This window comes from Triticum aestivum, chromosome 2B (assembly GCF_018294505.1).
Source record: "Triticum aestivum cultivar Chinese Spring chromosome 2B, IWGSC CS RefSeq v2.1, whole genome shotgun sequence".
Lineage (NCBI taxonomy): Eukaryota > Viridiplantae > Streptophyta > Magnoliopsida > Poales > Poaceae > Triticum > Triticum aestivum.
Genome location: NC_057798.1, coordinates 53,737,353 through 53,870,039, shown reverse-complemented (window position 1 = coordinate 53,870,039; position 132,687 = coordinate 53,737,353). Strand labels below are relative to the sequence as shown.

Sequence of the window (132,687 nt, the reverse complement as noted above, 5' to 3'; positions counted from 1 at the left end):
CGCTTGGCTTGGAGATATGTCTGTTCAGTAATGCGCTCATAGTTGGTTCTCGGCGGAGACTTTGGTGGTTTCCTCAAGGCATCGATAGTGCGCTTTGCTTTCACCGGATCTACCTTCTCCTCCGGAGGTGGATGTCTCTTTGCTTTCACCCCTTAAAAGAAGTCCTTCACGTGGGTCCGCACAATCGTATTGTTTTCCTCCTCGGACCTCTCGTACGGTAACTTCTCTAGAGGCTTGAGAGATGATGGACCGTATTTGTATTGCCTCCCGCCTCTGGTTGTGCTGCTAGACGCCAGAGCAGACGGAGCGGCTGCGGCGTCTGTCTTCTTTCGTGCTTGCTTACGAGGCGGAGGAGAAGGAGTACGACGCGCCGGAGCAGCCGGGGCGGCGGCGGGTCTCTTCCGCCCTTGCTGGCGAGGCGGAGAAGGAGGAGGCTGCTGGCTGCTCGGGAGCACCGGCGCAGGCGGAGAAGGAGGCGGAGTGCCGCCACACGCCGGAGAAGGAGGCAGAATGCCGCCACGCGTGCCCTGATTGTCACTTGCCGGAGGAGGAGGCGGTGGAGGAGGCGGAGTGCCCTGACTCGCCGGAGGAGGAGGAGGAGGCGGAGGCATCCAGTTCGGAAGGTTGATGAGCTCCTTCCGCCATAGGCATGGAGTCTTCAGAGTAGAACCCAGCCTAGTCTCCCCTTCACCGGTAGGGTGGTCAAGCGGGAGGTCCTCAAATCCCTCCGTTATTTCATCCACCATCACCTTAGCATATCCTTCTGGAATCGGCTGGCAGTGATAAGTTGTGCCGGGTCCACTAGGATAAACTTGGCTAACAGCCGCCTTGACCTTCAAAGTCATCCATCGCGCCATAATGTGGCAACTTTGAGACTCCGTGATACCATCCACGGGATAGCTGGCAGGAGCCGTCAAGACATGCTCCGGCTGAAGCAGCTCGGTAGAAGCCACGCTGCTTCTCCGCCGAGATGGCGGGGTAGCTTCGGGGGAAGCTTCGGCAGGTCGTTTGTTGCGATCTGCTGCTTCTCGTTCCTCTTCTCGGTCCTCTAGCCCCATTACCCTTCCAAGCAGCGCCTGCAGTTGGTCCTGCTCCAGTTTCTTCCTCCTCTCGTGGGTTTTGTAACCCCCTGCGTCCGGAAAACCAACCTTCCACGGAATGGAGCCTGGCGTGCCTCGTGTCCGTCCAGGGTGCTCAGGATTCCCAAGGGCCATTGTGAGCTCGTCCTTCTCCCTGTTTGGAAGGAACGTCCCTCGCTGCGCTGCAACGATATAGTGTCGAAGGTTCTTGACTCGTATTTCTAGTTGCTCGTCCGTCCACTGGCACTTCCCTGTTACAGGGTCCAAGGATCCGCCAGCCCCGAAGAACCAAGTCCGGCAATGGTCTGGCCGGTACATTGTCTCTGGTTCGATCCCTTTTTTGCTCAGCCTTGGTCCACTTAGGTCGGGCTTTGAGGTAGCCACCTGACCCCGTGCGATGGTGAAGCTTCTTCTTCGCAGCATTTTCCTTGTTTCTCGCCGACATCTTCTTACTCTTTTCTGATGTCTTGTGGGCCACAAATGCGGGCCAGTGATCTTTGATCTTCTCATATTTGCCGATGAATTCTGGTGTCTTTTTTTCGACAAACTGGTTCAGCTCTTTCCTCCACCTCCTCATTAGGGTTGCCATCTTCTTAAGAGCACAAGACTTGATTATTTGCTCTTTAACTGGATTCTCCGGCTCCTCCTCTGGCGGTAGGGTGAAATTTGCCTTCAGCTCAGTCCAAAGATCTTCTTTCTGCATATCATTGACATAAGACACCTCAGGGTCTTCCTCCTTAGGCTTATACCATTGCTGGATGCTGATCGGGATCTTGTCCCTAACAAGAACCCCGCACTGAGCAGAAAATGCCTTCCTTGTCCAGATGGGTTCAATCGGTTCGCTGTCGGGCGCGATTTCTATGATCTCAAACTTTTCATCCGAGCTCAACTTTTTCTTCGGGCCTCGTCTCCTTACCGAAGTTGTGCTCGATCTGGAGGGCTAGAAATTATAAGGATGAAAGACGAGAGTCATTAATATGTGTACATATACCAAAACAATGGAAGCATCAATTAACTAGTCAGCACGGGCTTAACTAATATATATATACCTGGCCGGACTCGGTTCGGTCACCGGAGCAGTCATCACGGTCTCCTTCTTGTACCTCCATTGTGTCACCGGGGCCATCATGAACATAGTCCTCTTCTTGTACCGGCATTAATGGGCCGAAGCCATCATGAACATAGCCCTCTTCTTCATCCAGCTGACCATCGGTGTCGAGGAGAAATGACGCAACATCATCACTTCCATTTGCGATTATCTCCCCCAACATCGCTTATGTTTCTTCGTCTCGGGAGTGATCCATAGTTTCTGCAAATATTTACAACATGCCAATTATTATTCAAACATGGTACAGATGGATATATATATATATATTAGTGGCAAACGTAGAACTAGCTAGCTAATCACAATAAGGAATCATGTTAGTGGCCTCGACGCTGCTTCTCTAGGGTTTGGGGTCGCCTCGACACAACGCTTCAAGGGTTTGGGGTGGCCTCGACGACAATGCTCTTTTAACTTGGTAAATTTGGGTGGCCTCGAGAGAGTTAATTTGTCAGGTAGGGGCGCGGCGGGAGGGGGTAGGAGACCAACATCCTTTTCTCTCTAGGGTTTGGGTGTCCTCGAGAGTTTTGGTCGAGCGAGAGGGCCGAGGGCCGGGGGGTGCTGCCGTTGTATAAGTTATCACAGTCGAGAGGGGGTATATATATCGACCGCCCCTCATGTCGAAGTTATCTAGAGGGGGTTATATCGACAATGACGCGACATACATATACATGGGAAAATAATGTTATCGGGGAGGGGGTATCGGTACCACCCCCTCATGTTGAAGTTTCTTCTTTCTCCTCTATTCCTTTCTTTCTTCTTCTATTCTTCTTTTTCTTCTTCTCCCTTGAGAAAGGAAAATAATTAAGGAAAAGGAAGAAAAGAGGAAGAAGGAAGAAGGAAGAAGAAGAAGAAAAAAAAGAAGAAAAAAAAGAGGAGAAGAAGAAAGGAAAAGAGGAGAAGAAGAAAGGAAAAGAGGAGAAGAAGAAAAAATAGAATTTTTTTCTTCTATTTTTTCTTCTTCTCCTCTATTCCTTTATTCTTCTCCTCTTCTTTTCTTCTTTTTCCTCTTCTTATTTATTTCTCCTCTTCTTCCTCTCTTCTTTTTCTCCTTTCTTCCTCTTCTTATTTTCCTTTTTCCTCTCATTCTTTTTCTTCTTCTTCTTCCTTCTTCCTTCTTCCTTCCTTCTTCCTCTTTTCTTCCTTTTCTTTATTTTACTTTCTCCTCTACACTAACCTAAAATGCACTAACCTAAAATCGATATCTACTAACAACCTAAATATAAAATTAATACATATATGAAAAAACATATATAAACAAAAAAATGCTATGAACATTATATTCATACATACATATATAGCCGCATCCATTCATCATATATATAGCTACCACATACATATATATATTATATATATATATATATGAAAAAAATGCAATAAACAAAAAAATACACTTATGAAAAAAATACTATGAACATGTACACATATATACACATAAAAACATATATACACAAAAAAATGCAAAAAAATACATATATACTTGCATATATGTATAAATTTTTGCATATATAAATTTTGCATATATAAACTTCTGCATATATAAAAAACAGAGGAAAGGGCGCCGGCGGCCGGACCGAAGGCGGCGGCGTGTGGTCGGGGCGACGGCGACGGGGTTGGGAAAGGGGCGGCGCGCGCGGCGACGGGGTCGGGGTCGGGGAAGGGGCGGCGCGCGCGGCGACGGCGACGGGGTCGGGGAAGGGGCGGCGCGCGCGGCGACGGCGACGGGGTCGGGGAACGGCCGGTGGCGCGCGCGGCGGCGATGATGGTGTCGGGGCCGGTAGGGGCGGCGGGCGTGGCGACGGTGTCGGGGCAGTGGCTCGGCGGCGGCGACGGCGAGCTGGACCAGCCTGACGGCGTCGGGCAGGGCTCGGCGGCGACGACGACGAGGAGCAGAGGCGTCGGGGCGAGAAGGAAAGAAATGGGTTTTGGCGAAAACTGCTAAGTCCTGTATATATATAGCAAGAGCATTGGTCCCGGTTGGTGGCTCCAACCAGGACTAATGCCACCTTTAGTCCCGGTTGGTGCCACCAATCGGGACCAAAGGCCTCTTTTCAGCAGCCCAAAGGGCGAGAAGCGGCGGCCTTTGGTCCCGGTTGGAGGCACCAACCGGGACTAAAGGGTGGGCATTGGTACCGGTTGGTGCCACGAACCGGTACCAATGCACCCCCTTTAGTCCCGGTTGGAGCCACCAATCGGGACCAAAGGCCCCTGTGCTGCCCGCATCGCGGCCAAAGTTTAGTCCCACCTCGCTAGTTGAGAGGGGCGCGCAGTGGTTTATAAGCCCCACTGCCGACTTGCTACTGCTTTGCCTGATGGGCCTTCTGGGCCTACTGCGGGCCTGAATCCTGGCCCATAGTAGGGTTTCAAGTCGTATTCAGACCGTGGGGGGCCAGTAGGAGGCATTTTTTTTGTTTTTTTATTTTCCTTACTTATTGTTGCTATTTTTATTTTTTTCTAGTTTTTTTGTTTTGTTTTCTGCATTATTTATTTTCTTTTGTTTTTTGCTTTATTTTTTTAATTCTTTTTGCTTTTAGTTTTAGGAAAATTATAAACTTTCTGTTAGTGCCATTACTTCTCAAATTTGAATTTTTTTGTTTTTTTTGTTTTCTTTCTTGCTTTATTTATTTTATTTTGTTTCTACTTACAACAAAATACTTATTGTTGTTTTTTTGTTTTGTTTTCTGCATTACTTATTTTCTTTTGTTTTTTGCTTTATTTTTTAATTCTTTTTGCTTTTAGTTTTAGGAAAATTATAAACTTTCTGTTAGTGCCATTACTTTTCAAATTTGAAAACACTTTTTTTGTTTTTTTGTTTTCTTTCTTGCTTTATTTATTTTATTTTGTTTCTACTTACAACAAAATACTTATTGTTGCTATTTTTAATTATTACGAGGGCCGAACCATAAGACATTAAAGCATTTCAAATGGACTCTGAAAAAGTTGAAAGTTGGCATGGTATCATAAATTGACCCACACATAGCATGTGCATATACAAAACGAACAATGGTATCATACTCGTCAGTTACAAAGTTGGCATGGTATCATCATAATAGTTGCGGGAGAAAGTCTTCACTTTTTCTTGGTTTGTGTCATTTGCTTATTGCGCCGTAACCATGGATAATCTTCATCGTTTATCAGGATGCTGGGGTCAGCCTTGACTTTGAAGGGAGGAATTTCATGAAACTTTTCATAATCTTCAGACATGTCTGTCTTGTCCTCCACTCCCACGATGTCCCTTTTTCCTGAAAGAACTATGTGGCGCTTTGGCTCATCGTATGATGTATTCGCTTCCTTATGTTTTCTCTTTCTCGGTCTGGTAGACATGTCCTTCACATAGATAACCTGTGCCACATCATTGGCTAGGACGAACGGTTCGCCAGTGTATCCAAGATTTTTCAGATCCACTGTTGTCATTCCGTACTGTGGGTCTACCTGTACCCCGCCTCCTGACAGATTGACCCATTTGCACTTAAACAAAGGGACCTTAAAATCATGTCCGTAGTCAAGTTCCCATATGTCCACTATGTAACCAAAATATGTGTCCTTTCCCCTCTCGGTTGTTGCATCAAAGCGGACACCACTGTTTTGGTTGGTGCTCTTTTCATCTTGGTCAATCGTGTAAAATGTATTCCCATTTATCTCGTATCCTTTCCAAATCATAACAATCAAAGATGGTTCCCTGGACAACAAGTATAGCTCATCACAAACAGTGTTGTCACCTCTGAGACGTGCTTCCAACCAACTACTGAAAGTCCTGATGTGTTCACATGTATTCCAGTCGTCGCACTGCTCCGGGTGTTTGGAGCGCAGACTGTTCTTGTGTGCATCGACATATGGGGTCACCAAGGTAGAGTTCTGTAGAACTGTGTAGCGTGCTTGAGACCAAGAATATCCGTCCCTGCATATTATTGAGTCCCTTCCAAGCGTGCCTTTTCCAGTCAGTCTCCCCTCATACCGCGATTGAGGGAGACCTATCTTCTTAAGGCCAGGAATGAAGTCAACACAAAACCCGATGACATCCTCTGTTTGATGGCCCATGGAGATGCTTCCTTCTGGCCTAGCGCGGTTACGGACATATTTCTTTTGGACTCCCATGAACCTCTCAAAGGGGTACATATTGTGTAGAAATACGGGGCCCAGAATGACAATCTCGTCTACTAGATGAACTAGGACGTGCGTCATGATATTGAAGAAGGATGGTGGGAACACCAGCTCGAAACTGACAAGACATTGCACCACATCACTCCTTAGCCTTGGTATGATTTCTGGATCGATCACCTTCTGAAAGATTGCATTGAGGAATGCACATAGCTTCACAATGGCTAATCGGACGTTTTCCGGTAGAAGCCCCCTCAATGCAACCGGAAGCAGTTGCATCATAATCACGTGGCAGTCATGAGACTTTAGGTTCTGAAACTTTTTCTCTGCCATATTTATTATTCCTTTTATATTCGACGAGAAGCCAGTCGGGACCTTCATACTAAGCAGGCATTCAAAGAAGATTTCCTTCTCTTCTTTGGTAAGAGCATAGCTGGCAGGACCTTCTTACTGCTTTGGAGGTATGCCGTCTTTTTCGTGCAAACGTTGCAAGTCCTCCCGTGCCTCAGTTGTATCTTTTGTCTTCCCATACACGCCCAAGAAGCCTAGCAGGTTCACACAAAGGTTCTTCGTCACGTGCATCACGTCGATCGAAGAGCGGACCTCTAGGTCTTTCCAGTAGGGTAGGTCCCAAAATATAGATTTCTTCTTCCACATGGGTGTGTGTCCCCCAGCGTCACTCGGAACAGCTAGTCCGCCGGGACCCTTTCCAAAGATTACGTGTAAATCATTGACCATAGCAAGTACGTGATCACCAGTACGCACCTCGCCTTTGAAATGATTGCCTTTCTTTCGACATTGATGGTTGGTCGGAAGAAATCGACGATGGCCCAGGTACACATTCTTCCTACAGCTTGCCAGGTATATACTATCGGTGTCAAGTAAACAGTGCGTGCATGCGTGGTATCCCTTGTTTGTCTGTCCTGAAAGGTTACTGAGAGCGGGCCAATCGTTGATGGTCACGAACAGCAACACCTTTAGGTTAAATTCCTCCTGTTTGTGCTCATCCCACGTACGTACACCGTTTCCATTCCACAGCTGTAAAAGTTCTTCAACTAATGGCCTTAGGTACACATCAATGTCGTTGCCGGGTTGCTTAGGGCCTTGGATGAGAACTGGCATCATAATGAACTTCCGCGTCATGCACATCCAAGGAGGAAGGTTATACATACATAGAGTCACGGGCCAGGTGCTGTGATTGCTGCTCTGCTCCCCGAAAGGATTAATGCCATCCACGCTTAAAGCAAACCATACGTTCCTTGGCTCACTTGCAAACGCATCCCAGTACTTTCTCTCGATTTTTCTCCACTGCGACCCGTCAGCGGGTGCTCTCAACTTCCCGTCTTTCTTACGGTCCTCATTGTGCCATCGCATCAACTGGGCATGCTCTCCGTTTCTGAACAGACGTTTCAACCATGGTATTATAGGAGCATACCACATCACCTTCGCAGGAACCCTCTTCCCGGGGGGCTCGCCGTCAACATCACCAAAGTCATCTCGTCTGATCTTATACCGTAATGCACCGCATACCGGGCATGCGTTCAGATCCTTGTACGCACCGCGGTAGAGGATGCAGTCATTAGGGCATGCATGTATCTTCTGCACCTCCAATCCTAGAGGGCATACGACCTTCTTTGCTGCGTATGTACTGTCGGGCAATTCGTTATCCTTTGGAAGCTTCTTCTTCAATATTTTCAGTAGCTTCTCAAATCCTTTGTCAGGCATAGCATTCTCTGCCTTCCACTGCAGCAATTCCAGTACGGTATCGAGCTTTGTGTTGCCATCTTCGTAATTGGGGTACAACCCTTTTTTGTGGTCCTCTAACATGCGATCGAACTTCAGCTTCTCCTTTTGACTTTCGCATTGCGTCCTTGCATCGACAATGACACGGCGGAGATCATCATCATCGGGCACATCGTCTGGTTCCTCTTGATCTTCAGCAGCTTTGCCCATTGCAGCATCATTGTGCACACCGTCTGGTTCCTCTTGATGTTTAGTACCATCATCGTATTCAGGGGGCACATAGTTGTCATCGTACTCTTCTTCTTCACTGTCTTCCATCATAACCCCTATTTCTCCGTGCCTCGTCCAAACATTATAGTGTGGCATGAAACCCTTGTAAAGCAGGTGGGTGTGGAGGATTTTCCGGTCAGAGTAAGACTTTGTATTCCCACATATAGGGCATGGACAACACATAAAACCATTCTGCTTGTTTGCCTCAGCCACTTCGAGAAAATCATGCACGCCCTTAATGTACTCGGAGGTGTGTCTTGAACCGTACATCCATTGCCGGTTCATCTACGTGCATTATATATAATTAAGTGTGTCAAAAATCATTACAGAACACTAAAACCAAATTAATAGAAGTTCATCATCACACTAAAACCAAAGTACATACATAGTTCTCATCTAACAACATAAAGCTCTGCAGAGCATCTAAATTAATTAAACCATACACTGAAACTATGTAAAACATTTCAATGCGAAAACAAATGCGATCATAATCGCAACCAATGTAACAACTAATCCAACGGCATAATGATACCAAGCCTCGGTATGAATGGCATATTTTCTAATCTTTCTAATCTTCAAGCGCATTGCATCCATCTTGATCTTGTGATCATCGACGACATCCGCAACATGCAACTCCAATATCATCTTCTCCTCCTCAATTTTTCTAATTTTTTTCTTCAACAAATTGTTTTCTTCTTCAACTAAATTTAACCTCTCGACAATAGGGTCGGTTGGAATTTCCGGTTCAACAACCTCCTAGATAAATAAAATCTATGTCACGTTGGTCGGCATAATTGTCATAAACAATAAATGAACCAATAGTTCTGAAAAGATAATATATACCACATCCGAATCATAGACAGGACGAGGGCCGACGGGGGCGGATAACAAAACCATCGCACTATATAAGATGCAATAATAAAAGTAATAAAATTATACAAGTATCTATATAAACATACAAGTAGGAGGCTCACCACGGTGGTGCCGGCGACGAGATCGGCGCGGGCGATCGACGGCGGTGAAGACGGGGACGGGACGTGACGGACCGCTAAACCTAGACAAATATTGAGGAAAATGGAGCTTGGAGGTGGAGCTTGGAGAGGAGAAAGCTTAAGTAGTGCGGCTTGGGCATTCCATCGAACACCTCGTGTGCATAGGAGGTGACCTAGAGCACCACAAAGCTCCCTCCTCGCATGCCACGAAAAACAGAGCAGTGAGAGTGCTCTACTCGCGGGGTATATATAGGCAACTAATTGGTCCCGGTTCGTGGCTTGAACCGGGACTAAAGGGAAGCCTTTGGTCCCGGTTCAGGCGACCAACCGGGACCAATGGTGGTGGGCCAGGAGCAAGGCACATTGGTCCCGGTTCGTCCCACTAACTGGGACCAAAAGGTCCAGACGAACCGGGACCAATGGCCCACGTGGCTCGGCCGGCCCCCGGGGCTCACGAACCGGGTCCAATGCCCCCATTTTCTACTAGTGGTGGTGGACCCATATTCGGGGCTAACGCTTGACATTCCTGGAGGTGAAGACGAGCGCACACTGGGAGAGGCCATACATCGTATCATCCTATGGAGAAAGGATTGCATCATCTTTCGAAGTCCACCGACACCGCGTCGTCTGCCGACTCCTCCTTGAAGTCCGCCACCGAGTCAGCAGACTCCCGCTCCTCCAAGTCCACGAACGCGTGAGACGACTCCTCCTCGAAGTCCGCCACCTCCTCCAAGTCCCCGAACGCGTGAGCTGACTCCTCCGGTTTCAAGTCCGGCACAACGTCATGCCACTTCTCTGGTTTCAAGTCCGACACCGTGTCAGGCCACACCTCCTGCTTCAAGTCCGGCACATCGTCAGGCCACTTCTCCTGGTCCAACTCCACGTCAGCTGTCTCCGCCGTCTCAGCAATCGAAGAAGAGACACACCGCAGCTTTGGTGCGTAGCGGTACGAGTCGAGGTAGTTCAGGAAGTACAGGCGGAGACAAGCGATATAAATATGGTCCAAGCCTCGCTCCTCTTCCTCAGAGGCCTTACGACATGACTAAGGAGCAAAACGTAGCCATAGTGCAAGCCCAAGTGGACGCCCATTTTGGACCGAAACCGGCACCGCCGCCAAAGAAGAAAGTGCCTGAGAAAGTAATTGACCACTTCATTCGTATGGCTAGAGAACCAGCTCCCAAGCCTGTTGACTCGGACTATGAGCGCCAAATCAGGAAACTACATCGAGAATGGCTAAAGAAGGAAGCGAGCTCGAGCTCGAGCCAACAAGCAGCTGGCAAAAAATGCAGGAAAACCGTTCCCCAGTTGGGTGAACAGGTGGCGCAAGCGACCCCCCCGCTTGTTGTGCCAACAACACATGAGAGGAGTAGTACGCGCGCCAAATATTATTGTGGGCAAACCGTTAGCGTTCCCCAGCATGGCGATGTGGTAATAACGGAGGATCATATAATGCAGACTCAAATGCTCAATATCTCTGTTGGGCAACTCCTTGAAATCGAGCCCATGCCTACGCTTAAAGAATCGGAAATAGCATGGAAATATGTCCGGGGCCAACCTTTGGTCCATCCAGACAAGGTCAAGGACCTCCCAACGAGAATATATCAATTGCATCAATGGTACATGAACATTATCAAGATTTCCAATCAAGAGTCCCTCATGGTAAATGTCAAGCATGAGCATTATTACCATGAGAAAGCTCCGGCCATTGAGTATCCAGAACTATTTCAGTTATACAATCAAGACGCACTCGACAAGTCTGTCGTCAGTTGCTATTGTCTGTAAGTGATTTGTTTCTGTAATTTAACTCTCAAGCTAGTTATGTAGTGATAATTTTGAGCAATCATTACATGTAATTATCCTCACTATATTCTTTTTCTGTGGTATTATATGCAGGATGAAGATGTATGAAATGAAAAAACTGGACGCTATGGCGTTGGGTTCATTGACCCAAATACCATTAATGAGGACATATGGCAGATTGAATGTTGTCAAGATTCTGTAGAGGAAAGCATGCTAGAGTTCTTGAAGCGCCTCAATAGCAATGAAGATATACTACTTCCTTACAACTTCCCGTGAGTCACACTGTCTTGTACTACAAATTCTGTTTTTTTTGCTTACTAGCTAGCTAGATGTTAATAAATAAGTGTATACGGTTTACGGTAGTTGATTAATTTTATGCACATGCCCGCTTAATTAAGACATGCAAATGTGTGCGTATGCAGTTGACACTGGGTCTTGTTAGACATTAAAGTTGAGAAAGGAAAAGTTGAATTACTGGACTCACTAACTAAAGAAGATAAAGACTACACCATCGTGAAGGGGATAGTCAACAGGTAATTTCAATCATTATTAACTATATCTCGGCCTATTAATTATTAGTTTGTCATTTCCTGATATGAACTATTTAATAACCCTTTTATTAATTTTCTTTGCCAGCGGGCAGGGCATGGGCAAAGTTCATCAAGGTGACTCCAGGCAAGTGGGCAAAAAAGTTGTTTTGGCATCGACCCAAGGTAAGTAATTAAGTAGTACTAGCTAGCTACCATCTCTTTAATTCTTGTTTCAATATCATTATTTAATTATCATGCTTGATTAATCATTATCTGATTCAATTCCATTCTCGTAAAGGCCCTGAAGCAGGCGCCGGGGAATAATCTATGTGCATTCTACGTTTGCGAGAACATTCGCATGATGACGTGCGAAAGGAGCAGATCTGATAGACAGGACTGGGTACGTTTGCCAGAACACTATTCACATCATTATCTATATCTAGTCACATAACTAACACACATGCATATTGATCTCCTTCTTAACAGTTCAGATCGGTGCGGGATAAGCTCCTACCATCGGACCGCATACTACCACTTCAAGAGGAAATAGCCGGATTTTTGCTCGACCAGGTCATAGATCCAAAAGGAGAATACTATTACCCGCTACCGCCCCCATGAACCACTTGTCATCGTGCTCCGGAGGCACCAAAGGCAACATATGTAGGAGAAATTGTATATGTATATACATGTTTATGTGTGAATAATTAATCGTGTTGGTTTGTGAGACATTCAATGATATATATATATATATATATCATTGAATGTCGTAACGTAAGAGAAAATCTATTTATATATATGCATAACGTGTACAATTTGTAGTATCGTGAAATACCAGCAAACAAAAAAAATTGAATGGAAAATAAATCAACCCCCCCCCCCAAATATTTAGTACCGGTTGGTGTTACCAACCGGTACTAATGCCCTACGCGCACCCGGGCCTGGCTCGTGCCACGTGGTGGCACTTTAGCGCCGGTTCGTGACGAACCGGTACTAAAGGGGGGGACCTTTAGTCCCCACTCTTTAGTGCCAGTTGGCAAACCGGCACTAAAGGCCGTTACGAACCGGCACTAAAGGCCGGTTCTGCACTAGTGACGGGCGGGAGCGGCGGCTACGGAGGTAGCGGCGGCGGCCAAAGAAAAGCGGCGGCGGCTAGGTTAGGAGTGCGGCGGTGGTGCTCGAAGTAGGCGAAGAACCCTGACAGCGTGACAAAGACTGGCGCGGACGGTGGCGTTCCCGTGCCAAGGGAGACGGCGCGGTGCATACCACGGGAGGTCAACGCGCGGTGACGGCGGAGTGGACCGCGGGCCGCGGCGTGATACGTCTCCGTCGTATCTATAATTTTTGATTGTTCCATGCCAATATTCTTCAACTTTCATATACTTTTGGCAACTTTTTATATTATTTTTGGTACTAACATACTGATCCAGTGCCCAGTGCCAGTTCCTGTCTGTTACATATTTTTTGTTTCACGGAAAACCAATATCAAACGGAATCCAAACGGGATAAAAACGGACGGAGATTTTTTTGGAATATTTATGATTTTTGGGAAGTAAAATCAACGCGAAACAGTGTCCGAGGTGGCCACGAGACAGGGGGGCGCGCCCTCCCCCCTGGGCGCGGCCTGGGCTCTCGTGGGCCACCCGTAAAGCAGTTGACGCTCTTCTTTTGGTGCAAGAAAGCTAATTTTATGAGAAAGACCCGGGCGAAAGATTCACCCCAATCGGAGTTACGGATCTCCAGATATAAAGGAAATGGTGAAGGGGTAGAATCACAGAACACAGAAACAGAGAGATAGATCCAATCTCGGAGGGGCTCTCGCCCCTCCCAAGCCATGGGAGCCAAGGACCAGAGGGGAAACCCTTCTCCCATCTAGGGAGGAAGTCAAGGAAGAAGAAGAAGAAGGGGGGCTCTCTCCGCCTTGCTTTCGGTGGCGCCGGAACGCCGCCGAGGGCCATCATCATCACCGCGATCTTCACCAACATCTCCATCACCTTCCCCCTTCTATATTCAGCGGTCCACTCTCCCGCATCCCGCTGTACCCTCTACTTGAACATGGTGCTTTATGCTTCATATTATTTTGCAATGATGTGTTGCCATCCTATGATGTCTGATTAGATTTTCGTTGTCCTATTGGTGATTGATGAATTGCTATGATTAGTTTGAGTTGCATGTTTTATTATTGGTGCTATCCTATGGTTCCCTCCATGTCGCGCAAGCATGAGGGATTCCCGTTGTAGGGTGTTGCAATATGTTTATGATTTGCTTATGGTGGGTTGCGTGAGTGACTGAAACACAAACCCGAGTAAGTAGGTTATTTGCGTATGGGATAAAAGGGGACTTGATGCTTTAATGCTATGGTTGGGTTTTACCTTAATGAATTTTTGCGGATGCTTGCTAGAGTTCCAATCATAAGTGCATATGATCCAAGTAGAGAAAGTATGTTATCTTATGCCTCTCCCTCAAATAGAATTGCAATAGTGATTACCGGTTTAGTAACATAGTCAATTGCTTAGGGACAATTTCACAACTCCTACCACCACTTTTCCACACTCGCTATATTTACTTTATTGCAACTTTATCTAAACAGCCCCTACTTTTTATTTACGTGTTCTTTATTATCTTGCAAACCTATCCTATCACACCTACAAAGTACTTCTAGTTTCATACTTGTTCTAGGTAAAGCAAACGTGAAGCGTGTGTAGAGTCGCATCAGTGGCCGATAGGACTTGAGAGAGTATTTGTTCTACCTTTAGCTCCTAGTTGGGTTCGACACTCTTACTTATCGAAAGAGGCTACAACTATCCCGTATACTTGCGGGTTATCACGGCGCTACGGCCCGAAGGGGCAGCGCAGCGGCTGCTGGCGGGTCGGGGCGATGGCGGGGACCGCGGGCCGCGACGCTGCGGCCCGAAGGGGCGTCGCAACGGCGGTTCGCGTGTCGGTGCAACCGCGGGGACGGCCTCGGGGCGGCGGCGGGGACTGCGTATCGCGACACTACGGCCCGAAGGAGCGATGCAGCGGTGACGCATGAGTCGATGTAGCCGTGAGGATAACCACGGGGCGGTGGCGCTGCAGCCCGACGGAGCGACGTAGCAGCAGCCCGATGCTCGAACAGCGGAGAGGCGCGCGGTACTCGGGACGATCTTCACGGGACCTGCGGAGGCGCGCGTAACCGATAGGCCAGGTCGGCCGCGCGGCGTAGATGAGGCGGATCGCGGCGGAGAGCAGGTGATCAAGCCGACCGCGCGCGAGGTCGGGGACGCCGCTCGGTGGAGACAGGGTGGCGGCGGAGTCCGCAATGAGGCTGGCGACGGCGGACGACGTGGGACGTCGTGTGGACGAGCTTGTCAGCACCGGCACCCGGGCTGCCAATGCAGCGCCGACTCCCAGGCAGCGAGGCCCGAGCGACCAACGGAGCAGCAGCATCCGAGTTGTTGCAGCCGACGAGCCTGACGTAGCCGTCCCGACGCAGCCGAGAACGAGGCCGGCGAGGCAGACCGCCGGGCCGCCATGTAGACGGGGCGGAGGCGGGTGACGTGGAACGATGGGCGGGCCGGCGCGCGAGAGGCGGCTATGATTGGTCGTCGGATGGCGCGAGGCCGCCGGGGACGGAGTAGAGGCGCACGAGGGTCGACGGCGACGGCGGGCGACGCAAACCGATCAAGATTAGATCGGAAAACAAAAAAAAACGATCAAAACGACCGGCGAGAGAGCGAAAAATAAACCCAGAGCAAGGGCTCGGGAAAAAGACTCTCTAGGGCAGCTGGCCAACACGGACGGCGGACGAACCCTAGGTACGGGTGGCGCGGCCCCCGGCGGCGGTCATGAAGGCCGACCGCCCCGGGGGCGGCGTGCGAGTGTGGAAGCGGCGGCGGCTAGGGTTTGGATTGTGATTAGGCTGATACCATGTTAGAAGGGAGGAGAGAGGATTGGTGGAATAATTCGTTTGTATTGCTTGAGCCTAAGTGGGCATATATATAGGAGTACATGATTTACTTGAAGTACAAGACAAGCCATAATACTTCCTAGTTTATCCTATGTTTTCTAATACAATCACGCTACCCAACAGCAAGGCAGTAATATTTGTCTTGTATAACTACAGCTCTAATTAGCTCATGTGGAATAAGTTCAAATATATTTCGCCCTTATTGAAATGATAGGGAATTTCCCCGTGCAGTCTACTTACACAAATATTATATTTTTTGACAACATTGTATGAGAAAAATGTGTACAAATCAATTGATTTTGTGTAGAGTTAAGGAGATTATGATGGCATGCATTAGTAGACATCGGAATTGTACACCTTTCCTCCGTGCATCAGTTGAGGTCCTCTCTCAGGAAGACTTTTTCACATTAGTTGAACCGCTCGCCTATTGATCTGCAGACAACAACTGATAACGCAGATACTGAATAGTCCACTAGCCATCACATATGCGAGTGTAACATGTTATTTGCTCGTGCTCAAGTATGATTTTGTTATGTTGTGGCTGGCCCGCCATGTCCATGTCGCTTGACTAGCCTATCACGTAATTTTGCAACATAAGCATTATTTTGTTATACTCCAATATCTTATACTCGACATATATAGTATGTGGAGAAAAAGTGAATCCACTTCATAACTGTCAACAACAGTGGCAAGTTGAGAATCGGTCAAATCCTGAGTAGAGCGTAGGATAACTATCAGTCATATAATTTTTGTGAACTAACTAACTCTATCGTGCACAACAAGGGCCTTCATATATTTTTAGGCTCTACCAATTGGTGGTGGTGCATGTGTATAGCATGCATGAGATTGGCACAACAAAACTATAAACTAAAGAAAATAGCCCGTGGCGTGTTGAAGATGCAAATTGACGTACTATAAACCTTCTATCATTCTATGTATTGTACATATATAAGAGTATTCTAGTTTGAACAGGGTATTAGTGACACGGTGACATGTTGAACCACATTTTAGTTTCGTGTGACACTATGATACACCCATATTTCTGGTACGAATTACTCCGTCCGTCCCATAATGTAAGACGTTTTTTGACACTAGTGTAGTGTTAAAAAACGTCTTACATTATGGGACGGAGGGAGTATATTTTAGCAATTGATGAGGTCTGACAGATCTTTTGGATGTGAAATGTTTGGATGAACTCAGGATGTCTGATAGATCATTTGGATGTGAGAAAATCGTCTGTTATGTGTTTGAGCATGCAATATTTGCTTAACATGAACACTTTCAGTTTGTGCTCATGTTGTATCTCGGTTTTTTCTTGTCTGTGCGCGCGCGCGCGCGCGCGCGCGCGTGTGTGTGTGTGTGTGTGTGTGTGTGTGTGTGTGTGTGTGTGTGCTGGAGAAGGACCAATTCTCTGGTTTTTACTTTTGTTGCCGAACCCAAACAAGTCCAGATTCTGTGCAACTTTCATCTTCGTAGTCCTGGTCTGGTATGTATTTTTCCTTTTCCTAGGCTTTCTTTATGTTGATCGCTTAGACAATCGCAAATGCAGTGTCATATTTGACCTTGGACATCATCATCTTCCATCGCCTCGGCATCGCAGAATACACAAGTTTGTTGCACGCACAGTTAGACACGGTTCTTTCTTTATAAAGAAGCTTGACATTAACTAGTCGGTTTTTCCATTTATTCCTTATATTGGCTTAATGCTTTGTGTTTCTGATATCTCTAGAGAAAACAAAAAAAAATGTTTCCCCCTAACAATTTTGGCGAGGTTAAAAAAAGCTTGCCAAAATCTTGTACAATATAGTGAACCACTGGTGAAACATCTTACAAGACGACAATGTATAGCTAGCACCGACTGCTGACAATGATCTGGATGTGTACATCATTAGATTCTAAAACAAAAGCACAACGGTAAGTGGAGACGCCTATGGTACATGAGAAGACTCAAACCTTCTATCTTTTGGTGTACTCCAATCTCTCATACACAGCCACTGCCACACCTGCTCCGTGCTTTCTGCATCATCCTGCAGTCCACCCTCTGCCGCTAAACTTTCGGCCTCATTTGGGAAGATTGGCAACCTGAATGCAAGGCATCTGAGCTTCAAAATCGACATATCTATCATTCAAAAGAAAGCATCAGATCCTGGAGAGTTACCTTACCTGTCACTAAATACATGCATTGTAGTTCTTTGCCTTCCTATCTTCCCTTTTGGCCGCTTCAACTTTTCAATTGTTTCCGCCGCGTGATGCTTTGGTGGGCAAATTGTTTTTTTTTTCTCTTTTCATTTGGATCGGCAAATTGGTTGGTGAGCCGCATTCACTTTGGTTGCCCGCATCAACTCCAACCAGGTCCACAGAGAAGATTTTAGTCTGTTGGGTTGCCGGGTCTGCATCAGATTCTTGGCTGGCATGAAACTTAAAAAACTCCTCAGTCAGGCTTGTTAGGAATGGCCAAATTGGTCGTTTCAAGCGAGACAGGCTGAGTCGAGCCATGTCGAACGCACATGGGTGGGTCCAGTTGCATGAGAGGACGCAGAGGATGTCAGTAGTATACAACATATAGGTGGTTTCTTCTCCTACCTCTATTAAGCTCTTTCTATAATCTTTTTTCTCTCGTCTCTTTTAATTTAAACAGCGATGCGTCGATTCGAGATAAGCTCCGCACGAAAAAGATGCACATTGATATTATGGTTCCATTCAGGAGATCGTTTTGTAGTTTTTCCGATCGTAAATGTTTAATTTTGTGTTCATGTTTGGTGCTATTTTGGACGAATTTTATCAAATTCGTCGTACCACAGTAGGCAGTTTGAAATTTTCTTTGACAAGTAACTTCATCTCGTGGTTTCACACGACTTTCGCCAGGTGGAGCTGCAGGTCGATGCTTTACCCAGGTGTAGTCGACGCAGTTACCACATGTAGCATCGACCCACCTTTATGACTAACCAGCGATGCCATTCGATCGTTTCCGTCCTCAGTGCCGCTCTTTGTAAGCCACGTATGTGAGCCTGCATCCCCTGTATTCCAGATCCAACACTTCCATATATCACATTGAATAAATGCTGGCATATATCCCATAGATCAATTGGACCTCCAGCAGGATGTAGGGTGCATTTGGACCCTAGAGCGAAAACGCCCTTCCCCACGAGATTGCTCAGTTTCCGAAATGATCAATCTTTAGGCAACATCTGTACATCGACAATGGAGAGTTGCGGGAGTGAGATATGCTGGGATAAAGCTCCTCAGGATACTATCGAACTGGAAGGGTGTTGCACGTGCATCATTACTACATCCTCCTAAAGAAATATAACGCTCTTATATTTCTTTACTAAGGAGTAGTAATTAGAAGTAGTCAGTTACTACATGATTTTGGCAGAAATGTATATGCTGCTTTTAGAAGAAAATAAAAACTCATTGCCCCATTTACTACTCATGAAGTAACTAACAAAAAATTGTAGTTTCAACATGTACTACAAATGGGACAAATACCTTATTAGTCACATTGTTTTGTGTGTCCAAGGAAAAGCAAGAAATTAGTCCAAGGAAATTTTGCAGTGTATGGCGCTACAGTTTGAATGAGCTCATCCACAATAAGTTCAAATATATTTCCTCCTTATTGAAATGATAGGGAATTTCTCCATACAGTCTACCTATGCAAATATTTATTTTTGACAACATTGTAGAAAAACACAAGTGATTTTGTTACACTTAGGAATATTATGATGGCATTGCTAGACATCAGAATTGTACACCTTTCCTTTGTGCATCAGTATAGATTCTCTCAAGCGAAGACCTCTGCACATTAGTTGAAGTGCTCGCCTTTTGTTCTTTAGAGGACAACCAGCATTCAGATGCTGAAGAAGCCACTAGCAATCAAATCTGAAAGTGTAGCATGTTATTTGCTGGTGCTCAAGCATGATTTTGGTACGTCGTGGCTAGCCTGACATGTCCATGTCGCTGGACTAGCCTAGCACGTAATTTTGCAGCATAAGCAGTATTTTGTTATACTCCAATATCTTATACTTGACATATATAGTATGTGGAGAAAAAGTGCATCCACTTCATAACTCTCAAAGACAGTGCCATGTTGAGAATGGGTGAAATCTTGAGTGGAGCTTGGTATTTATAGTGACACGGTGACACATTGAAGCACATTTTAATTCGGGCCACACTACGATATACCCATAATTCTACTATGTACTAGACATTTTAGAAATTGAGGTCTGACGAATCATTGCACGGGAAGTGTTTTGATGAATTGGATGACTCAGATGGGAAGAGTTTTTGAGTTTTTGTTATGTATCGTTATCGTGTGAGAAAATCGTCTGTTATGTGTTAGAGAATGCATTCTTTGCTGAACATGAACACTTTCAGTTGTAAGTCATGCTTTATCTCTGTTTTTTCCTGTGTATGTCCTGAGAAAGACTAATTCTCTAGTTTTTTTTGTTGCCGAAACTAAACTGATCTGCCCAAAGTTTCCTTTTATTTTGGTCCAGATTATCTGCGCCTTTTATTTTAGTACTCCTGGTGTGGTACATATTTGTCTTTTTCCTAGGTTTTGTTCACATTGATCGCCTAGAGAATCGCAAATGCAGTATCATGAACAGCTACTGTTCCTCATGAATAGTAGTAACATTCGTACAGCCTTAAATATGACTTGTGCATGGAGACGTAAGTGTGCATACAAAAGTATATATGGTGATATGTGTACTCTTCAAAACTCAAATAAAGTACACTTATGTTACTCCCTTCATTCCCTTATACGAAGCCACTTGATATTTTTATGTCCAACTTTGACCATTAATTTTACCAACAAAAAGTGAGTTATATGCCAAAAAGGTATTGCCACTGGATGCACATTCCAAAGAACTTTGATGATATTTTTTATTACATATAACCTATATTTTGTTGACTAAAAATATAAGTTAAAGTTTGACACAAAAAACAAAGTGGCCTTGTTTAAGGGAATGGAGGGAGTACCAAGTATTGGTATACCTTTTGTCTTAACAGTGCAGTACTGTGTTTTCCACCAAATTTACGTGTCGCCGTGTTCTAACACGTTATACATATGACATGGACCACTCAATTCCTTTTCATTGTATGTTTGCACAACTGAATGTGCTTGCCGACGCTCAGCCATAGTCAATGGGGATCTGTACATGATAAAACGATAGCTGGAACATGGCGAAATGCTTCCATTTGGTCTAGATGGCAGCACAATCTTGGCATTGGCACCAAGCCTTGTCGAGATCTTCATCAAGTGCCAGTCAGAACACTGTCCAAATAAAATTTCCATGCAAGCAACAAAGTGCAGAGACAATGAATAGTGTGAAAAGGAGATTTTCATATGCAGTAGGCAACCAAAACCTCAAAGATTCTATCTTTTGGTATACTCCAATGTCTCATACTTTATGTCTCTATAACGGCAAGATGAGAGGCGTTTAGTATTTATATGGTACTAAGATAAATATTATAGCTATATATGCATGTCAGTCATAGAACCATGAACTTAACAAACTTTGTCATGTAGAAGGGCAGTCATATAGCTAGAACAATCATATAACATTTATGCTCAACTGATTGGCAGACGAGCACATACATATGCATGAGATAAATTCCAAAATCAAAGAGCATATGTTGGTATTGTGTTGAAGATAGAAATTAACATACTGATTGAACCATATATGGTCTCAGTCTCATGTTCGGTAATGAGCAACGACCCAACGACACTGCTATCCCACATTAGTAGCTGATGGCGGGTCAAATAATATATTTGTGGTGATTTCACATACGGATTCTTACAGATCTGTACAAAGTCGCCTTCTCCCACCAATGAGAAAAAGTCGCCTTCCCCATTCCTTGCTTGTTTATTCTCAGTTAGTGTGATCCACATCAATTAGTTAAATTCTGCAACTAGGTGATCTACAAAACCAACTGCTTGGATCTGTACGTGGTCGTTACTCACTCATGCGGACTCCAGGGAGCTTTTGGTTATTTGGTGCAACGGTGGGAGACGGTAGCACGGGTTATCTTCAACCGATTTGGATGACGAGTTAATAATAGGCTAGGTGGTTAGTCATCGTAGCCTATATTTTTTGCCGGTTGTGGCATCTTTTTTTACCGTTTGTTATTTCTAGGCTCTTTTTGTGAGCCAGTACCAGAACTGAGGTCTTATTTCCGTACTTTGTTTTAATAAATTGGCTGCATGCATCACTCTCATGCAGCAGTCAGGGGATGTGGGCTAATTAATTGGCTGCATGCATCACTCCAATACGCAGTAAAAAAAAGGGGGAGATGTCGAGATTCAGAATGTAGCCAATGGAAAAAACTAAAAGAAAATCGGATTCAGACGAAATTTGTAGTGAAAAAGAAAAATTTGAGAAGGACTTATCGATTCCCTGCTAGTCTATTGGTTCCTGGCAACCGTGCGGCCGAAGGCCAGTGACTTACGGTTGGCGGAGCTGGCGGTGGCGGAGCGAGATGAGATGCGGTCGCATATGCACGTGCGGCATGAGGAGCAGCAAGAGGCTGCGGGAGGCGGGAGGCCAGAGGCCGGAGACGAGGGGACGACAACAACAGATAGACAAGAAAAGCTTGGACAAGATCGCCAATGATGCCCTCCGATCCTTACAGTTTTTTCTACAAATCAATGACGCAACATGCCGATCCTATCGACCATAAACAGACAAAATGTAAAACTGGGGTAAAACCGTGTTAAAAGTCTCCAAAATCTGACATTTCGATAAAAGTTCCGCTAAATAGGGTAATATGTGTCACAAATGTACAACTACAAGGTAAAAAATGGAATTCACTCTAATATTAAACTGTAACTGTCTGCAACTGGGGCAATGAAAGGATTCACCCACATCAAGGATCCCAATGGAGGTTTGACTGCTACAGCTTCACAAAGTATTGGAAATCAGATACACGTAAAAAGGCTATCGTCCATACAAATGATATGAACTCAGTTATGCAACCATGCTTCCATTCAAACGAGGATGACCCCGAATTAGAATTTTCAATTTTTTATTCTTCTATGGGTGGAACTTTGACTCAAACACTGTGTCAGTTTCACGACGGCTGCACATCCACAACCATCTACACACAATAGTATGATGTGTACCTAATTCGCACATGGAAATATCTTGTCACAACCAAATCAGCTCCCCTTCCGCCACTTTCATTAGCAGAGTTGCTCGATCGCCCAGCATGGAGCTACGAAGAAGGCCAACACAAACGTTGTGGTGGTCGAGGCCAAACAGACCCAGTCGGCATCGAGAAATCGAGAAATAAGGATGGCAGTGAACCTCCATCCTCCTCAGCGATTTGGAGTTCCCAGCCGTTGGATCGTTTTGCTTGATGCAATCTCGGCCGTTCGATGCCCCTCAGGAAAGACCTTGGCTGTCGGATTGAACAGGAGCTCCTGTAGCAATGAACAGTTTCACCCCGCTGTGAAAGATCTCGTGCCACCGCCGTAATTACTATACCCCGCCGAGGGCATTTTCGGAATTTCTCCACAAGGTATAAAAGCCCAACGCTCCCCAATAGGCTCCCTCTCCTCTTCACGCGAGGGAGAGCTGCCGCCGTCGGCGGCGCCGTCCCCGCGCCCCCTTGCCGTGGTGCGCCTCTCCCCATCACCACTGGCCCCAACCCTCTCTCAATCCCCTCACCTTCTCTCCTGTGTGGATTCGCCCCTCACCGGATCGATCCTCCGAGCCGGCGGTCTGCAGGGCCGGGCGGGAGCGGCACGTCCCCGTCGGCGTGTCGGTGGTGACGGCCCCGCAGATCTAGGCTGACCCCCAACGGCGCTGGCACTGTGTCGAGCTGGCACGCGCTTCTGCTTGAGGGACAGCGTGGTTCAGCGACGACGAGATGCTCGTCCATCTCCTCCTCATCGACCAAATCGTCCAGGATTCCTCATCCACCGCCGCGCCCAAGGTGAGCACGGATCCTGCCTCCAGAACATTCTTCGAATTCGCGTCCATTATGGGTTCCTGCTCATGCGCCTCACCGATTCCCTCGAGGTTTCGACGCCCCCCACAATGAATTCTCTTCCTCGTGGTTCATGGGTTCAAGTTCCGCAGATGATTGGTTTGCTATCTTGTGTGATTGCAAGTTTTCGTATAGATAGCTTGGTACAGACTAGAGCATGGCTGAGTGGCATCATGCAGATTCATAAAATTAGTTGCTTTGTTCTGGATAGTTAGGTGTATATGTTACCATTGGCTAGAGAGACTCATTCATAGGAAACGGTCTAGAACCTCTCATGGATAATCCTTAGTTGCCTTGCTGAGGTTCAGTGTGGACTATGGAGGCTGCGTAGTGAGTTCTGGGCTAAGCGTTGTCAAGCAGGATGGTGCCTCGAGCTTGACATAGCAAAGTTGTGTTAGAAATAAAGCTTTAGGTTTATTGCAATAGGACCATTTGCCTAGCATTAGATAACCAGGATATGATTAACAGAGGGGTTCGTGAGATCTTACAGGCTTGTTCGATGCAGGCACATCGGAGCCCGTGATCTCCAGTGGCGAGGATGAGCAGCAACAGTGGCACCATGATGATGTAGTCGTGGAGAGGCAGCAACTCATCCAGGAGCTTCACCGGTGGCAGCGAGAAGCCGCCGGCACAGCCTTGTGGCGGCCGGCGATGGAAACGGCCTTCCCATTGCTTCAGCACACCCCTAGATCGGTAGGGTTTGAGGGAATTCAGGGGCTTGATGTCATGTACGTGAACTCAGATCTCATAAGTATCCAGGGCCCACCCTTTTTATGTGTGCTGGCAATAGGGGACCAAAACCATCTGTCGGTTAGAGGTGCCCCCGATCAGGGCGATTCTGTTGGGGTCACAGCCACGTACGTTGGTTCGTGGCACATCCCCTTAACGTTTACTTTTTACCCGGTCAGAGCCGAGATCAACCAACATTCTCCCCCTTGATCATTAGGCTCAACTTCATTCATCCATTCTCCATAGAAATAATATATAAAAGTAAGGTGTTACAACAGCCAATGAAATGCCATTGAACCTCAATACTTATAATACATCAGCCTACTTCAAAATGGAAAACATATTTCTTAAAGGGAGTGGTTTATTTAGAAGGTCCTTGCTTCCAGGATCAAAAGGCTTTACAACAACCCATGCTAGCAACATAATCATACAATTGGGTGGTAAGCCTTCAATAAATGGATCCGTAAAACATTCAATCGTATTCGTACGCTCAACTTCCATAGCTTGATCCTGGATTCTATCTTTCACAACACTAAATATATTGTTAATGGTTTTGGCAATACCATTTAACTTGTTGTTACTCGCATAGAAAACTGCGTGTTCATATTGCAGTAGGTGGTTAAAAAAAATTGTCTACCACCATAATTTCGGGAATAAAATTTCTTGATATACAACCTGATCAGTAGCCTCTTAACATGCCACATAATTAAGTGCATTATTTCTAATGCCATCAGTGTCATCATGGAGCTTTTCCACGATAAAGCTCCATGTGCGAGAGTGAGGATGTAACATAACGTGGAAACTTTAATATCCACACATCTCGCAGAACCAATGTCTGAATAACCCAGGATATCGAGGTTATCAAACTTCTTATTAGTGAGCATGTAAACTTTATTGCCTTGCATATGTGCAAGACTTTTGGCTGCTTTTGCAGTGGTCCATTTCTGAACTTGTATTTTTTGCCAATTATCCCGATAATAAATAGGGCACATTCGTACTTGAATACTTATATTGCTTCTGACAACTGAAGCATAAGAAACCAACATTATCTGATCAGTTCATAATGGTTCCTTGGACACTAAGATGTCCACTTTTATCGCCCTTAACTTTAATAGCAGGTGAGGTAGAGTACTAGTACATAATCATTTTTTTTTCGTACTCTACTCATGTATGTCATCATAATAATACTTATACTCCTTTTGGACCAATATCTTGATGAAACTCAATACAAGCAAAATATGAGGCATCACCAAAACTCATACTCATAAATAGAAGATAGAAATTTCTTGGCTCGTCAAAAATATTCCATCTTCACAAGGTAGTGAGCTTACTCCCCCTCGACTTATGGTATGAGTGTCCCAACGCTTATATTATCTCATAATTGTGTTTCTTTGAACAACATGTCTTATGTCAACTTTATCTTCATAACGAAACCTTACGGTTGAGTCATACATTTTTTTAACTAAGCCAACACAAAAGCATGTTATAAATAATAACACAAGCGTCGCAACAATGCACTGAGAAAACACTACCGAGTTACATCATTAGAGCTCATAATTTTCATCTTATATGGCAACAAGGCGCTAAGATGATCATTCACACACATTACCAATCACAGGGAAGTTGTAACGTTCAACACTAAGTGTTGCATTAGGAATTTCTTCTCAACTTGCCTGATGCATATGAACAAAGATCTAATGGAGTTATCCTTCAGATTCATGTTCATACGCTCCAAGATAAATCCAAAATCTTGATGACAATCATCTCAGCTCTAAACCACAACACCGTTGGGCAGAAGATGGAAAAGAACTTCATGAGTTGCGACACATGATTATAAAACGACGTTGGTCAGAAATATAACCATGAGCCACGTGACAAACTTTCCACTTGAGTGAAATGTGACACGTGATTATAACGACGTTGGTCAGAAATATCACCACGAGTTACATCATAATCAACTTTAGATTAGCAAGCTTGTCACTTGAACATTCATGTGTGCTTCATAATTCTCATAAGGGAGCAAGTACATGCATGTAATTCTCATAAAAAAGAGTCAAGATATTCATATGATCTTTCATTCACTATAATAATTCATTCTCCAAAATAAGACTTCCCGTTGGTTCCATCCTACTCGGAGAATTAACACATTCATCATTTTCGATATTCAATGAGACATTCCATTCCCCCTTTCGAAATGTGGTAAACATGACCACAATTTTGACGAGGTCTCATTATTCACTTACATCTTAAGAGTGACATGGCACATATTTTTATTACAAATAATTCATTCATAAATATTCTCACCACATGGTAAGACCATCATCAAAATGTTGCATTAAGAAGAACAAAAGGTTCACATGAATAAACAAAATGTCTTCTAACGCTTTATTCTTTATTGTCCTCGTAGCAAAACCCCTTAAAGTCCGTCTTCAACGGGTAAAATATCTCTAAAGTGTTCCTCAATGGAGGCCAAGTACACATTCACATATATAAGAAGGGAATTGCGTTTTTATCTCAGAGGAGATGGTATGCTTGCCAAGTACACATTCTCATATATAAGAAGGGAATTGCATTTTTATCTCAGAGGAGATGGTATGCTTGCCAAGTACACATTCACATATATAAGAAGGGAATTGTGTTTTTATCTCAGAGGAGATGGTATGCTTCATGATAAGGAGTCAACATCGGTTCGACTTTGCTCATTTCATAGCTTCTATGTCCTACTTTTCCCTCTCTTCGACAGAATTCACAATAGGAACTCTGGGTGCATGATAAAGGTCAAAACTCTCTATCACGAAAGAGAGTCCTTTCCTTCCATTTGTGAAGATCAGCCTGTTCTGATAAATGAACTCAATTTTGAGGTCCATTACAGAAACAAGGGCATTCACTTTATGAGCATCATTATTAAACATCAACATAATAAAACGTGAATGATCTAAATCAAAACAAGCTAATCGTGTTCTAATCCGCATCACCGTTGGGTTGAAAACGAAAAAGAACATTATCCATTGAAGAATGGGACATGACAATATTCAACGTTTGTCAGAATAATGCCATATACCATAAATCATAATCAAAACTTCATGTGTTCACTGTGACTAGGAAAACTTAAAATCACATAATCACCAGTAAACTCATTCACTAAATTAATAGCAAACATTATCATAAAGCATATATACATGATGCAACCCAATGTTTTATCAAACACATGGATTCAATAATTTATCATTGATCATCTTGCATTTAACTTTGACATCATAATCTCAATAACATCAATAAAACTTGTCAAGTTTATCATTAAATACCCAGATGACATGATAACAAAAGTATCATTCATTTTGAACATTCTCATCATGACATTTCATTTCACAGAGTAAACAATAGATTGACATCCTCTGTTTAATGACATCACAAACATTCTCCAAACAAGATTTGGATATCACACCATGCTTTCACCAAATAATAACATTTGGTAAACTTTTAATAGTCAATAAATGACAACTTATGACCATGATATGACATTAAAATTCTCTAAATATTCTTGTCCAGTGAATCAACATGCCAAGCCTCCATCACCTTCTGTTAATGCATGCCAAAAGACATAAAATGCACCTGACATAATACTTCAGCATTATGGCTAATCATCATTAGACCTCGTAGTGCGATGCGGAAAATCCAAACCATGCGGTCACTAACATTTCCTTAAGATAGTCACAACTTATAAGAGGTGATCACAACATAAACTTCACGATCAAATAAAATCTCCAAACATAAAACCATAAACTTTAGAGAGTAACACATTATCATGCTAAAAAAAACCAACATCATATCATACTGTCCATAATTCAACATTAAAATTCTATAAAAGAAATGGCATCAACATTAATCTTATAGCACTATATCCCCCTTTATATTCATGCATTTTGTAATGTAAAACAGTTTCTTCATCATACATATTGGCCATATCATTCTCAGATTAAATATCAATTTGACAACATTAATTTTCAATATCAATTGATATTTAAAATGATACTCAACATTAAATTTCATGTGTCAAAAATACCAAATAAAATTTCTTGTTGGCTCCTTTCAATTCTGTAAACATAAAACATAATTTTCTATCTATTTTTTTTAAACAGTGCAAGATCTTTAGAGAATCAAAATAATACAGAGAGGCACTAAATAAAAGGAGAATACATACGACATCAAATTTGGCCGATGAAAACCACGGCAGACTTTTATTGATTCAGCCCAGGAGAAAAGTTCTCAGAGAAAACGAAAAAACTCTCCGGGGTTTAGACAAACTGGGCCTCAGCCCATGGTCAGATTAGGCCCGTTATCCGCTCAAAGGTCCAGCAGCTGATCCGCTCTGATCTAAGCCGTTCGATCTAGTCGACGGTCCGGATCATCCCCAGCCAGAACAAAACAACTGCCGGTGGGAACCCTAGCACATTTTTCTCCTCCTTCCCCGATCTTTACGCTCCCGTAGAGAGCGGCGACAACAGCGGCGGCCCGGGGAGCTCGCCAGCCATGGCGGCGCGGCAGCTCCGCTCGCCGGCCAAGCGTGCAGCGGATTGGATCCCGTGCGCTTTGCCGTCGAACGAGGCCTCTGCGTCCGCGCGCGCCCGAAGGTTTGTCCGGTGGGGAGGGACTCGCCTGCCACCGCCGATTTAGGGGACGGCGGCGACGGCCACACACACGAGCGGCGGCGCGACCCTTTCGAGGTGACGGCGGTGTGCAAGACACGACGGCCATGCGACGCACACGTCCATAAGCAGGAAGAAAGGGGCCGGATCGATTCATCCCGCACGGTGGCCCGAGGGACAACGGCGTCGTGGCACCGGCGTCCTCGCACGGTGTCGGCCGTGCGGACCCCGGAGTGTGGAGACGTCGATGTGGCGTCATATGGTGAGCCACTCAGATCCATTCCCCTTTCTTTAATTCTTGGTACAAATTTTTTTTTTGTGGATTTGATGGCTAGGGTTTCTGAAAAATGGGGAATTACTCTTGATTTTACATTCTTGATCCCCTTTTCCTTCTGATTGTCAACGCGGGTGTAAACAGGTGCTAATTGAAAATACACCTAACGCGGAAGCATGACCTAATTACATTAACAGAATAGGGAGAACATGACCATTATCTAATCAGCACTAACCCGTAGCAATTATGTCCTTAACCAAAACAATTTACTTCAATACTAGATCATTAACTTATCAGAGGGTAGTAGTCTTATACATAAAACATTAGGATGTAGAAAGACTATCAACTTAAACAGATCATCATTATACTTGATTTGGGATCTAATCTAGGCATTAAACTAGCTCATGATACCAATGTTAGAAATAAAGCTTTAGGTTTATTGCAATAGGACCATTTGCCTAGCATTAGATAACCAGGATATGATTAACAGAGGGGTTCGTGAGATCTTACAGGCTTGTTCGATGCAGGCACAGCGGAGCCCGTGATCTCCAGTGGCGAGGATGAGCAGCAACAGTGGCACCATGATGATGTAGTCGTGGAGAGGCAGCAACTCATCCAGGAGCTTCACCGGTGGCAGCGAGAAGCCGCCGGCACAGCCTTGCGGCGGCCGGCGATGGAAACGGCCTTCCCATTGCTTCAGCACACCCCTAGATCGGTAGGGTTTGAGGGAATTCAGGGGCTTGATGTCATGTACGTGAACTCAGATCTCATAAGTATCCAGGGCCCACCCTTTTTATGTGTGCTGGCAATAGGGGACCAAAACCATCTGTCGGTTAGAGGTGCCCCCGATCAGGGCGATTCTGTTGGGGTCACAGCCACGTACGTTGGTTCGTGGCACATCCCCTTAACGTTTTACTTTTTACCCGGTCAGAGCCGAGATCAACCAAACTCCGCCTATGTCTTCTAGGCATAGCCGGTCCCAAGCCCGGGTAAAGGAGGAGGGTTGTGATAGGCTTGGCGAGCCAACGTAAAAACTAGCCAGTCCCATAGGTATGAAACCCATTTGAGCGAGAATAGTACTAGGATGGGTGACCTCCTAGGAAGTCCTCGTGAAAGGGTTTCATATCTAAGGGTTGTGATAGGCTTGGCGAGCCAACGTAAAAACTAGCCAGTCTTTTGGGTATGTAACCCATTTGGGTGAGAGTAGTACTAGGATGGGTGACCTCCTGGGAAGTCCTCGTGAAAGGGTTTCATATCTAGCCTACCCCAACTTGTTTGGGATAAAAGGCTTCGTAAGTAAGTAAGTAAGAGCCGAGATCAACCAACAAGTTGCAGTTTTTTAATATGCAGCGACACATGGGCGGGCTATAAGGGTAGTTAGATTGATCTTTAAGCATAGACACTTTTATCAAAGATGATTCTGTTGAGAAAGTAAAATAATTGTGTTGTTATATTATGATATTCAGTGTAAGATCAAAACAAGAAAACACATGTTTTACTTTTTCAGTAATATAACTTCTGATTATTTTTTACACGACTCCTGTTGGGGGTTTGGTTGTAGTTTCAGTGCGCCATCTACTCGGCTCCTACTCCAATGTTGCTGAGTTCAGGTCACAACATTGTGATCTCCTTTTTCTCGAGAAGAATCCATCCAATGCTCTGATGTAGAAAAGGCAACAAAAGTAGTTTCATTCGTCCATGGATGCTTGGTCCGGCCTCTCGAGAAAGGGCTATACTATATATGCTGCAATATGCACTTGCCGCCCTGTACGAATTCAAGGTCAAATTTCTCCTCTCTACTCAATTAATTTACCATGTTTTGTTTTAGCCTCCTCTGACTTTAATCAGTGTTATTTTTCTGCTCTCCAGCAATCAGCACTCTGATTATTCCGTCTGTACACAATTGCCTTTGCTTTCTCAACCATGGGTACAATTTCTCTCATCTTTTCTGGAGATCCCACACTATTCCTTCAGAGCAGGAAGTGCACTTTTGAAAGGTGTTAGCATGCTTCATAATTGCCTATACACCTGGTAACTATATGATGTTAGCATCAGTTGCTCCTGTGACTGCCATGGGATTCTCTCTCACCAGTTTACTCATAGTGTTCAATCCAATTTGGGAACTTAAAATCAAGGGTATTGTTCTGTTAGTGGCATTCTGCAAGAGAAAGGGGATATGGTACGGGGTAGTCATCATGGCAAAACCAATTGCAGCCTTATTGTCTGTGACATTCGTGTCCCTTATTCTACTTCTACTACTGGACTTGTCGTTGGTCTCGATGAGTCATCTGGTGGCAAAGTGGAACCACCAGCACAACCACCGACACCATTCATGTATGTACATTGTTCTATCTTCGTTTTAGTGCAGGCAATGTATTTACATGCAAAACATGAGACAGTGGGATTTCATTTTGTATCCCAGATATTATGCACAATCATATATGTACATTGTTCTATCTATTCCTTTTAGTACAGTTTATACCTTAGAAGGAAGTGGCATGTGGAATCGAAAGGAAGTGGCTTGAAGATAATATCATGTTTCTCTTTTCACATAAAACAGTGCAGCATGTAACAAGTGCAGTTTTAATTTTAGTTTGGGTACTAATGCACTGACATGCGTCTCTTATGTTTACTGATGCAATGATGTTCATCTCTTTTGCTATTTGCACTGCAAGATTTAATAAAAGTTATCTTTGGACGGTTCACATTTTAATAGAGAAACAACTAGTGACATTGTGGGTGCGTGGAGGTGGTTTCATCCTCATCGACGGTGGAGGTGGTTTCCATTCCTGTTTTGGGTGACCAATGCATGCAGACTTTGTATAGAATATCTTGTCACCTGAAAGGTATAGGCTGAGAAGATTGTTTTATTTGCAGACAAGATCAAGGACTGGACCAACGCGGTCTTCGCACACGAACCAGTGTGGGCCAGTGGCACCGGTAAAGTAGCATCACCGGCTTAGGAAGTAAGTTCCTCTGTTTAGGTGTATTGATGTTTCTGAACTAGCAGGCACAATTCATCTCATGACCGCTGGCCTGTCATCTTTACTTTTCTTGAAATTTGTGACCAAGTGGTTAAAGCCTGAAACTGAAGCTTGCTCTTTACTTTTCATGTATGCCATGCACTCACTGATCGGTTGAACATAGATGTTAACTATTTATGATTGTTCTACGTCTATGACCGTCCTTCTGCATGACAAACTTTGATGTGTTCCTCATAGTTATATGACATCTCGTGAATTTATAGCCATAGTTTTATATCCTACTTCTATAAATATTAAGTTCTTCTCCATTTGACTAATTCACATCCCCACAGTCATTGACAATTGAGAAGTGGATACATTTCTCCAGATTCTATGGGATATTTACCGGAGTGGAACCAGTGACTGCAGGACGTATTCGGATAGGAATATGCACACTTTTCTGGGCTATATGGAATTGCAGAAATAATATGATCTTTAACAGAAAAAATCTTCTAAATTTCTTGCAGGTTATCTACAGAGCATCCGCTTGGATCCGTGCGTGATTGTTACTCACTCCTACGGACTCCAGGGAGCTTTTGGTTACTGGGTGCAACCGGCGGGAGAAGGTAGCACGAACTATTTACAACCGGTTTGGAAGGCGGTCCACTAATAGGAGAGATGTTTAGTCGTCTAGTCACGTTTCATTGCCGGTTATGGCTCTGTTTATTTTTTTGTACTTTTTTTGCTCCTTCTGCAAGTTGTACTGCACTATGGACCTTGGTTTGCTACTTTTTTAATAAAATAGCCGCATCCATCATTCTGATGCAGAGGCCGGGGGACTTTCCTCCTTAAAAAAAGATTTTATGGGATATATGGAACCCCCAAAAATGCAAGTTCCACCTTCAGTCCCAGCAAACATCTTCATACTATGGGGGCTCACGTATTTCACTTCCAGCGGCGATAGAAAATGCGAGCAGGTTGTTTGAACCGCATACACCACTAGGCAGGCGAGGTTAGAGCTGCTATTTGACTAATGCACCCTGACAAGGCTCTAGAGGCCTGATGGATTCTCAATGTTTTCTTATCTGCAGGATGACGTATATTTAATGGATGATGCCACTTGATGAAGAAGAATAAAATGTGTTGCATATAGGATAGGGGATAGTTACTTCACTATTATTCTGTTTTCTGGCCAAGGCCTCTACTTATAATGTTTCTGGATAATTATCCCTTGATAAATATGTGGTAAATTGCAACATGCAATCATGTGTCCCAGAAGATGCATATTCAGAATTTGAAGTGGATACATTTATTTCTCCAGATTTTATAGATGTGTAGAATCATATATTTTACACTGTACATTGCCTCATCGGCAAACCTAACCCGAGCATTGCTGATTTGCCATGCACTTTCTTGGTTGTATGGTAATTTTATTCTGAGAGTTCTCTCGCAAGCGGATTGTCTTCCTACCAGTACACAAGGAAGATTTATATGTCTTCTGGTGACTAGGCTCGGTGTCAATGCCCAAGAGTGTGAAACAATTTGGGAGTAGATGGAAGGGCTTTATGGTGTTCTAAATGTCGTATTTATCCTTGAATCCAATCTACAAATTGTTGTCAGCTATTCCTAGTGTTGATGAGCATATGCAGTTGTGCACACACGTACAATAAAAATGAATTGAGGGGTCGTGGCTACATATAATATGTTAGAACAATTCAACTTGTAAAGTTTTGTAAAACAGATGACATTATTGCACCATAAAAAGAAATAAAAGATATATCGATATTTCGTAACATAAGTGTACATTATTTGAGTGTTTTTATAATGCACATATCACCATATATACTTTTCTATGCGCACTTACCTATCTGTGTACAAGTCCTAGTTATGGCCGTACAGATGTGAATGTGTTGAACCGTAGTTGTTGAATGTCAATGAAGTCAGGAAAAGGCAAAATACATGGCACACTGGGAGTAGTGAGAAGAAAGATGCATGGAGTAGATGAGGCCATGATTAAATGTTATTTTCATAATCACCATGAAAAAATAGTCATATACCGGGTGTTTTTTTTTTCATAATCCGTATGGGAAAGGAAAGGGCGTTATGGACCACCAGGAAGATTTTCATTGGCTTTTCCCCAAAGATTTTCACCAACGGCTACATAAACAACATATTTTGCTGGCTAAGGGAGAAAAATTTGCCACTTAGAGCAGTGCCTTTGATTCGTTATTGCTCACCTCCATGTTCGTTTGTTGAACACTGAGAGAATGGGAGCAACGGTTGAAGCACATGATGTGTTGTTCCTATAGTAAGAGCCTAGTATAAGAGGGGGCACGTCCTGAACCCATGGGCATATGAATCCACTTTTTAAAAAAAATGCATTTTAAGCATGTTTTAAAATTTGAAAAAAGAAAATTCACGCATACATGTTCGCAAATATGGGTGCATGGCACAAAGTTTTGTCTCCGCAAAAAAGACAAATTTTAGTTCTTCTAAATAGCGTTCAACAGATACATTTTTTTTTCTTTTTTCATAGGCCAGGAAAAAGGTTATTTTTCTTGAAACTTTATGCACACAAATAGAACATGCAGACGCACCCATGCAACTTTTTTCAGATTTTTTTAGCATTCAGGAATAAGTTTTGTGAAGTGGGTTTATATGTACCCGGGTTCATCCATGCACTTTCCCCTAGTATAATTTCTATCTTCGACAAGTATAATCAGGCTGCTTCTTTCATTTTGGAATTTCTCTCATGCATGCAAATGCACTTTTATGGAAATTGGTTGAGCATACAAGTTGTATGACTGTTACGTGCATAGTTATATATGAACGTCTTTTTGCATGACAAAGTTAGTTAGGTTCACCTGAGTCGTATGACTACTCTATATATATATATATAGGTATGAGTTATCCTGGTGGTATAAATAGCAAGTGTTTCTCTATGTTTAGTCTACTCTAAATCCCACTAATGCGGAGTACTAAGAAGAGGATATGACAGAGAGAGATGAGATATTGGAGTATACCAAAATACAGCAGGGTTGGGGTTAAGGTTCGCCATGCGTATTTACATTATAAGCCTCATGGCAGCTTTCCAGGAAAGCTACAGCGTGGCCATCCACAAATGTGCACCCGTGGCCATTCCCAGGGTTATCTCGGGCCTGCTAATGTACCGCATGGTGGAAGGAGCCAACGTGGCTTTCCGCGTCACCGGGGTACACTTCCGCTCAAACACCTTCCTAGACTGAACAGTCATTGCGATGGGTTCCGCCGACTTTGGGTCATCGGCCGTCCCACGCAGCAGCCCGAGGGTCTTGTCGCAACATCCATGTTGAATGGTCAGGGCTCGTGAAACATGCATGCGTCAACGACAACAATAGTCTTGGATCTGCAACAGCATCGTGTCCAGCGGGCCATTAATCACCGAACTCAGAGCAGACACGAGGGTTGACCTCAAGCACACGCTCTCACTACTCAACATCGGGCGAGGAAGGGATATATAAGGTGCTTCAGATGAGATCGGATGTTCTGATGCATATACGTGAGAGTTACATACACATCATTGTATAGACGGGCTGTGGCTGTGCGGCTTGCGCATAACTGACTCAGTGTCGGTATCGTGGTCCCTCCCTCCCAAAAATATACATTTGATATCCTAATTTAGAGAGATGTCCCCTCGCTACCGTTCTATCAGCCATGATGCTGTAATTAGCAGACAAGAACATTGTTGCACAACTGAGTTCATATCATTTCTGAAGGGCAAGCTATTTTACCGTTCATCAGCTCGATGCCCAAAGCATTTGCAACCAGCAATGTTTATGGGAAATACATCCAGTGTTCCATGGCATGGCCCTAAATTTGACGCACGTACAAATTAAGGCCCAATTTGTGATTGATGAATTACTGTGTTAAACTTATTTACGATTTGCTGCAATAAATTCCATATATAATTACAAAAAACTAGCTAGTTAACCAATCAATAAAGTATGTATAGAAGAGTTTTAAGAGAGTGGAAACGACAATTAAATTATTGCGACACTGTGAACTATATGTTGCATCCATAATTCCATTTTGCACCATATTTTTGATCAAACTGTGTTTCAAGGTGTCACCAAAACTATATGTGGTTCACAGTGTCTTACATGCTTGAAACTGGAATAAACTCTCATATAAAGTATATGTGGAAATTTTATAGCCAGCCAGTTTGTCTCCTCAACATGCTGCTGGTTCTTATTGTGCCGATTGGTTGAGCATATAGGAGTCGCATGGCTATCCTAGCTATATGGTTGTCCTTCTGCATGACAACGTTGGGTTCAGCAAAGTTATTTGACCGTCCCATACATGTAGCAGCTCGTCTCCACATTTCACCCGTCACTTACTTGCCACAATACCACTCTTGTTGAGAAATGGATACATATATTCCTTCACATATTACAAGACTATTGACCAAGATATTGGAGCATAACAAAATAGTGCTTCTTTTGTGAAATAGTGTGCTAGGCTGATCCAGGGAGTCGAACACGGTTATCCACCTACAACAATGCAAAACCATGCTCTAGTGTGAACTACTCTCCTTGTATTCTCTCTAAATGAGACGGCAAGATGATTCGCCTTGGATCACCTATAGAGACTCAGGATGCAAATGAGAGTCTTTGCTTCTTTACCCAACGACCAGGTCAGGTAAGGGATAGCGAGGGTAGCCATGGAAAGGAGTAAAAAGAATAAAAGGAAAGACACACAAACCTGACATGTTTACGGTATTTTCTATGTGGTGCGCCCAAGATGAATCCGTCATCATCCGTTTCATACTTGTATAAAAATCTGGATGTTCAGCGCTCAAACCCAAATTTAAAGCTCGTTAGGTTTTACCAAATCAAAGTTAGTTAATTTCATGCAAAAAGTTAGCTAGGTTTAGTTTTATAAGAACCACCTTTGTCGAGTTCCACCTCTTCGCCGAGTTCTTTATTCCATACTCGTCAAAGTTGCTTATTTGCCGAGTTTTGTATCATTGCCGAGTTGTTTTTACCTTGCACTCGGCTTCCTCTTCTTTTGCCGAGTTCTCGATAAATAAAAGGAACTCGGCAAACAAGTGAGCACTGGGAACCTTGCCGATTAGAGTAGCGCTTCTTTCAGCTCTTAAGAGAAGTAACTGACACTAGTACATATCAATGAAAAAAAATTAGAAAAATCTGACTGAATGAGCTGGATGGATGTTCACAGTATGACAAGTTGCAAAGAATTGCACCAACTACAAGAGCTTCCTTGGTGATTATGTGAGTCCTCTGAGACCAATCGCCGTGAAGAAATTGATTACGAACTGAGTGTTTTGGTAAAATCCCTACGGGAAACAACGACACAGGACATCTTTTTATATTATCAGCTTTTTAAACAACGATTTCCTTCAATGTCTAGTTTTTGGTCATATAAACCACGCCTTGGTCGGTAAGGAAGATAACTTGCTACTTTGGGCAACCTTGAGTTGTTGTCCATCTTATTTTTTTGTGGGCAAAACTTCCGACCTATTCATCAACTATCGAGGTAGTACAAAAAACACTAGAACTACAGATTACATTCAGGTCCGTAGACCACCTAGCGACCACTACAAGCACTAGAGCGAGACGAAGGCACGCTGCTATCATCGCCCCTCCATCTCCGAAGCCGGTAAAACCTTGTTGTAGTAGACAGTCGGGTAGTCGTCCTGCTAAGGTGAGGATCAGTGCACCAGAACAGCAACCGACGCCGATGAAGAGAAGCGTATGTTAATGTATATATATATGACATTTGATCGTATGTGTATCATATCCTGATCTTATAGTGTTTGTAGTGATTCTAGGATCCTGTAGATTGATCCCATAGAGAATTTACCTTGCTGTACAAGTTGTAATGCTAACCATATATTGAATGGATCCACTACTAGGAAAAGGCCTACTAATGGCTCACTGGTCTTGCCTACTAATGGCCCATTACCAGTGCGCCATTAGTAGCACGCCACTAGTATTTTTTACTAATGGCGCATCACTGGTGCGCCATTAGTATCTGGTATACTAATGGCGCACCAAGCAGTGCGCCATTAGTTTTGCCCACAGTGCGCCACTAGTGTTTTCTATACTAATGGCGCACCACATGGTAGTGCATCATTAGTAACAATTTTTTTAATTTTTTTTTCTTAATCTCAGGTCACTATTTCACCTGTGAGATATCCAACACATATATATACAACAAGCATCCATATAACAGTCATAGCCAACACACAAGTTCCATCATATATACATACATAGCCAACACACAAGTTCCATCATATATACATACATAGCCAACATACAAGTTCCATCATATATACATACATAGCCAACACATAGTTCCATCGTTACATATTACAAAAGTTTCACATTGTTCATCCAACACCGTTATCCATCAATTCACAAAAGTTTCACATTGATACAAAATAAGAACACAAATGGAAAAGAAGCACTCCATCCATACAAGCTTCCGTGAATTAAATCAAATCTGCAAAATGATAAACAAGAAGTTAAAAGAAGAAAAAGAAGAAGACTAGAAGAATACTAGAAGAAGAAGAACACTAGAAGAAGAATAAGAAGAATTTTGGAAAAGAAGAAGAATAAGAAGAAGACTATAAGCTTATTATGTAAACTTGATCATTTTGTGCTAACATAAGTTATTTTGGAGCTAACCTATAGGAAACTAAGCATATAAGCTCTAAGTTAGTATATTAGAGCCAACTGAAATAAAATGAAGATAACCTATGTCATTTTGGAAAAGAAGAAAAATAAGAAAAAGACTATAAGCTTATTATGTAAACTTGATCATTTTGTGCTAACATAAGTTATTTTGGAGCTAACCTATAGGAAACTAAGCATATAAGCTCTAAGTTAGCATATTAGAGCCAACTTAGGTAAAAATGAAGCTAACCTATAGGAAACTAAGCATATTAGAGATAACATAGGTAACTAAGTGTGTGTGTATATATATATATATATATATATATATATATATATATATATATATATATATATATATATATATATATATATATATATATATATATATATATATATATATATATCATTTTGGATAACTAACCTATAGGAGATCTGACATACCTGACAAAGTTCAGTTCTCATGCATTGTTCTTCTCCTTCTCATTCTCCTTCTCCTTCCTCAGTCTGATGCGCCAAGAGCGGCGAGGCGGTGGAGGCAGTGGAGGCAGTGGGATGTAGTCTTCTACCACAATTGGCGTGGTCATGTCGCCCAGCTGTGGGATCGCCGGCGCCACCACCGGTGCATGGTCATTGTCAGGCACCACCACCATCGCGAGGCCACCTTCAGGCACGACCATCGCTATGTCATCCTCAGCCACCTCCATCTCTTGCCCATGGTCAGCCACCACCATCTCTTTCCCTTGGTCAGCCACCACCAGCGCTAGGTCATCCTCAGCCTGATGCCCATCGTCATCCTGCAGCTCCTCATCCCCACTCTGCTCCTCTTCTCCCGCACTCCAGTCCGGATCATCCTTCTTGTTGTCTATGCTGCTGCCAGAATCGCTGCTGCTTTCGCTACAGCCAGAATCGCAGCTGCTTTCGCTACAACCATAGTCGCTGCTGCCTTGGCTGTAGCCAGTGTCGCTGCTGCTGCTCCCATTACCTGTCCAAAATGCAACAATGACCGTTAACAATCGATGTGAGACAAAGCCAAATGTAGAGGAATAAGAAGAGGCAGAACGTACCGGCATCATCATCGTCAGCGTAGCGCATGCGACACATAGTCGTGTTGAACACCTTCACGATGAGCATGGTGGCGTTGTCGTCGTACCTGAAGAGAAGGAAGTACCCCAGCCGCAGGTCGTAGGCACGGTAGAACTTCTCCCACCCACGAGACAAGTACATGTGGCCCTCCTTGATCACCAACTCCACATCCCACTGCCTGCGAAACCCGCTGCCGGCCTGTCGCAGCTTCACATTATTTGGCGGATCTTCACCCATCAACATGTTCATAAAACTGTCAGGCAGCCTCTGCAGTTTGGGACAATGAGTGATGTAGCAAACAACAGATATCATAATGAGATGGGTGAAGGGGAGATCTCTCGTTTTATATACCTGCGTCATGGATGATACTGAAGTCTCAAGTATGATAGTGAAGAACTCGGAAGCATCCAACTCGTACTGCGGTGTTGCAGAGCGGCGGTGGCTGCTTCCCGCCATCTCTGATAAGCAGCAGAAGAGACCAATTAGTACCCTTACAACAGATCATAAAACATGCATGATAACAGCCATTAGTCGCAAGTACCCCATATGTCCTATTTTTAGCAAAGTCATGCTAAAATTCACGGAAAATTTCAGCATTACCTTTGCTGAAAATAGGACATATGGAGTACCCGGATTTGCCGGAACGGAAGTTAATCGACATTCCGGCAAACTCAAGGGCCTCTCGGGGTACCTGCAATATCATTATCCCCGCGTAATGAAGTCGCCAATGGGTCATTTCAGAAGATCACAAGTAGCATCATCACAAGTACAACATCATCTATAGCTTTATATTAACAAAGCATCAGCACATATACAAAAGACCACTTACATCAACCATACATAAAGTGATGAGCATACATACTACTGTCCAAGCAAATTAACTGAATAGTATTGTGTCAAGTTCAGTTCTATTTCAGCTCAAGTTTCATTACAACACAAACACTGTAATTCATCTGCTCACATAAAAATTAATAATTAAAATCAAATTACAATAGGGGTCCCAGGTTTGACCCCATGATACATGCTATCCTGGGATTATTCCTCTTATGAACAAACCATCATGCATCATTTTCTAACCAAGGCATAGCTCAGGAAAACCACTTGCTTTGACCAGAACTAGCTGATAAGAACTAGTTCCAGAATCTTTAGCTCATTTTCTAACCAAGGCATAGCTCATTTTCCAGAATCTTTAGCTCAATTCTGAAAATACATGGCTAGGACAACGGTAGCATTCAACCACAAGCCCAAGCCTATACTTAACTAGGCCCAGGTCCATTAAATTCTTACAGAAACCAAGAAATGGAATCAACTCCCCTTGTTGCTGATTCAGTCATGGGAGATGCCATGTCTTAAAAATATCAAGTAGCACCATCATGTTCGATTTCAATATAAGGAATATTACAAACTTAACAGTTAAGATCCCAGCTGAGTAAGACACTTTGGTCTTCTAGTTCAAAACAAAACTGACATAATTCTAGATGCCATAATCAGATCAAAATTTCAAACCACACACTTACTTTCAAATATCAAATTAGGAACATTTTGAGACATAGGAAAACAGTGTACATCTGAAAATGCTGCAAACTATGAAGAAAAACAAGAACACTTTGTAATACATGATTATTCAGTTAAGACAAGAGAAACCATCTTCAACTACTATTGTAAATAATACACCTGTTAACACGTTTCTGAACATACATCCAACAAGTTTCAGTAGACCAGAGAATATCCTACAGTAGTGCCCTCCAACAGTAGTTCTTGCTTGCAGTAGTTTTAGGGAGTACTGCAATTTTGCAAGTTTAAAGTAAAACGTTTCAGTTAATGCAAGTACTCCTCTTACTCTCTACTTTCTCTCTTCTCTTCTTCAGTTAATTAACTGAATTTTGCTGATGTTGTTGTTAACTGAATTTTACTGATGTTGTTGTTGACTTGCTGTTAATGAACAATGGCTAAGTGTGGTTGTGCTGTCAGGTTACTACTAGCAGCAACATGGAAGTAGACTTGATGACCGTGTTCGTCAGGCACAAATATGTAAGAAAGGAGCAAGTGCATCTACTTATTGGAACAAGCCTGACAGTGGGAAAGCTATAAACTTATAATGACCGCGTTCAGATAAAAGATTGCAACCAAGCAGATCTGGAAAATGTATTATCAACTATAAAATATGGGTTGCAAACCAAACAAATAAGCATACTTTGTCAGATGATAACTATTGCAAACCAAACAAGTAAGAAGAGCACATGTATATACCTCAATTTTTCTCCAACAAACGCCTCAATTTTTCTCCAACCGCGATCGAACCTGTTACGCAGAAACACAAACAGAGAGATACATGTAACTAACGAGGACAGACAGACAAGGTAACAAGAACTCCACAGCTCAATTAAGCCTATGCTTCTTCTTTCACTCTAGTGTACCATTGTGGCAAAGCCATATATGTATGTACAGAGGAAACTTGGATGAGTGTTTTTCCATGGTTTCTGAATGAAAACAATATGACAGCTTGCAAACAACAGGACCATGTCATTATCATGGCAGTCCACCATATATTTTTATGACAAAATACATCATTATCAGGGCACATTATGGCCATTTTCTTACATGATGCTAACTGTACCTAACTGAATTTTTTGAGTAGCTAACTGTATTTTTGGACAGTTAGTAATTTGTTAAGGCAGTGTTAAAAATTCAGACCATTCAGTTATGACAGTGTCAAAAATTCAGGCACAAATTTTTGGACAGTTAGTAATTTGTTAAGGCTTGTTTACCACTACTAAGACCATTTTTTAAATATAATCTTCATTCTCTTGCTTTTTCTTTTCTTACAAGTGTTGATGCCAAAACATTGCAACCCTGTAGTTCAAGATCAGACCAAGAACCCTAGAACCCTAGACCAATCTTGGCACCAGACCAAGAACCCTAGAACCCTAGACCAATCTTGGCACCAGACCAATAACCCTAGACAAACACGACCAATCTTGGCACAGACCAAGAACCCTAGAAATGATCCAGAGAACCAGACCAAGAACAATACTACAAATTAATGAACCAAAGAGAAATGAAATTAAGAGGACAAGCGGGGGGGGGGGTGAAGAAGAGGGGGAGGAGCGGGTCCTGGCCAGTCCAGCGTCGGGGGAGAATCACGCCGGTGACGGGGTCGTTACGGTCGCCACTCCTTATCGCGGCGGAAGGGGAGGGAGGGAGGGAATGGGGAGGAAGGGTGGAGAGGGAGGAAGGAGGAAGGAGGAGAGGTACCTGGGCGGGTGCGGTCGGTCGCCGGAGGGGTCGGAGTCGGTGGCGAGGGTGGATTCCAGCGGGGGTCGGGGCGGCGGCGGCAGGGGACGGAGGGGGCGGCGGCGGCGGCGTACGGTTGGGGCGGAGGGGGCAAATTAGGTCGAGTGGGGAGGAAGGGAGGGAGGGGAACAGGTGGAGTGGGGGGAAGCTTACTAATGGCGAACCGCGTGGTAGTGCACCATTACTAGTTAGAACTAGTAATGGCGCACTTCGGTCGGATGCGCCATTAGTATGTATGCAAAAATGAAAAAAAAATTATCACTAGTGGCGCACCTTTTTTGTGGTGCGCCATTAGTGTCTTCCACACTAATGGCGCATCACCAACTGGTGCGCCATTAGTATATAGTAGTGGCGCACTACTTCCCTGGTGCGCCATTAGTGTCAATCCTATCTATAGTCCTTTTCCTAGTAGTGAATGCCAAGAGGCAATACACGGCAAAACACATTCTTTCTATTCTAACTGCGTAGACCGGAAGCATCCAACCTATAGACACGCTGACCTAATCCAGCAAGATCCGCCGGAGACAAACCTTCACACGCCCTCCGACGGCGCTAGAAGCACCACTGGGACGGGGGCTAGGGGAGAGAAGCTTATTCCATCTTCAAGAAGCCGCCGCCGACTCGTCTTCCTGAGTAGGACACAAACACTACCTAAATTCAAGAAAATACCTAAAAACAGATCCCTTCCGCCGGCAAGGACCGGGATCCACCGCGCCTCCATGGTCCTAAAGCCACAGTAGATGAGGCAGGCTGGCGGCTGCACGGCGGGAGGCAGCGGGAACCCTAGCTTTGGATCTTGGAAGGGTGAGGAGCGAAGGGGTATCAGAGTTGTTAGTCAGCTGCATGTTCATTTGTTGCAAATGAGATAATTTTCTACTTTTGGGCAACCCATGGTCCACGTTGTTACTTTTAGTAAGAGTGAAGTATATAATTTTCTTCCCACAAACAAGTGGAGTTTCAATTAATTTCTATCTTCAACACAAATATCATGAGGCTTCCTTCATTTTGATCTCTTGCATGCATGGAATAAGCCTGTTGGCCAATTGTTGAGCATAGAAGTTGTATGACTTTTATAGAGATAGCTTTGTATGGCCGTTCTTTTATTTTTGCATGACGAAGTTAGCTAGGTTCATGAAATTCATATGACTGTTCCTATATAGTATCAAAGTTATCATGGTGGTATAAATACTACCAGTGTCCCCATATTTAACCCCTTCTAAATCCCATTGACGTTGAGAATTTAGAAGTGGAAACATTCGTTAATTACCCCATATTGGACAGGATAATATGAGATATTGGAGTATACCAAAACATAGAAGGCTTGGGGTTCCGATAGGACATGCATGTCTTCATTGTTCTGTATGAAGCTATGGCTAGTATACCTCAGGCATCTCTCCTTTTCAAGTACATCATAAGCCTTATGACAACTTTCCATCAAAACTATAACAATGGCATTCACTATTGTGCTTCCTTAGCTCTAGGCTTGATCACCTTCTCTGCACGGGCGTAAGGTCGGCCAATGGTGCCTTTCCGGCACCACACTGCAGCAGGCTGTAACGGGGCGCCGATTCTCTGCTTCCATGCACCAACTCCCGAGCCGTTCATGCATGTGTTTTCCCATCAGTGCCTCATTTTCACCACTACCACGGTGGTGAACACAAATCTTCATGGCAGATCACATGATATGTCCACTGGGTCTGTTTGGCCTCGACCACCACAACGTTTGTGTTGGGCTTCTTCGTAGCTCCATGCTGGGCGATCGAGCAACTCTGCTAATGAAAGTGACGGAAGGGGAGCTGATTTGGTTGAGACGAGATATTTCCATGTGCGAATTAGGTACACATCATACTATTGTGTGTAGATGGTTGTGGCACAGTGTTTGAGTCAAAGTTCCACCCATAGAGGAATAAAAAATTGAAAATTCTAATTCGTGGTTATCCTCATTTGAATGAAAGCATGGTTGCAGAACTGAGTTCATATCATTTGTAAAGACGATAGCCTTTTTACGTGTATTTGATTTCCAATACTTTGTGAAGCTGTAGCAGTCAAACCTCCATTGGGATCCTTGATGTGGGTGAATCCTTTCACTGCCCCTGTTGCAGACAGTTACAGTTTATTATTACATCGCTGGCCTAAAGTATTGGCAAACCATCCTAGTATGGGATGCAAGTTCAATGCATTCAGATATATGATTCAAACTATTGGTGTGACAATAAATTTGACACACGTACAAATTAAGGCTCAAGTTGTGATGGCTGAATTTTTGTGTTAACATTTTATAATCGCCATAAAAATCAAATGTCACTTTGGTACGCAGAGTGAGCACTTTATTTTATATAGTTCGCAAATCGCAATTTAAAGTTTCAAAAATATGCTAAAATAAATTTCACCTAGAAATATGATGCATGTATATTACACGTGTGTAAAGTTTGATGATGAAATAAGAAAAATGAGCTACACAAATAAGGTAATTGTGTGATTTTTTTACCAGTGAACCGGTTTGGGCGTAATTGTATCACTTAATAAACCAGATTATGCACTTAACTATGCATCTTAATAAACGAATTCATAGAGCAATGGGGCCATTTTACTCCCGGAGATTCCCACTCATCTAGCACGCTGCCATCCACCAAATTAGCATCTTTGTGCCTCTCCGCCGGCTGCTGTCGCTGTCATCCCCTCTTCTCCAGCCTCCGGCCTCCCACGTCCCACCTCCCACCTCCCGCCTCCCGCGGCTTCTTGCTGCTCCTCACGCCGCACGCGCATATGCGACCGCATCTCGTCTCGCTCCGGTGCCACCACCGCTGGCTCCGCCCACCGTAAATTGTCGGCCTCCGGCCACACGGTTGCCGGGAACCCGTAGACTAGCAGGGAATCGATAAGTCCTTCTCAACCTTTTCCTTTTCACTACAAATTCCATCCGAATCCGACTTTTTTGAGTTTTTTTTCCACTGGCTACATTTTGAATCTCGTCGTCTCCCCCTTTTCTTACTGCACATGCTTGCAACGAAAGATCCACCATATAGTTAGGAAGAAACGACGGAGCTGATTACTTCATTTGGAGAACAACATATTGTTGCAGTGGCGATGTGTTCGTACTGAATTAATTAGCCCACATCCCCTGAACCCTGCATTAGAGTGATGCATGCAGCCAATTTATTAAAACAAAGTACGGAAATAAGATCTCAGTTCTGGTACTGGCTCACAAAAAGAGCCCAGAAATAACAAACGGTAAAAAAAGATGCCACAACCGGCAAAAAATATAGGCTATGATGACTAACCACCTAGCCTATTATTAACTTACCATCCAAATCGGTTGAAGATAACTCGTGCTACCGTCTCCCACCGTTGCACCAAATAACCAAAAGCTCCCCAGAGTCCACATGAGTGAGTAACGACCACATACACATCCAAGCAGTTGGTTCTGTAGATCACCTAGTTGCAGAATTTAACTAATTGATGTGGATCACACTAACTGAGAATAAACAATCAAGGAATGGGGAAGGCGACTTATTCTCATTGGTGGGAGAAGGCTTGTACGGATCTGTAAGAATCCGTATGTGAAATCACCACAAATATATTATTTGACCCGCCATCAGCTACTAATGTGGGATAGCAGTGCCGTTGGGTTGTTGCTCATTGCCAAACATGAGACTGAGACCATATATGGTTCAATCAGTATGTTAATTTCTATCTTCAACACAATACCAACATATGCTCTTTGATTTTGGAATTTATCTCATGCATATGTATGTGCTCGTCTGCCAATCAGTTGGGCATAAATGTTATATGACTGTTCTAGCTATATGACTGCTCTTCTACATGACAAAGTTTGTTAAGTTCATGGTTCTATGACCGACATGCATATATAGCTATAATATTTATCTTAGTACTATATATAAATACTAAATGCCTCTCATCTTGCCGTTATAGAGACATAAAGTATGAGACATTGGAGTATACCAAAAGATAGAATCTTTGAGGTTTTGGTTGCCTACTGCATATGAAAATCTCCTTTTCACACTATTCATTGTCTCTGCACTTTGTTGCTTGCATGGAGATTTTATTTGGACAGTGTTCTGACTGGCACTTGATGAAGATCTCGACAAGGCTTGGTGCCAATGCCAAGATTGTGCTGCTATCTAGACCAAATGGAATCATTTCGCCTTGTTCCAGCTATTGTTTAATCATGTACAAATCCCCATTGACTATGGTTGAGCGTCGGCGAGAACATTCGGTTGTGCAAACATGAAAAGGAATTGAGTGGTCCATGTCATATGTATAACGTGTTAGAACACGGCGACACGTAAATTTGGTGGAAAACACAGTAATGCACTGTTAAGACAAAAGGTATACCAATACTTGGTACTCCCTCCATTCCCTTAAACAAGGCCACTTTGTTTTTTGTGTGAAACTTTAACTTATACTTTTAGTCAACAAAATATAGGTTATATGTAATAAAAAAATATCATCAAAGTTCTTTGGAATGTGCATCCAGTGGCATACCTTTTTGGCATATAACTCACTTTTTGTTGGTAAAATTAATGGTCAAAGTTGGACATAAAAATATCAAGTGGCTTTGTATAAGGGAATGAAGGGAGTAACATAAGTGTACTTTATTTGAGTTTTGAAGAGTACACATATCACCATATATACTTTTGTATGCACACTTACGTCTCCATGCACAGGCCATATTTATGGCTGTACGAATGTTACTGCTATTCATGAGGAACAATAGCTGTTCATGATACTGCATTTGCGATTCTCTAGGCGATCAATGTGAACAAAACCTAGGAAAAAGACAAATATGCACCAGGACTACTAAAATAAAAGGCGCAGATAATCTGGACCAAAATCAAAGGAAACTTTGGGAAGATCAGTTTAGTTTCGGCAACAAAAATAAAAACCAGAGAATTAGTCTTTCTCAGGACATACACAGGAAAAAAAACAGAGATAAAGCATGACTTACAACTGAAAGTGTTCATGTTCAGCAAAGAATGCATTCTCTAACACATAACAGACAATTTTCTCACACGATAACGATACATAACAAAAACTCAAAAACTCTTCCCATCTGAGTCATCCAATTCATCAAAACACTTCCCGTGCAATGATTCGTCAGACCTCAATTTGTAAAATGTCTAGTACATAGTAGAATTATGGGTATATCGTAGTGTGACCCAAATTAAAATGTGCATCAATGTGTCACCGTGTCACTAATACATGTTTCAAACTAGAATAAATTAACTCTTATATATATACGATACAAGAGAAGTACATTGATTTGCATCTTCAATATGCCATAAGCTCTTTTCTGTAGTTTTATAATTTTTGTTGTGCCAGTCTCTCATGCATGGTATAAGCATGCACCACCGCCAATTGTGCATGATAAAGTTAGTTAGTTCAGAAAAATTATATGACTGGATAGTTATCCTAGCACTATAAATACCAAGCTCCACACAAGATTTGACCCATTCTCAACATGGCACTGTCTTTGAGAGTTATGAAGTGGATGCACTTTTTCTCCACATACTATATATGTCGAGTGTAAGATATTGGAGTATAACAAAATAATGCTTATGCTGCAAAATTACGTGCTAGGCTAGTCCAGCAACATGGACATGTCAGGCTAGCCACGACGTACCAAAATCATGCTTGAGCACCAGCAAATAACATGCTACACTTTCAGATCTGATTGCTAGTGGCTTCTTCAGCATCTGAAATGCTGGTTGTACTCTAAAGAACAAAAGGCGAGCACTTCAACTAATGTGCAGAAGTCTTCGCTTGAGAGAATCTATACTGATGCACAAAGGAAAGGTGTACAATTCTGATGTCTAGCAATGCCATCATAATATTCCTAAGTGTAACAAAATCACTTGTGTTTTTCTACAATGTTGTCAAAAATAAATATTTGCATAGGTAGACTGTATGGAGAAATTCCCTATCATTTCAATAAGGAGGAAATATATTTGAAGTTATTGTGGATGAGCTCATTCAAACTGTAGCGCCATACACTGCAAAATTTCCTTGGACTAATTTCTTGCTTTTCCTTGGACACACAAAACAATGTGACTAAGAAGGTATTTGTCCCATTTGTGGTACATGTTGAAACTACAATTTTTTGTTATGTTACTTCATGAGTAGTAAATGGGGTAATGATTTTTTATTTTCTTCTAAAGGCAGCATGTACATTTCTGCCGAAATCATGTAGTAACTGACTACTTCTAATTACTACTCCTCAGTAAAGAAATATAAGAGCATTATATTTCTTTAGGAGGATGTAGTAATGATGCACGTGCAACACCCTTCCAGTTCGATAGTATCCTGAGGAGCTTTATCCCAGCATCTCTCACTCCCGCAACTCTCCATTGTCGATGTACATATGTTGCCTAAAGATTGATCATTTCAGAAACTGAGCGATCTCGTGGGGAAGGGCGTTTTCGCTCTAGGGTCCAAGTGCACCCTACATCCTGCTGGAGGTCCAATTGGTCTATGGGATATATGCCAGCATTTATTCAATGTGATATATGGAAGTGTTGGATCTGGAATACAGGGGATGCAGGCTCACATACGTGGCTTACAAAGAGCGGCACTGAGGACGGAAACGATAGAATGGCATCGCTGGTTAGTCATAAAGGTGGGTCGATGCTACATGTGGTAACTGCGTCGACTACACCTAGGTAAAGCATCGACCTGCAGCTCCACCTGGCGAAAGTCGTGTGAAACCACGAGATGAAGTTACTCGTCAAAGAAAATTTCAAACTGCCTACTGTGGTATGACAAATTTGTTAAAATTCATCCAAAATAGCACCAAACATGAACACAAAATTAAACATTTACGATCGGAAAAACTACAAAACGATCTCCTGAATGGAACCATAATATCAATGTGCATCTTTTTCGTGTGGAGCTTATCTCGAATCGAAGCATCGCTGTTTAAATTAAAAGAGACGAGAGAAAAAAGATTATAGAAAGAGCTTAATAGAGGTAGGAGAAGAAACCACCTATATGTTGTATACTACTCGCATCCTCTGCGTCCTCTCATGCAACCGGACCCACCCATGTGCGTTCGACATGGCTCGACTCAGCCTGTCTCGCTTGAAACGGATAATTTGGCCATTCCTAACAGGCCTGACTGAGGAGTTTTTTAAGTTTCATGCGAGCCAAGAATCTGATGTAGACCCGGCAACCCAACAAACTAAAATCTTCTCTGTGGACCTGGTTGGAGTAGATGCGGGCAACCAAAGTGAATGCAGCTCACCAACCAATTTGCCGATCCAAATGAAAAGAGAAAAAAACAATTTGCCCACCAAAGCATCACGCGGCGGAAACAATTGAAAAGTTGAAGCGGCCAAAAGGGAAGATCGAAAGGCAAAGAACTACAATGCATGTATTTAGTGACAGGTAAGGTAACTCTCCAGGATCAGATGCTTTCTTTTGAATGATAGATATGTCGATTCTGAAGCTCAGCTGCCTTGCATCCAGGTTACTAATCTTCCCAGATGAGGCCAAAAGTTTAGCGGCAGAAGGTGGACTGTAGGAAGATGCAGAAAGCATGGAGCAGGTGTGGCGGTGGCTGTGTATGAGAGATTGGAGTACACCAAAAGATAGAAGGTTTGAGTCTTCTCATGTGCCATAGGCGTCTCCACTTACTGTTGTGCTTTTGTTTTAGAATCTAATGTACACATCCAGATCATTGTCAGCAGTCGGTGCTAGCTATATATTATCGTCTTGTAAGATGTTTCACCAGCGGTTCACTATATTGAACAAGATTTGGCAAGCATCTTTTAATCTCACCAAAATAGTTAGGGGGAAACAAATTTTTTTGTTTTCTCTAGAGATATCAGAAACACAAAGCATTAAGCCAATATAAGGAATAAATGGAAAAACCGACTAGTTAATATCAAGCTTCTTTACAAAGAAAGAACCGTGTCTAACTGTGCGTGCAACAAACTTGTGTATTCTGCGATGTCAAGGGGATGGAACATGATGAGGTCCAAGGTCAAATATGACACTGCATTTGCAATTGCCTAAGAGATCAACATAAACAAAGCCTAGGAAAAGGGAAAATACATACCAGACCAGGACTACGAAGATGGAAGTTGCACATAATCTGGACTAAAATCAAACGGCAACTTGGGCAGATCAGTTGGTTTCGGCAACAAAAATAAAAACCAGAGAATTGGTCCTTCTCCAGCACACACACACACACACACGCACACACGCACACACACACACACACACACACACACACACACACACACACACACACACACACACACACACACAGGAAAAAACTGAGATACAACATGAGCACAAACTAAAAGTGTTCATGTTGAGCAAATATTGCATGCTCAAACACATAACAGACGATTTTCTCACATCCAAATGATCTATCAGACCTCCTGATTTCATCCAAACATTTCCCATCCAAATGATCTGTCAGACCTCCTCAATTGCTAAAATATAGTTCGTACCCGAAATATGGGTGTATTATAGTGTCACACGAACTAAAATGTGGTTCAACGTGTCACCGTGTCACTAATACCCTGTTCAAACTAGAATACTCTTATATGTACAATACATAGAGTGATGCAAGGTTTATAGTACGTCAATTTGCATCTTCAACACGCCACGGGCTATTTCCTTTAGTTTATAGTTTTGTTGTGCCAATCTCATGCATGCTATACACATGCACCACCACCAATTGGTAGCGCCTAAAAATATATGGCTGCCCTTGTTGTGCACGATAGAGTTAGTTAATTAGTTCACAAAACATATATGACTGATAGTTATCCTAGGCTCTACTCAAGCTTTGACTGATTCTCAACTTTCCACTGTCGTTGAGAGTTATGAAGTGGATTCACTTTTTCTCCACATACTATATATGTCGAGTATAAGATATTGGAGTATAACAAAATAATGCTTATGTTGCAAAATTACGTGATAGGCTAGTCAAGCGACATGGACACAGTGGCGAAGCTAGCATGAGATTACGCCTAGGGCTAAGCTAGCTTGAGTGATACACTCTAGTGGTTTTATATGTTGTGTATGAAAAGGAATTACAAAGGATATTGGTATTACGCCTAGGGCTATAGCCCCAACTGCCCTAGGCTTGTCTCCGCCACTGCATGGACATGTCGGGCCAGCCACAACATAACAAAATCATACTTGAGCACGAGAAAATAACATGTTACACTCGCATATGTGATGGCTAGTGGATTATCCAGTATCCTCGTTATCAGTTGTTGTCTGCAGATCAATTGGCGAGCAGTTCAACTAATGTGAACAAGTCTTCCTGAGAGAGGACCTCAACTGATGCACGGAGGAAAGGTGTACAATTCCGATGTCTACTAATGCCATCATAATCTCCTTAACTCTACACAAAATTAATTGATTTGTACACATTTTTCTCGTACAATGTTGTCAAAAAATGTAATATTTGTGTAAGTAGATTGCATGGGGCAATTCCCTATCATTTCTATAAGGGCGAAATATATTTAAACTTATTCTGCGTGAGCTCGTTATAGCTGGCCCGCAAAAAAAAGCTAATTAGAGCTGTAGCTATACAAGAGAAATATTCCTTTGGACTGATTGCTTGCTTTTCATAACAATCTGAACTATCCAGAGGGCTAAATGTCTTGCGTTTATCCCCGCAAAAAACCCCGTGTTTGTGTGTAGAAAACCATGCACATGACGCTTGACCAGTTAAGCATGATCGATGGTTCGAGTGAATGATGCATTGTTATATGGCACGAGCCTGTTATTTTCTATCTTGAACACAACATTGGCAGGCCTCTTCTTTTATTTCGTAGTTTTTTTTCTTGCATGGAATGCACTCATTTGCTAGTGGATTAAGCATAGAAGCTATATGACTGTTCTTGATGAATGACCGTCCCTTATGCATGACAAAATTATTAGGTTCATCAAAATCATATGACTGTCCTATCTATACTAGTTATCCTAGTAGTATAAATACGAAGCACATCTAAAATGTTCACATTGCCTCTGATGTAGTGAATTAACTGGATAAATATATTCCTCCATATATTTAATAGAGTATGAGATATTGGAGTACACCAAAAGGTAGAAGGTTTGAGTCTTCTCATGTACCATGAATGTCTCCACTTACAGTTGTGCTTTTGTTTTAGAATATGATGATGAACAAATCATCATCATTCATTGCTGGATAGTGTGGTTTGATCAGGTGTTCCGCCATCGGTTGACTATATTGAGCATGATTTTGCAAGGATCATGTAAACTCGGCAAAACTTGTTAGGGAATCAATGTTTATATTTTCTCTTGTGATATCTGAGAGCAGAAAACTACCCTCGATATAAGGAATAAATGCAACAACCCAATGGTTAGCATTAAGTTGTCTTGTTAAAAAGTAAAGTATTGACATGGTGCTGTTGTATGTGGTCGGATCTGCTAGGTTCGACTCAGATCTGATAGGTGGTGCTCATCTTCTATCTTAGGGATGCAATGGATAGGGCATGGGTGGGTACAACCTCTTTCTGCCCAAACCCATACCCACAGAAATTTTCTATACCCATCCATTTCAATACTCTTGGCACCCATGCCCATACCTATCATGTATCCTATACCCAATGGGTATCCACTTGGTACAATATGTAGCATTTAAATTTTTTAAATGTAGAGAAACGAGTTTAAAATTCAAGTGATGATGGGTGAGTAGTAGAGCAGAGACATGGTCTCCTCCAGTGGGCGGGCTGTTGGAGGCATCAAGGGAGTATGAGTGGGAGTTGGTGGACGCCCGACACCGTTGGAGGTGGTGGTGGGAATGAGGGATCGTCGGATTGAAAACAAGACATGAGTCCAGTAGCAAAGAGTCGAGATTTCATCTTTTCGAAGTCACATGACGTAGGAGTAGTGGCAAGTAGGTGATTACGGGCCTATGAGCTATGGCCAGTTTAACAAATACGAGGCTTAGGGTGGGCCTTAGGAGTTGGATGTTGACCCAGCATATCATAGGAGCTATATTCATTATTAACTTTTTTTGGGTATCCACTGGGTTACCCATGGCATAATTTCATACCCATAACCTACCCATATATTTTACGGGTACGGATACCCATTACCCGTGGGTAAAAAATCTCTCCAAGTCTTTCCCATGCCCATTGTTTTTGGGTAGGGTACCCGTGGGTACCCATACCCATGGGCAAAACCGCCATCCTACTCGGTGGCAGCGGGCCCCTTAGGCCTTTGCGTGCAGCTGTCGTTCTGGTGAGCGGGCTAGCACTCTATTTGGTGCTAGGTAGTGCCTTAGTGTCCTGGAGGCTTCACTACATGGTGTCGGACGGTGCCCCGATTGTCCTAGGTGCTCCTTGATGAGGTGCTGACTTGTGTGGTACCGGGATGCACCGTTGGTCGGTTCTCCATCCGCCTATCGCCTACTATGGCTGTGCGGGTTGGTAGTCCCTCATCCTGCAGATGACAACCATGGATGTTGCTTGTTCCCCATGTGGGAGGAGAGCATCGAGGTCCGGCTAGGGCGGCTCCTCGAACTTCTTGTTCGGGTTGTCGCTGGGCGGGCTCCGTACTAAATGTTTTGGGGGTGGTGATAGAACAATCTTCTTTTGATTCCTAACCTTATGCATTCCATCTATCTAGAGTTGTCCCCAAAATATTGATTGGTTTTGACTTTGTCTGTAACTATTGAGCTTTTCTTCACCTTCCTACTTTGGAAGACCGCCAATTCAACATTACATGTTCCCACTATTTCTCTTTTATTATCTGAATTGCCATTTGTAATTTTTGATAATCTCTTAGGCTGCGGCTGAATTTACGCAGGTGATCTTTCCATTTCTTTGTTGTTGAAAGAGCAATGCTAGACGTACAGGAAGTTACAGGGGGTTTACGGGGCTGTTGGGGTGTGATTGGCAGAGATCTAATTAGAAGGGCAGGTCCACCAGTGAAAATCAGGGGGGCGCCAGTTAGATGAAGCCACGTTCTCTCCCTGTAAAGTTTTGTATCAATCACCCTGTATGTCTAGTATTATTGTTGTTGAAATGTGATACCAGGCTTTAGTGCAAAGCAACTAGGCAGATTTATTTTAGATTCATCTACTTCGTCTATTGTTGTAACCATTTGCGTCATGTTCATGTTAAATTCTTGTTAGGTGTGGAGTAATAGGTTCTACTACCTCCGTCCTGATTTATTGGTCCTCTTTGTATTTAGAGTCAATTTTTTTGATCACCGATTCAACTAACAAAATGTCAATGCATGTCATAAAAAAATCATACCATGGGAACTATGTTCAAATACAAATCCAACGATATAATTTTTTTGACATGTGTTAACGTTTTGTTAGTTAAATATAGGATTAAAATTTGACACAAAATATGAAGGAGGCTAATAAACCAGGACGGAGTTAGTACTACTCACTAGATGCACTTCACATAATATACTCCTTCCTATCCATATTAGTTGTCGCTCAAACGGATGTACCTAGACGTATTTTAGTGCTAAATACATCCATTTGTGTGACAATTAATATGGATTGGAGGGAGTATTATATTTGTTTGGTAAATGCATTACGTGTATTACTTGATAGCAATCTAAATAAAAAATTCAAGGTATGCGTTTCATATAGTTTACAATCTTGAGGGCATCCAGGACACTTAACACCTGCAACATCTTTTAAATCTTGACCGATCTCTCGAGCTCTAGGCTTTCTTGGATCACTTGACTATTGCAACTCCTTCCATGGGCGCTACTGTAGCATCTTGGACATTTTGCCCAGAGACCCGGGCAACGTGTCTCGTCTTGTGGCATGTAAACGGGTGCTGGCCCCTCCCACTGTGCTTCAAGTCATTACTCAAATGGAGTGAAGCGTTGACAAATCCAAGATTGTGTCAACAAATGGAGTGAAGCGTTGACAAATCCAAGATTGTGTCAACGAATCTAATTGCGGGCGAGGGCCTGGAGCGAGGGCTCGATGATGCCCCCGCGCAGGCGGAGCACGAGGTGCAGCGTCGGCTCCTTCTGTATGTTGTAGTCGGCCAGCGTGCGCCCGTCCTCCAGCTGCTTCCCCGCGAAGATCAGCCGCTGCTGGTCCGGCGGGATCCCTGCACGACGACGACAAGCCAGAATCAAAAAAGCTCAACGGACGGTCGGCATGGCTAAAGAAGAGATCTTTGCGAAGAAGAGAAGCAGAGAAGTGACTGGCCCTCCTTGTCCTGGATCTTGGCCTTGACATTGTCGATGGTGTCGCTACTCTCGACCTCGAGGGTGATGGTCTTGCCGATGACGCGGCCGGTGTCGTCATCGGAGACGAGGATCTCCCACATGGGGTCTGGATTGGAGAGCGAAATTGATTAACCCGCATCGGAGTCGGAGCAGAGGGTGGGGAGCGGGCTGACGCGAGACTGGCGGCAGGTCCCGCGTGCGCGCGCAGCTGCTCCTCTCGTCGGTCGGGGGAGAGGAGAGGAGGAGGAAGGAGGAAGAGGGATGGACGCGGGAGGTACCTGGGGAGCGGTCGTCGGTGGCGGCGGAGGCCGGGGGCCGGAGCCCGCCTACAGCTCCAACGCCGAGCTGCCGTCCATCCAGGCCGGCCGGGAAAAAGGTGAAGAAGGGGCCGGCGTGGACGCCGTCGTGGCTGCCAATGGCGCCGACGCTGCGACCGCGGCCATCCAGCCCAGCCGAAAAGAGCTTGAAGAGCATCCTGCCGGCGGCGGATGACGGCGAAGGAGGCGGCGGCAGGTGCGGCTCGGGAGGGGAAGGAACACAGGAGAGAAAGAGAGGAGCTCGTGGTTGATGTAATAGAAAGCGACTCTTTGGTAAAAGTGGGGAGCGGTGGGGAGAGGGAAAAAATTCCATGCATACGGGCTGCAAAGTCCTCTCCGTGCGTACCCTATCCGAGATGACACCACGTGGTCCACCTCGCTATCCGACGATTCGCTCCTTGTACGCTCGGCTAGTTGGTTCTAGGCTCGAGCGCAGCGGTCACATATTAGCGGATGACCTAGACGTGTGGCGGAGCTTAGTGAGGGCCAAAGGGGGCCATTGCCCCCTCAACCAAATCTATTTCTTTATATAAACACATAAATATTTATCACTTTTAGGGTCAAATTTAACATAATACATTAGATTAGCCCCCTCAACTCTATTTATGACTCATTTAGCCCCCTCTAAAATTGAGTTGAAGCTCCGCCAGTGGATGTGTCTGAGGTCGCAGATCAGGACAACCGCATAGGCGTATGTCAATGACCTGATAAAAAAACCGACACCCTCATTAACGATTTGCACGAGACCATACAAATAAAAATCATAAATTGAACTGAAAAACACAAAGGGAAAATGTTGATTAGGAAGGAGGGACCAGTTCTATGCAATTTTCATGTAAAGTAAATGAGAGTATTGTAGTCTCAACCATGTAAGACGCTTTGAATCACGCTAGCACAATGGCCAACACATATGCATGGACAACATCTTAATCATTTGTTATTTATTTTTCTGTATAGCTCATACATTCTATTTGATTTTAAGATATGCATCGGTTGATGTTACACTTGAGGTAAAACATTAGTTGATTGAAAAGAATCTATAAATTCTCTAATATAATTATATGGGCCAGCCTGCTACTTAAGTTAACCGTCTCCAAGTGAATGGTCTATATATGCGGTTTCAATTTTCACAAAATAAATTGTGAAATATTTGTTTGCGGTGGTGATATGACATTTTTCTGTTGATGCCCACCCCTTACACGTTGCTTCAATCTAGAGTTATCTCCAAGCCGTTGATTAGTTTCAACCTTCTGCGGAGTTGTTGAGCTTTCCTTTACCCTCCTATTTTCGAAGACAGACAAGTGAGCATATTGTGTGGAATTGTCTTCTGTAAATTTTGATGAGCTAGCCTCTGGCTTGAATTAACACTAATATTTCTCTTGTATTTTGTCAATTAATTCAGTTTTACTCTTGAACCGTTCAAACTTTTCACCTCAATTTATGGATGTAAAAGTAGAGCTAGCCTGATGCATAAAATCTGCTGCTGATGACTGCACTAGTTGAGTATTGTTTTGACCAGAAATGTTAACTTTCCTTTGTAGCACTTTAATATCTGTTCACTAATGATTAGAGCAGCGATGTAATTAATGGTATCTTGGCCGCAGGGAAAATGAAAGGTATCGTTCATCAAGGATCCCGATGGCTATTGGATTGAAATATTCGACCTGAAGAGAATCGGGGAGGTGACTGCTACTGCATCATGATGAAGCGTAAAACTCCAATGCCCGTAAAATGGGGTCGCGCCTTCAGAAATGATATGAATTCATCAGTTATATCAACTTAGAGCATCTAAAACAGGCGTCGAACGCGCCGCGCGCTAAAAAGTGATTTGGCGCGCGCTCAACGCCTGGTTTGGCGCGGCGCGCGGCGTTTGCTCCAGCAGCCGCGCTGTAAAGCCGCGCGCGCAGCTCCAGCAGGCGCGGTAAAAATACAGCGCGCGGACATTTTTTTTGCATAGCTAAAAAAAACGATGCAAGATATTTTACATAGATAGATAGATAGTTCAACATACATAGATAGATAGTTCGACATACATAGATAGATAGCCACTACTACGGCATAGATAGATAGATAGAAACTACTCCAAGTCGTTACCATCATCATCATCATCATCATCCTCGTCGGTGTCGTCCGAGGTTGAGAGCCATATGTCGTCCCAACGGTCATCGTCGGCCGTGAAGAACAACCTCCCACCTGCTGAAACTATGTCGCACTGCTCGTTCGCCAATGCCTTCCGCTGACGCCGGTCAGCCCGCTCCGCATGGCGCCTTGCTGTCCTCTCCGCCCAGTAGGCGTGCTCGTCGGCAACGTCCTCCGGGTGGCGACGGCGCCACTCCGCCATGGCTGGCTCGTCCTCCTCGGCGACGAGGAGGCGGCGCTGCCGCCGAGCATGGTCGGCACTGTCGAGGTCGGTGATGAGACGTGGCGGAGGGGCGACGCGCTGCGCCTGCTCGCGCGTGAAGACGTCCCGGAAGTTCATCTGCGACCGGGGCCTGTCCAAGCGCCACGCCGCCGGGTCGTACGCGCGGGCCGCCTCGTGCGCGCTCCGGAATGTCCCGAGGCCGAGCCGCACGTCGCCGGATCTATCTCGGCGGAGAACCAGCCGTTGGGGCGCGCGCGGACGCCGCGATAGCCCGAAGCACCCCGGCGGCGCGGCGGCATGGTGGCGCGGTGGTGGTGCGGAAACTGCGAAGCGGAGAGGCGGCGAGCTTGCGAGGGGAGGGCGCGTGGCTGTGTGCGGTGCGCGTGGCGGGCGCGGCAATTTATAGGCGCGCGGTAAGCGGCGCGCCAAATCTACCGCGCCGCGTGCCGTTTTCTCCCGCGCGCGCAAGCGCTTCCCCCGCGCGGTAAGTTCCCGCCACCGCTGGAGCGCGCGGGATCAGCCGGCGCACGCTAAAACGTAATTTTACCGCGCGGGCGCGCCTTTTGCCGCGCCTGTTGGAGATGCTCTTATGCTTATATTCTTGTACCGCTGGTTACAGCGTCATGACCAAAGATGTAATGTGACCGATGTTTGAGCATAGATAGATCTGGCCATTCAGTAATGTAAGCTGCAGGATGGATATTTTGGCATAAATAAAGGGCAGATTATTAGTCAGGCGACTACTCCCTCCCTTCCTAAATACAGTATATGACATATGATGTTTTGACCGTTCAAATAATTTATTTGTTGGCCTGATGTCGCTGCTTCCGAGCAACCGCCGCATCTCTGCGCTTCGTCTCCGTTGCCGGCCGTTGTATGGCTCCCCGGTGCTTTGCACATGCCACGCAAAATTAGACTGTTGTCTGAAACATAGCAAATGCTATCAATTATAAAAGTTCAAAACTAACTTTATATATGAACATACTGCCTTGCAAATCAGGATCATAGTGGGATGCTTGCGTTTGTGTCTGAAAGTCTGAACCGACTCGGCAACCTCTATAAGTTTATGTAAAAGTCTAAACACAGCAAACGCTATCAATTATATAAAAGTCTGAACCATCAAAACCGACTTGGATCAGAGTTCAGAGCCCGATGGAGCCCCTCTCGTCTCGTTTTTATATACACGGTCGAACCGCCTCGTTGGAAACACCACGAAGCGCTTACGCTAGCTGTAGTTCACGAGCGATGGCGCGCCCGCCGCTCCTCTCCGGTGGAGCCATGTACGTCCCGCCGCGCCAGACAGCAGCGACCGGCAACTCCGACGACACGTCCGGCACGGCATACCAGCGGCGGACCTGGGACGCGCTGAGGCGCAGCATAACCGGCCTAGTGATCAAGGCCACGGCCGCCAACATCCGCCACGTCCTGCCGGAGCTCCTTGCCGAGAACCTCGTCCGCGGGCGCGGCCTTCTCTGCCGCGCGCTGCTCAAGTCCCAGGCCGCCTGCCCGGCACTCACCGACGTGTTCGCCGCCATCGCGGCCGTCGTCAACTCCAAGATCCCGGCCGTCGGCCGGCTGCTCCTCGACCGCCTCGTGGTGCGCCTTCGGCGCGCCTACGTCGCCGGCGACAAGCACCAACTGGCGCCGCGGCGAGGTTCGTCGCCCACCTCGTGAACCAGGGCGTGGCGCACGAGCTGCTCGCGCTGGAGCTTGTCGAGATGCTGCTCGCTTATCCTACGGACGACGGCGTGGAGGTGGCCGTGGTGGTCGTCACGGAGTGCGGCGCCGCCCTCACCGAGTCGTGCCCCAGGGAGCTCGACGCCGTGTTCGACGCCCTCCGGAGCATCCTCGTCAACGGCGACGTGGACCGGCGCATCGGGTTCTTGATCGAGGGCCTCTTTGCGGTCCGGAGAACTCGGTTCCGGGAGCACCCGCCCGCACGTCCGGAGCTTGACCTCGTCGAGAGGAGGACCAGTTCATGCATCAGATCGAGATCCCCCTCGAGGACAGCCATGCCGATCAGCTCGACCCCGAGACCCATCTCAACGTGTTCAAACCAAGCGCGACCTTCGTGCAGGACGAGGCAGCCTACGAGGACCTCAAACGAAGCATGCTCGGAGCCGACGGCGATGACGAAGACAAAGACCAAGACAACTACGATGAGTCTGACGACGACGAGGAAGACATGGAGGTGATCAAGGACGAGACGGTGACCAATCTGATCAACCTCCGTCGGACGATATACCAGACGATCATGTCGAGCGCCGGCGCCGACGAGGCCGGGCACAAGCTCCTGTCGATCGTGAGGCCAGGCCAGGAGGCGGAGCTCTGCGCCATGCTCGTGGAGTGCTGCAAGCAGGAGAGGGCGTCGTCCAACGCAAGGTTCTACGGCCAGCTCGGGCAGCGGCTGTGCGCGATCAGCCGCGCGTACCAGGCAGGCTTCGAGGCGTGCTTCGCGCGGTGCTACGCGGCGGCGCACCGCATGGGCACCGACGAGCTGCGTGCCGCTGCCGGGCTCTTCGCGCACCTGCTGGCGGCAGCGGCGTGCTGGGCGGGGTCAGGATTACGGAGGAGGACACCACCTCATCGCACTAGTAGAAAAAGGGCCAATGGTCCAGGCCGGTCCAGCCCATTAGTTTTGATTCAATCCAGAACCGGGATCAATGGGGGCACTGGACCCGGTTCGTGAGCCCCAGTAGCCGGCCGGGCCACGTGGGCCATTGGTCCCGGTTCGTCTGGACCTATTGGTCCCGGTTGGCCCTCGCTCCTGGCCCATAACCATTGGTCCCGGTTGGTGGTCTGAACCGGGACCAAAGGACGACCATTAGTCCCGGTCCATTCCACCAACCGGGACAAAAGGGTTGGTCCTCGTTGCGGCCAAAGTTTAGTCCCATCTCGCCAACCGAAGGGAAATCAGACCGGTTTATAAGCCCCCCCCTCTCTGCCTTATTGAGCTTCTCTGAAAATGAAAGTAGATGCTCTTATATAGGGAATTTAGCCTAAATTCATACGAATTTCTCTTGAAATTTGTTATGAATTTAAGTTGAATTTCCTTTATAAGCGCATCTATGCTCATTTCTGAGTAGTTTTCTATATAGTTTTTTTAATTTTCTGCTATATTTATTTTTTTGTTTTATTTCTGAGTTGTAATAAGTCATTAAAAATAAGCATCTATACTCCTTTTTTAGTACAGTTAATCACAACTATTTTTTGCTTCTATTCATTTCTGAGTAGTTTTCTATATAGTTTTTTTTTCTTTTCTGCTATATTTATTTTTTTCTTTTTATTTCTGAGTTGTAATAAGTCATTAAAAATAAGCATCTATGCTCCTTTTTTTAGTACAATTAATCACAACTATTTTTTGCTTCTATTCATTTCTGAGTAGTTTTCTATATAGTTTTTCTTTCTTTTCTGCGATATTTATTTTTTTCTTTTTATTTCTGAGTTGTAATAAGTCATTAAAAATAAGCATTTATGCTCCTTTTTTAGTACAATTAATCACAACTATTTTTGCTTCTATTCATTTCTGAGTAGTTTTTTATATAGTTCTTTTTCTTTTCTGCTATATTTATTTTTTTCTTTTTATTTCTGAGTTGTAATAAGTCATTAAAAATAAAAAAGAGGTGCAATGCTTGTTAATTTGCTTCAAGCCTTTCGGAATAGTGTCAACTGCACTGCACATAGTTCTGTGCAGTCTACCGTATTCCTTAAGGCTTGAAGTTAACCAACGTGCAGGAGCATTGAGCCTCTTCATCATCTTCTCTGCACTCAGGGCTTATAAACAGCTGCGAGTGCCTCTCGCTTGGCGAGGTGGGACTAAAAAAACAGCTGGAGGAAAAATCAACAAAAAAACAGCTGCAGAAAATAAAAAAGTAGTTAGACGGGTCCATTGGTACCGGTTGGTGGCATCAACCGGTACCAATGCCGCTCTTTGGTCCCGGTTGGTGGAACCAATTGGGACGAATGCCACTCTTTAGTCCCGGTTGGAGCCACCAACCGGGACCAAAGGTCTTCGTTTCCCGCCCTTTGGGCTGCTGAAAAGAGGCCTTTGGTACCGGTTGGTGGCACCAACCGGGACTAAAGGGGGCATTGGTCCCGGTTGGTGCCATGAACCAGGACCAACGCCTTTGCTATATATACGGCACTTAGCGCGACTTCGATCTCTCCTGCTCCACTCCCGTCGCCGCGCGTCTCCCTGCCGCCACCTCGCCGTCGCCGCCCCGCCCCGACGCCGTCGCCGCCACGCCCTGCCACGCCGTTGCCGCCCCGCCCAGCCCCATGCCGCGCCGTCGCCGCCCGCGCCCCGCCCAGCCCGCTCGCGCCGCCCCGATCGACGTCGCCGCCCCGGCCCGCGCCGCCTCGCCGCCGTCGCCGCCCCGCTCCGCACCTCGCTGTCGCCTTCGCCGTCGCCGTCGCCGGCCGTACGTGAGCACCTCGCCGTCGCCTTCGCTGGCCGTACGCCGGCCACCGTCATTTTTTTGTTAGATTAATTAGATTTTTTTGTTAGGTTAGATGTGTAGTAATTTGGATATGTAGTTCATAGATTTTTTTTGTTAGATTAGATTTTTTTGTTAGATTAGATGTGCAGTAATTAATTTGTTTATATTATGTTGGATTTTTTTGTTAGATTAATTAGATTTTTTTGTTAGATTAGATGTGTAATAATTTAGATATGTAGTTCATAGATTTTTTTGTTAGATTAGATTTTTTTTGTTAGATTAGATGTGTAGTAATTAATTTGTTTATATTATGTTAGATTTTTTGTTAGATTAATTAGATTTTTTTGTTAGATTAGATGTGTAGTAATTTATATATGTAGTTCATAGATTTTTTTTGTTAGATTAGATTTTTTTTGTTAGATTAGATGTTTAGTAATTAATTTGTTTATATTATGTTAGATTTTTTGTTAGATTAATTAGATTTTTTTGTTAGGTTAGATGTGTAGTAATTTAGATATGTAGGTCACAGATTTTTTTGTTAGATTAGATTTTTTAGTAATTAATTTTGTTCATAGAATTTTAATGATTTTTTTGTTCATAGTATTTAGAAAAAGGAAAAAATAAGAAGTAGTTTATATATAGTTGAACTAGGTAGTTGATTTAATAAACTAATTTATTTTACTATATGTAGAAGTAGTTTGTTTTTAGTAAGTACTACTTATTTATTTATAGTAAGTGCTTAGTAGTTGAACTAGATAGTTGATTTAATTAATAAAACTACTTTTATTTAACTATATATAGAAGTAGTTGCCGCATCGACGTCGGCGATGCCTATCCCGCATCCTCGTCTTCGTCGACTCAGCGGTGGAGGCCTGCTTGATCAGGGCCATGTTCGGGACTGGGCTCCGCCGGGCTGGTATTGAGAGGTGCTACCTTCCGGGGACGTAGGTTGGTGAGGAGGCAGCCCGTTGTTGACCCGATCCTTGTTTGGTGGCGGTCGCGTGGGCCAGTGACGGTGGTGAGGCATCCGGACACCGCGGAGGTGGTACGTCACCGTTTCAGCGAGGAGGACGAGCACGTCCGTCGCTACATGGTTGCACTGGAGGGCAGGTTCGACAATACCTGGCAGGTTCTTCAGGGATCTCACTGGAGCTATGATCCTGTGATGATTCCTTATCTTTGGGTGTCCACCGCCCGCGTCGATGCCCGTCGGGCGCTACGGTTCTAGTTGTATTAGTGATAATATTCGACGATGTACGGACACCAAGAGATGATGTACTTTTGCTTATAATTATTGAATGCATGCTAATTTGAATACTATACTTTATTTTATGATTTGGTTTTGCTTATTTTATGATTTGGTTTTGCTTATTGAATGCTCATATTGGATAAGTTCTCCTTCATTCCCGTGTGCTAGACAATTTGATATAATAATGCATTCGGGAATGAAAGAAGGAGCTACGTACATCGATCATCGATAGTCAACCCGTGATTAATAATAATGATCCAGTTTAATATTTGAATTATGAACGTAGGCCGGAAATGTCGTACTCATCGGACGACGAAAACCGCCCGGGGGAGTGCGACTGGTGCCACGACGACCGAGGTATCTGCGACAGGTTCATTGAGCTGGACGAAGATCGGCGCTTCAGCATTAAGCTCGAGGAGACCTGCGATGTTCATATGGTACGCAACGACGACAATAGTTTTTTTCGTAATTAAGCACGACTTAAACTATTTTAACGTGTATTTTTCATCTTTTCCAATTCGACTAGCTTATCCCATGCTTTGCAAGACGCTATGTCTTGGAGAGGATGGGTTTTGAAGACCAAGAAAGTTTCGAAACCAAAAAAATTATCCTAAGTACCCATCATGGTGTGGATTTTCAAGTAAAGCTGTACAATGCTCAGAGTGTAACCCATTTTGGTTGCAAAAATTGGGAAGCACTTTGTAAAATGTATGGTCTTGATGAGGGTATGCTTGTCACCATGGATCTTGGTGATCCTACAATCGAGCAAGAGAGACCTTCGATTTGGGTCATTGTGGATACACCTCCAATTCTTCCCCCATGTGAGCTTAACATAGTTATTAAGTAATTTATGTTGTTTATTTCAAAATATATATAGTTGACAACTTATCTCCATTGACAGCTTATTTTCATTCTTCAAAGAATGTGCGGAAGATGGTAGACAGAACCTACTACACCGAAGGCTCCGAATTAACTTATCAGGAGAAAAATCATCTGATCGGATTTTGTACTGATCTTGAGAATTACAATATCTACAATCAAACTCCTCAACATTATGGTCAATACGTGCCACTAGTGCACGTGTTGAACTACGGTAACTACCATGGAGATACCCTGGTAAGATTATTTTTTACTATTACAACATCCGTGCATCTTTTTGCACACTTCTAAAACTAGTACACTAGTGCAGAACCGGGCAATAGCACCGGTTCGTAAGGCCCTTTAGTGCCGGTTCCATAACCGGCACTAAAGTGTGGTCACTAAAGGCCCCCCCCCCCTTTAGTACCGGTTCAGCACGAACCGGTGCTAAAGGGCAACCACGTGGCACGAGCCAGCTCCGGGGGCCTGGAGCCCTTTAGTACCGGTTGGTAAGACCAACCGGTACTATAAGGTTTGGGGTTTTTTAGTTTTATGATTTCTTTTTCATTTAATTTTGTGTTTCCATTTTAATTCTTTTTCATTTGCTGATATTTTACGATACTACACATTGTACACGTTATGCACATATATATATATATATATATATATATATATATATATATATATATATATATATATATATATATAATTTCTAGTAGAACCAATCATGCATATATATATATCATCAATGTCTCACAAACCACCATATTAATTAATTCACACATACACACATGTATAGCTATATACAATTTCTCCTACATATGCATGTTGCCTTCGGAGCCAGTGGCATTAGCCTAATTGGTGCCTTCGGAGCACGATGATAATTGGAAGTGGTTTTCATGGGGGCAGTAGCGGGTAATAGTATTCTCCCTTCGGATTTATGACCTGGTCGAGCAAAAATCCCGCTATTTCCTCTTGAAGTGCTTCTACGCGCTCCGTTTCTAGGAGCTTCTCCCGCACCTCTTTGAACTGTTAAGAAGGAGATCAATATGCATGTGTATTAGTTTGTGTGACTAGATATCGATAATGGTGTAAAAATTGTGAATAGTGTTCTGACAAGCGTACCCATTCCTGTCTTTGAGATCTGCTCCTTTCGGACGCCATCATGCGAATGTTCTCGCAAACGCAGAATACACACAGATCAGTCCCCTGCGCCTGCTTCAGGGCATTTACGAGAATGGAATTTGATCAGATAATAATTAATCAAGCATGATAATTAAAGAGATCGCAGCTAGCTAGCTAGCTAGTACTACTTAATTACTTACCTTTGATCGAAACCATTTAAGCTTTGGTTTCCATTCGCCTTCCGTGACCTTGATGAACCTTGCCCAAGCCCTGCCCCGCCGACAAAGAAAATGAATAAAGGGGTTATTAAATAGTTCATATCATGAAATGACGAACTAAATAGGCCGAGATATATAGTTAATAATGATTGAATTAAATTACCTGTTGACTATCCCAAACAAGATGTTATAGTCAGTTTTTGCTTTGAGTAGTGAGTCCAGTATTTCAACTATTCCGTCGTCAACTTTAATGATACACAAGACCCAGTGAAATCTGCATGCACACACGTTTGCATGTCTTAATTAAGTGGGCATATGTAAGCAAAAACATGTAGCTAGCTAGTAGGCAAAAACAGAGAATTTGTAGTACAAGACAGTGTGACTCACTGGAGGTTGTAAGGAAGTAGTATATCTTCATTGTATTTGAGGCGCTTCAAGAACTCTAGCATGTTGTCCTCTATGTCCTTTTGATGATGTGCATTTATCCGCCATGTGTATTCATTAACGGTGTTTGGGTCAATGAACCCAATGCCAAAGCGTCCACGTTTTCTCATTTCATACATCTTCATCCTTGCATAATACCACAGAAAAGAATATAGTGAGGATAATTACAAGCAATGATTGATCAAAAGGATCACTACAGGTAGCTTGAGACTTAAATTACAAAAAGAAATCACTTACATACAATAGCAACTGACGATAGATTTGTCGAGTGCGTCTTGATTGTATAACTGAAACAGTTCAGAATACTCAACGGACAGAGCTTTCTCATGGAAGTAATGCTCCTCCTTGACATTCACCATGAGGGAAAATCGATCTGAAATGTTGGTAATGTTCATGTACCATTGATGCAATTCATACATTCTCGTTGGGAGGTTCTTGACCTTGTCTGGCACGACCAAAGGTTGGCCCCGGACATATTTCCGTTTTATTTCATCCTCTCTAAGCACAGGCATGGGCTCGATCTCGAGGAGTTGTCCAACAGTGATGTTGAGAACTTCAGCCTGCATTATATGCTCCTCCGTTATTACCACATTTCCCACCTCGGGAACATGCACTATTTGCCCACAATAATATTGGGCGCGCGTACTGTCACGTGTTGTTGGCACAACAAGCAAGGGGATCGATTGCGTCGCCTGTTCTCCTAGCTGGGGAATGGTTTTCCCGCATTTTTTGTCAGCTGCTTCTTGTTTGCTCGATCCCGATGTAGACGTGCTCGCCTCCTTTTGTAGACGTGCTCGATTTAACTTCCTGATGTGGCGCTCATAGTCTGTGTCAACAGGCTTGGGAGCTGGTGGTTGAGCCATACGAATGAAGTGGTCAATCGTTTCCTCAGGCACTTTCTCCCTTGGCGGCGGTGGCGGTTTCGGTGCAAAATAGGCTTCCACCTCGGCCTTCGATATGGCTGCGATTTCCTCCTCGGACCTATCATAAGCCCTCTGCGGAAGAGGCATGAGGCTTGGACCATATTTATATCGCTTGCCTCCGCATGTACTTCCTGTACTACCTCGACTCGTACCGCTACGCACCATAGCTGCGGGGTGTCTCTTCTGCGATTGCTGAGGCGGCGGAGACGGCTGACGGGGCTGAGTTGGACGAGGAGGAGTGGCCTGAGGTTGTGCCGGACTTGGAGGAGGAGTGGACGTTTGACGCTGTGGCGGACTTGGAGGAGGAGGAGTGGCCTGACACTTTGCCGGACTTGGAGGAGGAGTGGCCTGACACTTTGCCGGACTTGGTGGACTTGCAGGAGCGGGAGACTGCTGACTCGGTGGCGGACTTCGACGAGGAGTCGGCTGACGCGGTGTCGGTGGCCTTCGAAAGATGATGCAATCCTTTTTCCATAGGATGATACGATGTTTGGCCTCTCCGAGAAAGCGCTCGCCGTCACCTCCAGGAATGTCAAGCTGTAGCTCCGAATATGGTGGGTCCACCACCTCATCAACCAAGACACGAGCATAGCCCGCTGGAATCGGGTTGCAAAGGAAGGTTGCCTCGGGGGGATTTGTAAAAGCAACGGCGTCCGCCACCTTCATGGATATGTTCTTCATTTTGACGTGTAGCTCACAGTTAGTGTTCTCCGTGATGTCATCCACGGGGTATCTACCCAGCATTGCGTCGTCCTGGGCGACCGAACCCACGCTGCTTCTCGGCATGGATGGGCCGGTGCTATCCAATGCTGGATCATCCGCTAGCTGCTGCAGCTGCTGAGACCCCCTTTGCTGGGTAAGTGAGTCGATCTGCTCCTGCTGCCGCTGGAATTTGACTGCCAATTCCGCTTGACTTGCTTCTAGGCCTTGAAGGTGTTCATAGTCCCGCTTCCTCTGCTCCTCCTCCATCTTCCTCTTCTTCTCCTCCGCAATCTTCTTTCTCGCACGGGTTCTGTAGTCGTTGTTCCAGTCTGAAAACCCCTCATACCACGGAATAGTGCCCATGCCTCGTGTTCTTCCCGGGTGTTCAGGATTTCCCAGGGCACGCATAAGCTCGTCGTTCTCTCTGTTGGGCTGGAACACCCCCGATCGTGCCTCTTCTATTGCAACAAGTATCGCATCGTCGGCTCCCTTTAGACTTGCCTTCGTCGAAACATTGCCTGTCTTCGGGTCCAACTCCCCCCATGCGCATAGAACCAAGTCCTGCACCTGGGGGGCCAGCTCTTAGTAACCGGAGTGACACCTGCATCCTCCATCTCTTTCTCAGACTTATCCCACTTAGGCATTGCCACCGCATAGCCACCTGGCCCCAGCTTATGGAACTTATCCTTTTTTCGGCATTCTTCTTGTTTATTCTCGACCGTTCCTTAGCTAATTCCGAATCCTTGAATTTCACGAAATCGTCCCAATGAGCACGTTGGTTCTCTAGTGTTCCCTCGAATACTGGAGTCTTCCTTCCTCCCTTGACGTACTTGTCCCATTCATGATTCTTGTGGTTCTTGAATGCAACCGCCATCTTCCTAAGAGCAGCGTCCTTGACTTTCTGCACATATGTTTCTGTGAAATGATCTGGTAGGGTGAAATGTTCCATGAGAGTATCCCAAAGCAGATCTTTTTGATTCTTGTCGACAAAAGTAACATCTGGACGTGGAGCAGCGTCCTCTTTGTCTTTTTGTCTTTTGTCTTTTGCTGGCTCTTTCCATTCTTGAAGGGAGATCGGGAGTTGGTCCTTCACAAGAACTCCGCACTGACGAACGAACTTGTCCGCAATCTTCTTAGGCGCTAATGGTTCACCATTAGGTTTGACTGCCTCGATATTGTACTTTACGCCCTCCTTAAACTTTTTGTTCGGGCCTCGTTTCATCCTTTTGCCTGAAGATTTGCTCGATCCGGATGGCTGAAAGAACAAAGATTGATTCGTTAATATATCTGCAAGTCATTTAAAACATGTGATGATCACCAGATACCTGCTTATATAAATATATATACCTCGGCGGTCTTTGTTGTTTCAGGATCAACATGTTCTTCGTCATCGTCATAATCGTAGTTCATGACTTCATCAATTCGGTCGTCGCGATCGAATATCATATCACCCTCTCCGGTGTTGTTTAGAAATTCGGAGCCGTCATAATCTTCTTTATTCTAATCATCATCTGGCCCGCGTATCATATCGAACATGGTCTGTTCTCCCTCTCTGTCGGTATTGTCTGCCATAGCTTTTATTTAACTAATCCAAAAGAAATATAAAACAATTTAGTATTCAAATTACATCGTCTTGAATAATAGATATAATCTCGAATACATCGTCTAGAATAATAGATATAATCTTGAATACATCGTCTCAAATAATATATAATATTGAATAGTACATCACTGGCTAGGTAGCTAATTAAAGATCGAATACTACAGAAGAATCTAGGACACTCGCGGTTCCTGCGGCGCGGGCGGTGGACACCCAAAGAGAAGGAACCCTCACAGGATCATAGCTGAAGTGAGATCCCCGAAGATACTGCCAGGTATTGGAGAACCTGCCGCCCTCTAACGCAACCATGTAGCGATGGACGTGCTCGTCCTCCTCCCTGACACGGCGACGTACCACCTCCGGCGGGGCCGGGTCCCTCCGCACCGAAACTGGCCCATACGAACACCACCAAACGAGATCAGGGTCGACGACGGGACCCGGGGCCGGGTTCCTCATCAAGCGGCGCGCCCCTCCAGGCAGCACCTCTCAGTGCCAGCCCGGCGGAGCCTAGTCCCGGACATGGGTCAGCTGGACGTCGTCGTGGACGGGTCGACGGCGAGGATGCGGGCCGGGCATCGTCGAGAACAAATACTAGCTATGTGCCCGCAAAAAGTAACATTTTTTTAATGATTAGATTTTGATAACTAAAATTTCTAACATTTCTATATAACACTAATTATGCTATCATTGCATATGTCAAAAATCTATATACTATTTCATACTAATTAAGCATCTAACACTAAAAACAGAAAACACAACTTCTATACATCCATTAAAAAACTGAAAAACAACATTATATAAAAAATTTCCATACTAATTAAACACTAATTATATCCATCTAACATGCATTCATATATAATAGTGAAAAAATAATAATCTAAATAATCTAAACTAATTAAACATACAAAATACGTATATACTAATTAAACACTAAATAATCTAAACTAATTAAACATACAAAATACATATGTACGTGTGTGTTTGTGTGTTCATGCATGCTTGTGTGTGTGTGTATGGGCTCGGGGAGGGGCGGCGCCCATGGTGGCCGCCGGGGGCGAGGGAGAGGGGTTAGAGGGGGAGAGCTCACAGCGGGCGACGGCGACGGCGAGGCGACGGCCGGGGCGGCGACGGCGCGACAGGGACGGGGACGGCGCGACGGGGTCGGGACCGGGGCGGCGACGGAGACGAGGGCGGCGACGGGAACGGGGGCGGCGACGGGGACGGGGGCGGCGACGGAGACGAGCGGCGACGGAGACGATCGAGGGCGGCGGCGACGGCGACGGAGACAGAAACAGAGGAACACACATAGAGGGAAACTGAAATTTTCGTAGCTGTTGTATATATAGAAGGACCTTTAGTACCGGTTGGAGCCACCAACCGGTACTAAAGGCCTGTTTTGGCCAGGCCAAGCGGCGGGAAGCGACCCCCTTCAGTACCGGGTGGTGGCACAAACCAGTACTAAAGGCCCCCCCTTTAGTACCGGTTTGTGCCACGACCCGGTACTAAAGGGGGTGCGCTGGCGCAGGTGCGGTGCGGCAAGTTTAGTCCCACCTCGCTAGCCGAGGGGCGACCGCACTGGTTTTATAAACCCCCGTGCGGTCGCTCTCTCGAGCTCCTCTCCAAAGCAGGCCTACTGGGCCTACGTGTTCTTAATTTGCTGCCCTGTGGGCCAACCTGGCCTTTGCGGGCCTGCATCCTAGCCTAAAAACAGGTTGGGTTTCTAGTCGTATGCAGGCCGCTCTGGCCTAGTAGGCGGGCTTTTTTTTGCTTTATTTATTTTTGTGTTGTTTTTTTGTGTATTTAGAGTTTCTTTGTGAATATTTTTGCTTTAGGTACAAAAAATTACAAACTTTCTGTTAGTGCCCGTAGTTTTTAAATTTGAATAGTTTAAATTTTGAATTATTTGAAATTAGTGTGAATATTTTTTATATAGTTTTTTCTTTTCAGCTATAGTTTTTCTTCTTTTCTGCTATTTTTTCTTTTCTGCAAAACTTGATGGTCAAAGTCTGGAGTTATAACTTAAAAAAAAGAAATGTCGACGTGCAATTAGTTTTTGCCATAACAGAAGAAGTCCGGAGTTGTAATAAGTTATTAAAAATAAAAAAGAGGTGCAATGCTCGTTAATTTGCTTCAAGCCTTTCGGAATAGTGTAAACTGCACTGCGCATAGCTCCGTGCAGTCTACCGTATTCCTGAAGGCTTGAAGCTAAGCAACGTGAGCATTGAGCCTCTTCTTCATCGTCTCTGCACTCAGGGCTTATAAACCGCTCCTTATCCCTCTCACTTCGCGAGGTGGGACTAAAAAACAGGTTACGTCTGGTTCATCCATGAACCGGTACTAAAGGTGCTCGTGGGGCCCCAGCCTTACCTGACACAACCTCATTAGTACCGGTTCGTGGTACGAACCGGCACTAAATGGTGATGGTGGGGCCATAGCCTGACCGGAGGCTGACACAGCCTCTTTAGGTACAAACTTTCTGTTAGTGCCCGTAGTTTTCAAATTTGAATAGTTTAAATTTTGAATTATTTGAAATTAGTGTGAATCACTAGTTTGTGAATAACTTAACTTTAAAAATCAGTAAAGGCATGAAAGAATTTGTTTGCACATAAAATTTCTTCGCGTTTCAAATGCCAAAACACATAACTACACTAACTATTACAGAGATTCCCCTCTGGGTGTGAAACACAGAAGAAAGTGATGATAGTGAAGCCGATCACATCCCAGATCTTTGGGTGTGAAACTTTTTCTTCGCGTGTGTCCTTTTGCGCCGTAACCATGGAAAATCTTCATCATTTAACGGGATGCTCGGGTCAATATTCACTGTGAATAGAGCAATTTCATCAAACTTTTCATAATCTTCTGACTTGTCTGTCTTGTCATCCACTCCCACGATGTTTCTCTTCCCAGAAAGAACTATGTGCCGCTTTGGCTCATCGTACGATGCATTCGCTTTCTTATCTTTTCTTTTTCTTGGCTTGGTAGACATGTCCTTCACCATAGAAAACCTGTGCCACATCATTGGCTAGGACGAATGGTTCGTCTGCATACGCAAGATTGTTGAGATCCACTGTTCTCATTCCGTACTGCGGGTCTTCCGTTACCCCACCTCGTGTCATATTGACCTGTTGGGGAACGTAGCAGAAATTCAAAATTTTCCTACGTGTCACCAAGATCTATCTATGGAGAAACCAGCAACGAGGGGAAGGAGAGTGCATCTACATACCCTTGTAGATCGCTAAGCGGAAGCGTTCAAGAGAACAGGGTTGAAGGAGTCGTACTCGTCGTGATCCAAATCACCGGAGATCCTAGTGCCGAACGGACGGCACCTCCGCGTTCAACACACGTACAGCCCGGTGACGTCTCCCATGCCTTGATCCAGCAAGGAGAGAGGGAGAGGTTGAGGAAGACTCCATCCAGCAGCAGCACAACGGCGTGGTGGTGGTGGAGGAGCGTGGCAATCCTGCAGGGCTTCGCCAAGCACCTGCGGGAGAGGAGGAGGTGTCACGGGAGGGAGGGAGGTGCCAGGGCTTCAGGTGCGGCTGCCCTCCCTCCCCTCCACTATATATAGGGGCAAGGGAGAGGGGGAGGCGCAGCCTTGCCCCTTCCTCCAAGGAAGGGGTGCGGCCAACGGGGGGAGGAGTGCCTCCCAAGTCAAGTGGAGGCCCTCCCCCTTAGGGTTTCCCCCCTCCCATGCGCATGGGCCTTGGGGGGGCTGGTGCCCCTAGCCCATTAAGGCTAGAGCGCCCCCTTACAGCCCATGCTGCTGTATTGGACGTGGTGGAACAATTTCCGGACCTTCGGACCCCTCCGGAATCCTCTGGAACCTTCTGGAAGCTTCCCGGTACAATACCGAAAAAATTCCGAACTTTTTCCGGAACCCGAACAACAACTTTCCATATATAAATCTTTACCTCCGGACCATTCCGGAACTCCTCGTGACGTCCGGGATCTCATCCGGTACTCCGAACAACATTCGGTAACCACATACAAACTTCCTTTATAACCCTAGCGTCATCGAACCTTAAGTGTGTAGACCCTACGGGTTCGGGAGACATGTAGACATGACCGAGACGTTCTCCGGTCAATAACCAACAGCGGGATCTGGATACCCATGTTGGCTCCCACATGTTCCACGATGATCTCATCGGATGATCCACGATGTCAAGGACTCAATCAATCCCGTATACAATTCCCTTTGTCTAGCGGTATTATACTTGCCCGAGATTCGATCGTTGGTATACCGATACCTTATTCAATCTCGTTACCGGCAAGTCTCTTTACTCGTTCCGTAACACATCATCCCGTGATCAACCCCTTGGTCACATTGTGCACATTATGATGATGTCCTACCGAGTGGGCCCAGAGATACCTCTCCGTTTACACGGAGTGACAAATCCCAGTCTCGATTCATGCCAACCCAACAGACACTTTCGGAGATACCTGTAGTGCACCTTTATAGTCACCCAATTACGTTGTGACGTTTGGTACACCCAAAGCATTCCTAGGTATCCGAGAGTTGCACAATCTCATGGTCTAAGGAAAAGATACTTGACATTAGAAAAGCTTTAGCATACGAACTACACGATCTTTGTGCTAGGCTTAGGATTGGGTCTTGTCCATCACATCATTCTACTAATGATGTGATCCCGTTATTAACGACATCCAATGTCCATGGTCAGGAAACCGTAACCATCTATTGATCAACGAGCCAGTCAACTAGAGGCTTACTAGGGACATGGTGTTGTCTATGTATCCACACATGTATCTGAGTTTCCTATCAATACAATTATAGCATGGATAATAAACAATTATCATGAACAAGGAAATATAATAATAACTAATTTATTATTGCCTCTAGGGCATATTTCCAACAGTCTCCCACTTGCACTAGAGTCAATAATCTAGTTCACATCGCCATGTGATTAACACTCACAGGTCACATCGCCTTGTGACCAACATCCAAAGAGTTTACTAGTGTCATTAAACTAGTTCACATCATCATGTGATTAAGACTCAATGAGTTCTGGGGTTTGATCATGTTTTGCTTGTGAGAGAGGTTTTAGTCAACGGGTCTGCAACATTCAGATCCGTATGTACTTCGCAATTCTCTATGTCATATTGTAAATGCTACTTCCACGCTCCACTTGGAGCTATTCCAAATGGTTGTTCCACTATACGTATCCGGTTTGCTACTCAGAGTCACTCGGATAGGTGTTAAAGCTTGCATCGACGTAACCCTTTATGTCGAACTCTTTATCACCTCCATAATCGAGAAACATGTCCTTATTACTCCAAGGACAATTTTGAGCGCTATCTGGTGATCCACTCCTTGATCACCTTTGTACCCTCTTGCCAGACATGTGGCAAGGCACACTTCTGGTGCAGTACACAGCATAGCATACTATAGAGCCTACGTCTCAAGCATAGGGGACGACCTTCGTCCTTTCTCTCTTTTCTGCCGTGGTCGAGCTTTAAGTCTTAACTCCATACCTTACAACTCAGCCAAGAACTCCTTCTTTGACTGGTCCATCTTGAACACCTTCAAGATCATGTCAAGGTATGTGCTCATTTTGAAAGTACCATTAAGCGTTTTGATCCATCCTCATAGATCTTGATGCTCAATGTTCAAGTAGCTTAATCCAGGTTTTCCCTTGAAAAACACTTTTAAACAACCCTATATGCTTTCTAGAAATTCTACATCATTTCTGATCAACAATATGTCAACAACATATACTCATCAGAAATTCCATAGTGCTCCCACTCACTTCTTTGGAAATACAAGTTTCTCATAAACTTTGTATAAACCCAAAATCTTTGATCATCTTATCAAAGTGCACATTCCAACTCCGAGATGCTTACTCCAGTCCATGGAAGGATCGCTAGAGCTAGAATACCTTTTAGCATCCTTAGGATCGACAAAACTTTTCTGATTGTATCACATACAACCTTTCCTTACAAAAACTGGTAAGGAAACTCGTTTTGACATCCATCTGCCAGATTTCATAAATGCAGCTAAATGCTAACATGAATCCGATGGACTTAAGCATCGCTACGGATGAGAAAATCTCATCATAGTTAACTTCTTGAACTTGTGAAAAACTCTTCTCCACAAGTCGAGCTTCATAGATGGTGACATTACTTGAACCATTCAATAATTCAGACTTGTGTTTCATCAAGTAAATATACTCAACATTTACTCGAATCATCTGTGAAGTAAGAACATAACGATATTCACTTCATGCCTCAGCACTCATTGGACTGCACACATCAAAATGTGTTACTTCCTACAAGTTCCTTTCTTGTTCCATTTTACTGAAAACGAGGCTTTCAGTCATCCTGCCCATGTGGTATGATTTGCATGTCTCAAGTGATTCAAGATCAAGTGAGTCCAAACGATCCATCTGCATGGATTTTCTTCATGCGTATACACCAATAGACATGGTTTGCATGTCTCAAACTTTTCAAAAACGAGTGAGTCCAAAGATCCATCAACATGGAGCTTCTTCATGCGTTTTATACCAATATGACTTACATGGCAGTGCCACAAGTAAGTGGTACTATCATTACTATCTTATATCTTTTGGCATGAAAATGTGTATCACCACGATCGAGATTCAATAAACCATTCCTTTAGGTGCAAGACCATTGAAGGTATTATTCAAGTAAATAGAGTAACCATTATTCTCCTTAAATGAATAACCGTATTGCGATAAACATAATCCAATCATGTCTATGCTCAACGCAAACACCAATAACAATTATTTGGGTTTAACACCAATCTCGATGGTAGAGGGAGCGTGCGATGCTTGATCACATCAACCTTGGAAACACTTCCAACACGTATCGTCAGCTCACTTTTAGCTAGTCTCCGTTTATTCCGTAGCTCTTTTATTTCGAGTTACTAACACTTAGCAACCGAACCGGTATCTCAATACCCTGGTGCTACTAGGAGTACTAGTAAAGTACACATTAACATAATGTATATCCAATATACTTCTATCGACCTTGCCAGCCTTCTCATCTACCAAGTATCTAGGGTAATTCTGCTCCAGTGACTGTTCCCCTTATTACAGAAGCACTTAGTCTCGGGTTTGGGTTCAACCTTGGATTTCTTCATTAGAGCAGCAACTGATTTGCTGTTTCATGAAGTATCCCTTCTTGCCCTTGCCCTTCTTGAAACTAGTGGTTTCACCAACCATCAACAATTGATGCTCCTTCTTGATTTCTACTTTCGCGGTGTCAAACATCACGAATACCTCAAGGATCATCATATCTATCCCTGTTATGTTATAGTTCATCACGAAGCTCTAGCAGCTTGGTGGCAATGACTTTGGAGAAACATCACTATCTCATCTGGAAGATCAACTCCCACTCGATTCAAGTGATTGTTGCACTCAGACAATCTGAGCACAAGCTCAACGATTGAGCTTTTCTCTGTTAGTTTGCAGGCTAAGAAAATCGTCGGAGGTCTTATACCTCTTGACGTGGGCACGAGCCTGAAATCCCAATTTCAGCCCTCGAAACATCTCATATGTTCTGCGATGTTTCGAAAACGTCTTTGGTGCCTCTACTCTAAACCATTTAACTGAACTATCACGTAGTTATCAAAACGTGTATGTCCGATGTTCGCAACATCCACAGACGATGTTTGGGGTTCTGCACACTGAGCGGTGCATTAAGGACATAAGCTTTCTATTGATCGCATAATCGCTACTGTCAACTTTCAACTATATTTTCTCTAGGAACATATCTAAACAGTGGAACTAAAGCGCGAGCTTACGACATAATTTGCAAAGATCTTTTGACTATGTTCAGGATAATTAAGTTCATCTTATGAACTCCCACTTAGATAGACATCCCTCTAGTCATCTAAGTGATTACATGATCCGAGTCAACTAGGCCGTGTCCGATCATCACGTGAGACGGACTAGTCATCATCGGTGAACATCTTCATGTTGATCGTATCTACTATACGACTCATGCTCGACCTTTCGGTCTCTGTGTTCCGAGGCCATGCCTGTACATGCTAGGCTCGTCAAGTTAACCCTAAGTGTTTCGCGTGTGTAAATCGTACTTACACCCGTTGTATGTGAACGTAAGAATCCATCACACCCGATCATCACGTGGTGCTTAGAAGCGACGAACTTTAGCAATGGTGCACAGTTAGGGGAGAACACTTCTTGAAATTGTTGTAAGGGATCATCTTATTTACTACCGTCGTTCTAAGTAAACAAGATGCATAAACATGATAAACATCACATGCAATCAAATAGTGACATGATATGGCCAATATCATTTTGCTCCTTTTGATCTCCATCTTCGGGGCTCCATGATCATCATCGTCACCGGCATGACACCATGATCTCCATCATCGTGTCTTCATGAAGTTGTCTCGCCAACTATTACTTTTACTACTATGGCTACCGGTTAGCAATAAAGTAAAGTAATTACATAGCGTTGTTCAATGACACGCAGGTCATACAATAAATAAAGACAACTCCTATGGCTCCTGCCGGTTGTCATACTCATCAACATGCAAGTCGTGAATCCTATTACAAGAACATGATCAATCTCATACATCACATATCATTCATCACATTCTTCTTGGCCATATCACATCACATAGCATACCCTGCAAAAACAAGTTAGACGTCCTCTAATTGTTGTTTGCATGTTTTACGTGGCTGCTATGGGTTTCTAGCAAGAACGTTTCTTACCTACGCAAGACCACAACGTGATATGCCAATTGCTATTTACCCTTCATAAGGACCCTTTTCATCGAATCCGTTCCGACTAAAGTGGGAGAGACTGGCACCCGCTAGCCACCTTATGCACCAAGTGCATGTCAGTCGGTGGAACCTGTCTCACGTAAGAGTACGTGTAAGGTCGGTCCGGGCCGCTTCATCCCACAATACCGTCGAAACAAGATTGGACTAGTAACGGTAAGCATATTGAACAAAATCAATGCCCACAACTACTTTGTGTTCTACTCGTGCAAAGAATCTACGCAATAGACCTAGCTCATGATGCCACTGTTGGGGAACGTAGCAGAAATTCAAAATTTTCCTACGTGTCACCAAGATCTATCTATGGAGAAACCAGCAACGAGGGGAAGGAGAGTGCATCTACATACCCTTGTAGATCGCTAAGCGGAAGCGTTCAAGAGAACGGGGTTGAAGGAGTCGTACTCGTCGTGATCCAAATCACCGGAGATCCTAGTGCCGAACGGACGGCACCTCCGCGCTCAACACACGTACAGCCCGGTGACGTCTCCCATGCCTTGATCCAGCAAGGAGAGAGGGAGAGGTTGAGGAAGACTCCATCCAGCAGCAGCACAATGGCGTGGTGGTGGTGGAGGACGTGGCAATCCTGCAGGGCTTCGCCAAGCACCTGCGGGAGAGGAGGAGGTGTCACGGGAGGGAGGGAGGCGCCAGGGCTTTAGGTGCGGCTGCCCTCCCTCCCCTCCACTATATATAGGGGCAAGGGAGAGGGGGGAGGAGCAGCCTTGCCCCTTCCTCCAAGGAAGGGGTGCGGCCAAGGGGGGAGGAGTGCCTCCCAAGTCAAGTGGAGGCCCTCCCCCTTAGGGTTTCCCCCCTCCCATGCGCATGGGCTTTGGGGGGGCTGGTGCCCCTGGCCCATTAAGGCTAGAGCGCCCCCTTACAGCCCATGCTGCTGTATTGGACGTGGTGGAACAATTCCCGGACCTCCGGACCCCTCCGGAATCCTCCAGAACCTTCTGGAAGCTTCCCGGTACAATACCGAAAAAACCCGAATTTTTCCGGAACCCGAACAACAACTTTCCATATATAAATCTTTACCTCCGGACCATTCTGGAACTCCTCATGACGTCCGGGATCTCATCCGGGACTCCGAACAACATTCGGTAACCACATACAAACTTCCTTTATAACCCTAGCGTCATCGAACCTTAAGTGTGTAGACCCTACGGGTTCGGGAGACATGTAGACATGACCGAGACGTTCTCCGGTCAATAACCAACAGCGGGATCTGGATACCCATGTTGGCTCCCACATGTTCCACGATGATCTCATCGTATGAACCACGATGTCAAGGGCTCAATCAATCCCGTATACAATTCCCTTTGTCTAGCGGTATTATACTTGCCCGAGATTCGATCGTCGGTATACCGATACCTTGTTCAATCTCGTTACCGGCAAGTCTCTTTACTCGTTCCGTAACACATCATCCCGTGATCAACCCCTTGGTCACATTGTGCACATTATGATGATGTCCTACCGAGTGGGCCCAGAGATACCTCTCCGTTTACACGGAGTGACAAATCCCAGTCTCGATTCGTGCCAACCCAACAGACACTTTCGGAGATACCTGTAGTGCACCTTTATAGTCACCCAATTACGTTGTGACGTTTGGTACACCCAAAGCATTCCTAGGTATCCGAGAGTTGCACAATCTCATGGTCTAAGGAAAAGATACTTGACATTAGAAAAGCTTTAGCATACGAACTACACGATCTTTGTGCTAGGCTTAGGATTGGGTCTTGTCCATCACATCATTCTCCTAATGATGTGATCCCGTTATCAACGACATCCAATGTCCATGGTCAGGAAACCGTAACCATCTATTGATCAATGATCCAGTCAACTAGAGGCTTTCTAGGGACATGGTGTTGTCTATGTATCCACACATGTATCCGAGTTTCCTATCAATACAATTATAGCATGGATAATAAACGATTATCGTGAACAATGAAATATAATAATAACTAATTTATTATTGCCTCTAGGGCATATTTCCAACAGTCTCCCACTTGCACTAGAGTCAATAATCTAGTTCACATCGCCATGTGATTAACACTCACAGGTCACATCGCCATGTGACCAACATCCAAAGAGTTTACTAGTGTCATTAAACTAGTTCACATCATCATGTGATTAAGACTCAATGAGTTCTGGGGTTTGATCATGTTTTGCTTGTGAGAGAGGTTTTAGTCAACAGGTCTGCAACATTCAGATCCGTATGTACTTCGCAATTCTCTATGTCATATTGTAAATGCTACTTCCACGCTCCACTTGGAGCTATTCCAAATGGTTGTTCCACTATACGTATCGGGTTTGCTACTCAGAGTCACTCGGATAGGTGTTAAAGCTTGCATCAACGTAACCCTTTATGTCGAACTCTTTATCACCTCCATAATCGAGAAACATGTCCTTATTACTCCAAGGACAATTTTGACCGCTATCTGGTGATCCACTCCTTGATCACCTTTGTACCCTCTTGCCAGACATGTGGCAAGGCACACTTCTGGTGCAGTACACAGCATAGCATACTATAGAGCCTACGTCTCAAGCATAGGGAACGACCTTCGTCCTTTCTCTCCTTTCTGCCATGGTCGAGCTTTAAGTCTTAACTTCATACCTTACAACTCAGCCAAGAACTCCTTCTTTGACTGATCCATCTTGAACACCTTCAAGATCATGTCAAGGTATGTGCTCATTTTGAAAGTACCATTAAGCGTTTTGATCCATCCTCATAGATCTTGATGCTCAATGTTCAAGTAGCTTAATCCAGGTTTTCCCTTGAAAAACACTTTTAAACAACCCTATATGCTTTCTAGAAATTCTACATCATTTCTGATCAACAATATGTCAACAACATATACTCATCAGAAATTCCATAGTGCTCCCACTCACTTCTTTGGAAATACAAGTTTCTCATAAACTTTGTATAAACCCAAAATCTTTGATCATCTTATCAAAGTGCACATTCCAACTCCGAGATGCTTACTCCAGTCCATGGAAGGATCGCTAGAGCTAGCATACCTTTTAGCATCCTTAGGATCGACAAAACTGTTCTGATTGTATCACATACAACCTTTCCTTACAAAAACTTGTAAGGAAACTCGTTTTGACATCCATCTGCCAGATTTCATAAATGCAGCTAAATGCTAACATGAATCCGACGGACTTAAGCATCGCTACGGATGAGAAAATCTCATCGTAGTTAACTCCTTGAACTTGTGAAAAACTCTTCTCCACAAGTCGAGCTTCATAGATGGTGACATTACCATCCACGTCCGTCTTCTTCTTAAAGATCCATTTATCTCAATGGCTTGCCGATCATCGGGCAAGTCCACCAAAGTCCATGCTTTGTTCTGATACATGGATCCTATCTCGGATTTCATGGCTTCTAACCATTTGTCGGAATTTGGGCCCACCATCGCTTCTCCATAGCTCGTAGGTTCATTGTTGTCTAGCAACATGACCTTCAAGACAGGATCACCGTACCTCTCCGAAGCAGTACGTGTCCTTGTCGTCCTACGAGGTTCGGTAGTGACTTGATCCGAAACTCTATGATCACTATCATAAGCTTCTACTTCAATTGGTGTAGGTGCCACAGGAACAACTTCCTGTGCCCTGCTACACACTTGTTGAAGTGACGGTTCAATAACCTCATCAAGTCTCCACCATCCTCCCACTCAATTCTTTCGAGAGAAACCTTTCCTTGAGAAAGGACCCGATTCAAGAAACAATCCCTATTGCTTTCGGATCTGAATTAGGAGGTATACCCAACTGTTTTGGGTGTCCTATGAAGATGCATTTTATCCGCTTTGGGTTCGAGCTTATCAACCTGAAACTTTTTCACATAAGCGTCGCAGCCCCAAACTTTTAAGGAACGACAGCTTAGGTTTCTCCAAACCATAGTTCATACGGTGTCGTCTCAACGGAGTTACGTGGTGCCCTATTAAAGTGAGTGCGGTTGTCTCTAATGCCTAACCCATGAATGATAGTGGTAATTCGATAAGAGACATCATGGTACGCACCATATCCAATAGGGTGCAACTATGATGTTCGGACACACCATCACACTATGGTGTTCCAGGCGGTATTAATTGTGAAACAATTTCCACAATGTCTTTGTTGCGTGCCAAAGTTCGTAACTCAGATACTCATCTCTATGATCATATCATAGACATTTTATCCTCTTATCACGATGATCTTCAACTTCACTCTGAAATTACTTGAACCATTCAATAATTCAGACTTGTGTTTCATCAAGTAAATATACTCAACATTTACTCGAATCATCTGTGAAGTAAGAACATAATGATATTCACTGCATGCCTCAGCACTCATTGGACTGCACACATCAAAATGTGTTACTTCCTACAAGTTGCTTTCTTGTTCCATTTTACTGAAAACGAGGCTTTCAGTCATCTTGCCCATGTGGTATGATTTGCATGTCTCAAGTGATTCAAAATCAAGTGAGACCAAACGATCCATCTGCATGGAGTTTCTTCATGCGTATACACCAATAGACATGGTTTGCATGTCTCAAACTTTTCAAAAACGAGTGAGTCCAAAGATCCATCAACATGGAGCTTCTTCATGCGTTTTATACCAATATGACTTACATGGCAGTGCCACAAGTAAGTGGTACTATCATTACTATCTTATATCTTTTGGCATGAAAATGTGTATCACTACGATCGAGATTCAATAAACCATTCCTTTAGGTGCAAGACCATTGAAGGTATTATTCAAGTAAATAGAGTAACCATTATTCTCCTTAAATGAATAACCGTATTGCGATAGACATAATCCAATCATGTCTATGCTCAACGCAAACACCAGTAACAATTATTTGGGTTTAACACCAATCTCGATGGTAGAGGGAGCGTGCGATGCTTGATCACATCAACCTTGGAAACACTTCCAACACTTCCAACACTTCCAACATGCTAGTCTCCGTTGTTGGGTTTCGTAGTAATTTCAAAAAATTTCCTACGCACACGCAAGATCATGTGATGCATAGCAACGAGGGGAGAGTATTGTCTACGTACCCAACGCAGACTGACTGCGGAAGCGATGACACGACGTAGAGGAAGTAGTCGTACGTCTTCTCGATCCAACCGATCAAGCACCGAAACTACGGCACCTCCGAGCTCAAGCACACGTTCAGCTCGATGACGATGACCGGACTCCGATCCAGCAAAGTGTCGGGGAAGAGTTCCGTCAGCACGACGGCGTGGTGACGATCTTGATGAACTACAGCAGCAGGGCTTCGCCTAAACTCCGCTACAGTATTATCGAGGAATATGGTGGCAGGGGTACCGCACACGGCTAAGGAATAGATCATGTGGATCAACTTGTGTCAACTTGTGTGTCTTTGGGGTGCCTCTACCTCAGTATATAAAGGAGCCAAGGGGGGAGAGGGGCGCCGGCCAAGGAGGAGGGCGCAGGAGGAGTCCTACTCCTACCGGGAGTAGGACTCCCCCCCAATCCTATTCCAACTAGGATTCCCAAGGGGGAAAGAGGGAGAGGGGTGGCCGGCCACCTCTCCTAGTCCTAATAGGACTAGGGGAAGGGGGGAGGCGCGCAGCCCCCTTGGGCTGCCCCTTTCTCCTTTCCACTAAGGCCCATGAAGGCCCATATGGCTCCCGGGGGGTTCCGGTAACCTCCCGGTAACCCGGTAAAATCCCGATTTCACCCGGAACACTTCCGATGTCCAAACATAGGCTTCCAATATATCAATCTTTATGTCTCGACCATTTCGAGACTCCTAGTCATGTCCGTGATCACATCCGGGACTCCGAACAACCTTCGGTACATCAAAATGCATAAACTCATAATATAACTGTCATCGTAACCTTAAGCATGCGGACCCTACGGGTTCGAGAACAATGTAGACATGACTGAGACACGTCTCTGGTCAATAACCAATAGCGGGACCTGGATGCCCATATTGGCTCCTACATATTCTACGAAGATCTTTATCGGTCAGACCGCATAACAACATACGTTGTTCCCTTTGTCATCGGTATGTTACTTGCTCGAGATTCGATCGTCGGTATCCAATACCTAGTTCAATCTCGTTACTGGCAAGTCTCTTTACTCGTTCCGTAATACATCATCTCACAACTAACATATTAGTTGTAATGCTTGCAAGGCTTATGTGATGTGTATTACCGAGAGGGCCCAGAGATACCTCTCCGACAATCGGAGTGACAAATCCTAATCTCGAAATACGCCAACCCAACATCGACCACTGGAGACACCTGTAGTACTCCTTTATAATCACCCAGTTACGTTGTGACGTTTGGTAGTACCCAAAGTGTTCCTCCGGTAAACGGGAGTTGCATAATCTCATAGTCATAGGAACATGTATAAGTCATGAAGAAAGCAATAGCAACATACTAAACGATCGGGTGCTAAGCTAATGGAATGAGTCATGTCAATCAGATCATTCTACTAATGATGTGACCTTGTTAATCAAATAACAACTCATTGTTCATGGTTAGGAAACATAACCATCTTTGATTAACGAGCTAGTCAAGTAGAGGCATACTAGTGACACTTTGTTTGTCTATGTATTCACACATGTATTATGTTTCCGGTAAATACAATTCTAGCATGAATAATAAACATTTATCATGATTATAAGGAAATAAATAATAACTTTATTATTGCCTCTAGGGCATATTTCAATCATTATTCTCCTTAAATGAATAACCGTATTGTGATAGACATAATCCAATCATGTCTATGCTCAACGCAAACACCAATAACAATTATTTGGGTTTAACACCAATCTCGATGGTAGAGGGAGCGTGCGATGCTTGATCACATCAACCTTGGAAACACTTCCAACACGTATCGTCAGCTCACTTTTAGCTAGTCTCCGTTGTTGGGTTTCGTAGTAATTTCAAAAAATTTCCTATGCACACGCAAGATCATGTGATGCATAGCAACGAGGGGAGAGTATTGTCTACGTACCCAACGCAGACCGACTGCGAAGCGATGACACGACGTAGAGGAAGTAGTCGTACGTCTTCTCGATCCAACCGATCAAGCACCGAAACTACGGCACCTCCGAGTTCGAGCACACGTTCAGCTCGATGACGATCCCCGGACTCCGATCCAGCAAAGTGTCGGGGAAGAGTTCCGTCAGCACGACGGCGTGGTGACGATCTTGATGAACTACAGCAGCAGGGCTTCGCCTAAACTCCGCTACAGTATTATCGAGGAATATGGTGGCAGGGGCACCGCACACGGCTAAGGAATAGATCACGTGGATCAACTTGTGTCAACTTGTGTGTCTTTGGGGTGCCTCTACCTCAGTATATAAAGGAGCCAAGGGGGGAGGGGGCGCCGGCCAAGGAGGAGGGCGCAGGAGGAGTCCTACTCCTACCGGGAGTAGGACTCCCCCCCAATCCTATTCCAACTAGGATTCCCAAGGGGGAAAGAGGGAGAGGGGTGGCCGGCCACCTCTCCTAGTCCTAATAGGACTAGGGGAAGGGGGGAGGCGCGCAGCCCCCTTGGGCTGCCCCTTTCTCCTTTCCACTAAGGCCCATGAAGGCCCATATGGCTCCCGGGGGGTTCCGGTAACCTCCCGGTAACCCGGTAAAATCCCGATTTCACCCGGAACACTTCCGATGTCCAAACATAGGCTTCCAATATATCAATCTTTATGTCTCGACCATTTCGAGACTCCTCGTCATGTCCGTGATCACATCCGGGACTCCGAACAACCTTCGGTACATCAAAATGCATAAACTCATAATATAACTGTCATCGTAACCTTAAGCGTGCGGACCCTACGGGTTCGAGAACAATGTAGACATGACCGAGACACGTCTCTGGTCAATAACCAATAGCGGGACCTGGATGCCCATATTGGCTCCTACATATTCTACGAAGATCTTTATCGGTCAGACCGCATAACAACATACGTTGTTCCCTTTGTCATCGGTATGTTACTTGCCCGAGATTCGATCGTCGGTATCCAATACCTAGTTCAATCTCGTTACTGGCAAGTCTCTTTACTCGTTCCGTAATACATCATCTCACAACTAACATATTAGTTGTAATGCTTGCAAGGCTTATGTGATGTGTATTACCGAGAGGGCCCAGAGATACCTCTCCGACAATCGGAGTGACAAATCCTAATCTCGAAATACGCCAACCCAACATCGACCATTGGAGACACCTGTAGTACTCCTTTATAATCACCCAGTTACGTTGTGACGTTTGGTAGTACCCAAAGTGTTCCTCCGGTAAACGGGAGTTGCATAATCTCATAGTCATAGGAACATGTATAAGTCATGAAGAAAGCAATAGCAACATACTAAACGATCGGGTGCTAAGCTAATGGAATGGGTCATGTCAATCAGATCATTCTACTAATGATGTGACCTCGTTAATCAAATAACAACTCATTGTTCATGGTTAGGAAACATAACCATCTTTGATTAACGAGCTAGTCAAGTAGAGGCATACTAGTGACACTTTGTTTGTCTATGTATTCACACATGTATTATGTTTCCGGTAAATACAATTCTAGCATGAATAATAAACATTTATCATGATTATAAGGAAATAAATAATAACTTTATTATTGCCTCTAGGGCATATTTCCTTCAGTCTCCCACTTGCACTAGAGTCAATAATCTAGATTACACTGTAATGATTCTAACACCCATGGAGCCTTGGTGCTGATCATGTTTTGCTCGTGGAAGAGGCTTAGTCAACGGGTCTGCAACATTCAGATCCGTATGTATCTTGCAAATCTCTATGTCTCCCACCTGGACTAGATCCCGGATGGAGTTGAAGCGTCTCTTGATGTGTTTGGTCCTTTTGTGAAATCTGGATTCCTTTGCCAAGGCAATTGCACCAGTATTGTCACAAAAGATTTTCATTGGACCCGATGCACTAGGTATGACACCTAGATCGGATATGAACTCCTTCATCCAGACTCCTTCATTTGCTGCTTCCGAAGCAGCTATGTATTCCGCTTCACATGTAGATCCCGCTACGACGCTTTGTTTAGAACTGCACCAACTGACAGCTCCACCGTTTAATGTAAACACGTATCCGGTTTGCGATTTAGAATCGTCCGGATCAGTGTCAAAGCTTGCATCAACGTAACCTTTTACGATGAGCTCTTTGTCACCTCCATATACGAGAAACATATCCTTAGTCCTTTTCAGGTATTTCAGGATGTTCTTGACCGCTGTCCAGTGATCCACTCCTGGATTACTTTGGTACCTCCCTGCTAAACTTATAGCAAGGCATACATCAGGTCTGGTACACAGCATTGCATACATGATAGATCCTATGGCTGATGCATAGGGAACATCTTTCATATTCTCTCTATCTTCTGCAGTGGTCGGGCATTGAGTCTTACTCAATTTCACACCTTGTAACACAGGCAAGAACCCTTTCTTCGCTTGATCCATTTTGAACTTCTTCAAAATTTGTCAAGGTATGTGCTTTGTGAAAGTCCAATTAAGCGTTTTGATCTATCTCTATAGATCTTAATGCCTAATATGTAAGCAGCTTCACCGAGGTCTTTCATTGAAAAACTTTTATTCAAGTATCCCTTTATGCTATCCAGAAATTCTATATCATTTCCAATCAGTAATATGTCATCCACATATAATATCAGAAATGCTACAGAGCTCCCACTCACTTTCTTGTAAATACAGGCTTCTCCGAAAGTCTGTATAAAACCAAATGCTTTGATCACACTATCAAAACGTTTATTCCAACTCCGAGAGGCTTGCACCAGTCCATAAATGGATCGCTGGAGCTTGCACACTTTGTTAGCTCCCTTTGGATCGACAAAACCTTCCGGTTGCATCATATACAACTCTTCTTCCAGAAATCCATTCAGGAATGCAGTTTTGACATCCATCTGCCAAATTTCATAATCATAAAATGCGGCAATCGCTAACATGATTCGGACGGACTTAAGCATCGCTACGGGTGAGAAGGTCTCATCGTAGTCAATCCCTTGAACTTGCCGAAAACCTTTTGCGACAAGTCGAGCTTTGTAGACAGTAACATTACCATCAGCGTCAGTCTTCTTCTTAAAGATCCATTTATTCTCAATTGCTTGCCGATCATCGGGCAAGTCAACCAAAGTCCATACTTTGTTCTCATACATGGATCCCATCTCAGATTTCATGGCTTCAAGCCACTTTGCGGAATCTGGGCTCACCATCGCTTCTTCATAGTTCGTAGGTTCATCATGATCTAGTAGCATGACTTCCAGAACAGGATTACCGTACCACTCTGGCGCGGATCTTACTCTGGTTGATCTACGAGGTTCAGTAGTATCTTGATCTGAAGTTTCATGATCATTATCATTGGCTTCCTCACTAACTGGTGTAGGTGTCACTGAAACAGTTTTCTGTGATGAACTACTTTCCAGTAAGGGAGCAGGTACAGTTACCTCGTCAAGTTCTACTTTCCTCCCACTCACTTCTTTCGAGAGAAACTCCTTCTCTAGAAATGATCCATTCTTAGCAACGAATGTCTTGCCTTCGGATCTGTGATAGAAGGTGTACCCAACAGTTTCCTTTGGGTATCCTATGAAGACACATTTCTCCGATTTGGGTTCGAGCTTATCAGGTTGAAGCTTTTTCACATAAGCATCGCAGCCCCAAACTTTAAGAAACGACAACTTTGGTTTCTTGCCAAACCACAGTTCATAAGGCGTCGTCTCAACGGATTTTGATGGTGCCCTATTTAACGTGAATGCGGCCGTCTCTAAAGCATAACCCCAAAATGATAGCGGTAAATCTGTAAGAGACATCATAGATCGCACCATATCTAGTAAAGTACGATTACGACGTTCGGACACACCATTGCGCTGTGGTGTTCCGGGTGGCGTGAGTTGTGAAACTATTCCACAGTTTTTCAAATGTACACCAAACTCGTAACTCAAATATTCTCCTCCACGATCAGATCGTAGAAACTTTATTTTCTTGTTACGATGATTTTCAACTTCACTCTGAAATTCTTTGAACTTTTCAAATGTTTCAGACTTATGCTTCATTAAGTAGATATATCCATATCTGCTCAAATCATCTGTGAAGGTGAGAAAATAACGATATCCGCCTCGAGCCTCAATATTCATTGGACCACATACATCGGTATGTATGATTTCCAACAAATCTGTTGCTCTCTCCATAGTACCGGAGAACGGTGTTTTAGTCATCTTGCCCATGAGGCACGGTTCGCAAGTACCAAGTGATTCATAATCAAGTGGTTCCAAAAGTCCATCAGCATGGAGTTTCTTCATGCGCTTTATACCGATATGACCTAAACGACAGTGCCACAAATAAGTTGCACTTTCATTATCAACTCTGCATCTTTTGGCTTCAACATTATGAATATGTGTATTACTACTATCGAGATTCAATAAGAATAGACCACTCTTCAAGGGTGCATGACCATAAAAGATATTACTCATATAAATAGAACAACCATTATTCTCTGATTTAAATGAATAACCGTCTCGCATTAAACAAGATCCAGATATAATGTTCATGCTCAACGCTGGCACCAAATAACAATTACTTAGGTCTAATATTAATCCCGAAGGTAGATGTAGAGGTAGCGTGCCGACTGCGATCACATCGACTTTGGAACCGTTTCCCACGCGCATCGTCACCTCGTCCTTAGCCAATCTTCGCTTAATCCGTAGCCCCTGTTTCGAGTTGCAAATATTAGCAACAGAACCAGTATCAAATACCCAGGTGCTACTGCGAGCATTGGTAAGGTACACATCAATAACATGTATATCACATATACCTTTGTTCACCTTGCCATCCTTCTTATCCGCCAAATACTTGGGGCAGTTCCGCTTCCAGTGACCAGTCTGCTTGCAGTAGAAGCACTCAGTTTCAGGCTTAGGTCCAGACTTGGGTTTCTTCTCTTGAGCAGCAACTGGCTTGCTGTTCTTCTTGAAGTTCCCTTTCTTCTTTCCTTTGCCCTTTTTCTTGAAACTAGTGGTTTTGTTAACCATCAACACTTGATGCTCCTTTTTGATTTCTACCTCCGCAGCTTTCAGCATTGCGAAGAGCTCGGGAATAGTCTTGTTCATCCCTTGCATATTATAGTTCATCACGAAGCTCTTGTAGCTTGGTGGCAGTGATTGGAGAATTCTGTCAATGACGCAATCATCCGGAAGATTAACTCCCAATTGAATCAAGTGATTATTATACCCAGACATTTTGAGTATATGCTCACTGACAGAACTGTTCTCCTCCATCTTGCAGCTATAGAACTTATTGGAGACTTCATATCTCTCAATTCGGGCATTTGCTTGAAATATTAACTTCAACTCCTGGAACATCTCATATGCTCCATGACGTTCAAAACGTCGTTGAAGTCCCGATTCTAAGCCGTAAAGCATGGCACACTGAACTATCGAGTAGTCATCAGCTTTGCTCTGCCAGACGTTCATAACATCTGGTGTTGCTCCAGCAGCAGGCCTGGCACCCAGCGGTGCTTCCAGGACGTAATTCTTCTGTGCAGCAATGAGGATAATCCTCAAGTTACGGACCCAGTCCGTGTAATTGCTACCATCATCTTTCAACTTTGCTTTCTCAAGGAACGCATTAAAATTCAACGGAACAACAGCACGAGCCATCTATCTACAATCAACATAAACAAGCAAGATACTTTCAGGGACTAAGTTCATGATAAATTTTAAGTTCAATTAATCATATTACTAAAGAACTCCCACTTAGATAGACATCCCTCTAATCCTCTAAGTGATCACGTGATCCAAATCAACTAAACCATGTCCGATCATCACGTGAGATGGAGTAGTTTCATCGGTGAACATCATTATGTTGATCATATCTACTATATGATTCACGCTCGACCTTTCGGTCTCCGTGTTCCGAGGCCATATCTGTATATGCTAGGCTCGTCAAGTTTAACCTGAGTATTCTGCGTGCGCAACTGTTTTGCACCCGTTGTATTTGAACGTAGAGCCTATCACACCCGATCATCACGTGGTGTCTCAGCACGAAGAACTTTCGCAACGGTGCATACTCAGGGAGAACACTTCTTGATAATTTAGTGAGAGATCATCTTATAATGCTACCGTCAATCAAAGCAAGATAAGATGCATAAAAAGATAAACATCACATGCAATCAATATAAGTGATATGATATGGCCATCATCATCTTGTGCTTGTGATCTCCATCTCCGAAGCACCGTCATGATCACCATCGTCACCGGCGCGACACCTTGATCTCCATCGTAGCATCGTTGTCGTCTCGCCAATCTTATGCTTCCACGACTATCACTACCGTTTAGTAATAAAGTAAAGCATTACATCGCGATTGCATTGCATACAATAAAGCGACAACCATATGGCTCCTGCCAGTTGCCGATAACTCGGTTACAAAACATGATCATCTCATACAATAAAATTCAGCATCATGCCTTGACCATATCACATCACAACATGCCCTGCAAAAACAAGTTAGACGTCCTCTACTTTGTTGTTGCATGTTTTACGTGGCTGCTACGGGCTTAAGTAAGAACCAATCTCACCTACGCATCAAAACCACAACGATAGTTTGTCAAATAGACTCCGTTTTAACCTTCGCAAGGACCGGGCGTAGCCATACTTGGTTCAACTAAAGTTGGAGAGACAGTCGCCCGCAAGCCATCTCTGTGCAAAGCACGTCGAGGGAACCGGTCTCGCGTAAGCGTACGCGTAAGGTTGGTCCGGGTCGTCTCGTCCAACAATACCGCCGAACCAAAGTATGACATGCTGGTAGGCAGTATGACTTGTATCGTCCACAACTCACTTGTGTTCTACTCGTGCATATAACATCAACATAAATAACCTAGGCTCGGATGCCACTGTTGGGTTTCGTAGTAATTTCAAAAAATTTCCTACGCACACGCAAGATCATGTGATGCATAGCAACGAGGGGAGAGTATTGTCTACGTACCCAACGCAGACCGACTGCGGAAGCGATGACACGACGTAGAGGAAGTAGTCGTACGTCTTCTCGATCCAACCGATCAAGCACCGAAACTACGGCACCTCCGAGTTCGAGCACACGTTCAGCTCGATGACGATCCCCGGACTCCGATCCAGCAAAGTGTCGGGGAAGAGTTCCGTCAGCACGACGGCGTGGTGACGATCTTGATGAACTACAGCAGCAGGGCTTCGCCTAAACTCCGCTACAGTATTATCGAGGAATATGGTGGCAGGGGGCACCGCACACGGCTAAGGAATAGATCACGTGGATCAACTTGTGTCAACTTGTGTGTCTTTGGGGTGCCTCTACCTCAGTATATAAAGGAGCCAAGGGGGGAGGGGGCGCCGGCCAAGGAGGAGGGCGCAGGAGGAGTCCTACTCCTACCGGGAGTAGGACTCCCCCCCAATCCTATTCCAACTAGGATTCCCAAGGGGGAAAGAGGGAGAGGGGTGGCCGGCCACCTCTCCTAGTCCTAATAGGACTAGGGGAAGGGGGGAGGCGCGCAGCCCCCTTGGGCTGCCCCTTTCTCCTTTCCACTAAGGCCCATGAAGGCCCATATGGCTCCCGGGGGGTTCCGGTAACCTCCCGGTAACCCGGTAAAATCCCGATTTCACCCGGAACACTTCCGATGTCCAAACATAGGCTTCCAATATATCAATCTTTATGTCTCGACCATTTCGAGACTCCTCGTCATGTCCGTGATCACATCCGGGACTCCGAACAACCTTCGGTACATCAAAATGCATAAACTCATAATATAACTGTCATCGTAACCTTAAGCGTGCGGACCCTACGGGTTCGAGAACAATGTAGACATGACCGAGACACGTCTCTGGTCAATAACCAATAGCGGGACCTGGATGCCCATATTGGCTCCTACATATTCTACGAAGATCTTTATCGGTCAGACCGCATAACAACATACGTTGTTCCCTTTGTCATCGGTATGTTACTTGCCCGAGATTCGATCGTCGGTATCCAATACCTAGTTCAATCTCGTTACCGGCAAGTCTCTTTACTCGTTCCGTAATACATCATCTCACAACTAACATATTAGTTGTAATGCTTGCAAGGCTTATGTGATGTGTATTACCGAGAGGGCCCAGAGATACCTCTCCGACAATCGGAGTGACAAATCCTAATCTCGAAATACGCCAACCCAACATCGACCATTGGAGACACCTGTAGTACTCCTTTATAATCACCCAGTTACGTTGTGACGTTTGGTAGTACCCAAAGTGTTCCTCCGGTAAACGGGAGTTGCATAATCTCATAGTCATAGGAACATGTATAAGTCATGAAGAAAGCAATAGCAACATACTAAACGATCGGGTGCTAAGCTAATGGAATGGGTCATGTCAATCAGATCATTCTACTAATGATGTGACCTTGTTAATCAAATAACAACTCATTGTTCATGGTTAGGAAACATAACCATCTTTGATTAACGAGCTAGTCAAGTAGAGGCATACTAGTGACACTTTGTTTGTCTATGTATTCACACATGTATTATGTTTCCGGTAAATACAATTCTAGCATGAATAATAAACATTTATCATGATTATAAGGAAATAAATAATAACTTTATTATTGCCTCTAGGGCATATTTCAATCATTATTCTCCTTAAATGAATAACCGTATTGCGATAGACATAATCCAATCATGTCTATGCTCAACGCAAACACCAATAACAATTATTTGGGTTTAACACCAATCTCGATGGTAGAGGGAGCGTGCGATGCTTGATCACATCAACCTTGGAAACACTTCCAACACGTATCGTCAGCTCACTTTTAGCTAGTCTCCGTTTATTCTGTAGCTCTTTTATTTCGAGTTACTAACACTTAGCAACCGAACCGCTATCTCAATACCCTGGTGCTACTAGGAGTACTAGTAAAGTACACATTAACATAATGTATATCCAATATACTTCTATCGACCTTGCCAGCCTTCTCATCTACCAAGTATCTAGGGTAATTCTGCTCCAGTGACTGTTCCCCTTATTACAGAAGCACTTAGTCTCGGGTTTGGGTTCAACCTTGGATTTCTTCATTAGAGCAGCAGCTGATTTGCTGTTTCATGAAGTATCCCTTCTTGCCCTTGCCCTTCTTGAAACTAGTGGTTTCACCAACCATCAACAATTGATGCTCCTTCTTGATTTCTACTTTCGCGGTGTCAAACATCACGAATACCTCAAGGATCATCATATCTATCCCTGATATGTTATAGTTCATCACGAAGCTCTAGCAGCTTGGTGGCAATGACTTTGGAGAAACATCACTATCTCATCTGGAAGATCAACTCCCACTCGTTTCAAGTGATTGTTGCACTCAGACAATCTGAGCACAAGCTCAACGATTGAGCTTTTCTCTGTTAGTTTGCAGGCTAAGAAAATCGTCGGAGGTCTTATACCTCTTGACGTGGGCACGAGCCTGAAATCCCAATTTCAGCCCTCGAAACATCTCATATGTTCCGCGATGTTTCGAAAACGTCTTTGGTGCCTCTACTCTAAACCATTTAACTGAACTATCACGTAGTTATCAAAACGTGTATGTCCGATGTTCGCAACATCCACAGACGATGTTTGGAGTTCTGCACACTGAGCGGTGCATTAAGGACATAAGCTTTCTACTGATCGCATAATCGCTACTGTCAACTTTCAACTATATTTTCTCTAGGAACATATCTAAACAGTGGAACTAAAGCGCGAGCTTACGACATAATTTGCAAAGATCTTTTGACTATGTTCAGGATAATTAAGTTCATCTTATGAACTCCCACTTAGATAGACATCCCTCTAGTCATCTAAGTGATTACATGATCCGAGTCAACTAGGCCGTGTCCGATCATCACGTGAGATGGACTAGTCATCATCGGTGAACATCTTCATGTTGATCGTATCTACTATACGACTCATGCTCGACCTTTCGGTCTCTGTGTTCCGAGGCCATGTCTGTACATGCTAGGCTCGTCAAGTTAACCCTAAGTGTTTCGCGTGTGTAAATCTGTCTTACACCCATTGTATGTGAACGTAAGAATCCATCACACCCGATCATCACGTGGTGCTTAGAAGCGACGAACTTTAGCAACGGTGCACAGTTAGGGGAGAACACTTCTTGAAATTGTTGTAAGGGATCATCTTATTTACTACCGTCGTTCTAAGTAAACAAGATGCATAAACATGATAAACATCACATGCAATCAAATAGTGACATGATATGGCCAATATCATTTTGCTCCTTTTGATCTCCATCTTCGGGGCTCCATGATCATCATCGTCACCGGCATGACACCATGATCTCCATCATCATGATCTCCATCATCGTGTCTTCATGAAGTTGTCTCGCCAACTATTACTTTTACTACTATGGCTACCGGTTAGCAATAAAGTAAAGTAATTACATAGCGTTGTTCAATGACACGCAGGTCATACAATAAATAAAGACAACTCCTATGGCTCCTGCCGGTTGTCATACTCATCGACATGCAAGTCGTGAATCCTATTACAAGAACATCATCAATCTCATACATCACATATCATTCATCACATTCTTTTGGCCATATCACATCACATAGCATACCCTGCAAAAACAAGTTAGACGTCCTCTAATTGTTGTTTGCATGTTTTACGTGGCTGCTATGGGTTTCTAGCAAGAACGTTTCTTACCTACGCAAGACCACAACGTGATATGCCAATTGCTATTTAACCTTCATAAGGACCCTTTTCATCGAATCCGTTCCGACTAAAGTGGGAGAGACTGGCACCCGCTAGCCACCTTATGCACCAAGTGCATGTCAGTCGGTGGAACCTGTCTCACGTAAGAGTATGTGTAAGGTCGGTCCGGGCCGCTTCATCCCACAATACCGTCGAAACAAGATTGGACTAGTAACGGTAAGCATATTGAACAAAATCAACGCCCACAACTACTTTGTGTTCTACTCGTGCAAAGAATCTACGCAATAGACCTAGCTCATGATGCCACTGTTGGGGAACGTAGCAGAAATTCAAAATTTTCCTACGTGTCACCAAGATCTATCTATGGAGAAACCAGCAACGAGGGGAAGGAGAGTGCATCTACATACCCTAGTAGATCGCTAAGCGGAAGCGTTCAAGAGAACGGGGTTGAAGGAGTCGTACTCGTCGTGATCCAAATCACCGGAGATCCTAGTGGCGAACGGACGGCACCTCCGCGTTCAACACACGTACAGCCCGGTGACGTCTCCCATGCCTTGATCCAGCAAGGAGAGAGGGAGAGGTTGAGGAAGACTCCATCCAGCAGCAGCACAACGGCGTGGTGGTGGTGGAGGAGCGTGGCAATCCTGCAGGGCTTCGCCAAGCACCTGCGGGAGAGGAGGAGATGTTACGGGAGGGAGGGAGGCGCTAGGGCTTCAGGTGCGGCTGCCCTCCCTCCCCTCCACTATATATAGGGGCAAGGGAGAGGGGGGAGGCGCAGCCTTTCCCCTTCCTCCAAGGAAGGGGTGCGGCCAAGGGGGGGAGGAGTGCCTCCCAAGTCAAGTGGAGGCCCTCCCCCTTAGGGTTTACCCCCTCCCATGCGCATGGGCCTTGGGGGCGCTGGTGCCCCTGGCCCATTAAGGCTAGAGCGCCCCTTACAGCCCATGCTGCTGTATTGGACGTGATGGAACAATTTCCAGACCTCTGGACCCCTCCGGAATCCTCCAGAACCTTCTGGAAGCTTCCCGGTACAATACCGAAAAAAACCCGAACTTTTTCCGGAACCCGAACAACAACTTTCCATATATAAATCTTTACCTCCGGACCATTCCGGAACTCCTCGTGATGTCCGGGATCTCATCCGGGACTCCGAACAACATTCGGTAACCACATACAAACTTCCTTTATAACCCTAGCATCATCGAACCTTAAGTGTGTAGACCCTACGTGTTCGGGAGACATGTAGACATGACCGAGACGTTCTCCGGTCAATAACCAACAGCGGGATCTGGATACCCATGTTGGCTCCCACATGTTCCACGATGATCTCATCGGATGAACCACGATGTCAAGGACTCAATCAATCCCGTATACAATTCCCTTTGTCTAGCGGTATTATACTTGCCCGAGATTCGATCGTTGGTATACCGATACCTTGTTCAATCTCGTTACCGGCAAGTCTCTTTACTCGTTCCGTAACACATCATCCCGTGATCAACCCCTTGGTCACATTGTGCACATTATGATGATGTCCTACCGAGTGGGCCCAGAGATACCTCTCCGTTTACACGGAGTGACAAATCCCAGTCTTGATTCGTGCCAACCCAACAGACACTTTCGGAGATACCTGTAGTGCACCTTTATAGTCACCCAGTTACGTTGTGACGTTTGGTACACCCAAAGCATTCCTACGGTATCCGGGAGTTGCACAATCTCATGGTCTAAGGAAAAGATACTTGACATTAGAAAAGCTTTAGCATACGAACTACACGATCTTTGTGCTGGGCTTAGGATTGGGTCTTGTCCATCACATCATTCTCCTAATGATGTGATCCCGTTATCAACGACATCCAATGTCCATGGTCAGGAAACCATAACCATCTATTGATCAACGAGCCAGTCAACTAGAGGCTTACTAGGGACATGGTGTTGTCTATGTATCCACACATGTATCTGAGTTTCCTATCAATACAATTATAGCATGGATAATAAACGATTATCGTGAACAAGGAAATATAATAATAACTAATTTATTATTGCCTCTAGGGCATATTTCCAAGATGACCCATTTGCACCGAAACAAAGGGACCTTTAAACCACGTCGATAGTCAAGTTCCCATATGTCCTGTATATAACCATAATATGTTTCCGTTCCTGTCTTGGTTTCTGCATCAAAGCGGACACCACTGTTTTGGTTGGTGCTCTTCTTATCTTGGGCGATCGTGTAAAATGTATTACCATTTATCTCCTACCCTTTGAAAGTCATTATATTCGAAGATGGTAACTGGGACAGCAAGTACAGGTCATCTTCAATAGAGGTGTCATGCATGGTACGTGTCTGCAACCAGCTGGCGAAACTCCTGGTTTGTTCACGTGTAATCCAGTCATCAGACCGCTTCGGGTGTTTGGAGCGTAGCAAATTCTTGTGTTCATCCATATATGGAGCCACCAAGGCGGAATTCTGTAGAACTGTGTAGTGTGCTTCAGTGAGAGAATGTCCGTCCATACATATTATTTGTTCCCCTCCTAGCGTGCCTTTTCCATCCAGTCTGTCCTTATGCCGCGATTCAGGAACACCAATCGGCTTAAGGTCAGGAATGAAGTTAATACAAAACTCAATGACCTCCTCATTTTGATGGCCCTTGGAGATGCTTCCTTCTGGCCTAGCACGGTTATGAACATATTTCTTTAAGACTCCCATGAACCTCTCAAAGGGAAACATATTGTGTAGAAATACAGGACCCAAAACATTAATCTCTTCGCATAGGTGAACTAGGACGTGCGTCATGATGTTGAAGAAGGATGGTGGGAACACCAACTCGAAACTGACAAGACATTGCACCAAATCATTCTGTAACCTTGGTATGATTTCTGGATCGATTACCTTCTGAGAGATTGCATTGAGAAATGCACATAGCTTCACAATGGCTAATCGAACGTTTCCGATAGAAGCCCCCTCAATGCAACCGGAAGCAGTTGCGTCATAATCACGTGGCAGTCATGAGACTTTAGGTTTTGGAACTTTTTCTCTACCATGTTTATTATTCCCTTTATATTCGACGAGAAGCCAGACGGTACCTTAATACTGAGCAGGCATTCAAAGAAGATTTCCTTCTCTTCTTTGGTAAGAGCATAGCTTACATGACCCTGATGTATGTCGTCTTCTCCGTGCATACGTTGCTGGTCCTCCCGTGCCTCAGGTGTATCTTTTGTCTTCCCATACACGCCCAAGAAGCCAAGCAGGGTCACGCAAAGATTCTTCGTCATGTGCATCACGTCGATTGAGGAGCGGACCTCTAGGTCTTTCCAATATGGCAGGTCCCAAAATATAGATTTCTTCTTCCACATGGGTGCGCGTCCGTCAGCGTCCTTCGGAACAGGTTATCCGCCAGGACCCTTTCCAAATATCACCTTCAAATCCTTGACCATATCATGTACATCAGCACCAGTACGGTGGCGAGGCTTCGTCCGGTGAACCGCCTCACCTTTGAAATGCTTGCCTTTCTTTCTTACGGGATGCCTGCTCGGAAGAAATCGACGATGTCCCAGGTACACATTCTTCTTACAACTATTCAAATATATACTGTCGGTATCATCCAAACAGTGCGTGCATCCGCGGTATCCCTTGTTTGTCTGTCCTGATAGGTTACTGAGAGCTGGCCACTCATTGATGGTCACGAACAGCAACGCCTTTAGGTCAAATTCTTCCCCCATGTCCTCATCCCACGCACGTACACCTGTTCCATTCCACAGTTGTAAGAGTTCTTCAATTAATGGCCTTAGGTACACATCAATGTCGTTGCCGGGTTGCTTAGGGCATTGGATGAGCACTGGCATCATAATGAACTTCCGCTTCATGCACAACCAAGGAGGAAGGTTATACAAACATAGAGTCACAGGCCAGGTGCTATGGTTGCTGCTCTGCTCCCCAAAAGGATTAATGCCATCTGCGCTTAGACCAAACCATACGCTCCTTGCGTCATCTGCAAACTCCTTCCCATACTTTCTTTCAACTTTTCCCCACTGCGACCCGTCAGCGGGTACTCTCAACTTTCCGTCTTTCTTACGGTCTTCTCTGTGCCATCGCATCGCCTTGGCATGCTCTTTGTTTTGGAACAAACGTTTCAACCGTGGTATTATAGGAGAATACCACATCACCTTGGCAATAATCTTCTTCCTGGGGCGCTCGCCCTCGACATCACCATGCTCATCGCGACTGATCTTATAGCGCAATGCACCACATACCGGGCAAGCGTTCAAATCCTCGTACTCACCGCGGTAGAGGATGCAATCATTAGGGCATGCATGTATCTTCTGCACCTCTAATCCTAGAGGGCAGACAGCCTTCTTTGCTTCGTATGTACTCTCGGGCAATTCGTTGTCCTTTGGAAGCATATCCTTTATCATTACCAGCAACTTTCCAAATCCCTTGTCAGATACACCATTCTCTGCCTTCCATTGCAGCAATTCCAGTGTGGTGCCTAGCTTTTTCTTGTCACCTACGCAATTCGGGTACAACAATTTTTTGTGATCCTCTAACATGCGCTGCAACTTCTTCTTCTCCAAATCACTTGCGCAGTTTCTCTTTGCATCGGCAATGGCCCGACCTAGATCATCAACGGGCTCATCTGATGCCTCTTCTTCAGATTCTTCCCGCATTACCGGCTCAGCTTCTTCCCCCATTGTTGTATCATCGTATTCAGGGAACCCATGGCCAAGATAGCTGTCGTCGCCCTCTTCTTCTTCATTGTCTTCCATCATAACCCCTCTTTCTCCGTGCTTGGTCCAAACATTATAGTGGGGCATGAAACAGGACTCAAACAGGTGGACATGCATGGTTCTCGATGTAGAGTAATTGCGACCATTCTTACAGCTAGCACATGGACAAGGCATAAAACCATCCGCCCGCTTGTTTGCCTCAGCCGCAAGCAGAAAAGTATGCACGCCCTCAACAAACTGGGGAGAGCATCGGTCATCGTACATCCATTGCCGGCTCATCTTCATTACACAACACCGAATAGACCAAATTAATACAAGTTCATACATAAAGTTCATACAACACTTAAATGCAACAAACAAATAACTCTCTAGCTAAAGCATTTAAATGCAGCAACAAATGCGATCAAGATCAAAACTAAGGTAACAATTGATCCAACAGCATAATGATACCAAGCCTCACTATCGATGTCATATTTTCTAATCTTTCTAATCTTCAAGCGCATTTTCTCCATCTTAATCTTATGATCATCGACGACATCGGCAACATGCAACTCCAATTCCATCTTCTCCCCCTCAATTCTTTTCAATTTTTCTTTCAAGTACTCATTTTCTCTTTCAACTAAATTTAACCTCTTGACAATAGGGTCGGTTGGAATTTCCGGTTCACATACCTCCTAGATAAAAATATCTATGTCAACTTGATGGGCATAATTTGTCATAAACACGAAATGCAACAAATAGTTTTAAAAGAGAATATACCACATCCGAATCATAACAAGGACGAGGGCCGACGGGGACGGATATCAAAACCATGGCACTATGTATAACAAACAACGTACGGGTAAGATAATTATTATACGAGTAATTATATATCCAAATAACACAAACATCAATTTTTTATATAAAATTTCATGAACAAGAGGCTCACCACAAGGTGGTGCCGGCGACGGGACGGTGCGGGCGATCGATGGTGGTTACGACGGAGATTTAGAAGGCACTAAGTAAACCACACCTACATATGCAAACTAAGTGTTATTTTGACCTCAAATTGCATATAAATCAAATACTAGCACATATATATATTTCCTCCCAAATTACTAAACTCACAAATTAATAACTATATAAAGCATTGCAAGAGCTAATCTAGCAATGAGAGATGAAAGGACAAAGTTGCTAACCTTTGTGATCACTTGAATGGATGGGGGCCTTCAAATCTTGACAAATTTTGGGAAAAATGTGTGATGAGCTCGAGGGGAGAAGAGGAAGAACAGAGAGGAGAGGAGAGGGGAAAGGGGGAAGAACAGAGCGAGCTGGACGAAGGGTTTATATGCAAGAGGACCTATAGTACCGGTTCGTGGCACGAACTGGTACTAAAGGTGCTGGAGGGGGCCCAAACTGACAACATCCTGCCACCACCCTCATTAGTACCGGTTCGTGGCACGAACCGGTGCTAAAGGTTAGCCACGAACCGGTACTAATGAGAGCGGCCAGGCTAGCCGTTGGAACCGGCACTAATGTATACATTTGTGCCGGCTCTAATACAAACCGGCACTATGTGCTTCATGTTTGACCCTTTTTCTACTAGTGGTACATCATTGCTAACTACGACGTTATTACTATGTTTTTCAACAGATAATCCCGAATGATTGTGTGCCTCATCTGATGTATACGCATGGTAGCCTTCATCTTTTGAACATACAACCAGGTCGTCCTACGAATCTCAACTGTCCATACCCGGTTTCTAAAAGAAGTGGAGACATAACAATCAAAGAATGGAAAAAATGTATGGACAGTCGTAAGGAGCTTGTTGGAAGCAATAAGCAGCGAAGGGCAAGAATTGGAGACAGGATGATCGCCATTCTTCATAATGGAGAGTCAGGGTCTATATTGTTTTATGCTATTTTACCTTAAGGGTATTTAGGTCCTACCTGATACTGATGATCATGTGCTAAGAACAATTATGTAGGGTTTGGTTCGATGACTATGAGGATGATGATCGCATGACTTATTATTAATAACGAGTAGAAGTTGTATGATGATGCATGATTAGTAGGACTTGTTATTATATATGATGATGTATGATGCGAGCATGCATGAGCATGTTATATCAGCGGGTGAAATGAACATAGCAGCAGCGTTGATAAACCAAGGACGAAGATATAAGAGAGGACACTTCTCTCTATTAGCTAGCTAATAACAACCTAAAAATAACCCCTAAACCCCCTAAAGCAGCCACTTTTGTAAAAAAAAGCATGGACTTTTGGTCCCGGTTGGAGCCACCAACCGGGACCAAAGGCCCCCTGACTGGGCTCGGCGCACAGGGCCACGTGGAGGCACATTGGTCCCGGTTCGTGTTTGAACTGGGACTAATGGGTGGAGGTATTAGTAACGACCCATTAGTCCTGGTTCATGAACCGGGACTAAAGGCCCTTACGAACCGGGACTATTAGGTGTGTTTCTACTAGTGTGGTCGCGCATCTTCTTGAAGATAATGTTCCAGGAGATGGTGGAGCAGCTCGGGGTGTGGGTGCTCGGCCGGAGGATGAACGACGACGACGAGCCGGAGGTCCGTGACGCCCTGTTCCCTAGGGACTCCCCCGAGAAGACGCGCTTCGCGGTCAATTTTTTCACGGCGATTGGGCTTGGCGGTGTCACTGAACTCTTTGCTCAACCTTTTACAAGGTTGATAGTTAGAAACATGTGGTTTGTGATCAACTTTATTGTGTGAGCATTCAGTCTTTTTTTTTGTTATCCTTATTCCAATAACTTTCGTTAGTATGTCTACAAGTTTGCAGAACACGATCTAAGAGTGTACAATTTAGGTTCAGGAAAAAAATGCACATGGGTTTTAATACGTCAACTAACTGGGTAGTTTCATAAGAGTAACAATGAATGTTGCGATAATTCAACCCAGAGCCCGGGCTCAAATGAACCTGGTGAACAGTACCTTGATTTAAAATTGAAAGGAAGTTCAAAAAATTCCAATTTTTTTATGGTGCAAGATGCTCCTGTGCGTGAACTCCGTGTAATTTTTTGTGAAGTTTGGATTGTTGGGGAACGTTGCATAAAATAAAAAATTTCCTATGTTCACCAAGATCCATCTATGAGTTCATCTAGCAACGAGAGAGGGGAGTGCATCTACATACCCTTGTAGATCGCGAGCGGAAGCGTTCAAGAGAACGGGGTTGAGGGAGTCGTACTCGTCGTGACCCAAATCACCGGAGATCCTAGCGCCGAACGGATGGCACCTCCGCGTTTAACACACGTACGGTCAGCGTGACGTCTCGTCCTTCTTGATCCAGCAAGGGGGAAGGAGAGGTTGATGAAGATCCAGCAACACGACGGCGTGGTGGTGGATGCAGCAGAGTTCCGGCAGGGCTTCGCCAAGCGACTACGGGAGGAGGAGGTGTAGCAAGGGGAGAGGGAGGCGCCAAGACTTCTGGTACGGCTGCCCTCCCTCCCCCTCCTTTATATAGGCCCCCTGGGGGGGCCCTGGAGATGGGATCTCCCAAGGGGGCGGCGGCCAGGGGGTGGAGTGCCCCCCAAGGCAAGTGGAGGCGCCCCCCACCCTAGGGTTTCCAACCCTAGGCGCAGGGGGGGCCCAAGGGGGATGCACCAGCCCACCAGGGGCTAGTCCCCTCCCCACTTCAGCCCACGGGGTCCTCCGGGATAGGTGGCCCCACCCGGTGGACCCCCGGGACCCTTCCGGTGGTCCCGGTACAATACCGGTGACCCCCGAAACTCTCCCGATGGCCGAAACTGCACTTCCTATATATAATTCTTTACCTCTGGACCATTCCGGAACTCCTCGTGATGTCCGGGATCTCATTCGGGACTCCGAACAACTTTAGGTTTGCTGCATACTCATATCTCTACAACCCTAGCGTCACCGAACCTTATGTGTGTAGACCCTACGAGTTGGGAGACATGTAGACATGACCGAGACGACTCTCCGGTCAATAACCAACAGCGGGATCTGGATACCCATGTTGGCTCCCACGTGTTCCTCGATGATCTCATCGGATGAACCACGATGTCGAGGATTCAAGCAACCCCGTATACAATTCCCTTTGTCAATCGGTATGTTACTTGCCCGAGAATCGATCGTCGGTATCCCAATACCTCGTTCAGTCTCGTTACCGGCAAGTCACTTTACTCGTACCGTAATGCATGATCCCGTGACCAGACACTTGGTCACTTTGAGCTCATTATGATGATGCATTACCGAGTGGGCCCATAGATACCTCTCCATTATACGGAGTGACAAATCCCAGTCTCGATCCGTGTCAACCCAACAGACACTTTCGGAGATACCTGTAGTGCACCTTTATAGTCACCCAGTTACGTTGTGACGGTTTATACACCCAAAGCACTCCTACGGTATCCGCGAGTTACACGATCTCATGGTCTAAGGAAAAGATACTTGACATTGGAAAAGCTCTAGCAAACGAACTACACAATCTTGTGCTATGCTTAGGATTGGGTCTTGTCCATCACATCATTCTCCCAATGATGTGATCCCGTTATCAACGACATCCAATGTCCATAGTCAGGAAACCATGACTATCTGTTGATCAACGAGCTAGTCAACTAGAGGCTCACTAGGGACATATTGTGGTCTATGTATTCACACGTGTATTACGATTTCCGGATAATACAATTATAGTATGAATAAAAGACAATTATCATGAACAAGGAAATATAATAATAATCCTTTTATTATTGCCTCTAGGGCATATTTCCAACAGTCTCCCACTTGCACTAGAGTCAATAATCTAGTTACATTGTGATGAACCGAACAGCCATAGAGTCCTGGTGTTGATCATGTTTTGCTCGCGGAAGAGGTTTAGTTAACGGATCTGCGACATTCAGATCCGTATGTACTTTGCAAATATCTATGTCTCCATTTTGAACATTTTCACCGATGAAGTTGAAACGACGCTTGATGTGCCTGGTCTTCTTGTGAAACCTGGGCTCCTTGGCAAGGGCAATAGTTCCAGTGTTGTCACAGAAGAGAGTGATCGGCCCCGACGCGTTGGGTATGACTCCTAGGTCGGTGATGAACTCCTTCATCCATATTGCTTCATGTGCTGCTTCCGAGGCTGCCATGTACTCCGCTTCACATGTAGATCCCGCCACGACGCTCTACTTGCAACTGCACTAGCTTACTGCTCCACGATTCAACATATACACGTATCCGGTTTGTGACTTAGAGTCATCCAGATCTGTGTCGAAGCTAGCGTCGACGTAACCCTTTACGACGAGCTCTTTGTCACCTCCATAAACGATAAAATGTCCTTTGTACTTTTCAGGTACTTCAGGATATTCTTGACCGCTGTCCAGTGTTCCTTGCCGGGATTACTTTGGTACCTTCCTACCAAACTTACGGCAAGGTTTACATCAGGTCTGGTACACAGCATGTCATACATAATAGATCCTATGGCTGAAACATAGGGGATGACACTCATCTCTTCTTTATCTTTTGCCGTGGTCGGGCATTGAGCCGAGCTCAATCTCACACCTTGCAATATAGGCAAGAACCCTTTCTTGGACTGATCCATTTTGAACTTCTTCAATATCTTATCAAGGTATGTGCTTTGTGAAAGACCTATGAGGCGTCTCGATCTATCCCTATAGATCTTGAAGCCTAATATGTAAGCAGCTTCTCCAAGGTTCTTCATTGAAAAACACTTATTCAAGTAGGCCTTAATGATGTCCAAAAGTTCGATATCATTTCCCATCAAAAGTATGTCATCTACATATAATATGAGAAATGCTACAGAGCTCCCACTCACTTTCTTGTAAACGCAGGATTCTCCATAAGTCTGCATAAACCCAAACGCTTTGATCATCTCATCAAAGCGAATGTTCCAACTCCGAGATGCTTGCACTAGTCCATAAATGGATCGCTGGAGCTTGCACACCTTGTTAGCATTCTTAGGATCGACAAAACCTTCTGGCTGCATCATATACAGTTCTTCCTTAAGATGTCCGTTAAGGAATGCCGTTTTGACGTCCATCTGCCACATCTCATAATCATAGTATGCGGCAATTGCTAACATGATTCGGACGGACTTCAGCTTCGCTACGGGAGAGAAAGTCTCATCATAGTCAACCCCTTGAACTTGTCGATAACCCTTAGTGACAAGTCGAGCTTTATAGATGGTAATATTACCATCCACGTCTGTCTTCTTCTTAAAGATCCATTTGTTTTCTATCGCTCGCCGATCATCGGGCAAGTCTGTCAAAGTCCATACTTTGTTTTCATACATGGATTCTATCTCGGATTGCATGGCTTCAAGCCATTTGTTGGAATCTGGGCCCGCCATCGCTTCTTCATAGTTCGAAGGTTCACCGTTGTCTAGCAACATGATTTCCAGGATAGGGTTGCCATACCACTCTGGTGTGGAACGTGTCCTTGTGGACCTACGAAGTTCAGTAGCAACTTGATCCGAAGTACCTTGATCATCATCATTAATTTCCTCTCCAGTTGGTGTAGGCACCAGAGGAACATTTTCCTGAGCATCACTACTTTCCGGTTCAAGAGGTAGTACTTTCCTCCCACTTACTTCTTTCGAGAGAAACTCTTTTTCTAGAAAGGATACGTTCTTGGCAACAAAGATCTTGCCCTCGGATCTTAAGTAGAAGGTATACCCAATGGTTTCCTTAGGGTATCCTATGAAGACGCATTTTTCCGACTTGGGTTTGAGCTTTTCAGGTTGTAGTTTCTTGACATAAGCATCGCATCCCCAAACTTTTAAAAACGACAGCTTAGGTTTCTTCCCAAACCATAATTCATACGGTGTCGTCTCAACGGATTTAGACGGAGCCCTATTTAAAGTGAATGTAGTTGTCTCTAGAGTGTATCCCCAAAATGATAGCGGTAAATCAGTAAGAGACATCATAGACCGCACCATATCCAATAGAGTGCGATTGCGACGTTCGAACACATCGTTACGCTGAGGTGTTCCAGGCGGCGTGAGTTGTGAAATGATTCCACATTTCCTTAAGTGCATACCAAATTCGTGACTTAAATAGTCTCCTCCACGATCTAATCGTAGGAACTTTATCTTTCGGTCACGTTGATTCTCTACCTCATTCTAAAATTCCTTGAACTTTTCAAAGGTCTCAGACTTGTGTTTCATTAAGTAGACATACACTACTGGAATCTGGCACTTTGCCATCTGCCATGGCAGATGGCAAAGGCATGGTCGACGGATGGCAAAGGCTTTGCCATCTGCCAGTAGATGGCAAACAGGTCGTCCGACAACCTATCGGTAAAGGCTTCTTTGCCATCTGCTGGCTGATGGCAAAGAGCCTGTGGCTTTGCCATCTGCTAGCAGATGGCAAAGCCTATTAACGGGGTTAGCCCCGTTAGAAGGCTAATGGCATACTTTGCCATCTGCCAGCAGATGGCAAAGGCTGCAGGGTCTTTGCCATCTGCCAGCAGATGGCAAAGAGCCCAAATAGGCCAGGCCAAATGGTACAGGTAGATGACACGTGGCCTCTTTGCCATCTGCCAGCTGATGGCAAAGCTCTTTGCCATCTGCCAGCAGATGGCAAAGTGACTATATTGCCCCATTTAATTCTGTTTTTTCTTATATCAATTCATTTTCACAGAAATCAAACACAAATATATTTATATGACCAATATAGCATATTCAACACATATTACCAATAGTCATGAACACATATGTATCCAACACATGTTACCAATAGTAGCAAATTTCATCCGTACATATACATAGTTTCATCAATATTACACAGTTTCATCCATAGGTAGCAAGTTTCACAAGGTCAAAACAAAAACTAAATACAAGCACTCCATGAACCCAAGCTTCCATGATCAATTAAGCAAATCTGTAAAATAGGAAAGAAGAAAGTTAGAAGAAGAAGACTAGAAGAAGAAGATTATTATGATGCAACTAAAATGTCATTTTAGAGCTAGTTAAGCATATTAACTAATTTTCGAGGAAAAGATTCTAAGTATAGGTCATTTTGAAGCTAGCTAAGCATATTAAGTCATTTTGGAGGAAAAAATGCTAAGTATAGGTCATTTTAGAGCTAGCCTAGGTTAAATAGGTCATTTTGGAGCTAATTAAGCTTATTATGTAATGTTTGAGCTAGCTAAGCATATTAAGTCATTTTGGAGGAAAAAATGCTAAGTATAGGTCATTTTCGAGCTAGCCTAGGTTGAATAGGTCATTTTGAAGCTAAGTAAGGTTATTATGTCATTTTGGAGCTAGCTAAGCATATGAAGTCATTTAGGACCTAAAATATGTCATTTCTTAAGCATACTATATCATTTTAGAGCTAGCTAAGCATATTAAGTCATTTTGGAGGAAAAGATGCTAAGTATAGGTCATTTTAGAGCTATCGGAGGTTAAATAGGTCATTTTTAAGATAGCTAAGCATATTAAGTCATTTTGGAGGAAAAATGCTAAGTATAGGTCATTTTAGAGCTATCCTAAGTTAAATATGTCATTTTGGAGCTAATTAAGCTTATTATGTTATTTTGGAGCTAGCTAAGCATGTGAAGTCATTTAGGAGCTAAACTATGTTATTTCTTAAGCATATCATGTCATTTTAGAGCTAGTTAAGCATATTAACTAATTTTGGAGGAAAAGATTCTAAGTATAGGTCATTTTGAAGCTAGCTAAGCATATTGAGTCAGTTTGGAGGAAAAAATGCTAAGTATAGGTCATTTTAGAGCTATCCTAGGTTAAATAGGTCATTTTGGAGCTAATTAAGCTTATTATGTAATTTTTGAGCTAGCTAAGCATATTAAGTCATTTTGGAGGAAAAAATGCTAAGTACAGGTCATTTTAGAGCTAGCCTAGGTTGAATAGGTCATTTTGAAGCTAAGTAAGGTTATTATGTCATTTTGGAGCTAGCTAAGCATATGAAGTCATTTAGGACCTAAAATATGTCATTTCTTAAGCATATTATATCATTTAGAGCTAGCTAAGCATATTAAGTCATTTTGGAGGAAAAGATGCCAAGTATAGGTCATTTTAGAGCTATCCTAGGTTAAATATGACATTTTTAAGCTAGCTAAGCATATTAAGTCATTTTGGAGGAAAAATGCTAAGTATAGGTCATTGTAGAGCTATCCTAGGTTAAATATGTTATTTTGGAGCTAATTAAGCTTATTATGTCATTTTTGAGCTAGCTAAGCATATTGAGTCATGTTGGAGGAAAAAATGTTAAGTATATGATTATGTCGCTAGTATCCATATGGCAGAGAACCCGGGCCGACATGACTAGTCATAGAACCAAGGTGGCACAAACGTACAGGGACAGGCATACATGACCCAGCAATGCATGTGTCGGTCATCAGCGAGTGCAACCAAGTCGTAGCAAGCTACAAGGACTTCGGTGATACACCGCGTGACATTTCCCCGTAGGGACAGACACAGGAGCAAAGAAGGACACATGCCGGTCAATCCATGTGTTCCGGAGCAGTAGCGAACTACCATGGCTCAGTGGAAGCACTAGGAGGCATTTCCCTGTATGGAAGGCTACCAAAGGCACACGACTAGGTGTCAAATCCCACACATACAATGCATTTCAAACATACACACATTATGCACGATATGTGTAGATACAACATGGCATCACAACAAAACTCTATTAAGCAAAACACTTGGGAAACTTACCGTCATCACAGAGGTGTAGGTGTAGGTGTAGGTGTAGGACCGGTCGCGCCAGTGGCAGACGGAGAAGGATCGGTCGATGCTTGTCGGGAGTTACGCTGCACCAAAGATTATTTCCAATGTATCATTAGCATGATGCAACTCAAATGTGAAGACTAGTAACTAATGACCGTTCAAATGAAACTCACCGTGCCCGCCGGAGCAATGACTGGCATCGGCGGAGGGGTCTGGCCGTTCTTCTCGCACATGGACTGCACATTTGGTTTTGACGAGTCAGTCATATTAGTTACTAATGAAAGGAACATTGCGTGCATGATTTAGCTAATATGCAGAAGAAACTTACCACGAAGAGCTCGTACATGGCCCGGTTAGCCGAGTCATTCCAGTTCCTCTCCTCATTCTCCCTGTCCCTCTCCGCCGCCTGCCGGTCCCTCTCCGCCAACTGTCGGTCCCTCTCAAAAGCAGCCTGGGTCTTCACTCTCTCTGCCTCGATAGTAGCCTGCAACACCACTCGTTAGCATTGTAATCATTGACGGCCGCAAACACAATGTAATGGAGGAAAGGCTACTGAGTCCGTATAACAAACCTGGAATTTGATTTCGACTGGTCGTAAACGAGGCGGTATCTCAGGATCAGAGCTGGTCTGGCGCTTCTTGATCTGCGGGAGAGTGCTACTACAATGTATCAGTCCATTACCAATGGCTAACGAGCCATGGGACCTCCCTCCACCAGATATCATCACCAGCTCTGGATCAAGAGGCCGGCTCGGGTTAAAGTCCGGCCCTTTCCTCGCCTTCCCCTTCTTAACGTACTGCACCATCTTGTGGTGGGAGGCCTCGTTGCTGAAGTTCTTTGCATTTTCGAGGTCAGACTCAGAGAATAACTTGGCCTTCTTGTACGGTGCAATATTGGACATGCCATAGAGGCCGAACAGCTCTGGCACTGGAGCCTTGTTGTGTCTTGACTAAAAGAGAGGAACAGAGTATTAGTTAAGGACTCAAGCTTGCACAAAGAATGAATTTGCATGAATCATGAAGCAAACCACACATACCCAGTTTTTCCCGTACCCATGTAGGTCGACGCTGCCTAGATGGTGTGGCACACCTTTCATTTTGAAACGCTTCTCCTTTGCTTTGTTGTAGGCGACGCGCCATTGGGGAGAGCACCACTCATCCACCAACACCTCCCAGCAGTCCATCTTGTCCGCACACCATCTTGGAGGCACCTAACTTAAGCAAGAGAAATTTGAGCGCTACGCCTACGAATCCAATCAAGGAAACTAAGTACAAGGCCTTAAGAATAGGTAATTACCTTCATGTACTTCTCCTTACTCAGATACTTGTCCCGGCACTTCTCTTTTCTCCTCCTAATACCAGTCTGTGCGAAGTAGTCTCGAACAGCCTGTGTCCGAGCCTCGTGCCGAAAGTTTCCAAGTAGGTGCCTGCACTCGGCGTCGATAACCCGAGCCGCGGCCTCCTCCTGTCCCTCAGGACACCTGTAGAAGGTCTGCAATCAAACAAGAAAACACGGATTAGAAGGTCTGCAATCAAACAAGAAAACACATGTAGAAGGTATGCAATCAAAGAAGAAAACACAACATAAATGGCAAAGGAGAAATTACCCAAAATGTGGCGATCACAATGTCGGCCACTGTGCCGCACTCGACATCGCCGACCCTATGCTTCGGCGGGGCCGGGGCAGCCAAGTAGTGCTCCCAGGTCATTCCTAGCTCTGGAACCCGGCCCTCACCGGGCAACGTGACCCACCCCGGGAAGCACTAGCGACAAATCACACCAAGGACAGTGTTGGGCCTGCGGACACCATCTCCGTGTGTCCAAGAACTGCAGTATGACAAGGCCAATTCATTAGATATTCAAAGAAACGTCAAGGCAAAAGGTTAAAAAAAGAGTAAATGCACTTACTTCTCCCCGTTAGGCGCAATCAACCACCTCTGGTCGGGGGTCGCCGGGGTGGGCAGGAGCTTTGTACGACCATGCTGGTAGACTTTGCGCCCCTCAACCCACTCACCCTCGCTATAGCTATCAGGACTATAGTCTCCACCCTGAACACAACCATGTGCACTCGACTCCGTCCAGTCCTCCCATGGGCTCGGCTCCGACTCAGCGTGACCCCGTCTGAGCTCCGGAGTCTCGTGGGGCGAAGATTCGGCAGCCCGAGGCTCGGCGGCCCGAGGCTCGTCGTCGGCCCGAGGCTCGTCGGTCGTAGGCGCGTCTGCCATAGGCTCGTCGGCCGAAGGCTCGTGGAGTGGAGTCCGAGATGGGTCCACCTCAGATGGCTCGATCTCAGACGGAGCAGCCCTATGGTCGGGTGACTCAGTTGGGGGTGGCGGCGAGGAAGGCGTAGCAGCCTTCCTACCTCTCCCGACGCCACGTCCCCCTCTAGCAGCCTTCTCCTTCTTCTTACCCCCCCCCCCGCCCCGACCTCTCCCGGCCGAAGAAGAAGCGACCGTCGCTGGACTCTGCAAACTGAGATCTAGCGCTCTCTGGAGGCTATGGGGGGGGAATGGAACTACCCCGCCCACCACGCGCCGAGGTAGGAGCCCCGGAGCGCTCTCGACCCGCGCCCACCATCTGTCAACACCTGGAATGACAAAGAGTAAACGAAATTAGTACAACATAAAAAAATGAATACCTGACATGAATAATAATATGTATATAAATTCATTTTAGAGGAATAAATGCTAAGTATAGCTCATTTTAGAGCTATCCTAGGTTAAAGTCATTTTTGAGCTAATTAAGGTTGTTATGTCATTTTTGAGCTAGCTAAGCATACAAATTCATTTTGGAGGAATAAATGCTAAGTATAAACTTGAACTAATTAATAATATATATGTATATAATAATAATGGAATACCTGACATGAACTATAATATTAATATTCATCGTCATCATTAATAAATGCATCATCATCGTCTATATATGCTTCGGGGTCAATAAATGCATCATCCTCATCACTATTAGTAATGACGTGCTCATCATCATCATCAATAAATTCATCAACATCTGGAAGGCCTCCTGCATGTAATCGGTCAAGCATTGACAGGTCATCCGCAGCAGTAACCTCTTCTTGTTCAGGCTCTTCTTGTTCCTGCTCAGGCTCGGATTCACTGCCGCTGTCTACTTGAATGTTATGAGGTGAGCGGTTCTTGAAACGTTTTTTGGAAAGACGTGTTTCTTGGAACAATTCTCCTTCATATGTGTCTGGATTAACGTGAGGTTCATAATCCTCTTCATTGGGGGGAGGTGGTCTAACACGTGGCGGCACTTCATAAACGACATCCCAACCTTCGAGATTTGGATCACTTTGGCAGGCCCACGGTAGATAGAAAACTTGGGTTGCCTGTTGAGCCGTAATATAGACATCGGGAACATCCAAATGGGTGCTTTGTTTGATTTCGACTAGCCCTAGATGTTCATGAGTCCTTCTAGTCTCTTTCGGCTGGAACCAATGACATTTGAAGACTACGACGTTCGGTGGGTTTGCACCATAGAATAGAAGTTCATAAATTGCTTCAACTCTTCCATAATACTCGGTATCTCCTTCGCCGATAGCAGAGACACAACAATTTGTAGACTTTCGGTCGGCCATAGATAGCTCTTTGCCATAGGTACGAAAGCGATACCCGTTGATGTCGTATTTGTCAAATGAATGGACCTTATAGTCAAAACCATTAGCGACTTGTCTCAATTCGGCGTCCATAGACTCTGAACTAGCCTACAAGTTTAATACGAAAGGATTGTTGCATTAGCCAGAAATTAGAAGAAGAAATGAAATGGTCTAATGGAAATTACCGTTTGTTTGAACCAAGAGATGAAACCAGGATAGCCGCCTCCATGCATTGCCAGAAGCTCATACTCTTCGACGGAATCCTTTTGGATAACCGCTCCATACGAGAATTTGGCGACGTATCGACTGTATCAAATATCCAGGAATAAGAGCAGTTCAAATGAAGTAGAGGTTGCGAAACAATGTACCGAGAACTTACTCGATGTACGGCCGCACTTCTGTTAGATTGTTCAAGATATACAACGTAATGGTCCGCCATTCGTCGTTATCCAACAATAAGGGAGTATAAGCACCGGCTGGTGCGAGCTTCCCTTTGAATAGGCTGAGGTTGGATCCACCCTTTTTAGGGTCGCCAACATTGTACCGAGGCTTCGGATTATGCAAATGACGATTTTTGGCTTTGTAGTGTGCTGTCACGAAGTTTGCCGCCTCCTCAGTAATGAATGCCTCGGCCATCGATGCTTCAATTCGACGTTTATTTTTACATTTTGCTCGAAGCGTCTTCTGCATCCTCTCAGTTGCGTAGCACCAACGATTCTGCACGGGCCCCCCCAATCGTGCCTCGGTCGGGAGATGCAAAATCAAATGCTGCATTGGATTAAAGAAGCCAGGTGGAAAGATCTTCTCCAACTTGCAGATCAACTCCGGCGCCAACTCTTCCATTTCTTCTAGCAAGCCAGGCGATAATTCTTTCACACATAGAACACGGAAGAAATAGCTCAGCTCTGCCAGTACTAGCCATTCATCCTCAGGGATAAAGCCACGCAACATCACCGGCATTACCTGCTCAAGCCATATGTGCCAATCATGACTCTTGAGACCAAATATTTTCAATTTTTCAAGGCTCGCTCCCCTCTTTAGATTCGATGCATACCCATCGGGGAACATCAACTCCTTTTTCACCCACAGGAGTATTTCCCTCATAACCGGCCTTCCAAGATTGAACCATGCCTTTGGCTTCGCCCAGTTCTTCTTTCCTTTTGGTTGTTTCATGTTTTGTAGCGGTCTATCACATAGAGCCTCCTGATCGACTCTGGCCTTAGGATTATCCTTCGTTTTCCCCTCTATGCCGAACAATGTACCAAAGAGGGCCTCGCCGACATTCTTTTCAGTGTGCATCACGTTGATGTTGTGTGGGCAAAGGAGGTCTTTGAAGTACGGCAGATCCCACAAGCATATCTTGTGGGTCCAGGCGTGTTCCGTATTATACCCCTTGAAATACCCTGGACGCTCTGGATCCGGCTCGAGAGCGTTTAACTGATCCAGGGTCTGTTGGCCTGTCAATGCAGGTGGTGCAGAGTTTTTGACATCTCTACCTTTGATGAAGTTCTTCTTGTCTTTTCTGAACTTATGGTGAGGATCCAGGAACTGTCTATGCATGTCGAAGCAAGAAAACTTGCCACCCGCCTGCAGCCGACGAAACTCAAGAGCTGCCTTGCATGTGGGGCACAAGAACCTTCCATGCACACACCAGCCAACGAATAGCGCATACGCCGGCAAGTCATGCATCGAGTACATGTACCACACACGCATTAGGAAGTTTTTTTTGTAGCGGCGTCGTATGTCTTGATCCCATTATCCCAAGCTTCTTGCAGTTCATCCTTAAGCGGCTGCATGTACACATTCATATTCTTCCCCGGATAGTTGGGCCCCGGAATTATCAACGTCAGGAAAATGTTCTTTCTTTGCATAATCTGTCCGGGGGGAGATTGAGTGGAATGACAAATACAAGCCAACAACTGTATTGGGCTGCCATCATACCAAACACATTTAACCCATCCGTGCTGACGGCTACTCGAGGATTCCTTGGATCTGCCGCTTTTTCATCATGCAATGCATCGAAGTGTTTCCATGCAGCACCATCCGATGTGTGTACCATCATCAGATTCCCATCTGCATCCCGTTCGGTTCTTTTGCCCAATTTGTGCCATGTCATCTGTCTGGCCGTCTCTTCGACCATGAATAGACGTTGAAGTCTTGGTATGATTGGCATATACCGAAGAACGTTAATGGGGATTTTGGTCTGACTCTTCTCACCCATACCGTTGTCTACCTCAACATACCTGGAAGACTTGCAAATGGGACAATAGTTCAAGTCCGCATACTGGAGCCTAAATAAGGCACATCCATTCTCACAGGCATCTATCTTCTCATAGGGCATCTTAAGTACACGGAGGATTTTGTCCGACTGGTACAGGTTTGCAGGCATTATATGGCCTTTGGGTAGAAAGCGTCCAAATAGTGTCACTATCGCGTCATAGCATTCTCTGCCCAAGTTGAATTGAGCCTTCAGAGCCATTACTTGTGCGATGGCATCCAGCTGATAAAGCTCGGTGTGCTCATGGAGAGGACGCTTCGAAGACTCCAACATATCATTGAAGGCCTTTGCAGATTCCTCCATCTCATCGTCCGAATCCCGAGCATCATCAAAGTCTTGCACCATGTCTTCCATCCCGGTACCATGCTCGTCGGTGCGACGACGGCCCTCCTCAGCTCTGGAACGTTGGGCAGACTCACCATGAAATGTCCACATCATATAACCGGGCGTAAAACCCCACTTCTGCAGGTGTTTGATCATTTCAAACTCTGACATCTTACGATAGTTGTCGCACTCGACACAGGGGCACCAGGTTGTTTTCTGTCCATTTGCAAATGCGGCTCTGATAAACCCCTTGGTTTTTGTCATCCATTCAGGGGTCATGTCTTTCTGACTAGGGTGACCGGTGTACATCCACGCACGATCACTCATCTTGCCTAGCTACTGGACACACAAGAAATACATACATAACTCAGCAAACCATATTCATCAGTTAATAGAGTTTCTCAGTTTTATTACGTTCATGCAACCTAGACGCTAATAGGTAAAGATAGGTCCTAATCCCACCCGAGTATGTGTAGATTGGGTTCGTTTCCCATGCTCTGCTCCGGATCCGACACAAAATTTCGGCAGCACCTCCCCGATGTTCTCCTGATACACGTCTCGGCAATAAGCAGAGAGGATGTGTACCCGGAGAACAACAGAGAGGCACTGACGAAATTCTGCATCGGATCCGGAGCAGAGCATATGGGAAAACGAACCCAATCTACACATACTCGGGCTGTCCATGGATAACGTTGGACAATTCGAAAGAATTACAGTTATAAATATGCAAATGAATGCATATTTATAGATGTAACCCTTTCGAACGGGAGACGCATAGTGGTCACGCATACTGATGATTGAATACACCTATAGCTAGCAAGTTTCATCGGCACGAAGACCGGAACAGAGCAAATGAAGGGGGAAAGGAGGAGATGTCATTTGTGCTCACCCACGAACGTAGGGGTGGAGCTCGTCGAACGCACGGGGAGGTCGTTGAACACCAGACCCTCAGAGCGATGAAACAACTGCACATTTAAATCCACCCGATCAACGCAAATATATATGATGTTTTTCATAACAAAATTGGAAAATATATGACCTAACTCATAATTCACAAATAAATAGGGAGTGTCTATTTAGTACTTGATTGTTTTCCAATTCGGTATCATTCACATTTCCTGACAAATAAATAGAGGACACTTGTATGTCCAAAAAAACAACCCCGGCGAAACACCAGCCAAACACCAAGGTAGTTTTGGTAAAACTGAGAAAAACCATGGTTTAAAGAAACTGTAGTATTCATTGTGTACACATCTGAATATAGTGGTTTTCAATTACCATGACTCTCTTTTCTCCTCAGCGAGCTCAGTTTTAAAAAAAGATGTATGTGGTTCTTTTTTTTATGCAGAGAAAATATTGTAGTTTGCAAAAAACTGCAGTATTAAAATCACAGTTTTTAGAGACAATCAAACAACCCTTTGGCCTAGTTTGGCAGCACCGTTTCTTCAAAACCATAGTAAATGAAAACCTCAGTATTCCAATGCGTGTGGGCAATGAATACTTCAGTTTCCAGAAACCACATTTTTCTCGGTTTTAACAAAACCATGAAGGCCCTGTTTGATAGCAAAGTATTATCTATATCTATACCTACTAATAAAGCAAGGTGATATTCTTAGTTTCGTCCCGCATCTAATTCTACGTTACATGAAATACACGAGGTGGTACTAAACCGCAGAGCGAAGTTTCGTTAAAAAAGGTTCCAGGCCGCGTTCCTTCGCTTGGGTCATACGTACGCCAATCAATATATGTAAATTGCATGGGCTTAATCCACACACTTTCTTGGCGTTTTGGGAGGAGAGAAAAAAAACAACCCCGGCGAAACACCAGCCAAACACCTAGGTAGTTTTGGTAAAACTGAGAAAAACCATGGTTTAAAGAAATTGTAGTATTCATTGTGTACACATCTGAATATAGTGGTTTTCACTTCCCATGACTCTCTTTTCTCCTCAGTGAGCTCAGTTTTAAAAAAAGATGTATGTGGTTCTTTTTTTTATGCAGAGAAAATATTGTAGTTTGCAAAAAACTGCAGTATTAAAATCACAGTTTTTAGAGACAATCAAACAACCCTTTGGCCTAGTTTGGCAGCACCGTTTCTTCAAAACCATAGTAAATGAAAACCTCAGTATTCCAATGCGTGTGGGCAATGAATACTTCAGTTTCCAGAAACCACATTTTTCTCGGTTTTAACAAAACCATGAAGGCCCTGTTTGATAGCAAAGTATTATCTATATCTATACCTACTAATAAAGCAAGGTGATATTCTTAGTTTCGTCCCGCATCTAATTCTACGTTACATGAAATACACGAGGTGGTACTAAACCGCAGAGCGAAGTTGTAAATTGCATGGGCTTAATCCACACACTTTCTTGGCGTTTTGGGAGGAGAGAAAAAAAACCCACCCTTGTGAGACTCGAACACAGGACCTCACCGGCCACAGAGAGGACCGCAGCCAACCGAGCTAGCATGCTCTTCAAGAATAAAATAAGGGTTCCCCATATAATAGTCGCACATCGATATTTTATATCAAAGCGCACCAATTTATATAGATTTACAAGTAGTCTTAAATATCAGCAAGTCACCTCAAAAAACAAGAAACAGAGGAAACAACGTGCCAAAGGAGAGAAAAGTCCATATAAGAGGGGACATGCACGACACAAACATGCTGGATTGACTCTAATTACAAGGATTTGTGGGCTTGTCATTGCCTGATTGGCTCTAACTAAATTAAATGAGATGAGAGGACATGATAAAAGCATATATGCAGGACCCGGCACATATGCATATAAATGAAATTGTGGGCTGCCATGGCTTATTGGTATGCATGCATTCGTGTTCATATCGAGGCATCAATTTTCTGTCCCGTTGCTAGCTTAGTGTGCTGCGTCTCAGGAAGTCAGGGCGCCGTGGACATACCTGAATCGATGGCGCCGTGGCGGGGAGGGCCGCGGGAAGGGGGCGGCGTCGCGGCCTGGCTCGGTGGAGGGGCGGGCTGCGGTGGCGGGGAGGGCCGCGGGGCACGCCGCGGTGGCCGTGGAGGGCCGGCTCGGTGGAGGGACGGGCGGCGGTGCTGGGACGGGCTGCGGTGGAGGGAGGGGCGGGGGAGGGCTGCGGTGGCGGGGAGGGGCGGGCCGGCGGCGGTGCTGGGCGGTGGCAGGCCGGCGGCGCGCTGGGGTCGTCCGGCTGGGGCGTGTGTGTGCGGTTTGGGGGCAGAGGTTTTTTTAGACAAGTGGTGGGGGTGGGTGAGGTGGGGAGAGAGAGAGGGGTGGGGCCGGGCTGGAAGAGAGAGAGAGGGGAGGGGCCGGGCTGGGAGAGAGGGGGAGGAGAATTTTTTTTAGAAGAAGGGGGGAGGGGAGATAGTTCGACCTCTTTGCCATCTGCCAGCCGCTGGCTGATGGCAAAGATATGGGCCTTTGCCATCCGCTGGCAGATGGCAAAGAGGTGGGGCTACTGGGCCGTTACAGTGCCGTTATCCATTGGGCCCCACCCACTTCTTTGCCATCTGCCAACAGACGGAAAAGATTCTTTGCCATCTGCTGGCAGATGACAAAGAGGTGGGTTGACAGGCCGTTACAGCACTGGACCCTACCCACCTCTTTGCCATCTGCTTGCAGATGGCAAAGAGGTGGGTTGACAGGCCGTTACAGCACTGGACCCTACCCACCTCTTTGCCATCTGCTGGCAGATGGCAAAGATTATTTGCCATCCACTAGCAGATGGCAAAGAATTGGCTGATGGCAACCATGTTCTTTGCCATCTGTCAGTTCTTTGCCATCTGTTTTTTATAAGCAGATGGCAAAGACGTTCTTTGCCATCAGCTGGCAGATGGCAAAGAGCTGGCTGATGGCAAATTCCCAGTTTCCAGTGGTGATACCCATATCTACTCAAGTCATCAGTGAGAGTGAGAACATAACGATATCCTCCGCGAGCCTCAACGCTCATTGGACCACACACATCGGTATGTATGATTTCCAATAAGTTGGTTGCTCGCTCCATTGCTCCGGAGAACGGAGTCTTGGTCATTTTTCCCATGAGGCATGGTTCACATGTGTCAAATAATTCATAATCAAGAAACTCTAAAAGTCCATAGCATGGAGCTTCTTTAATGCGCTTGACACCAATGTGACCAAGGCGGCAGTGCCACAAGTATGTGGGACTATCGTTATCAACTTTACATCTTTTGTTATTCACACTATGAATATGTGTAATAGTACGTTCGAGATTCATTAAGAATAAAGCATTGACCATCGGGGCATGACCATAAAACATATCTCTCATATAAATAGAACAACCATTATTCTCGGATTTAAATGAGTAGCCATCTCGTATTAAATGAGATCCAGATACAATGTTCATGCTCAAACTTGGCACTAAATATCAATTATTGAGGTTTGAAACTAATCCCGTAGGTAAATGTAGAGGTAGCGTGCCGACAGCGATCACATCGACCTTGGAACCATTCCCGACGCGCATCGTCACCTCGTCCTTCGCCAGTCTCCGCTCATTCCGCAGCTCCTGCTGTGAGTTACAAATATGAGCAATGACATGTTGGAAATATGCCCTAGAGGCAATAATAAATTAGTTATTGTTATATTTCGTTGTTCATGATAATCGTTTATTATCCATGCTATAATTGTATTGATAGGAAACTCAGATACATGTGTGGGTACATAGACAACACCATGTCCCTAGTAAGCCTCTAGTCAACTAGCTCGTTGATCAACAGATGTTTACGGTTTCCTGACCATGGACATTGGATGTCGTTGATAATGGGATCACATCATTAGAAGAATGATGTGATGGACAAGACCCAATCCTAAGCCTAGCACAAAGATCGTAGTTCGTATGCTAAAGCTTTTCTAATGTCAAGTATCTTTTCCTTAGACCATGAGATTGTGCAACTCCCGGATACCGTAGGAATGCTTTGGGTGTACCAAACGTCACAACGTAACTGGGTGGCTATAAAGGTGCACTACAGGTATCTCCGAAAGTGTCTGTTGGGTTGGCACGAATCGAGACTGGGATTTGTCACTCCGTGTAACGGAGAGGTATCTCTGGGCCCACTCGGTAGGACATCATCATAATGTGCACAATGTGACCAAGGGGTTGATCACGGGATGATGTGTTACGGAACGAGTAAAGAGACTTGCCGGTAACGAGATTGAACAAGGTATCGGTATACCGACGATCGAATCTCGGGCAAGTACAATACCGCTAGACAAAGGGAATTGTATACGGGATCGATTGAGTCCTTGACATCGTGGTTCATCCGATGAGATCATCGTGGAACATGTGGGAGCCAACATGGGTATCCAGATCCCGCTGTTGGTTATTGACCGGAGAACGTCTCGGTCATGTCTGCATGGTTCCCGAACCCGTAGGGTCTACACACTTAAGGTTCGATGACGCTAGGGTTATAAAGGAAGTTTGTATGTGGTTACCGAATGTTGTTCGGAGTCCCAGATGAGATCCCGAATGTCACGAGGAGTTCCGAAATGGTCCGGAGGTAAAGATTTATATATGGGAAGTCTTGTTTTGGTCACCGGAAAAGTTTCGGGTTTTATCGGTAATGTACCGGGACCACCGGGAGGGTCCCGGGGGTCCACCAAGTGGGGCCACCGGCCCCGGAGGGCTGCATGGGCCAAGTGTGGGAGGGGACCAGCCCCAGGTGGGCTGGTGCGCCCCCCCACAAGGGCCCAAGGCGCCTAGGATTTGGGGGAGGGAGCAAACGCACCTAACTTGGGGGGCAAGTTTCCCCTCTCCCCCCCTTGGCCGCACCCTAGATGGGATTGGGGGCAGCCACACCCCTTGGGGTGGAAACCCTAGAGGGGGCGCACCCCCCTCCCTCTCCCCTATATATAGTTGAGGTCTTGAGGGCTGCCAACACATGAGCTTTGACCTCTCCCTGGCGCAACCCTACCTCTCTCCCTTCTCCTCTCCCGCGGTGCTTGGCGAAGCCCTGCTGGATCACCATGCTCCTCCATCACCCCCACGCCATTGTGCTGCTGCTGGACGGAGTCTTCCTCAACCTCTCCCTCTCTCCTTGCTGGATCAAGGCGTGGGAGATGTCACCGGGTTGTACGTGTGTTGAACGCGGAGGTGCCGTCCGTTCGGCACTAGGATCTCCGGTGATTTGGATCACGACGAGTACGACTCCTTCAACCCCGTTCTCTTGAACGCTTCCGCTTAGCGATCTACAAGGTTATGTAGATGCACTCTCCTTCCCCTCGTTGTTGGTTTCTCCATAGATAGATCTTGGTGACACGTAGGAAAATTTTGAATTTCTGCTATGTTCCCCAACAGTGGCATCATGAGCTAGGTCTATTGTGTAGATTCTTTGCACGAGTACAACACAAAGTAGTTGTGGGCGTTGATTTTGTTCAATATGCTTACCGTTACTAGTACAATCTTGTTTCGACGGTATTGTGGGATGAAGCGGCCCGGACCGACCTTATACGTACTCTTACGTGAGACAGGTTCCACCGACTGACATGCACTTGGTGCATAAGGTGGCTAGCGGGTGCCAGTCTCTCCCACTTTAGTCGGAACGGATTCGATGAAAAGGGTCCTTATGAAGGGTAAATAGCAATTGACATATCACGTTGTGGTTTTGCGTAGGCAAGAAACGTTCTTGCTAGAAACCCATAGCAGCCACGTAAAACATGCAAACAACAATTAGAGGACGTCTAACTTGTTTTTGCAGGGTATGCTATGTGATGTGATATGGCCAAGAAGAATGTGATGAATGATATGTGATGTATGAGATTGATCATGTTCTTGTAATAGGAATCACGACTTGCATGTCGATGAGTATGACAACCGGCAGGAGCCATAGGAGTTGTCTTTATTTATTGTATGACCTGCGTGTCATTGAACAACGCCATGTAATTACTTTACTTTATTGCTAACCGGTAGCCATAGTAGTAGAAGTAATAAGTTGGCGAGACAACTTCATGGAGACACGATGATGGAGATCATGATGATGGAGATCATGGTGTCATGCCGGTGACGATGATGATCATGGAGCCCCGAAGATGGAGATCAAAAGGAGCAAAATGATATTGGCCATATCATGTCACTATTTGATTGCATGTGATGTTTATCATGTTTATGCATCTTATTTGCTTAGAACGACGGTAGTAAATAAGATGATCCCTCATTAAAATTTCAAGAAAGTGTTCCCCCTAACTGTGCACCATTGCGAAAGTTCGTCGTTTCGAAGCACCACGTGATGATCGGGTGTGATAGATTCTTACGTTCACATACAACGGGTGTAAGCCAGATTTACACACGCGAAACACTTAGGTTGACTTGACGAGCCTAGCATGTACAGACATGGCCTCGGAACACAAGAGACCGAAAGGTCGAGCATGAGTCGTATAGTAGATACGATCAACATGAAGATGTTCACCGATGATGACTAGTCCGTCTCACGTGATGATCGGACACGGCCTAGTTGACTCGGATCATGTAATCACTTAGATGACTAGAGGGATGTCTATCTGAGTGGGAGTTCATAAGATGAACTTAATTATCCTGAACATAGTCAAAAGATCTTTGCAAATTATGTCGTAAGCTCGCGCTTTAGTTCCACTGTTTAGATATGTTCCTAGAGAAAATATAGTTGAAAGTTGACAGTAGCGATTATGCGATCAGTAGAAAGCTTATGTCCTTAATGCACCGCTCAGTGTGCTGAACCCCAAACATCGTCTGTGGATGTTGCGAACATCGGACATACACGTTTTGATAACTACGTGATAGTTCAGTTAAACGGTTTAGAGTTGAGGCACCAAAGACGTTTTCGAAACATCGCGGAACATATGAGATGTTTCGAGGGCTGAAATTGGGATTTCAGGCTCGTGCCCACGTCAAGAGGTATAAGACCTCCGACGATTTTCTTAGCCTGCAAACTAAGGGAGAAAAGCTCAATCGTTGAGCTTGTGCTCAGATTGTCTGAGTGCAACAATCACTTGAATCGAGTGGGAGTTGATCTTCCAGATGAGATAGTGATGTTTCTCCAAAGTCATTGCCACCAAGCTGCTAGAGCTTCGTGATGAACTATAACATATCAGGGATAGATATGATGATCCTTGAGGTATTCGTGATGTTTGACACCGCGAAAGTAGAAATCAAGAAGGAGCATCAATTGTTGATGGTTGGTGAAACCACTAGTTTCAAGAAGGGCAAGGGCAAGAAGGGATACTTCATGAAACGGCAAATCAGCTGCTGCTCTAGTGAAGAAACCCAAGGTTGAACCCAAACCCGAGACTAAGTGCTTCTGTAATAAGGGGAACAGCCACTGGAGCAGAATTACCCTAGATACTTGGTAGATGAGAAGGCTGGCAAGGTCGATAGAAGTATATTGGATATACATTATGTTAATGTGTACTTTACTAGTACTCCTAGTAGCACCAGGGTATTAGATACCGGTTCGGTTGCTAAGTGTTAGTAACTCGAAATAAAAGAGCTACGGAATAAACGGAGACTAGCTAAAGGTGAGCTGACGATATGTGTTGGAAGTGTTTCCAAGTTTGATGTGATCAAACATCGCACGCTCCCTCTACCATCAAGATTAGTATTAAACCTGAATAATTGTCATTTGGTGTTTGCGTTGAGCATAGACATGATTGGATTATGTCTATCGCAATACGGTTATTCATTTAAGGAGAATAATGGTTACTCTATTTATTGAATAATACCTTCAATGGTCTTGCACCTAAAGGAATGGTTTATTGAATCTCGATCGTAGTGATACACATTTTCATGCCAAAAGATATAAGATAGTAATGATAGTACCACTTACTTGTGGCACTGCCATGTAAGTCATATTGGTATAAAACGCATGAAGAAGCTCCATGTTGATGGATCTTTGGACTCACTCGTTTTTGAAAAGTTTGAGACATGCGAACCATGTCTATTGGTGTATACGCATGAAGAAACTCCATGCAGATGGATCGTTTGGACTCACTTGATTTTGAATCACTTGAGATATGCAAATCATACCACATGGGCAAGATGACTGAAAAGCCTCGTTTTCAGTAAGATGGAACAAGATAGCAACTTGTTGGAAGTAACACATTTTGATGTGTGCAGTCCAATGAGTGCTGAGGCATGCAGTGAATATCGTTATGTTCTTACTTCACAGATGATTCGAGTAGATGTTGAGTATATTTACTTGATGAAACACAAGTCTGAATTATTGAATGGTTCAAGTAATTTCAGAGTGAAGTTGAAGATCATTGTGACAAGAGGATAAAATGTCTATGATATGATCATAGAGATGAGTATCTGAGTTACGAGCTTTGGCACACAATTAAGACTTGTGGAAATTGTTTCACAATTAATACCGCCTGGAACACCATAGTGTGATGGTGTGTCCGAACATCATAGTTGCACCCTATTGGATATGGTGCGTACCATGATGTCTCTTATTGAATTACCACTATCGTTCATGGGTTAGGCATTAGAGACAACCGCACTCACTTTAATAGGGCACCACGTAATTCCGTTGAGACGACACCGTTTGAACTATGGTTTGGAGAAACCTAAGTTGTCGTTTCTTAAAAGTTTGGTGCTGCGACGCTTATGTGAAAAGTTTCAGGTTGATAAGCTCGAACCCAAAGCGGATAAAATGCATCTTCATAGGACACCCAAAACAGTTGGGTATACCTCCTAATTCAGATCCAAAAGCAATAGGTATTGTTTCTTGAACCGGGTCCTTTCTCAAGGAAAAGTTTGTCTCGAAAAGTTGACTGGGAGGATGGTGGAGACTTGATATGGTTATTGAACCATTACTACAACTAGTGTGTAGTAGGGCACAGGAAGTTGTTCCTATGACACCTACACCAATTGAAGTAGAAGCTTATGATAGTGATCATGAAACTTCGGATCAAGTCACTAACGTACCTCGTAGGGTGACAAGGATGTGTACTGCTTCAGAGTGGTACAATAATCCTATCTTGAAGGTCATGTTGCTAGACAACAATGAACCTACGAGCTACGGAGAAGCGATGGTGGGCCCAAATTCCCACAAATGGTTAGAAGCCATGCAATCCGAGATAGGATTCATTTATCAGAACAAAGCATGGACTTTGGTGGACTTGCCCGATGATCGGCAAGCCATTGAGATAAATGGATCTTTAAGAAGAAGACGGACGTGGACGGTAATGTCATCGTCTATGAAGCTCGACTTGTGGCGAAGAGTTTTTCACAAGTTCAAGGAGTTGACTACGATGAGATTTTCTCATCCGTAGCGATGCTTAAGTCCGTCGGAATCATGTTAGCATTAGCTGCATTTATGAAATCTGGCAGATGGATGTCAAAAACGAGTTTCCTTACCAGTTTTCGTAAGGAAAGGTTGTATGTGATACAATCAGAAAGGTTTTGTCGATCCTAAGGATGCTAAAAGGTATGCTAGCTCCAGCGATCCTTCTAAGGACTGGAGTAAGCATCTCGGAGTTGGAATATGTACTTTGATAAGATGATCAAAGATTTTGGGTTTATACAAAGTTTATGAGAAACTTGTATTTCCAAAGAAGTGAGTGGGAGCACTATAGAATTTCTGATGAGTATGTGTTGCTGACATATTGTTGATCAGAAATGATGTAGAATTTTCTGTAAAGCATATAGCGTTATTTAAAAAGTGTTTTTCAAGTGAAAACCTGGTTTAAGCTACTTGAACATTGAGCATCAAGATCTATGAGGATAGATCAAAAACCGCTTAATGGTACTTTCAAATGAGCATATACCTTGACATGATCTTGAAGGTGTACAAGATGGATCAGTCAAAGAAGGAGTTCTTGCTTGAGATGTAAGGTATGAAGTCAAGACTTAAAGCTCGACCATGGCAGAAAAGAGAGAAAGGACGAAGGTCGTCCCCTATGCTTTAGACGTAGGCTCTACAGTATGCTATGCTAAGTACCGCACCGGTTGTGTGCCTTACTACATATCTGGCAAGAGAGTACAAAGGTGATCAAGGAGTATATCACCAGATAGCGGTCAAAATTATCCTTGGAGTAATAAGGACATGTTTCTCGATTATGGAGGTGATAAAGAGTTCGGCGTAAAGGGTTACGTCGATGCAAGCTTTAACACCTATCCGAATGACTCTGAGTAGCAAACCGGATACGTATAGTGGAACAACCATTTGGAATAGCTCCAAGTGGAGCGTGGAAGCAGCATTTACAATATGACCTAGAGATTTGCGAAGTACACACGGATCTAAATGTTGCAGACCCGTTGACTAAAACTTCTCTCACAAGCAAAACATGATCAAACCCCAGAACTCATTGAGTCTTAATCACATGATGATGTGAACTAGTTTAATGACACTAGTAAACTCTTTGAATGTTGGTCACATGGTGATGTGACCTGTGAGTGCTAATCACATGGCGATGTGAACTAGATTATTGACTCTAGTGCAAGTGGGAGACTGTTGGAAATATGCCCTAGAGGCAATAATAAATTAGTTATTGTTATATTTCCTTGTTCATGATAATCGTTTATTATCCATGCTATAATTGTATTGATAGGAAACTCAGATACATGTGTGGGTACATAGACAACACCATGTCCCTAGTAAGCCTCTAGTCAACTAGCTCGTTGGTCAACAGATGGTTACGGTTTCCTGATCATGGACATTGGATGTCGTTGATAACGGGATCACATCATTAGAAGAATGATGTAATGGACAAGACCCAATCCTAAGCCTAGCACAAAGATTGTAATTCGTATGCTAAAGCTTTTCTAATGTCAAATATCTTTTCCTTAGACCATGAGATTGTGCAACTCCCGGATACCGTAGGAATGCTTTGGGTGTACCAAACGTCACAACGTAACTGGGTGGCTATAAAGGTGCACTACAGGTATCTCCGAAAGTGTCTGTTGGGTTGGCACGAATCGAGACTGGGATTTGTCACTCCGTGTAAGCGGAGAGGTATCTCTGGGCCCACTCGGTAGGACATCATCATAATGTGCACAATGTGACCAAGGGGTTGATCACGGGATGATGTGTTACAGAACGAGTAAAGAGACTTGCCGGTAACGAGTTTAAACAAGGTATCGGTATACCGACGATCGAATCTCGGGCAAGTATAATACCGCTAGACAAAGGGAATTGTATACGGGATTGATTGAGTCCATGACATCATGGTTCGTCCGATGAGATCATCGTGAAACATGTGGGAGCCAACATGGGTATCCAAATCCCGCTGTTCGTTATTGACCGGAGAATGTCTCGGTCATGTCTACATGTCTCCCGAACCCGTAGGGTCTACACACTTAAGGTTCGATGACGCTAGGGTTATAAAGGAAGTTTGTATGTGGTTACTGAATGTTGTTCGGAGTCCCGGATGAGATCCCGGACGTCATGAGGAGTTCCGGAATGGTCCGGAGGTAAAGATTTATATATGGGAAGTCCTGTTTTGGTCACCGAAAAAGTTTCGGGTTTTATCGGTAACGTACCGGGACCACCGGGAGGGTTCCGGGGGTCCACCAAGTGGGGCCACCGGCCCCGGAGGGCTGCATGGGCCAAGTGTGGGAGGGGACCAGCCCCAGGTGGGCTGGTGCGCCCCCCACAAGGGCCCAAGGCGCCTAGGGTTTGGGGGAGGGAGCAAACCCACCTAACTTGGGGGGCAAGTTTCCCCTCTCCCCCCCTTGGCCGCACCCTAGATGGGATTGGGGGCAGCCGCACCCCTTGGGGTGGAAACCCTAGAGGGGGTGCACCCCCTCCCTCTCCCCTATATATAGTTGAGGTCTTGAGGGCTGCCAACACATGAGCTTGGACCTCTCCCTGGCGCAGCCCTACCTCTCTCCCTTCTCCTCTCCCGCGGTGCTTGGCGAAGCCCTGCTGGATCACCACGCTCCTCCATCACCACCACGCCATTGTGCTGCTGCTGGACGGAGTCTTCCTCAACCTCTCCCTCTCTCCGTGCTGGATCAAGGCATGGGAGACGTCACCGGGCTGTACGTGTGTTGAACGCGGAGGTGTCGTCCGTTCGGCACTAGGATCTCCGGTGATTTGGATCACGACGAGTACGACTCCTTCAACCCCGTTCTCTTGAACACTTCCGCTTAGCAATCTACAAGGGTATGTAGATGCACTCTCCTTCCCCTCGTTGCTGGTTTCTCCATAGATAGATCTTGGTGACACGTAGGAAAATTTTGAATTTCTGCTATGTTCCCCAACATGACACCGGTATCAAATACCCAGGAGTTACTACGAGTACTGGTAAGGTACACATCAATTACATGTATATCACATATACCTTTAGTGTTGCCGGCCTTCTTGTCCGCTAAGTATTTGGGGTAGTTCCGCTTCCAGTGACCCTTCCCTTTGCAATAAAAGCACTCAGTCACAGGCTTGGGTCCATTCTTTGGCTTCTCCCCGGCAACTGGCTTACCGGGTGCGGCAACATCCTTGCCATCCTTCTTGAAGTTCTTCTTACCCTTGCCCTTCTTGAACTTGGTGGTTTTATAGACCATCAACACTTGATGTTCTTTCTTGATTTCTACCTCTGCCGACTTCAGCATTGAAAATACTTCAGGAATAGTTTTCACCATCCCCTGCATATTGTAGTTCATCACAAAGCTCTTGTAGCTCGGTGGGAGCGACTGAAGGATTCTGTCAATGACCGCCTCGTCCAGGAAGTTAATGTCCAGCTGGGACATGCGGTTGTGCAACCCAGACATTTTGAGTATGTGCTCACTGACAGAACTATTTTCCTCCATCTTACAACTATAGAACTTGTCGGAGACTTCATATCTCTCGACCCGGGCATGAGCTTGGAAAACCATTTTCAGCTCCTCGAACATCTCATATGCTCTATGTTGCTTAAAACGCTTTTGGAGCCCCGGTTCTAAGCTGTAAAGCATGCCGCACTGAACGAGGGAGTAATCATCAGCACGTGACTGCCAAGCGTTCATAACGTCTTGGTTCTCTGGGATGGGTGCTTCACCTAGCAGTCCTTCTAGGACATATGCTTTCTTGGCAGCTATGAGGATGATCCTCAGGTTCCGGACCCAGTCCGTATAGTTGCTGCCATCATCTTTCAGCTTGGTTTTCTCTAGGAACGCGTTGAAGTTCATGTTGACATGAGCGTTGGCCATTTGATCTACAAGACATATTTGCAAAGGTTTTAGACTAAGTTCATGATAATTAAGTTCATCTAATAAAATTATTTTAATGAACTCCCACTCAGATTAGACATCCCTCTAGTCATCTAAGTGTTACACGATCCGAGTCGACTAGGCCGTGTCCGATCATCACGTGAGACGGACTAGTCATCATCGGTGAACATCTCCATGTTGATCGTATCTTCCATACGACTCATGTTCGACCTTTCGGTCTCTGTGTTCCAAGGCCATGTCTGTACATGCTAGGCTCGTCAAGTTAACCCTAAGTGTTTTGCATGTGTAAAACTGTCTTACACCCATTGTATGTGAATGTAGGAATCTATCACACCAGATCATCAAGTGGTGCTTCAAAACGACGAACTTTAGCAACGGCGCACAGTTAGGGGGAACACTTTCTTGAAATTATTATGAGGGATCATCTTATTTACTACCGTCGTTCTAAGTAAACAAGATGCATAAACATAATAAACATCACATGCAATTTATAGTAGTGACATGATATGGCCAATATCATATAGCTCCTTTGATCTCCATCTTCGGGGCTCCATGATCATCTTCGTCACCGGCATGACACCATGATCTCCATCATCATGATCTCCATTATAGTGTCTCCATGAAGTTGCTCGCCAACTATTACTTCAACTACTATGGCTAACGGTTTAGCAATAAAGTAAAGTAATTACATGGCGTTAAATCATTGACACGCAGGTCATACAATAATTAAGACAATCCCTATGGCTCCTGCCGGTTGTCATACTCATCGACATGCAAGTCGTGATTCCTATTACAAGAACATGATCTCATACATCACAATATATCATTCATCATTCATCA

At 44.6% G+C, this 132,687-nt stretch overlaps 1 protein-coding gene and 1 pseudogene across 1 annotated transcript; one reads left to right on the top strand and one right to left on the bottom strand.

The window, feature by feature from the left end:
* Positions 1 to 56,145: 56,145 nt before the first annotated feature.
* On the bottom strand, positions 56,146 to 56,531 carry LOC123038935 (ubiquitin-like). Its single transcript, XM_044462308.1, has 2 exons — positions 56,411 to 56,531; positions 56,146 to 56,309 (listed from the first exon to the last, which is right to left on the bottom strand). Exons 1-2 carry the CDS (start codon positions 56,529 to 56,531, stop codon positions 56,146 to 56,148), a joined length of 285 nt encoding a protein of 94 aa, XP_044318243.1.
* A 3,823-nt stretch (positions 56,532 to 60,354) lies between these two features.
* LOC123038934 (pre-mRNA-splicing factor cwc22-like) lies at positions 60,355 to 104,566 on the top strand (annotated as a pseudogene).
* The last annotated feature ends 28,121 nt before the right edge of the window (positions 104,567 to 132,687 follow it).

Bases quoted from the DNA above. Each gene is read 5' to 3' on its own strand.
- LOC123038935 (XM_044462308.1), bottom strand. From the start codon at position 56,531: ATGTGGGAGATCCTCGTCTCCGATGACGACACCGGCCGCGTCATCGGC. The intron at 56,310-56,410 runs GCCAGTCACTTC...GTCGTCGTGCAG, and splicing joins CAAGATCCAGGACAAGGAGG to GGATCCCGCCGGACCAGCAG.